The sequence below is a fragment of the Lutjanus erythropterus genome, chromosome 9, assembly GCF_056507025.1.
Source record: "Lutjanus erythropterus isolate fLutEry1 chromosome 9, fLutEry1.hap2, whole genome shotgun sequence".
Taxonomy (NCBI): Eukaryota; Metazoa; Chordata; class Actinopteri; order Lutjaniformes; family Lutjanidae; genus Lutjanus; species Lutjanus erythropterus.
The window spans coordinates 17,803,533-17,933,403 of NC_139325.1; the positions used below are offsets into that span (position 1 = coordinate 17,803,533).

Consider the following 129,871-nt stretch of genomic DNA (forward strand, 5'->3'; position numbering starts at 1 on the left):
GACAATGTTGGATGAAGGGAGGAGCAGACGACTAAGAACATGGCAAAAAATCAAGTACCATCTTGATGTGCTTCATGCAACTAATGGTGCCCATATAGAGGTATATTAAGTGAGGCAAAAAAAAACTTAAATATCTACTTTTCATTTTGTAATAATTTCCACAGATTTGTTTATTCATTTGCTTTTGTAACCAATTTGTTAAATTGTAAAGAGACTTTATGGACACCCTGTGCTTTTTCCCTCACCAAAACCATCTTGAATTGTTGTTTGGTGTTATGTAACTCTTACAGATAAATTACTTTGAAACAGCATGGTAAAAGAAAGACATTGCAGAATCTGTGGTGGTTGACAAATTATTTATTGTCATGTCTCCCAGACTATTTACTTCTTTAGAGAAACTGCTGTCCAGTTTGTTTAATTCTGGTACAACAGAGAAGTCAACATAATATTCCACATCAGTGGCGGCCATCGTGATTGTGACCAGCTGGCAATATGGTCTCATTCCACTGTACAGCCATCGGATGAAACAGTTGTGATTGGCTCAACCAGATCCAGGTGAGCTGGACAGGAAGGGGACCAGATACGTCAAGTCAGGGCCAATAAAACATGACCTCACTGATTATTTTGGTTCCCACGCTACAACTTTGCTTTTCATTGGTACAACTTTTCCAATATGTCAATATGTCTTCCATTCACACAAAATACATGAATACATGAATTTTACCAGGGTTATGAGCAGAGGCACTGTGATTGGTCCACGAATGAGGCTGAGTATTTATGTTTAGATTAAACCCTTTAACTGGTTAAGTTTAGCTATGAAGTTGAACGGGTTATGGTTAGATTCAAATTTAAGATGGATGAGTTAAGCAAAGGTTTAAGAATGTTCCATCGACATCATGTCCAGTGCAATTTTCTCTATGGGTGAGGAAAGAAAGGGCTCAAAAGCCAATTTTATTTCATGGATTTGAGTGCTGGCAGACCTCATCGGCGAGAATCCTAAATCCTCCTAAGAGGAAACTAAGAGGAAATCTTGGATCATCAAAAATGTCTCCTGGCTCTGACATATCATCTTCAACATCTCATATTTCCTAATGAGAAAGTGTCAATCTGGAGTATTTCAGTGGAAATTTGACCCAGCTTTGACTCACCACACCTCATGTACATATGTGAATTCAGCAAAAGCAGGCTGTTGAAAAATAACAGACTGGGAAATTCTACAAAAGAACCCGGAACACAAGACAACTTGCTCCAACTTTCTCTGACCAACCAGTGGTCTGCAGTGTTTTAACTCCACCTTTTAGTATTGGTTCAAGTTGCTTGGAACCTCAACGGAGAGGTAACAGATAAATAGGAGAAAAATATGAAAGTAAGTACTCTAGTTCATAGTGAACTGAACTAGATTGCTTGATTGACATGTGACTTAGATAACAACAGTCAATGTTGGACAAAATTACCCATAACTAGGGTTTGGTAGCAACATTTGGTGTCAAAATGTATTTCTAGCACCAAATATCCAAAACTGTTGGCATTAATTGATGTCAAATACCCTGTTTACTTACAGTATTTGTTGATTAGATATTTCCTTAATTAAAGTAAATTAAATCACACTAATTTTTTCATGCAAAGGTTCTTGAACAGTTTTCTACAGTCAGCATCAGTAAAGATGCAGTTGAAAGCTCTGAGAAGCTTGTTAGTAGACCTTTCAACACCAAATATGGACAGACATTTCACAGTAAATCATGTATCCAGTTTTTACATACAGGTCATGAGCATATAAAAGGGAGATTCTCATACTCATATTGAGCCACCTATCTGACGTGTATTACACTACTATCATTCATTATAGACACGCCCCATTGTTGTATGTTCGCATATTCAGTGGAAACGGAAGCATAGATGAGTGACACATAGATAGACGTTTGAGTCATTGCGGTAAAACAATTCATCATCATTTGCTTACCCAGCAATGTCATATTATACTATTCAGTGATTCACGCAATCTTTCAAGGGAAAAAGCTGACTTATTAGCATGTTGACACAGATTTTAGGCAGTTTCTATAAGCAGCTAACGGAAAATCATCAAAAAATTTTCTTATGGTTTCAATCCTCATTTGTGATGATGACATATTGCATGTTCATTCAACTGACAGTAAAGAGCTAACCAATCCATTAAAGTTTAGAATAATGTCTTTTTCTACTAATCTCCCAAAACTGTTTCACAACCTCTGAGTCATGAGCTCTGATATGTTAAGGTAGGACTGTCTATGTCTTTAGACAAATACACATTCATTGTATAGCTAAATTAAACAATCCAAATTTTTAAAGTTGATCAAGCTTTTCATTACTGTAGACAGAGTGAAGTAACTGTAAATTATTTAGTGACATTACAGAATGACATTTCTATTCACATTTACTTTATGTCATGATACAGCATGTGTGGATTTTTTTTTTATTATCCTAAAATTCAACCATTCTTCTTAAATTGTTTGAGATTTCATGATTGGTCTTGCCAAAATAACACCAAAAGGCAAATGTAAACACAATTGTGAGAGACCTTATACCATGATGATGAATACGTGTTTTGTTATTTGTGGTGAAGGGGGCAATTTTCTCTTTTTAATACAGCATGAAATAAATTATCAGGAGAGACTCAAGCAGGGAGATGATGTGTGTTGCAGTTACATAGTTTGCATATTTGATGTCTAGGCTTCCATGACATTACAGCAGATTTGTTGAATTCTGGATAAATTCCAGGAACACAGAAGCTAATTTTGTGGAATTTAAACATGAGTCTCTTCTTGTTGAAAAGAGAGAACTAGTGTGATTCAATGACAATGCATTTTGTCTAAGTCAATAATGGATTATCACTTTCATTGAGGTCATGACCATAACTGCAGTTTAATAGAGAAGTTATTTGACCTTTTAAAAAAAGAGGTTTTATAACTCATTAGCCGCAAACCGCAGACGCCCACGCAGTATCTCCTAGTTCCTAGTGACTGTTATAAAATGAACCTGATCCTTCTGTCGAATCATCTTCAACAGAAGTGACGACATGCACATCATCAGCATGGTGAGTTTTCTTTATATTATCATCAGGTGTAGAGACAGTCAGGTTTCAAGTTGACACTATTTTTTTTAACCATTTTATGTAAATTCTCAAGCAATCAAATGTCAAATTGACATGAAGAAATACCTTATGATGAGAAAAAAAGAATCTATATAAGTGAACTGAGAAATGTCTGGTGCTTTTTATTTTGTTTGAAATTGCTTAATTGATCTAATGGGGAATTGACTTTAACTTCATCACTCTAATGAGGGACTTAAATATTATCTTACAATTGACGCCAGCACTGTTTTTTTCTCTTCTTTTTACTACATACAAAATACAGTGCCTTAAACAGGTCTTTAGTAGTCTTTAATGGACATTGAACAGTCATGGGAGGTAAATGTTACATGTTACATGTTAGAAAGAAACAAACAAATTACATTTTATTTTTATATCATAATACATCTAAAGTGCATTGATGTAAAACAATCTTTCAGATTTGCCATGTCAGCATCAAATTTTAAGACAAATGATGTCAAATGCTGTTGTAAGTAGTACAGTAATCAATTACAGTGATCACGAGTTAGATGAGGGCTGCAACTGATTTTGTTTTGATTTAATTAATCTGATTATCATTTTCTTCATTCATCGACATGTTGTTTGGTCTATAAAATGTCAATGTCTCGTTTTGTCTACAGCCCAAAGATATGTAGTTTACTGTCGTAAAGGAGGAAAAAATGAGACAATACTCACATTTAAGAAGCTGAAATTAGAAAATTTAGGCTCAGACATATCAGACATAGAAAGCTGTGTGACACCGAAAATAATAATATAAAACATTCATAACTGAGGAGTTGAAATCAGAATTCGAGCGTTTTTTCTTTAAAAAATGACTCAAAACAACTAACTGTTCAAAATAGCGATTACTTCAGTAGTTGACAACTAATGGCTAAATTGACTTACATACAGCTCTAATCTAGTCAAGTCCATTCAAATATTAAATCACGGATTGCATTTCTGTGAGGTCATAGTATCAGTTATTATCTTTTGTCTCTAGTATCATAATATCACTGTGATTTTCCTGTTTTTAATCACCATGTTGTGATAGTACTGTATCCTTCCGCGAAAGATGAATGGCGTTTGTACCGGTCAGATGATGGTACTTGTACTGTGGGCTATCATAACCTCTAGTCTATAATAAACTGTAGTAGAGTAACAGCTGTAACGTTTGTTGTAAAAACCCAGAGAACAGTGCCCTAATCACAGTCCTCTCCTCAGCTCCTCTTATCGGCTTTGCTCCTGCTCTCCGTGGTCATGTTCGGTGTTTCGGCGGTGGGCTCCGGTCCCACCTATGAGCGCCAGGACCCGTCCACCGGAGAGACCCTCACCTGTGCCATGTGTCCACCGGGCACGCACATGTCCGCGCACTGCACCGCCAGCACGCCCACAAAGTGTGAGCCGTGCAAAGAGGACCACTTCACCGAGCTGTGGAACTACCTGCCCAGGTGTCTGTACTGCAGCAACTTCTGCTTCGACAACCAGGAGGTGGAGAGGGAGTGCTCGGCGAGCAGCAACAGGGTCTGTCGGTGCAAAGAGGGCTTTTACCGGAACAACGACTTCTGTATCAAACATTCGGAGTGCGGGGCCGGCCGTGGTGTTCAGACCAAAGGTAATGATCCAATGATATTTTATTTACAAGAGTAGCAGCGCTGAAACAGTTGTATTTCAGGTTATAGTAAAAATCCAGAAGTGCGTGGAAACGTATCATCACAGCCGTAATTTAAAACATCGTAAAGATCCCATAAAGACTGTTGTTCTCTATAGGTACGTCACAAATAGACACTGTTTGTGAAACGTGTGCAGAGGGTACCTTCTCCAGCTCATCTTCCGCGCTGGATCCGTGCGTAAATCACCAGGAATGCGCAACCGGATCGATTGCGCTCCTCCCTGGGTCAGTTTACCATGACACAGTGTGTGGCACCTGCCGGGATCTGGCAAATGGAGGTGTGTACTTAATTAATGTACTTATTTTTACTATTAATTTTTTTCCAATTGCCCAACACTCAATTTTGAAAATCCAGTGGAACTTTTGGTAATTCTATGATTGTGTGAAATTACAAGTTTGGATTTCAGACTTGATACAATTTGTTTCCACAGGTGAGAAGGCCAGGGAATTCTTCTCAGGATTCTTCAGTATGCACAAGATGCGCGTGGCAAGAATGAAGAGATTTGTCAGCAGGTGAGTTTACAGGCTGTGATTCCCTCTGTAAATCTCTTTGACTCTCCCCTTCGTTCTTTTTCATGCCTCTTTTCGACGACAAAGATAGTCGATTATTCCTTATTCCCAGGACATCAAATATAGACACTCTAGGTTGGTAAAGCATCACCAGCACAGCACACCAATGAAACATTCAGGAAATGCAGGCAGAGGGCTGTGTCTCTGACACAGACACAGACTTCCAGTGGGTCATAAGCGATGATGAATAGCGATTATTTTTATACGAGTCTATATGTTGTTGTTTTTTTTAGGGAAAATCCTGCAAGGTATGCCTTCAATACATAGACGCTAATAAACCATTATCTCCATCCAACAGGTACATTCATAACTCGGGAGCTGAGAGGCGCACCAGGGGCGCAGCTCTCCCCAGGCAGAGGGGTCCTCTTCTGGATGAAATCAGAGCTTGGCTGGCCCATGTACCAATAGAGCAGCTTAAGAAACTGCCAGAGATGCTGAGAGCTACACAGCTCAACTCTATGGCAGACAAACTAGAGACTAGGCTGAGTGAGATTGAGCAGCAGAGTTCAAACTGCACTGTAGTTTAACACTGATGTTCTGACAGAAAGACTGACAGGCTGGTTCATATGGCAAGCCGTTTTAACGTTGAATAGCTAGGCTGGATATGTATTGCAAATATCCGTAATTCAATTCTTCCTATTCAAAAATAACATTTCAGATATCCACAACGTCATTCGTACTATGACAAATGACGTCACTTCCCCATTCGTGTGTATGGGGTTTGTCATTACAGATGGTCATAATTAAGTTGCAGATATCCAAAACTCACATTCCAGTTAGAGATATCTGCAACATAATTTTGACTAGTCGTAATTCCAGTTCAAGACATCCCCCTTGTTTGTTTTTTTGTTTTATATATATATATATATCTTAAATTGAGTTTTACCTAGTCAGAATAACACTGGAGATATCTCTAACTGGAATTAGGGATAGTTGTAATTTAATTGCAAATATCTATAATCAAATTGTAGATATCTTGAAATGAATTCTGATTAGAGATACCTCAAACTGGAGATATCTTTAACTCTCATTCTGTCTAGTCAAAATGTAGATATCTGTAAAAGTGGGAGCAGCAACCACCATTCCTTCTGCTTTCTCTTCTTCTTGTGGATTTCTTCTGCTAACACTGTTCACTTGTATTGTTTATTGAGCCAATATCCAGTGGAAAGCTTGCCAATAACGAGCAACGAATGTGATGCCTCGCACGAGCAACGTTTTGCACAACAATTCAGAGACGTCAGTATTACGTTTGAGATGTATTTTTAACTTTCATTCTGCCTAATCAAAACTGAATGACAGATATCTGTAATTGTCATTTATAGTGTGACAAGTCGAGTGTCGTTTCAGTGACGTCATTGCTGATCTCTATAATTTAGTTTTGATGAACTGAATTGCAGATATCTCTAAGTGTCCTTTTGACTGGTCAGAATGAAGTTATAGATATCTTGAATGAAAATTCTTACTAGTCACAATGTAATCACAGCTAGTCAAAATGAAGTTGTTGATATCTATAATGTTAATTCCGGATAGTGAAGCTTATCCATTACATGTTAAAACGGCTTGCCATAGGTTCATGCAGTATAGCGTAACATACATACCTCTTTCTCTTATTTGAAAACAAGTATTTAAAACTTATTTTGCTATTGTCATTGTAAGCTACATGGAAACTTGAATTTGATATAAAAGTGAGCTATGACTAAATGAAATGTTCTAGAAATGTATGATGTTCTGTGAAACTGTGTGATATCAAACAGAAAACCCTTACTTACTTTTCGTGCGGCAGCTAAATAAAGTATATGTTGAATCTAAAATGTGTGTAACTGTCTAAATCAAGAAAATCACTGTGGCAGCCTGCGGGGTGTAATTTGACCAAATTACCACAAGGTGTCGCCATCTTTCCTCTTTAACTCTATGGTTCATTGTAGAATAAAACATTTGAATACATATATACTGGCATTTTTTTACAGACCATATCAGAGACAAGGAGGAGAGTTATTGAAATTTCTTTTATTTATTTATTTAAGTATTCATATTTTTCTCTATAATTCACAATGAAAAACGTTTTGCCTTTCTTCCAAATAGTCTATTGTATTGTCCGAACAAATAACTGCACCCTGTCTGTCGCTGACTTGCTATTGTATGAACTATTATAGATCTAGATCACGGTTCAAGGGCAATGTTAAAGTCACCTGAAATAATTTGGCCACTTCATTCAAATACTACTACTACTACTACTACTACTACTACTACTACTAATAATAATAATAATAATAATAATAATAATAATAATAATAATAACAATAATGGCAAACATTTTAAAACAGGACAAGATTTAGAAAGTTTTAAAATGTGAGCATTTTGTTAGCTATAGTTTGACTGCACAGGCCTCATACTGTCATACTATCATGATAACGGCATGATAACAGTTATTCTTAACATTTTGAAATCGTCTTTACTGCAGTAAAGGTCCAATGTGTAAGATTTATGGGGATCTATTGGCAGAATATAGCAGAAATTGAATATAATGAGTGTTTTTTTTTTCATTTATTATATATCAGTACTTTGTAGCACTCATTTCCCAAAGGTAGTTGCCTAAAAATCTTGTGTCAGTGCGAACTTAAGTTTTCTCATTTGCGGTTGCTAGATGGCCCTGATTGATTGACGCCCAATTTGTTTCTCCACCCGCACTCTGATTGCTCGTTGCCTCCTTTGGTAAGGTTGCTCATAGAGACTATTTTGCACGGATATGAATACAGGTGTGATGATATTTTGCTTGCTGCAAGTCTGAAAGGGGAGGGTGAGGCAAAGCGTTTGCAATCTGCAAGCTCACTGCTAAATGCTAGAATGCTACTCATCACTGGACCTTTAACAAAAACTTGAAATTTACCTTCCACGCATTCATTTTGTTATATTCAGTTTGTGAGAGGGTATTTTATAAGCTCCCACTGCAATAATACACGTGTACTCCTATTATTCCTACAGGCACAGCTTTACAGTTTCTGGTGTTTCTAATTATTTTTCTAATTATATGTTAATATAATAAACAGTAGGTCTCTGTATGGACATCGCCTCTATCTGTAACATTCCCATAATGTCCCCACAGGGATTTATAGTGTTATAATCGTAGACGTTCTTAGGTCAGTTATAGTAGGCCTGTATTAATATTTTCTGTGTTATGGCTATATTGGAATGGGAGTACAGCTCCCATCTGTGCTACAATACATGGGCCTGGGACCCCTTGGGAGCCCCTCCAGGACCGCTAGAGGTCCCTGGTTCCCAGCTTGGGAACCACTGGTAGTGCAGCCTGCTCATTAATATCAGTCTGACACCACCAGCACCACCACCGCCCCCTCCTGCCACGCCACACCGCCCCGGCATCGCAGCGGCTCCCTGGCTGTCGCATCACTGCGCGGGGAGGGGCCCCGGTCTCTGCTATTGGCTGATATTACCGACAGCTTTACGGTAGAAGCACGGCCGGAGAGGATGTACGGGAGTGAGCGGTGGTCTTTTCATCTCCCTGAAGCGCTGAATCTGCAGGCTTTCAACATGATTTTAAGGAGCCCTTAGCGGGTTATTTCCCCACTCTTTGTCCGGCACCAAATCCGTGAAGCAGTTTAAACCGAGAAGAGATGCGCGCAGATAAACGCGGGTACATTGTCCGGGAGGAGGAGAGGAGCATGTAACCGGGAGAAACGCACCGGCGGCGGCGGCGGCGGCACCACCTGACACTTCTCTCTGTGTCTCTCGCTCCTTGTTCCCTCTTATTCTGAGGCTTCTTCGTGTGCTGACTGAACTCTTCTGTCTGGTTTGGATTTTATCTTCAGCAAAAATGAGCGAAGAAGTGTCAGAGGTTCCCAAAGAGCTTCTGGGTAAGAACAGACACTGGATCATTTGTAGCCATGTGTTCAGACTGGAACAATCACTGACACTGCTGCCTCTATCATAGCCCTAAAACTCAGTATGCATGTGCTCCAGAGTGAGGTTTGTACTGATCTGACTGAACTGATATTATCCCATACATACTACAAAGCCATACTTATTGTGGCTGAGGCACAATAGTACTGCTGTCATCTCCTGCAGTATTGATTGTTTCCAAACCCTTATCCTTACAGGGCCACTTGTGTTGAGATAATGCTCTTCAGATTTTACAATAAGGTTACTAAAAATCATCTCCCAATGCTGAATAAATAAAAAACAGACTTGACTGTGTACAGTATAAACTTCATGAGACACCTAAATGCTTAGCTGGAGAGGGGGAGAGCAGGGACAAAAGTATAGCATATGGGACAGTTGCAACGAGGACCTTTTTTCTTATAAAATGGAAGTGAGGTGCCATTCAGTCTACATGAAGAACAACCCAACACCACACAAGACAGCGAAATCAGACAAACTCGATCCTTTTTGGCAGAGTTCTAGTAGAAAATCGATTTTTCACGTGGAAAGTAAAAAATAAACAACAGACTTTTTTTTTTCTGTTTTTGAGGTGTTTATTTGTTGAAGATTGTAAATATTTATCACCTGGTAGATTCATCAGTGAAGGCTTAATTTATGATGCTAGCTTATCTTTTATGCTATGCTAGCCAGGGTAAAGTTGACTAAGGCAGGAGAGGATGAAAGTAACATGGTGTTACTTTTGTCCTGCTTTTATTCAAGATGTATTTCTTTGCTCGTTGTATTTGCAAGAAAGGGGTAGGATGAGGAAGACCCACAGAGGTCTTATCGGTCCAGACGTGTGGGCCAGAGTGTCAGTCCATAAGAGGTGATTAAATAGTACAGTGAGTTTACTGGACCAATTAAACATGCAATTGCAACATTTACTATGATAAATGAATTGGAGAGTAACATGGTTATTTGCTTGAAGGGCTATCTGAAGCAATGATGAGCATTATGCCAGAAATATTGAGTACTTACTTGTTTTGTGGCTGATTTATCCAACCATTAAGTTCATCCTGTGCCTGTGTTTCTTTCATCTGCACTGAGAAGGGCAAAAATAACAATTTGAAATGTCAGTGTTTAGTCCAATTGCATCCAATTCATTTATCCAAAATTTTAAAGAAATGATTGGTATTGGTAGAAGATGTGTATGTTGTTTACCATGAAATATGGTTACTCTAAATTAATGCATATTTGTGTAAAGACGGACCTACAAACAAGTACACTTTCATCCCTGCTCTCCCCTAACGCTTTAAGCTGTGTATATCCATATCATTACAGGACCAGTTTCATTGTGATAATTAGTTATCCTTCCTACATTATACAGCACTATTACTAAAATTGATTTCCTAATGGTGAAACAGTTGAAAACAGACACGACTTTATACAATATAAACTGTGTAAGACTGTATATGCTTTAGCTGCAGTAAAGCTTAAAGCTGTGTACACACAGAGCACTGCTGTTGCTGATCAAGGTGCTTGGTCTGTGTAATGTAATGTGGACTACAGTCTATATTTGGAGGAAAAGCCAAATAGTTTAGATGTGAATGGGCAGCGTGTCATTCTCTCTGCTCATAACTTCCAGGGTTATTTTTCCCGCAGTAACCTTGGTCCGCTCTCACATCTCTCGCCTGGAGTTTTAAGAAAGCTGGTAGTGGCCTCACTCCTTTCTGCTTAAGTCTGCTGTGTTTCTTATGATTTATTTATTTATACTGATTGTGGACATACCTTTTAAAGTTCCTGTAGACTGTTTGGCTCAAGCTCAGGGTCTCTTTGTTTGGCAAAGTAGCTCAGTTTTTGACACCTTAGTGCAATGTTAGACAAGCACAAGCTCTTTCTCTCATCTCTTGTGAGGACTCACACACACACACACACACACACACACACACACACACACACACACACACACACACACACACACACACACACACAAAAGCCTACAATACTCTTTTGGCTCCTTGAAGAGAATGAAAGTGCATGCTGTGCTGTAGATGAGGCTTGAAGGAAAATGCTAGGTCACGTAGTCACTTGGTCAGGCATGTATTCATTCACTGAGTCACAGGATTTTTCAGCCAGTCAGTCTGTTTTTTACTCTATCAATCATTTATATCCTGCTGCCATCACACGATTATGTTGGCTTCTGTGCTATCCAGTCTGTTTGAGCTTTTTTCAGTTTCATGTGGGAATTTCACCCCCTTATTGTCAAAGTGTATTTCACATGGCGTCCTATTTAATACGGTAATGCACACTACAAAGCTTAAGTTTCCCCTTAAATAGCTTTAAGCTTGTTAAACTCATCTTATTCCACTCTGTCTGACAGTATCGCATGCTGCATGTTCTGTATCAGCTTGTTCCAGCTCTTCGTTGAAGCTTGATAGTGTTTACACTGTGTGAAATATTCAACCCCATGACACAAGAGACACAAGAATGTGTTTATGGTTGCACCTTTTTTGCCAATTTGAAACATTCTTCAAATGTCTTGTTGATAATTTTATACGTTTCCCCAAAAACCTCACCCTGATGTATTTGGTATCACTGGACAATTTGGGATCTGAACTAGAATTTAAAATGACTAATGTTGCAGCCATGGCTTATTCTCCTCTTCTCCTCTTTTTATAGCTCTGTACAGACCCATAGACATATATACATGAACACTGCATTGACTGCTATGATACATCACAACGTTGCCATCATATTGGTCTGGGCAAGACTGGCTTGAGGACAAATACATATAAACAGGGGAGCTTTTTTCTATGGATAAAAAGCACTATAATGTTTACGTTTCTCAGCTGATTTCAATGTAAATATTGTAGTGCTTTTCATGGATAAACCGCAGCATTAAATTATATGTGTTTACAAGCCTGTCTTGTCCGACGTCGACATACGAACCAAAGGCCAGTGCAGTGTCTACATATAATATGTCTATGGTACATAGCATCCTGGTAATCACGAGGTTCAGGGAACTTTCCAGGGAGGTTCTACAATACAAATTCTAACAAGATTATTAGTCTGCTGATTCTAAAAATCTTTTTAAAAGGGACACAATATGTGTTTTTTTGACTGTATATCAACATCTTTTCCACATCGCTTGTGGTCCAACCACTTAAGCTTAGAGTCAGAAAGTCCTGTCCTCATCCTTCAAGACTTTTTCCTCGTTCAAGCTGACTTGTTTGCCCAACAATGCTCACTTAACACAAGGAATTTGGTTTGTCATGATCTTATTGTCATGTGGTGTTGTCTGGATGAGTATAATATAACCAGCCATTGTTGGAAACAATCACTGGTGTGGGTGATTCAGCAACATACAAGATCAGTCTTGGCATCCAGCACATACAAGCACTATCAGCTTATGCTGCAAATGGAAACGCTGTGGACAAAAAAACATCTTTTCACTGCCAAGTTACAGAAAATATCACACCACGATTTTGCTGTTAAAGGATTATTTTGACATTTACTCCTTACATCTGTCTGGTTTTGGAGGTAATGACTAGCACAAGATTAGCAAAAATGTACACTCACATAACAGCTTTTGATGAGCTTACATGGAGCTGTGCTAAATTAGATATTTTACTGACATGTACACAAAAGCTTTATGAAAGGAGACAAAGTTACAAAAATATTTTAAGTTATGTCTTATGCCTGGGAAACATTTCCCTTTAATTCATATGGGAAAGCAATGACTCTGGTTACCCATCAGACAGTTAATAGGCAGTTTAAGATGTATTTTCAGCAGTTTGTAGTGTCATGCTGTGTCAAATCAGAGAAAATGAGCTAAAGCTGAAAAGAGAGTTGAGGATCAGATTGAGGTGGTACTGGTGAACACTTAAGTCTTCATCTGATTGAACCTTGCTGAGAGCAACAGAACAAGCAGATGGCAGTTACCTGTCAGTATTGTTGCAAGAACTTGGAAAACTTTTTTCTTTCAAAGTATTTGAATTTTTTAAAGTATAGTACTGATCCATAGACTGTGTTTTGCCTATAGTAGATGGTCGTCAACATGTCCCAAGGTTGGTAACTCAGCGAGCAGCAGCACCACAGAAGCAGAGCAATGTACAGCTGTGGACAGGGTCAGCAGCAAAATGTATTTTAGATGCTTAAAGAAATCCATATCAGTTTGAACCCTATAGTTTGTACCCTGTGGAATGTTTTCACTGCTTTACATTGAGGTCAGACTGCCTATGTAGGTGGGAAACCAGTGTTATATAAGTCAAATGTTACTCTTTCTCGCTCAACCAGACTTCATTTGCAAAAACTGCAATTTTACCTCACAAAACATGGGAGTTGTTGGACTACCAGTGTCTCAATCTGTCAGTTTGTTTGTGTTATTGTGAGACTTTGGTGAATCTGACCTGGACCCATCATTCCTGCGTTTCCCATCAGGAAAAAAATGCCTGTCTGCGAGGTAAACCAGTGAAAATATTCTAAATATAGTGGACACTGAAACTGAAATTGTTTTTTTTTTTTAGGTGGGCCTTTTTTATATGGCTAAATTCCATTTTGCTGCTGACCCTGTCCATAATAGTTCATTGCTTAGGTTCCTACACAAACTGTGGGTGTGGTGCCATTTTCTATAGGCAATACACTGTCTATGGATAAATACCTCATACAACCCCACATCTGAAAATCTGAACAATCCCTTTTAAATGAAATTTGAAAGCGTTTTCAAATCTTTCTTGATTTCTTTGAATACACACATAAAAGAACTCACAGTGTATTTGTATTTCATAATGAATAAATGAATATTTCTGGTTTATATTCACCTCTGTTTATTCACTCAAAATCTGATTGGCTGAGGTCAATAAATGGGAGAGTGATTTTATAGGGTTGGTAATTGTTTGTTTGAGCTTTTACAAGGCCATAGGTCTGCCTTTGCCCTGCCCTCCACAGGAGTCCACAGTGATACTCATCCTGCTGTGATCCAGTGCACATGCATTAACTGCCTAATATGAACCACAGGGCAGCTGGCTTGTAAAATTTCCACTCCTGTCACAGTTTTAATGAATGAGCAGAAACACTGAAGAAGTAGAAAAATGATAAATTATTCTGTCAGGATCTTTTCCTCTCCAGGACCAAAAACTGCTCAGGCTCATTAAAACATAGTAGTTTTCATTTTGTATGGGAGTCCACTGGAGACATCTCTGTGACTTATTGAGTCTGAGTCCACGGTTTTAGAAATGCTGCAGCAGGAAATGCACATTTTCCGGCTGGCAGATGAACCACTTTGCCTAATTATTAGTTTCACTTTGATCTGATGATGGTTTGAGGAAGCCTGTAGGTGAGGATACGTGCCAGCACAGATGTACACACACAGAATCCCTCTGTGTCTCAGACACATATGCACAGACCGTATCAGCCGCTGTGTGGTGGGTGACTGAGGAGCATGGAGAGGCGGCTGACCCAGTTCTGTTCTCCTACTGGGTGTGAACAATCAATCTGTACAACACACTTAGCATATTACCAAAAATATTATTTTCATTTTTGTTTAATCTGCTGATTATTTTTATTGTTTCATATATGAATTATGGAAAGAAATTGTAAATTTGGAAAATGGTAAATCACAAACTTCCAGAGCCCAAGATGATGTCTGCAAATTGCTTTTTCTCTCCAACCAACAGTGCAAACCCTGTATTCAATTTATACAGAGAAAAGCAGAAAAATCTCATATTTGAGAAGCTGGAACCAATTAAGCATATTTTACCCATGCTTGAATGGATGGCACTACTGGTCTGCCAGTCTGTCAGTCGGCCCACCACTTTGAATCAAAATAAGATATCTTAACAGTTATAGACCCTTTTAATGATAAAACAGATAAAAACTGGAGGCAGAGATGAATCACAGTTATATTCGTCCAATCACTCAACCTTATGGCAAATGTAGGAAGATGGTCCATCCATTGAGTGAGCATGTACGGGTCAGCTTATTGGTGGCTGTGAACTTTTTCAGTCTTAACACTCGTGGTGCTGAAGAGTGAGTGACCATACACGTTCAGAAGAACTCGCTCTTCTTCAGCCATTGTTAAGAAACAAGCCGACAAAACTTGCAAGCAAGTGTTAGCTATCGTGTTTAGGGAATTATTTGCTTTTACCTATGCTCAGCCTAAAAAAAAGAGTCATAATATTGACCAGCAGAAAGGGGATCTACAAGATGGCTTGCCAACAGGTTGATATTTGTGGTTCAGTTAGAAATCTTTCCAACTAATTCAAATAATTTAGTGTGTCCAAATATCTGTAAAACTAGCAACATTCCCATCAGCCTCGGTTGTACCTTGTATTTAATGCTAATTAGAAAATATTAGCATCCTAACCCATTATTTCAAAGTTCAGTCTGATTTAACTAAAGAAGGCAGCCACTTTACAACCAGAAGTGTAGTCAACTTCCCACACTGAGAGATGAATGGAAAGCCAAATCCCATCTGAACAGTCTAGTTGATGGATAAAAGCTGATTAATTGATTATCAGAATTGTTGTTTAATCAAGTTTCTGTTGATCTAATTCATCTTTGCAAACTATTATAGATGCGTATGTAGGCCTATGTGAGGACATGTACAGTTTCTTCAGTTTAATACTGTGACTGACTGTGTATTTTCAGTTTCACATTTCACCAAAGATGATAGAAGATAAGAAATGAGCCCAAATCTGATAGAAAGAAATCAGTCTTCTGAAGAAGAATTCATAATGTGCAAATTAAATGAAAACTAGAAGAAAGATCACTCCTCTTCTGGTGTGTTAGCAAATTATTCCCCCTGAGGCAGAAATGCACTGAACTGTGCTCTGAGTTAGGACTTTGTGGGGAGCGAAGTAAAGATGCATGATAAACTACTTGGCAGTAATTTTCTCTTCTTGCACAGATATTTTCTGAATTGAGTCTGAGTCTCTCCATATTTTATCTCCCCTCTCCTCTTCTCTGTGCAGAGAGTGTGAGGGATGCAGTGGGGAGGAAGGTGAAGCTGTCGCTGAGGAAGAGAGTCAAACTGGAGATCAAAGGAGACAAGACGGAGAACCGAGTCTTGGTGAGTCAACTCCTGCTGCTTTCAAGCAATGTATTTCTTCATTATGGGGAGTAAAACCTTTGTCTGTCTTTTTGTCACACATTTCTCTGCTCTTGAAATGTACAGTTCTGATTTAAGGCAATCAAAACGTCCATGGCTTTTTTTTTTCTCTTTAGCGCTTGAAAGGCATTCATTATTTCAGCCTTCAGAATGAGTACCACTCCACTGCATTGTTACTCTGGCTTTTCAAGTTCAGTTATGCTTTGATTTCCAGGTAATTTCCTGCAAATCAAATTCAGGGGCATTATGAGAAACTGTACAAACATCACCCTGAACATCTCCTGTCTAATTTAGTCTGAGGACTATCTGAGTGGGGTCAGCTGGGAGGTGGGGTGGGGGGCAGCATTGCAATAATGTTGTAATGGGAAAATGTCAAAACTGTTTCCAAAGAGCATCGCCATCTGTCAGTCCCACAGGTCACATTTAAGTGAAATCATCTTAGATGCAGAGGTTTCTTTGTTCATATATAAGCAGGTTTTATAAATGATGTCAGTATGCTTCAGTATCTGGGTCGTGTGATTTTTTTTTCTTTCTTTTCTGTAGTAACTTTCCATTTCTCTAAGTGTTGAAGCAAAACTTGGCGTTTCATGAATCTGGATGCTGTTGTCTATTCTGTAGATGCTGGATTAAACTCTGTGTTCATCTGCTCTAATATAAGCTACAAATATTACCATGTCCGGCTAATTAACACTAGTTTACTAGCTGCAGTAACTTTACCTCCAGCCAAACTTGTTAGATACCACTACAACTGCATTTGATTTGCAGGGTTTTAGGAGGAAGATGTGGGCTAGTACAGAATCAAAGTGGGTTGATGGTGATGGCCGTAACAGTCCACAAAATGTGGTGTCCTTACCTAGAAATGAGAGGCTACTTTTCTTTACGTCTCTCAAGGATTCAAAGACCTCGTGTTTCCAATACTCCCAACTTTGATGTTAAATCTGCCATCGTTATCACTATAAACTTGCATAAATGCAATGTGAGAATGGAAAGTTTGGCAGGCTTAGCAACGGTAACTAAGGAGAGCTTAGCGAAGGGTTAATTAGTCTTGTCTTAGTTCGGTAAAAAAGGGAAACTTGGCTTTAGAAGGTGTACAGTCATATTAAATAGATGGAAGAGTATTTTCTTTCTTGACGTTATGTGACTTTCTTTTGTTTATTGGACATAGCGAATGTACGTTGCGTGCTTAACGTCTGCCTCACGTCTCCACTTAAACTCTCGTGCGAGGTGCGACTCACACTTTGAAAATCCCTAGTTCAGAATGCCGTTTTTAAAGGCCTTTTACTTAGCCTCAACAAAAAGTTCTATTAAAATAATAAAAGCAGCAGCTAAAGTTAAATACATTGACCTCATGCTAAGGTAACTCATATGTCCAGTCATCTCTGACTGTGTATCCATATCAGCCCACATTATATCTATTGGACAGGTGGAAATAACGGCTCAGACCATTAACTGTTGGCCACAGAGCAGCAAAGCCACTGAATGCTGAATAATTAATACCTGGCAGATCATTAAAAATGCATATTGGCTCTGTCTGAGTTTAAAACGGATACTAAGCTGAAGATAGATAAGATAAAATAGTTCTCTCAGTCACTCAGTGCCTAAAGCAGGGTCCATAAAGTTTGATGGTTGAGCTTTCAGTTACTGTGAATGAATCTGCACAGCTTTTAATATTTGCGGCTCTCAGTGGAAATGGCAGGAACTTTATAGTTATACAGCTCTCAGTGGAGTGAGAAGCTTTTAGTTATACAGGTCTGTGTGGAATCAACAACTGGGTAGAAGAGGAACTTTTAAAAGCGAAGTTGTCTGCTTTAGGTTGTGATCTTGTATGAGAACTATCAGCCAGCCCCTCGGGCATGTTTAACGTGAATACATTTGTAGTTACTGCAGGAATGTGAATATGTCATCTGGGGACATAAGCAGAGGGAGACGTGAGAGACAGAAATGATGAGCTTCACCTTCACATCTCCTGTACTCGCTAAATGATCTGGGAGCATGCCGAGGTGGGAAACAGCAGGAGAGAGCAAATTACTATGCAAGAACATCGGACTTGTCAGTTTATGTAATGTAGTCATTAGTTAGAGACACTTCATTACAGCTGGAATCTGGAGCCCTCAGTGTTATTTCAGCAAGGAGTATGAGCCTAGAATATGTAGGTCTACAGCAACTTTCATTTAAAGCTCTGTGGGATTTTTTTCATAGTGAGATATAGACTTAAAATGTTTGCCAGTCTTCTAGTTCACTCCAATATAATGTGACGCAAGCATTAGTCTTAAATTCCACTAGTATTACTCAGTGTCTTGTTCTTAACGTCACTTAATGTTGACTCTGGCACAACTGCCTATATGAAGGAAAGCATTTTTAGCCTCCTAAAGCTTTCCAAATGAACTTAAAGTTTACATAAATCTTTTCAAACTCTTCTCTGTAAGTCCAGTCTAAAGTAACACAGATTATTGCCCCATGGATTCGTTGTTGTAGCTAACTGCTTATGCATATACTTCTGGACAACTTGCTGATATATATTAGATCTATATAGATCTATGAGCTCATGTTTTATTTGCTTTGGCAGGTATGTCTGGCCACCCACCTGTTCAGAATTCCACCTTTCCTGGATCATTCCAGGCCAGCCCCAACCGTTTATTCAATATGAGGCAGGTTTGATACGACGATATGAAAAGTCACCTGTGACATCATATGTTTCAAGCGGAACACACTCAAATCAAGAAACACGAACTGGCCAGTACCAATCAAATATGAATCAAGTTATGTTGTATGTCATGTTTTGCCTGTGACTCAAATGTTTTTAGAATACACATACTTGAATTGTTTCATGTTACCTAAAGTGCAACAGACAGACCATCTGTCCAGGGTGTTCCTATCACATTGTTACATATTGATGTCCATCAGAAATTATATTAGTGTTCCTAACTTTAAGTTTGATTACTAATTCTGCTTGTTGTAAGATGCGTAGCACAGCAGTGATTTCATTTTTAGAATGGTCACCAAAAATATAGAAAAAATAAAAGAAGAACTCTTTCCACGGACTTTAATTTTGTCCGGTTAAGTGCTCAGTTTGAAGCTAAGTTTCTTGACGTGGTTATGACAACAATGTCACCATGTGGGTGCTAGACACAGGATAGTAGTGCTCGCATAACACACGAAACAATGCAGAGAAGTGGGAGTCAGTACTGGGAAGTGAGGAATTCCAGTGGAGTGGCTCTGGTATTTCATCCAGACACAGAGCATGAGAGTGACTCTGTGAGTTTGTATCAACGCTCTGCTTGACCGGACTGAACAAATAAACCTCTGTTTGTTGTTCCAAGGAAAAAACAGAGTTGGAGAAACCGATTATGCAGGAAGTGGCTTATAGTGAACACAAACATGTTGTGAACTTGTAGCCTGTGAAAGAGCAATATACTGTTGTGAGATCAGATGGTGTAATCACATTAATGTCTGCTGTAAAGTGAGACAGTCTCAAATGTTTCTGAGAAGCATGATGCAGCAAAATGTTAAAGGACCAGTCTGCCCATTTTACACATAAAGATCACTTTACTGTAGAGATGCACAATAATTATGAGGGCCTATATATTATTGGCTGATTATGGTAAATTCATATTATTATTTATAATTCCAACAGTGAACTTATAGCTGTTAAATATTGGCTATAATAATATCTGATTTGACAGATTTGACTAAAAGCATTTAATTTGAATTCTTAAGCAAAATGCTCAAAAGCCAAAGTGTGTTTGTGAAGTTTTTTGCTAAACTTTACCAGAAAAACTAAAGTAAAGTTTGAAAAGTTACAACTATTCTTTGTTTTTGTGGTAATGATGTCATCCATCTTTAATGCCATGCCTCCCTTGGAAAAATGTGCATCAGATGTTTGGTAACGGATAATAATGTCCAGCAATTTAAAGCAGTGTAGGCAGCACTGCTGTCTGTTGGAGAGTAATGGAGTTAATCTGTGACTAATAGGAGATAAAAAGTGACTAATTTAATTGGCTGACTAATTCTGCTGCCTGCTTCCTGTGACTGAGTGTAATACACACCTGTGGGTGGACATTTAATCTCTCAACTTCAGACAGTATTACTGTATGAACACAGTTTGTTCAAACCATAGAGTATTACTGTCTTTCTTTTTTAAGATTTTTTAGATCTTCCAAACATTTAATTTTAAACATATAGGCCTACAAAATGTTGATTTAAAAAATATATTGAGATTGTATTTGTCTTACAGTTGTCCTTGTTAATGTACTGCATGTAAACCACTATACAGTAAGTCTATTGAGCCTGATACATAACCTTCCCAGTGTGGTATTGCCACAGTATAAATCACCTCAAATGTCAAGCAAACAACAATCTATCTCCCATTGTGATTTACAGTCCTGATCTATTGTTTTTTTGGTGACATTAATTTAACTTCCTCCATCAACTAGCTGTGGGCACATAAAGTCAGGAGCTTGATTTACTTCAGGCAATGCTGGGCATCCATCTACAGTGTAAACTACACCCATAATAAAGGGAGGAATATGGTTATTTCCAATATCAATTTGCTTGTCTGTCAAATACACACAAGTCTCTACCCCTTTTTCCCGCCAAGCTTTTCTCAGACTGGGAGTGGAGCACTACAGTGCCCGAGGCATCTCTTAAGCACACTAAAGCTTGATAGATACAGTCATCTCCTTCCTTTGAAGATGAAGGGATGAAGGAGGTAGAGATAATAACATCAGTCCATCAAACACACCCTGGAGAAGAGGAGAGGGGGAGAGAAGGGAGCATGGGAGAAGGAGGGAAAGGGAAATGGGCGATGAGATACACTGTACAGGGCAGATGGGATGGAGGGAGGAAAGAAAAACAGCTGTACTTTAAGGGTCTTGCAGTGTGACAGACGGAAATCAACAGTGACATAAGCTGGAAAGAACAGAGACAACCCAGCAAACAATGAAACAAATCTTGCACCAAAATTGGTCTCCAAGTAATGAATCATGCACTTTGGGGATCGTCTGACTTGTGGTTTTGAGTCAAATGTCTCGACAACTGTTGGACTGATTATGATTGAATTTGTTACAGACATTCATGTTCTCCTCAGAATGACTCATATCACATTTCCATCATCATGTCACATTTTGTATTTGTCCAATACTTTGATTTATAATGAAATACAGACAAAACTAATGATAATGCCATTGTCTGTTTAGTGCTAATTAGCAAATGTTAGCATGCATTTGTCCAGGTTTTACCTTAACCAAGTGGCTTGGTCACTTGGTCTTCATCATATCATATTTGCCAGGATCTTTTCACTAATCTTAACCACTTAAAAGTGCTAATCATCCAATTATAAATCTGTGCAATGAAAGGAAAACAGTTTTAGTCCAATGATTTTGTCAGACACAGAGATCATGCTGGTTTTCTTTGTCTGGTTATTAGTTACGTTGCAGTGTTACTCATTCACAGATCCTTGGCTCTCATTTCTAACTAGTGTCCAACTTCCTCTTGATATGTTTGTGTGAATAAAGGAAAGTGTATGCGTGTGTGTCTGCTCTAGCCAGAGACTGTCACCAATAGTTAACTGCTTTATTGCATCTCATTGTTTGCTTTGGTATGCAGGAGTGGCACTCACACAGCACAGATGACCCAGTGTGAAACAAAACTGCTGCACATCAACACAATTACATCTGGAGTGGCACAGATTTTAATCTCATCCTGGCTGGGCCCTGATACAGCAGTCACACTGATCAATAAAGTTACAGAATCTTCACTGACTCTAGGATGTCAGCATTCACACGTCTCTTAAAAGTATAAGTTTTGAATCAGAATGGGTCCAACCACCCAACACACATCCTTAACCGACTGTGGCTTTCTTGTCAGATTGATTGTAGGAAACTTCACATTACATTTTTACATTCCAGTGGAGAATAATCTGGTATGCAGTCCATAAGATGGTGTGGCCAGTATCACTTGCTACAATAATTCATAGATATTATTGGACTTAAGTCAGGTTTAAGATGCTTGGTCTAATTCAAAGCAATGAGTGCTGCATATGTAAGGGTTCTATGGGTACTTTTTACACCTCACATGGGACTGTCCGCTGGTCTCCCCATTTTGGACCCCAGTGGTTGGAGAAATTGAGGAGAGGGATCACTCAGTTCTTGTAGGCTTCCTTAATAAAACCAGGATTATACTATGGAATTGGGAAAAATAAAAGTACTCTTTGTTATAAGAACAGAATCGAGCTCATGACAATTGTAGCTTCGTACAAGTTAATGCTAGCCAAACTAAAAGACTCTGTAGAAATTTACTGAAATGTTGGGTAGGGTTGGGTATTGTATGGGGATTTCTGATACTAGTGCTAAAATGATACTTTTAAAATAGTGCTGTGCTGGTACATGTACAACTTGTAGGTACCAGTTGTACAGGTACCAGCACCAAGTTTCAGTACTCAACCCTAATGTGCAGTAGCTTCCCCTGGCTGAGGATCATTAGATACGTAATATGCCAGGGGACTTGATTCTGTCACATGATTGTCTCATGTCACACAAAATTATGGGCAAATGGATTTCTTGTGTTAAATATACATGATACAGTTTTAATCCTTTCAGTCACTTGTATGCTGTTTACAAAGAAACAGTGTGTAGCTAACTAACTGAAGAAATAGTGCACCACACCATTATAGTGGCTGTCTATATTTCTGTTTCTTTGTCCTGAAGTGTGCTTTTGCCTTTAAACCACAGGAAGTTTGTCTTGTCTTCAGTCCCTCCACAAGTCACTTCTCCCCCTCATTTTGCCCTGGTTTTGAACTTGATTGTCTTGGTATGTTTGGAAATGTAGGACAGAACAGACCATATTTGCTAAAAAATAAAAAGTTAAAAACCAAAACTGTAGAGATCCTTCTGTATTTTTCCTTGTCAGATTCCTCAAACTTGTCCCAGCATGACTCTGTGGATTATAGCCTTGAAGAAAATGGGGTCTTAGACCATTTTGCTGAAGAATAAATCAGTGGTATAACAAAATGATAGGAACCACACTTTTACAAAAGAACAATAATGGCCAAATTTGTGTATTTCTTTGCAGTATTTGTAGAAATACTCTCTGTAAGGACACTAATAGGTCTTAATAATTCTGGTCACTTCACTGAGACGGATACTGTGATGTATTCCCAAGGTATAAAATGTTTAAAAGCATGTGCTTTTATCCGAGAACAGACCAAAGCCCAGAATCTTTCCCAACTTGTGTTTCCCGCCATCTCTCTCTCCTTTTCTTTAACCCTGGGGTCTGTCATTAGGGGCAGTGAGAAAATGGAAGTGACCCAGTTCTGTACTCCCTGATGATCACCTGTAATGTCCTCTCATGGGAACCGGCACTATTGTCTTTTGTTAGTGGCACTAAAACCTCTTCCTCGAAGGCTGCAGAGCAAGTATCCGTCACATTTTAAATTCTCTTTGATAATAGACTATGGTATACAGTCTTTGCTGTAGGCTGTTAAAGTTTTTTATAGTGTGGCTACTTTCTTCGCAGAAAGGTTTGAAAATAGCTGTGGAATTTCTTGCTGTGCTTAAATTTTCAGTATCGTTAGCTCTGGTTTGTTGGCCTTGTGCATTTAAACAGATTCAAATGCACCATTCTGTGGACAGAAAACATTACTTTGTTTCTCTGTTCTGTGCCTTTACGGCATCTGTCAGCTTCATGGTTTATGATGCAGAGACGTAATCTTTCATTCCTTCCTTCCTCTTTTCTTGTTTTTCATTCAGTCGGTGTAAGTATTTTGAGGTTTGTGGTCAGAGTGGAGTCTGACAAAGACCACAGTGGTCTTACAGGGGTCTTCCCTGCCTAAGTAAATCTTGCTTTCATTTTTGAGGTTGTGAATCATTTTGTATATACAGTGGGCTATGTATAGCATTTGAGCCTTTGCTTGGTTGAGTGGACATGGACAGAAATACTGTTCTTTGTCCTTTAACCTAGCCTGAGCTCAAACAGTTATAATATTATTTGGCATGTAATCATTGTGTCCATTAAACAGTTAACTGTGCCTCAAAGTCCTCTGTGTTTTGTCCTGTAATGCTGTGGTGATTATTAATATAATTGGGGTGACATTCAGAGCTAACCGAGCAGAGCAAACGTGTCAAACAGGTCACTGTTTTCCTGCTGAGTATATACAGTTCATCACTACAGTGACTGTAGTGTTGTCTAAAATTAGTCATGTTCTGTAGAAGGCACAAGATTAGAACCTTGCAATTATACTTATTGCAGTGTTTTACCCTGCAGTGGTGAGGATGGTTAAGTTGAAACAGGAAATGAATAAATGAAATTTTACTCTTTAGCTTAATAGTTCAGTTTTTCTCTTACTTCAAGCTTTCTCGTCTTTTCTCTCCTTGTCTGTTTGTCCAGATATCTTTAGTTAGCATCAGTAACATCCTTTTTATTTCATTTGTATATGTTGATTTAGGTATATTTGTATACATGCATGCATACATTTCAATATTTGAGTTCATACGTGTGTATATGTTTGTATAGAAAAATAGAGATTTTTCTTTCTGTTTTTATCACTTGGTGTATAAAATAAAAAAAAATGCAATTGCATGTAAATATGTGGAACATTTTGGGATTGTTTTGAATCATGAATTTATTTGAATCATGACCTGCGATCCCTGTAGATATAAACAGCTCATTCTGAGGTAATGAAAACATAATCATTCTTATTTTCAGGTGATTATACACTTATTAAACACACTTATGCATGTTATGCTCAGTTTATGCCATATTCTACTGATGAACCCCCATAAATCTTACACACTGGACCTTTAAAATGAGCACTATTACCTCTCAAAACAAAAGATCCGGTACTAAGATTTTCAACTAAGTGATTTGGATGTGATATTTGGATCCCTCATTAGTTAACCCACTTTCCTTCAAAGGCTGATTCCAATCATCCTTACTTGCAGCCTGTGAGGGGAAACACAGAAAGGTCCCAGCTGTGCTTGCTGAGGATTGAATTCACCTTCTTGCTGGGAGGCAACAGTGTCAAATCTAGTTCAGTCCATCTGTGAGACATCAGTGGTGGCTTGATTCCTCCCTCGCACAGATCAAAATATGGATATATTTAAACATTTGGTGTTCTCAGTGTGAAATAATCTCATTCGGTACACTTCTTTGATTCTGCGTAAACAAAGCAGTGTGTTATCTCCTCGTGCATTTTAATAAGATGGAAGAACCTAAAAAACACTTCACAGTGAGTCGTCTCCACTTGAGGCTGATTTGCTGTGTCATACTGTGACTAAATCAACCATAGCTGTCTTTCAGAATTGGCTGAATGCAGATGCTAGTTTAGGTTAGTCAGGGGAGTCCAATTTTAGCAAACTGTGCATCCACACCATGCTATCAAGACAGGCTTTTTCTGAGTGGTTTGGTTTCTGTAAAGTGCTGGAACAGACTCAGCTGAGTGAGCCGGTTAATTAGGAGGAATATTATGTGCAGTTGATTCTGTGTGCATGCGTGAATGTAGTTGAGTGTGTGTGTGTGCATGTGTGTATAATTGTTGGGTCCAACTCTGCCTTGTGTAGTGGACAAGTACCAAACTTCCTGGGACTATTTTTTAGCACTTTACTGCAAAGCACCAGAAATGGGAACAACCCAAGTCAGATTTTGTCAGACAAATGGGATTTGGCTGTTCAATATGAAGATTTGGTTATTAATTGCCTTTTTCCAGTTTAGTGCCATATTAGGCTATTTGAGTCTCATGCTTCAGCCCACCTCAAGTTTTAATGCCATCGTCATCTGTGATGTGAAAACATCAGTTTTTCACAGACTCCGAGAAAATAAAAGTGTGCAATCCGTTTACGGTACAGGTATAAAATCTCAGCACACCAGGGCTGCTGACAGCACTGTCAGCTCAAGAGTCAATCACAGTGGACGACCGCTATAGAGAAGGTTGTACCACTGTCTGGTTCAAAAGTGTTTAATTGACTACACTGACAGTCATCACTGGAGCAGAGAGCAGCAGAGATAACAGGCTGGAGTCATGCTGCTGCAGTCCATTTCTGTCACCCCTCTCTGTTTCCATCACAGTTGGTTTTGTGATTTGTGATCATTTTGCGACTCAGTTTGTAAAGTTTATAGATTGTCGTGTTGTAGAGAAGAGAAACAAAGCATTCACAGGGTCTTTTTTTTTATCAGTGCTCCCTATACCTTCTTGGGTAAAGTCAAGAACAAAGAGACCATAATACACTGTAATATTACAAAAAGATAAATGCAACTAAATAAATATATAACCAAAAGACATTCTTTGGGTAAAATATTACTGAAGAAATAGCCACACGTAAGATGCTCTACATTAGCCAACATGGTATCAGTAGAGCGCTGTAGCATTGCTAGCTCCATGCTAACACATCATCTCTTGTAATCAGCAGATTTATGCATGAAAATAAATAAACCTTTAGCTCCAAGTTGCAAAAATATCAGTGCCTTAATTTTACAACACACAGTGAAACTCAGTAAAGAAAAAGATTATTTCCACCACAATATGTACACTTTGAGAAGTGTAGATGAAGTCCCATACAGATAATATAACAGCAGGAATTTTGAGATGTACCTTGTAAAATAAAATAAAGCTCAGCTAAACTGAAATAGGATTTTACAAGAATTTATTTTGACATATTATTTAGCCCAACAGCATATACATGAGTACATTCATACTTCTGTTTCTTTACATAAGAATGTCACTAATATTTATTTAGTGCAATTTTGTTAACAGAACCTGAGAGTGCATTTTATTTGTTTTGGATTCAATAAAAATTGAAACCACAGTGAATTAAAAATTTATTGGTCTTGAAAAGGGTTTATTTACATTATTATGCTATTATCATTGGTGGCATGAAATGGTGTTAAAATGATATCTTTAACACAATTATTTGTTTTATTGTCCGACAAAAGTAGTTGTAATGACAGATTTTAGAGTAACTCCTTGCCCATCAGTTTCTCGCTGTGTTGTGTTACTCTCCATCAAGCTGAATAGGTGTTTTTTATAGCCAGGGTTAGCGTGTTTCCAGTCCTCAGTGCCCTATAAAATCCTCCCTGGACAGATATTAACCAGCCACATAGCCCGGCTCCATGCAAACCCTGCCCACAGTCATTCATCTTCATTATCTTATAGGTCAGGGTCATTGTCACTCAGACAGTCTTAGTAATATAACTGACCCTGCCTCAGGTCGTTCGCTTGATCGGTTTGGTTTTATAATCTCATGGTACTGACTTCCAATATGTCTGGTTTCAACCACTGGATCTAATGAGGCAAATGAGGTCTTGTTATCTAATGGAAGCTTTTTCTGACCACTTTTCCTGTTTCGATTACAAAAATGAATATGCTGGTGTGAGTTTTCTGCCATTGTTTTGCCACATATGAACATGCTGAATTGGTCTGACTGGTCTTGTGTGGTCCTACTGTGGGAAAAGTGGCTGTTGGGTGTTATAGTATAATGGCTCAGTTGGTACAATGTCAGTCTGCTCTCGTTGATCTAATTGAATGGGGTTTATAGGTCATAGCAACAGTCAGCATTGATTGGATGATAATGACATTTGTGCGCGCTATGTCATAGTAAACAGCCAGACAAACAATCAGGTCTAATCAATGTGATGTTTTTCTGTCAAAACAATGAAGCCTGAGTGATGAAAAACAAGACAACCTGCATAATTTGTCTCTTCCACATAGACTCGCCTGTCACTCCGGTTGCCTGTTTGATGAGAATTTGTCTGTAAACCCATATTTTAATCTTGGGGATTATTCAGACAGTGAGGTATAAACCAGATCAATACAGATCAGAGGAGAGACGAACAATGTATGAATGTAAGACTCAGTCACATGCATTTGCTGGCACACAAGCAGCTATTTCTCTGCAAAACATCTGCACTGACTTCACTACCAGCGCTGTCATATGCTTGTGCTGCATGGTTGGTTTTTATGGTGTCCTTGTAGTTGATGTTGCATCACTGTTTCTATCACTGCCTTCTGCAGACTGTCAACCTTTTTCCTCCGTTGTTCTCTTTTATTTGATTTCATTGTATTTTTTTATATATGTATGTAATATATTTGTCATTATTACATACAGTATACAGAGCTCAGAGTGGGCTCGAATCCCATATAGCAGACGTTGTAAAGGAAATATCTTCCTTGGTCTCTGTGTGCAGCCATGTGTGTCCATGTGTCTGTGTGTGTGTGCGCTCATCATGAGTGTGGGGTTTGACAGGTCAGTAATATGTTGGACTGGCTATTGATGTTTTATGACCCAGACTCTATGGAATATAATGCATTTCCTCAATTGTGTTTTGCTGAAATGGGTGAAACCTGCACAACAGCAGGACCTACTACTACTACTAATATATCAGTTTTACAAGCTGTTTTATAAATGTGACATTTGGTTGACGATTGTTGGAGCAGTGGAAGAACAAGTCAAGACATGTTTTGGTGACTTTTGTTTCTGTCACGTTTGAATTAAAATGACAATGTTAGCTAGCTAACGTCACTAAGGGTTATCACTAAGGTGATTAACAAAATGAACGGTACATACTATTAACAATGCGTATTATGCTAATTGTGAAAAGTGAAGTAAATAACTTAAGGATGAAAAATTACAAAGTTTGTAGGCAAAGGTAATGTTAATGTAGTGTTGACTGGATGCTGTCATAGAAGTAGACATGTAGCCCATAGAACAGATACACTGTCACACTACATTATGCAAGTAGAGCATTATCCATACATATTTGTATTGTTTTATTCCCCAGGTATAATATGAAGTAGCTTCAATGATTGTCACAGTATTTTCTGTTCTTAATTTGAGGGAAATCTTATTTTTTTAGGTAATTTACCAACCCCATCCCCAGGTTTTCTGATATACATAGTCCAAGTAGAGTCCTTACAGGAAACCCAGTATTAGTTTTACATCATCCACATCTTCCTTTGATCATTTTTCTTTGATTATATAAATCTAATCATGAGAGGACCTTTGCTGAACTTTGTGGGAAACATAATTCACTGTTTTTATCACTGAAATCAGTGTTCAGCACTGTGTGTGTGTTTGCGTGTGTGTGTTATTAGTGCTGCCTGATGTTATCTACCCACTCCAGAGGGAAACCATGGGTAATGCCAACACCAGCCCAGAACGAAATACCTCCTCCCTCCTCCCCTCTCCCCGCTCTGCCTTTGTCTCTGTCATTCCTTTCTTCTTCTTCCCTTTCTCGCTCTCTTTCACCTGCATGGCTCTGTCTCTCCTTGACAAAGCACTGTACTTCAGTTTGAAGAGCTTTTTGGTTTCCTTTGCTGCTTTAGTTGTAAAAATAATAATATCTGTCTCTTTCTCTCTTGTCTTCTGTCTCACTCTTTCATCCCTCGTGGTCTGACTGCAGCGATATCCTATTTACCCAGAAATCTTGGCTCACCATCACATAGCTACACACCCACACACACCAATATCACACACACACAACCCTCCTCCCCATTGTGTCTGGCTGGCATGCTGATGAATGAATGAACCCTTGTGATTACTCCTTATCTCTGTAACCTAAACACATACAGGGTTCTTATATAGGACGCCCTGCAGGCTGACACCATTCTAAGAGAAACCCCCTCTATCACTCCTAACAGAGTCCAGTTTCTAAAAACCCTGATATATATCCAGCATTAGAAGGTGTCCTGCCAACCTGGACTATAATCTTAATCTGAAAATCATTTAATCCCTCTGCCCGGCCCTTTGGACGCTCAGTCAGCCTCGGCTGTGTTGTGTAAGACACGTTTGGCAGGTGGACTGGATATTTCATGCTTGTTAGAGAGACAGTGATACACAGTCGGCATGCAGAGATAATATATGGTAACATGCATTAAATTACTGTTATGTTTGTACCCAATTCAATGAAAAAGGATGTTGTTTTCGCTCGGCTGCTGAAAGCAAATTTTATTGCCTGAAAAGTGCTTCCATCTATTTCAATTGAATATGTCTCATTTATTATTGAACACATTCTGCATATTTGCTGACACTTTGTCTTCTCACTGAAAACAAAACAAGAAACAGAAGCAATTGAAAATTGAAATAAACCACAATGTGTACAGTGTAACATAATCAGACCTCACATTTATTCGTGCCTCAGCTCGCTGCAGCTGTGGTCTGATGAGACCAGCCAATCAAATCTGTTCAGGAAGTACCACAGTCAGCCGCCTTTGTTCCTCACCATGCTCATCTCCTCAGCAGTAAAACACATAATGATGAGTACGGCAGTGATAAAAAGGAAATTGATGTCTCTGTCTTAATGCTCTCCTGGGCTGCTGGTGCAGTGTTTGGAGGCTCTGCTCTGACTGCAGCGGATGGGTTCACTCCAAAATGGAATATCCATAATTTGGGGGGAAAAAAGTGGCATATATTCTGACAAAGTGATTAGCAGCTTGGCTATTTGGAGACTCTCCTAGAAAAATGTTGCATTATTAAGCATGTGTGCTGGCCAAGCAATGAGTGTTTTTTAGGTGCTTTAGTTTAGGGTTTTTTGTGTGTGTTTTATAATGATCCTATAACAATTTTATGAATATTTGAAGATAATGTCTTACTTGCTGTTTAAGCAGGGTTGGGTCAGACTACTTTAAAATATGGTCAGTTACTGAACATACATTACATCACAATTTGTTATTAGTAACGTATTACATTGGATTACAAAAAAAAACCTAATCTGAATATTTTTGGATTCAATCTAACATTGAAAATCTTGCATTGCGCACAAAAAATTGAACACAGCCATAAAAAATTGTTTGACACTTTGTTTCTTTTTAAACATCTCAAAACATTTTCAATGCAAATGTGATGCATTTTTGCAAAGGGTTTTTGTGGGTTAATAGAGCATTGTTTATCAAGAAATGTTTAATTTTAAAAATTGTCATCTTTTAAACATGTAATTTAACAGGTAATCAATGATTACTTCCTTGGCAATCTAATGATAATTACATTTTTCAGACGTATTCTGTCCCGATTATCTGTAATTATAGCTGCAACCATATATCAATAACGAGTCAATTATTAAATTAATCATCAAATATTTTAGTAATTGATTAATCAGGTTGTGTAATTTTTCTTTAAAGAAAAAAAAGTCTGAATTGTTTAATTACAGCCTCTTAAATGTGAATATTTTGTGGTTTCTTTACTCCTTAACTGAATATCTGTTGGGCAGAACAAGACATTTGAGGACGTCATCTTGTACTTTGTTAAGCTTTTACACTTTTACAATTATGGACATTGTGTAGTCCAAACAACTAATCAAGAAATTGAGAAAATAATCGACAGATTAATTAACAATTAAAATAATCGATAGTTGCAGCCCTACAGTTTATGTAATCTAAAACTACCCAACAGTGTGTATAAGGATGCTGCAGACAGCCTCCGCGCTGTCTGGTGGCTGTTGTGTTGGAGGTGTTATACTGGTCTGTTTAAGGTTCCTGACAATCAAGTCACAAATTTTTTGTCTTGCCTGAGACTGCAGAAAGAAGACCAGCCTCCACATCATATTCTCTCTTCTATCACTGTGTTGTACTATGAAAGACTACTACATGCTCACATTTTACTGTGGTTTTGGCGCAGTGTGAGTCTGCAGACATCACAGGACTGGACCCCAGCTGCACTGTCAGCAGCTTGTCTTGGCAGCGGTGAATCGACGTATTGTAAAACAAACGATTTCTCTGCCTGACTTCGGAGCGGTTTGGAAGCTTTTTTTCTGGATGCAGATAAAGTTCGAGTTGGCCTTCAGAGCAGGTCCCACCGCGGTGATCTCTCCTCTGTCAGCCTGACTGAGGGTCTTTCTCAGTTTTCCCACTCTATCATCACAGATAAGTGGTTATCTTTGGCTTCAGAGCCAATTTCCACTGCAGGCGTATGGCAGGAAAACAGAAAAGTGTGCTTCCTCTGCAGCTGAAGGGATTAACAGTTTTAAATTATGTACAGGATTGTTCTCGGGATGTTTGGACAGATTTGACGGCTGTGTGTAAGGTGCAGGTCTGAGAATGCCACAAGTTTGTTCAAACTTCTTTAATGTAAATGCATTGATGTTAAACTAACCTGTGTCAGGAATTGTGATAGCCTGAAAAAGGACACAGCGCTACTGTAGTGTATACATAAAGTTTAATAGCTCAATGAGTGGCTTCTGAAGAACTGTCACTACTTTCATGACTTGCAGTAGAGGTCTTTATGGGTCCAAAATGATCAGTAGAAGACCTGAGGACAATTACACTCAATCCAAAATGCGGCAAACCTGAACCAACCTTAATAGAGAAAACTGCAACACCAGCAGCAGCATGATATGTGACTGTGCGCTGCTCTTTAACAGAGGTGAGGTTCTGAACCAAACGCACATTTGCAAAACCTACCAGTTAATCCTCAGCCTTACTGTCTTTTTTTCCCTTTTAAATCCAAAAATGTTGTTTGAAAATTTCACCTTTGTGTTGGTTGTCCAAATTAAGTCTTCTATCGCCATCTTCCTCGACTCACTATGATGCACCAAACCATGATGGACTCTGCTACCTCCTGAGGCCTGACAGTGGAAAACACCCACTGGCACTTGCCAGCTGGTGAGCATAGATTGTATAAATAAATAATGGACGGAGCGTCATGTGACGTCACCATAAGTTTCTGAAGAGCCGTTATGGATCAAAGTGTGGTGGTTCTTAGGGATCTTGGCAATGCCTGATTCAGCTACCTCCTGGCTAATCCACTGGAACTGGAACTGAGTCAGTCGTATAAAGCAGCTACCTAGCAACTAGCCACCTGTGATGGTATCCACCTGTAATTCAAAGCTGGCATACTCTTAATGATACATAACTATAAGCCTTAATATAATGAGTTATATTAAAAAAAAAGCCATCTCTGTGCAGAAGGGGAAAACCTGTTTTTTGTACCATGTTGTAAACATGTTCATTTTGGTCTTTTAATATGCAGGTCTATGGGGATTAATTCTTTATTGGAGCAAGCCTCAAGTGGTGAGGAACTGCAATGTTTGGCACTTCTGCTTTGGCTTCCTTTTCAGCCCCAGAGTTGCCATTTGTTGGTGAGAACTACAGCACTTTTTTTTCCCCCTCAAGTGGCCACGAGGGGAAACAGTGATTCTTTTACTCACTCGAAAACAAACTTTGACAAGTGACAGTGTTACACATATAATACAAGCCTGTGCTTTATGATAAACAAATCTAAATGCATACATTTTTTCATAGGATTCTGATTTCCTGAAATATGTTCTCCTTCAGTGATTATGATATACCACATGATCAGAACTGATATGGACATATTGACATTGTCTCATGACCCGCGGCAGTAAAACAAGGCCCAACCCCAGCTGATTAGAGTATAATTTTTCCCACTCGTTGGGCCTTATGAGACCTTAGTGAACCCAAGAAGACCTCTTCCCTGAAAATGATACTGTACAGTAATCCTGCTCTGCATAATGGCTGGTGTACATTAGCCTGTTGAACAGCAGCCTGGAGAGTCGTGCTCATCTCTTACACCGAGTTACACCATCCCTGACTATTCAAAGATTAAAGCAGGGTGGTGTGTGTTTGTGTGTGTCTATTTCTTCTGCTCCATTGTCTCTAGGTATACACATGCCTCCTCCTATGAATACATTCGCCCACACACCACATGCACAAGGACATGCAACACATGCATATTCATATGTACTGTATGTATGTATACAAACAAAAGCAGGAAGATGGCACAGAAGGAAATGAAAGAAATGAGAGAAACTGTTTTACAGTATGTCACTACGTTGTGCGATGACTGTAGCTCATGTAGGATAAATTTCTTCATGGTGCAGTCCACCTGGCATCCAATTTGAGATAAGGAAGATAGAGAGGACAAGAATGCAGCGGGGAGCATTTTTCTTCCGTCACAGAATGGATTTTTCTGTGCTGTGATGGCTCGATTATCCAATGGTCATGTGTTCCACACCATAATGTTCCACATATGGAGTGGATATGGTCTTACTGGTGTAAAATGGGCAACATGACCTTATTTTTTACTATTTGCAACCTTCTGTAATCACATAGTGTGAGACAGGCAGTGATAGAGGATGGGCCTAAAGAAGGATGAGGACATTAAGAGATTAAGGAAGAAAGGAGTGGGGGGGCAAACAAGTGCAGGAGAAGAGGAGGAGAGAAATCCACTGCATTGGATGGAGAGTGAGCTGATTGATTTCAGTGTATTAGAAGCTCAGATGGGGTCATCCCTGCATGAAACGCCTTTTAAACACTTCCTCACTGATTGGATTTAAATCTTGGCCCCTTATCAGCAAAACAGCACTTAGAATCTATTAAGTCATTTCACTTTCTGTGACCTTCCGTCTCCTCAACCCCGCTCACAGTCTCACTCTCTGTGCCTCTGGTGTCCACTCTGCTCGACTCAATGGCTCAGCTCTCTCTCTCTCTCTCTATCTCTCTCTCTCTCTCTCTCTCTCTCTCTCTCTCGTTCTGTTTCTTCCTCTCCTTTTATGCAGAGCCCTAGAAATACTGTGGTTCTGCTGTGCTGCGTTGACAGTTTCAGTTTGCAGCCAGCACATCATGACTCATTAATGTTACACTCAGACACACGTGCACATCCAGGACATTCTGGCATTAGTTATGCAATAAAGAGTCTGTGTCAGCAGCAGTGTGGGGATGAATGTAATTGTGGCTGTGTTGTTTTCCACTGTACTATTTGTATTCACAATGCCACAGATGATTATATTCCATGTCAATAAATCTTTGTGTTTTGTTTATTATTGATTTAATCGAAAATGACCATAACAATTTTCCATAGCCCATAGTAATTTTGTTGAAATTGCTTGCAGGGATGGCTTGATACCACTTTTTCATGTCTGATATTGATATTGCGACCTTGAGATCTGTCAGTACCAATACCATATCCGATCCAGTCTTTTTCCTACTCTTAAAGCAATTACATTAAGTTTTCAACTGTTTATGAAACAGTCTTGATTTTATATTGATGCCTTATGATGACCTACATCAGCAAGTCAGAACATAAGTGAAAAAGAAGGGGCTGTTACTAAAAAGCTCTTCTTAATGCCTGCTGTTGAGTTGGATTTTCCCGGAAGTCAGATGAAAGGATTTACAGTACTCACCCAGATGAGCTTGTGTTTCCATTTTTCCAAGCAAAGTATGGCAGTTAGTAGTATGTTCACCAGTTAAAAGGAAGCAGGGGTGGATTTTTATTTAGAAAACTGTATTTTTCTGTTATATTTTGAGAGGCTTAACAGGACAGTGACAGAGCACAAGCAAAAACACAAGTTAATCTTTGTCAGGCATTCACAAAATGGAGAACTGTAGTATTTGAAAGGATTCAGAAACAATTCTGAATTGGCCCTCCTCTGGCTGCAGCTTTGTATTGGACTGACAGATATGAGAGTGGTATTAATATGATATAAGAAAGTAAATAAGTGTATCATAATGTTAAACAGTGACAGAGTGAAAGACAGTCAATAACATGAGAAGACACAGGAACTATACCTGACTTATCTGGCAATAGCAAGATGTATTAAACTAGGGCTGAATAATTTTGAAAAAAAAACATCTAATTGCAGTTTTCTTGACTGCAATTTGCAATCTGTTTTGCAATATTACATTATGGAATGATAATGATAATTGTTACATAATTATTCTCATTTTCATTGAAAAGCATTAAAATGATTTTGGGATGATTTTTGTGGGGATCTGCACCAAACAAATGTTTTCTTCAGTCTGTAGAATATGATGCGTAGGCCAGGACATCTCTGCAGTACAACAATATATAATTAAAATATATAATAAATCTTGTGCCTCCTGCGTTTTAAAAATTGCAGTAGGCCATTTTGAGATGTCGATCAAATTTCGAAAAATTGTTAAGCCCTAAATTGAGTATTCATCAGGGTAGTCAAATATTTGAAGCATATGTAGCTAAAATTTTTGGTGATGATTTTTTGGTGCCACCAGGGTTTTTAAAGACACTGCTTTCACCAAAAGAAAACCAAAGTAAAGAAATTGGTGTGAAATAATGTGATAAATGGATATAATAGAGCTTGAATGCACCCCAGGACATGATGGATGAATAAAAGTATTTTTGGTGGGGGGGTAGATTTCCTCAAGCTGCGTTCTGCCACAGCTCAATGGCTGCAGATGAAATACAGCTCTGTATCGCTTCAGTTCCTACAGAGATTCAGCATCACTGTAGGCCAGCGTGAGTGAGTGAGTGAGTGAGTGAGTGAGTGAGTGAGTGAGTGAGTGAGTGAGTGAGTGAGTGAACGAGCGTTGTTTAGGGGGGTGAAAACTCATTGACATTCTCAAGCAAGACTTGGCACTGCAGCGTGCTACTTTCATGTGTGAGGGAGTGTCTATCTGTGTATTCACAAATGTGTGAGTCTGTGTGTGCAGCATGGGCTAGCTGTTGCCATAGTAACACTGTGTGTGTGTGTGTGTGTGTGTGTGTGTGTGTGTGTGTGTGTGTGTGTGTGTGTGTGTGTGTGTGTGAGTGTGCACATGTGGGTTGGGTCATTTGGGGAGGGGGTAGGTGGGGTTGACAGTTTGACAGAAAAAAAGATAATCTGGGGATGGTATTACTGTGTGAAGGGACTACACATACACACACACACACACACACACACACACACACACACACACACACACACACACACACACACAGAAACACACAGAAACATCATGCACCTCATAGATCTTTGCATTCACTGCTGGCCCATTAATGGATTTTGAGACCTTGTCATCTTTCACTTGTACTGTGTCTTGAGAGTGTGTGAAGTAGAAATTATGAATAACCCTCAAAATGAATAGTCCTTAAATGTCTTCTGTTGTCAACAACCCAAAGATTTTCAGTTTATTGTTATTATGCAGTAAAGAAACCATGAAATAGTCACATTTGAGAGGCCGAAATCCAAGATTCTTGTCTTCAAAAAAATACTAAAATCGATTAATTGTTTATCAGAATAGTTGCAGATTAATTTAATGATTGATTCATAATCAGTTGATTGTTGCAGGTCTAAGTAACTATTAAATACTAGAAGTATTTCTTATCCATGTGAAATTGCACAGAAAATTGTATCGAAGGTGTCTGTGTCACATTGTCATAATAAAATGATTTTGGCTTAGGAACTGGCTAACAGAGCCGTGTGTGTGTGTGTGTGTGTGTGTGTGTGTGTGTGTGTGTGTGTGTAGCAGGCCAAGGAGACAAATGGTGCTTTAGAGCCTGTGGCAGTTATCTTGTACATGAGCCACCAGTTTTTCTGTGTGTGTGTGTGTGCACGCATATGTGTGTGTATATAACACAGAGAGAGAGTAATAGCAGATGCTCTCTCTGGTCTTGTAGACATGGTCCAGTGCTGCTGCCATCTGGTTGGCTGAATGGAGCTGAAGGCGGGATGGTGGTGGCTGTGAAATCATTGGCTGATGGGAGGGCTCAAGGATTTAAGTCCACTTAAGGCAGAGAGGGAGGAGGGCAGTTATGGGGGGGTGGGGTCATAAACGGGGGTGTTATGGCTTTGTCCACTCAAAAGGGCAGATGGAGAGAGGGCAGTGAGTGCAGAGGGGCAGTCATGCATTGACAGGAGGAGGGTGGAAAACTAAAGGGAAATCCAAAAGGCTGTGGCAGCATGAATCAGAGTGTGTTTAAAAGAGTCTGAACAAGTTATAAAGTGCTCTGAATTCATTCTGACAGGCAGTCATAAAAGTGTCCCTGTGTCCTTTAACCCATTGGAAGAATGATTTACTTATTGGTGATTATTGTCAGACTGGACAGTTAGCAGCTTTTTGGTTGTTAGTTACTTGGTGTGACTGCAGCTGAAGCTATTAAGCTCCTACACTGATGTGTAGTAGTCCTTTTGGAAAACCTTTTGTTTTTCACTTGTACTTTTAAGAACTTGACTTAACGCTGTTTACTGATTACTGGCCTGTTGTTGCTCTGTATTAAATACCCTAGTCCTGGCCCTGTTTGCTCGGTGCTCCAATAGCAGTTGAGTCGTGGTTCTGCAGGATACCAACCCAGCAGAACCTCAGTCAACATTCTCTTTTCCTGTTTCCTGTACATAGATATGCTAAGAGCTGGGTCTGTCTCTGCTGAAACAGACATTTTGAAGATGGTTAAAAGATGTTGCTATGGAACCAGTAAAAGCGACCTACAGTCACATTTTAACAGGTCAAAAGCCATATGGGGCTTATACAGGCCTCCCAGCATCATCTTTTAACCATCCTCAGAATTTGGTTTTCTTTTAGACAAGCCAACATGTACAAAAACAAGTTTTTCCCAAGTGAGTGAAGTCATGACCTGAGATTAGGGAGGGTTAGGGTAGCCAGTCAGAGGAAGAGTGGGGCAGGTCATGCCTTCACCATCCTGGGTGGTGACTGAAGAAGGGTCAGTTCCAGTTTATGACAGAAGTTCTCACCAAAGCGATTCCTGAGGTCTGGCAACTGAGCAATGTTGCTAAAAAGAACTCTTAAAGGAAGCTTTTAAAAGGCCACTTCATTAAGCTGGAGGAGTCATAGGAGACATGTTAAAAAACTGTGTGCACTAGAGGTCATTATATTCTGTCTTTTAGTCTCCAGTATGGGTTCAAAATAACCCTAATGACATCAGGGTTATTTTCAAACTTTGGAAAGTCCCTCCAGAGCCACAAAAGACATTGTGCAGGGGTTTCCACGGCTAAATAGTAATTTTGTGATGAGCAAACAGAATTTAATGTGTGAAGTCAGAGGAGAGCTCAGTCATAAAACCTCCAGATTAGCCAAGCTTATTTTGGAAGAGAAAACTGAGATAAATGGTAAAATGACTGTTAAATTAATCACGTGTGTCCAATGGCCCCATCTGTCACAGTTTACAGAAGGATTTTCTGTTTTAAATTTGACCAAACATACAAAGTTCCCTTTACAATGGCAAAACATTACAAATGTTTCGAGATGCTCCCTTTCAGTTTTACCTCGAAATAAAGTGGAATGTGGCGAAACTCATCTGATTATCATAATAATCAAGTTTCTTGCCTAATTATCATCAAAACTTCAATTCAGCTCGACTAATTTTAATTTATCTTTTAAAGTGAAACCAGGAGACTCCATCGCCAGCATACCTGCACACACATAACATGTAGACGAGAGCCACTGTACAGAAATGAGACTAAGACAAAGCGAGAGGGAGAGTTGAGCTCAGCAGTGGTGACTGGTGCTCTTTAGGGGAGGTTATCTTTGGCCACACAGGCCTGCCTGTCTGCCTCCATCACATCAAAGCACACAGACCCTGCCTGTGGAGCTGAGCCACGCAGGGCTGCGAGACACTGTCACCCTTTTTTTTTTACCCTTGTCTCTCATCCCTCTGCTGCTTTTTTCACATATTTCACAAAGATGGTGTCAATTTACAGGCTTTTCTTAATCTTGTTTTCTCATGTGTTCTCTCTTCACCTCTTTCTTTCCCTTGTTGTGCTCTCCCTCTCACCATCTCTCCTTTGAACTACTTTTATTTACTCTTCTCCTTTCAAACCGTCTCTCTGGTTTTGTCTCACCTCTGATCAGTTTTTCTGCTCCCTCTCGTCAGTGTGTCGTTTCCTTTTTTTGCCCTCAGAAGCTTCTTTTTGCATGTTTTATTTGCACTAAACCCAGCTTTGTTTTCTTTCATCCCTGGTTCATCCTTTGGCATTTTTCCTTCCTTTGTGGCCGCCCTTCATTTCTATGTTGTAGCATTCAAACAGGTCTAAGTGGCTTATCTCTGGAGGTGTAAGATGGTATTCTGGCAGCTTTTTAATATTTGTGACATAACAGTTCTGTGTCAGCATGCTGTCAGTGCAGAGTGAAAGAACGCACAAAAGAGAGGCTTGCTACAAGGGTCGTGATATTTCAGCTATCATGAAGGAGTCACATAGTATATGCCTTTGCTTTCCAACCAGGGTGTTTTTCATAAAGAAGGTAAATGGAAGGGTCCCTTTAAAGGTCAGCCTCGGTTGTGTTGTGATATTATTTGACAGGAGAAAATCCAATGTCATGGAAGATGAAGGTTTTGTGTAAAACTTGTGTTAAATGGCTTAACTCGACTCGACTCTACTCCACTGTGGAATGTGCTCCCTCAAAGTAGGTGAAGCTGATTGTCATAGCAGTTGTATTCCTGCAGCAACACACGCTCAGGATCTCTGCTTTGGTCTCTAGCAGCTGTGGCTTTTATTCAGACAAACTACACTTTATATTTACTGCCAGACTGACAACATCACTGCTCATTTTATTTGATCCAAATGATAAAGTTGAGCCAGCAAACACTGCAGAGACATTTTCTTTAAAATACTGTTTTTGGAAATGGAGTCTGGCTGAGTGGGAGAAAGCTGATGACAAGATAAAATGGTGAACATATTCTAAATAAAGTGCTTTTTAACATGAAAGGTCTTCTTTCAGGTGGCTAAAATACATTTTGCTGCTGACTCTGTTGACAACAGTACATTGCTTTTAGTTTCCATGCTGATACTCCTCTCTGCTTCTCCAAAGTGGGGGCGTGTCGACCAGCATCTACTGTAGCTAATACACTGACTGACTGTTGATAGGTATCTCATACAACTCCACTTCAAATAGTCCAAACCGCTCCTTTAAAAGTATCACATGCTTTAGCAACCATGTTAATGAAGCAGCCAAATGACCCTTGAAGGCTGTTCATCTGTGCAGGAATGTCAAGTTTATGCATTCCTGTTCTGCCTCCTCAAGTCTTGACTTCGTTCACCGAGCAGCATTAGAAGCGAGCTCAGTCTTCGCCATGTGCTCTAATAAACTGTGTCAGTCGGTTGCTCAGCAGGCAGAAACGACACCAATAAGGAATCAAGAAAAACGCACTGACCTACGATGGCCTTCACAGACAGGGGGGTGGCCCAATAAAAACGAAAGTATCTTGTAATGAGCATCTCAGTCTGTTGTGCTGGTTAAGACCAGACACTTAAATGTCACTGTGTGTTTATACGTTTCTTCTCCAGTGGAGAGGGATCTGTCTCCTCATTGTCATTCCTTGCTTTTTTTTTCTCTCTCTCTCTCTTTTCATACTGACTAAGATGTTTCAGAGTCACAAGTCTTTTCATCTTGAAGAGTCAACAAGTGAGCTCTACGTGGTCTTTGTAATTTCCTTGTTCATGTTGCCCAGAGTGTATATTTACAGCTACGTGCTCATTATTCTCTCTGTTCTGTCTCCCTCTCTCAGGCCCTGGCGTCTCACCGAGCCTACCTCCTGACAGCACGCATTCCCACCAAGGTAAGAGCGGCAGCACAGTGGAATTCAACATTTTTTTTTTCCAGGAATTAACAACAGTGAAACCAGTGTATCATACTAAAAAATAATAGACAGGGTTAACAGTACTGTAAAATGTTTCTTTGCTTTTACGTGAACTGCCTGAATGTGAATGATTACAATGTCAGAAAATACTTCAGATTAGTTTTGGCACGTCTTCCTCTCTTCTACTCCAACACAGTCTTTGGTTTGACCACTGTTACAGTATGTTTGCTGTCATCAAAAACACCCTAGGAAGTCAACATAACAACAACATCACATACCTGGTCCAAATACAAATTACACTCAAGTAGCATCAAACCTTTATCTCGAGCAGTTGGACAAGGAATTAACCCCATATGGATGGATGGATGGATCTTCCCTATTGTGGCATCATCCTGTCAGTGTCAGATGAAAACTTTTCTGTAATCAGTTTTGTCGTGTTACAGGCTTATTTGTGTGTGTCCGAAGTCTGGGTTCATACTTTAACCTTGATTCTTTAAAACTCCATTAGATTTACTTAGATGTGTGGCTGTCACACTAAAAACAGGGCACTATGTGTTAGATCTTCATATTGTTTACAAGGTTTTTAGGAACTGCGCTGTTCCTCTTAATTTGTGTGAATGACTGTTGCTGTGTTTTTGAGTCGGGGCGATATAAAGAGAAGCTTAAGGTTAAAGTAAACTAGTAGCTCTGTGTTCCTGTTTAAATTGCAATCACACAGCTGTTTTTTCCAACATGGAAAAGTGGTTCCTGCAGTGCAGATGGCAACTGTTAGCACCATCACCAGCAGTGAAACATCTGTCATCATCTGTACCAGCATCATTGTCACCACTACCACATAAAGACTAGCAGTGCAGTAATACAATGCAGATGTTCACGAAAACTTCCAGATGCAACCGTTCAACCACTAATACTGTCTCTGCTGCCAATGTTAAACTTAACATCAAACCCAAGCTTCTGTATTGTGACCCATTGGTCTGGCCTGCTAGCTTTTAAAAACAGGCCTGCAACAAATGGAAATCAGTTTAGAAACTTTTGAACTTGGAAAACTGGAGATAAAATGGGGATTAATTATTAAAGCATGTGTGTGTTGTGTTAATAATAATCATCCGGACAAAACACAGTGCGCTTTTTGCTGTATTGATTGTAAAATATACAGAAAACATGCAGTACAACTAGGTAACTTTATCTGACTGAAATCGGTGGCAACTGTTCACATTTGAGTGGATTATCATGATACAGTTGCACCTCATAACCCTACTTTGATTTGAATTACATTTGAGCTTTTAATCAAGGTTTTTTCTAGAAAATAAACTGCCTGTTACAATAATCTGTCATTCAAATGTAATGATTAATCAGTGTGTTCAGCAGAAGTAGTAATAAAAAAAAAAGTCATAAAACATCCAAACAGTGCTGTGACTGTTTATGGAAACAGGCTGTAAAGTGTTTTACCTACAGTATCTTGGCTAACAACACCTCCCAGGAGGAAGGAGCAGCACCTCACAGTTTTCTCCCCAAGTCATGAGACAACATAGCGTCATACCTTGTAACAAGTCCAGGAAAAACACATAACGGCTGCCCTCTATGTTTCCCAGTCAATAAGATGCCTCGAGGGACAGTTTAGGTGATTGATTAGTGGTTTGAAAACTGATTTATTGGTTTACTGGGGTTAGAAGCAGCCGTAAAAAACACTCAAGCTGACTTGTTTCACATGACGTCATGTTTCCAGTGTGCTACAGGTTCATAATCTGTTTATTTAGCTGGATCTGTGTCTGTGTGCTCTCTTCTGACCTGCGGGGATTAGGCACCTGCTTTGAGGAATAACCCCACTCATATACACTCCTCTATGTGTTTTATTCTGTCTTTTTTCTTGGAGTTCTTTTCCATACTTCTTTACGCCTCTCTGCTGTACTTTTCCCTTCTTGTCTTTCTGCAACTTTTGCAGCTTTTCTGAATAACTATACAACTTTTGAAGGTTTATGTTGTGATTTTAGGAGCAAGAGGCTTTGGTAAAATTGGAAATTTTAGGACATGACATGATAAATCATGACGTAGGTTTGTCTGTTTGTCCATCTCATCTTGTTTTTCCACAGAAGCAAAGTCTCTCTGTTGGCTTTAAGATATTTCTGTTGCAGAACACCTCCATCCCTTTTCCCACCTGCTCTGCTTAGCTCAGATAACCCCCACAAATCACCTTTGCTCTCCTCTCCTTCTGTCCTCTAAGCCATTTGTTCAGCTCTCTCAGTCTCATCCTCCTCTTCTTCTCCCCTTCAACAGTCCAGATTACTCCTTTCTCACTTCATCCCTATATCTTTTCCTGATTTCCTCCCCCACTCATCACTGTGCTAAAGGTCAGCAGGGATAACCTACAATGTCCTAAATCCAATTGAACCTAATGCCTTTTATCTGAAAAGTAATCAATGTTTGGTTTTCTCTCGAGGAGCTCTCTGCAACTAAGGATTATTGTTATTAGAAATTAATCTGATAGTAGCGCTTTCTGTACATTTAGATCAATGCAGTGTATCTATAGATCAAAATGTGCAGAAATCAATTTGGTCACATTATGGCTACTAGCCTTTTAGAAAGATTTAGCTGGGAGGAGTGGTAGTTATCCAAAATTATCAGTAAATCTGCAAATATCAAACAGACTTAAATATCAGAAAATGATAAAAATGTCCACCTCAAATTCCCAGAGCCAAAAATCGAAAAACTGAGAGATTCAATTTACAAAGATACATAAATAACATATGAGAAGCCAGAAGCAGTGAACCGTTTTTTCTTGATTAATGTTTTCAGGGATGAGTCTGTTATTACAATTGTTGCTCATTTATTTTCCATTTAAGTGACTTATTATTTTGACACTGAATCTCTGGCTATTATTTTTTAAGTCATATCCAAACCAGGTTTAATATTGTTATTCCCATATTTTCAAAAATTATATCCATACAGCTCACTTTATTCAAACTCTATATTTCTTAAGGATCTTTTATGTTTATGTCTTCACATTGCTACTAGTAGTGCAAGTGCTACATTGCCAGTTCTTGCTTCATGCTGTCCTTTTTAAAAGATGAAGCCTGCCAACATCCAGAAGAAGAGCTGACGGTTACAGTATTTCTCCTCTTATTGATTTTTTTGATGTGAAATCTATATTACAGAGATGAGTCAACTGCAAATGAAGATTAGCCTCCGTTCACTGTTCCAGCATATGAGATACTGACTGTATACGTCCTCTGCAGATTCAGTTTTCTGCTAAAACCTGTTTGTGTTGAATCAAAGCTAAGACAGTGTCGGTGTTGATTTATGCTTCTGGCCATTTGAATGTTTGATCTATCTATCATTCCATATCTCTGTCTGGAATCCCACTGATGCATCTAAAACACACAAGAGAACAATCAGTGGGTGGTGATTTCATCAGTAATGCTCCCCTGGGCGGAGCCCAAGGCTGTGATATTGAAGTAACTGTATCACAGTAGCAGTAAACCCTCAGTTAAACACTTTACTATGTACCTCTCTTCTCTCTGTTGTAGTTGAAATACCCCTCTAGCTCTCACATACACTTCTCAGTGGGCTTTTCTGTGTGTGTGTGTGTGTGTGTGTGTGTGTGTGTGTGTGTGTGTCTCCCAGATTGATGGCTTGGCTCATTTTAAGAAGCTGCAGGGCCTTACAGTCTGTCACTGTCTCCTCCCTAACTTGCACACACGCTCTCACACACACAAACACGCCTCTTGTTACTGTATATTTCAAATACCTGAACACTTTTTCTTTACGGCTTAGCTGTCTGCTTTATGTCAGAAGAAGAGGAAAAAAAATGCACTGAGAAAAGCTTTCATAACTTAAATGTCCAGAAAATGACAAAATGCAGAATATATCTCATAGAAATCTGAAGTAAATGTACACATGTAGCTGCCTTAACATTATTAACCATCTCACTAACAGAAGAATGTTTATAAATCCCAATAATCTCAAAAACTGTGGCTCACTGCAGCATCCCAGGGTTCACAATTAAAACAAATCCCTGTACATCAAATCATCCTCTGCATGAACACAAATACAAGTAGAATTTTCCCTGAGAACATCACAAAAAGAAAAGTGGTTTTAGTGACAGACGGATAGTGAACGATTGAATGAACGATGCAATTACTCAACCATTTGGTTCCTCCCTACACCTCCCAGCATGATGTCCTGCCATTGGCTGGAGCTCATATTTATCAGCATGCTCACTTATTGTTGGTTGGCGCTCAATTCTGTATGCTATCATGCCATTTATTGGATTGAAATGAACTGATTGACCCAGTTCAAGTTAGGTTTTGACACTGTTTACATACAGTAATTAGTTTGTAGAACACAAATAAACACCATATACACTGAGGAGTTATACTGTACTGTACTTGAACTGTAGTACTACTCCAGCCTGTGTGCCAGACTTCATTGAAAATGTTACTCAAGTAAAAGTATGTGAGTACGATCAGAAAAATGTACTTGCACTGTAAAAATAAGCTGTTTGTTTTACCAGGCTGCCTCAGAACTTTAAGTTGACTGAATTCAAAAGACAAGTTTAGGTAATTTTGTAATGATTCAAGACAAATAAATGTTTCTAGTCAAATAAAGTAGAAACGGCTAACATGCTGATGATGTTTAATTAAAAACTTAGTTTAAGGAGTTGATTGAACTCTGATTAATTTTAAGTTTAGCTTTCTTAAATAAATAATAGTTGATGATTATTTTCTCAATGATTGATTGTTTGTAAAAAATTTGAAAATAATGAGAAATGTTTGCACAGTTATCCAGAACCCATTGTAACCCCTTCATATTTATTTTTGTCCAACTAATAGTCCAAACCTCAAAATGATTAAGATAATTAAAAAGGAAAATCAGGATATCCAAACATTTGAGAAGCTGGAACCATTAAAATTTTTGCAAGAAAAATTCCAAATGTCAGTTTGACAAATAAAGTAGTTTTCTGTTGATCTGCAAACTGATTAAATTATTAATTTTAGATGCACTTGTGTAAAATGTTCTGCAATTTCATTTATAACAAAACTTAACATGTTATAAGCTCTTTGTATGTTTGATACACAAATATCTCAATTTGTGAAGTAACTAGTGACTGAAGTTGTCAAAAAGTACATTACAAGTATGGTTCATGTTCACTGGTGTTTGCACATTGAACTGATTTTGTTTGCTACTTTGACTCTTACATCATAACTGAGTGAGTGTGTAATACAACTCAACACAAACTGTATTATATTGTAATTAGTAGATGACACACTCAAAATGACAAGTGATGTGAACATTTTGCCTGAATAGTGTGTCTAATTCTCCTAAATCTCCTTGTCTGAAAGGAGTGCAAACCATTTCACCGGCTCTGTCTGCAGCTCTGTTTTAATGAGACTGTGTAGTTAGTTTGTGACCAACAATGCCTTTACCATTGCTCCTGAGGTCCTAACCTATGTGACAAAATATGAGATAATGGTGAATGCTAAAACATTATGTAACAGTATCACAAGTGGAAAAGAGCCATAAAGTCAGCAAAGTGAATTGTTATTGTCAGTTATACAGAAGCATTTACCTAATTTTGCTAATATTAGCCACCATACTGTAGCTGCTGGTCATGCCAAATGAATTAAAGTGGTAATAGCCAAAACCCCTGGGTGTGTTGAGTGTTTTCCAAGAGGCAGAAGTGAGTCTGTTAATTATTCTTTCAACACAGAAAGACTTTACTCTGTCTTGCTTAAAAACAAAAATACAAAACCTTAGCTAGCTCTGCCTTGTCCTTGCTATCAGTTGACTGTGTCTATTTCTTTGTTTAACCTGAGGAATATGTGATTAATGAGCTTTGATTGTCTTTTAGGCTCATAATTTCCACACAAGATTATTGAATAGAAATTATAATTGTGTGTCTGTGTCTCAACCATAAATAGACCAGTTATTACTGTGGATTTATAGTAGAATTATTTCTAGCTTGTAGACTGAATGAGTGAGTAACCACAGGCAATACTGAAAAAAAAAAACTCATGCACACACACACACACACACGCACACACACTGACTGTACACTACAGTCAGACAGTAGACAGACAGTGTGTTTATCCTCTCCCTCCTCTCATCTTTGAGCCAAGCCTCAGGAACACAGCGCCCACCTGGAATAGTCTGGCCTCGCTCGCTGGCCTGCCCTCAGGCTTTCTGCTGTCTGTGTTTGTGTGTGAAACAGAAGAGGAAAGAAAGATGGAGAGGGAGTGAAGGAAAACCATGTGCTACGTATGCAGTAGTACCCATTTGTATTCACAAGCTCCCTCCTCTCAGACAAAAGGATATCTTTTTTTTCTGTCTTTTTAGACTGCTGCAGTTCTTTGTCCTGAAATGATCTCTAGAAACAGAAAAAGATAATGTGGATTTAGACTGTTCTTATTGTCTTTACTCTAACCTGTTCTAAAAAGCCTGTATTTTGGATGCCAATAGAGAAATGAGAAGGGGGGATTTTTTTCATAAACACTGAAAAGAAAAAAAAAATGCCAAAGAGTTCTTCAGTGTCTTAAGTGTAGCTACAATGAATTCGGATTAATGCAACATGAGCAAGAAAAAGAGCAGTGCATCTTAGAGTGGCTGCATTTTAGATGAATTCAGCTGCTAGAGATAAATTAAGTAGGATAAAAGAGCTGATTTTGCTTTACAATTCAGTGACTGTATCTCATGATCTTCCTACTGTAACTTAGTTTTCATTTGAACCTATGAATGTGTGTAACGCTGCCCAGAATAAACACAAATGAATGAGTGAGTGAGCGATGACGTAGTCCTGCACAGGAGTTGAGAAAGAAGAAAGAAATGGCTGCATCTCTTCCTAGTAATTATGGAACAACCATATTTTTACACAGCATTCCTCAGACAGACTGTCACTGTACCTGACTGTTGTTATTAGGCAGGATTACAGTACTCGTACTGTGTGCTCTCACACAAGCACATGAACACCACACCATACTTCACCACATTCATTCATTCAAATACTTACACCCACGTGCACAGTCCAAATATAGTCACAGCTTTCCTTTCTCTGGTAGTTTCTTTAAAAAAAAATGTTGTGTCATAATCATGCACACGACCCACTGATTTAATAGTGCACAGTTTACTTTTTATTTTTTTCTGGCTATTGTTTAAAACAGGTCAAAATGAGTGTATTAATGTACTCCAAGTCCTGTTATAAACAGTTGTTCAGATAACCATTACTGCTGTCATTGTGCTTCTTCTGTCCATTAAGATGTTATGAGTCCATGCCTATGTATAACATAAGTGTTTTAATTGTGATTTCTGTGCTTTTTTTTTTTTAGGTGGAACACTCCTTTAATTATCTGGAGATCCAGGGGGTTGCTTGTAATAAGCCTACACAGGTACAGAAGCCACAGCACTAACATTAACAGTGTCTAGCACACGCCGAGAGCACATTTTGGAAAATACACTTAGTTGCTTTATTGCAGAGTTGACGTTAATGTATGGTTACTGCAGTGGATGTGATGAACTGTGTGCAGCATTCAGTACAATAACTGTATATCTAATAATAGCCAGTCTTCCAGCGGATGGTCTTGTTTGCTTATGTAGGTCATATTGAGGCATCAGTATTAAATTGAGAGTTGTTATGTAACCAGTTAAAAAGTCCTTGTAGTATGTATAAGTATTAAGTATGGAGCTAGAGCTAGGAGGTGACTAACTTATTGCAGCATAAAGACTGGTAGCAGCTAGAATTGCAAAGTTCCTCCTCCTCTTTACATTTCTCTTAGTGCTTGGCTTAAAGTTGCTGGTAGGTATATTTACTGGGTCTTTATGCTAAACTGACAACCAGCTAACTCCAGTTCCATAGTTAGCAGACAGACCTGAGACTCTTATCAATCTTTGTACCTAATACTGAGCAAGAAAGCATGTTAAGTGTATTTTAAATGTGCTGTAAAAAAGATGCAAAAAGATACCAAAAAGCAGAAGCTGAAATAGTATATGGCTGAAAATGTAACTGCTGAGAAGCTTCATTTATTCATTCCTCGTCTCTGTTGAGGTCAAAGGTCAGCTTCATGTACAGGGAGGTGAATCTGGAGAGGCTTTGAGTGTCTTGTTCAGGGACACTTGAGCATGATGGATGTTTGCTGCTGGGGGTGCTTGAACTCAACTTCTCCAGTTTAAGGACAGCGCCTATAATCACAGATTGTTGGTAGAAGATGGGATAAACTGTGGAGATGGGAAGCAAAGTACCCTCAATACAGGTATAATCCTTAAAAAAAAAAATATGTGACGCCAAAAACAGGCCTGCGTACAGCAACAACAGTTCTGATGGAGATGTTTCCTAGCTGGGAAGAGCTTCCATTTGACTTTTTGACCAGTGCCGGCTCGCTGCCAGTCAGCAGGATCTACCTTCAGAATATGATAATCCATCTTTAACTACACTGCTCCTGCAGCTGAGCCTCTCTCCCACTCATCTCCAGAGTTGTCACTCCTCTTAATACCCTCACTGATGGTCTCCCATGTTTAATAACCATCAGCTAAGATTATGTTAATTTTGGCCTATGGAGGAGGCACATATCGCCCGACATCAGCATTTGCATAATTGTGGTGAGCGTTGAAATGGTTAGTCAGTCTTGGTAAATGTCATTAAATCTTTAGTTTTACTGAACGCAAAGATGTGAGATGCAGATGTGGTTGAGTGGAGAGATGAATGTGTCAGGTATATTATTGCTGGGTAGATTCAGAGGATAGATTGGGCAGAAAAGTCAAATATTAGGATTAAATTTGCATAATATACTCATGTTGAATCCTTTCACAAAAAATTGGCAGTGGATATTTCAAAACCAGACTGACTCCAGACATGGAACTGAGTAAAGACAGACAGATGACTGTCTTTTTTTTATTTAGATAAATGTTGAAGCAGGTTTATGTGAAGCTGTGCCAGTGTGGATCACTAATCACTGATGTTTTCATTTAGCTGTTCATCGAGTACGAGCGCGGCTCCTTCTCTCTGAAGCTGCTTTCTACAGAGGAGGTCAACGAGGTGGTCGCTCACATAGGAAACTATCTGCTGAGGATATGTCCTGGTCTACCACCGAGGTGAGTTCCTCCACTGTGTCTGTGATTGTGTGTAACACAGCAAAATGGACAAAACATTCATACGTTCATACAGAGTGTGTTTGTTTTTTTCATGGATTTATTCCTATCTAAATACTCGCCAAGTTCACAAATCAGTCACGAATTACAAGTTCATGAATCAATCCTAATAAAGTTGCAGTTAAATTCATCTTATAGTGCTATTATCAATCTCTGTGTGTATGCTTTTTCATTTTGCATGTTGTTAGAGCTGCAACAATTCACTGATCCAAAGACGATTAATTGCCAGCTATTTTAATACTCAATTATTTGTTTCAGTCAATTTTTAATCAGTTTGCTGGTTCCAGCTCCTTAAATGTTTGGATTTGCTGCTTTTCTTTGGCATTTATGAAAGTAGATGAAGAGGCTTTATTTTTCGACAAGAGAAGCAATTTGAAAACATCAGTTTTCTCACCATTTTTTTTTTACATTTTGATAGACTAAATGATTGATTAATCACTAAAATAATATGCAGAAAAAAACAAAAAACATATTTGCTGTAATGCGGATGTAAATCTCATACAGTTTGTTTTGTTGAGAACAGGAAGCATGAATTGAAATGGAGAAATGATCACACATGTAAAACCATAAACTGTTATAGTCTCATCTTGTGAATATAGGGCAAAGTCTTAGCTTTGACAGAGAGGCTGGTGTTTGTGTTTTGAGCTGCAGTCAGTGTTATGCTGTGTTATGTGGTGCAGCTAAATTTAGCTAGTTTTATTTCAAATTATCGGAGCACTCCTTCCTGCTTACTGCTGAGGAAACATCCATGGACAAGTAAGGCCGTGACAAAACAGCCTGGAGCTGCAAAACCTTTAAAAGGATATGCATTTGAAAATCTCTCAGGAACGGGGTGATAATGTTCAGTTTCAATCTGTCCTTCCTCTCAGTAAAGTGATGAAGAAGCTCTGCATGGAGCCTCCAGACAGGCTGACCTCTCTGCAGACTATGTGGGAGAACAACAAGCCTGCTGAACCGGGACCCTGTGGTAGGAATCTGTGACTCTGCAATAGTTACTGTGTGCTTGTGTGTGTTAGACAGTGAGTTTCAACACTGGTATAGCAGTTTTACATGGTTAACGTTAGTCAGATTGCATATATTTTAAGATAAGATGGATAGTCTTGTTTTATGTTGTGTTCTCTCTCTCTCTGCCTGTGTTTAGGTGGGTTTTCTCAGATGTACAGGTGTGTGTGTGACTGGTTGGGGTTGCCTTACAAAGAAGAGGTGCAGTGGGTCAGTATTATTTACTTTATCTTGTACAGTTGCACAGAATTGACACATCCTGGTTCAGCTGTACATCGGTGCTGTTTGCTGGATGACATTAGATTACATAAAGCTTTTTGATAAAGTTACAAGAGAATATAGTACCCATGTTCCTCTTATATATTTGATATTTCTCAAGATCTTTTTTGCGTTCTTGTCCAAAAATGGAATGACTGTTCACCTACCATTCATATTTCATCTGCTCTGTTTGTTTCCTTTCCAGGATGTGGACACCATCTATTTAACACAAGACACCAGAGAACTCAACCTGCAGGACTTCACCCATCTGGAGAACAGGTGAGTCTTGGAAGTAACAGAGATAAAATATAGCCAGAGTGCACCAACATAATGTGAACAAAAGTTGCACACAGGTGAGGCCATGTGGCTGAAAGCATGTATTAGAATACATGCAGCAGAAAACTTAAAGATAAGAATAGTTTATAGATGCAACACGATTTATTTGTTATGTAGAATTTGCTGAAGTCACCACTAACCAAAGGTGGTGCTGATGAAGACAAATATATGACCTTCTCTTTCCTCCCTGTCTGCTGCTCCTCAGGGATCTGGTGGCTATAATTGCAGTTCTGGAGTTTAACCAGTGGTTCACCAAGCTCTCCTCCAAGGACTACAAACTGGTTAGTAAAAAAAAAATCCTCCTTGTGTGCTTACTAAGCATATCTGTTCAGTTTGGAGAACTCAGAAGTACAGTTATTGTAGTAAAGGTAAAGGTCAACTTTATTGTCACATATACAATTACACGTGGTACAACACATGGTCACAGCTTCTTCCATTTAAAGTAATAATTGTATGTTTGGTTTATAGTGCAACCAAGCTAATGTTAATGGAGTCAAATGCACCAGTCCTGCAATAAATCCTCCCTTCATGATGGTTAATGTTTAGCGATTATTGAAACTGTTTCACAGAGGGGTTGATTCGATCTTAAGTGTTTTTAGGAAGCTGTTGGTTGTGGAGAATCGCTGTGTGAACAAGACAGAATCTGCGTTCCAAATCACATACTTTTTTTTTTTACCTTTAGTATGAAAAGTACTGCAGCTGCCCTTACAAATTACGTGTTGTCACCTGCAGTATTCATACAATTGGGACACAATACTTCACAATAACATTGCACAGTGCAGTCCATGGTGTGAAATTGTGTAAAAAGATGTAAAAAGAAAAAGTATGCAGTTTGGAATGCTGCTAATGAGATGTCACCTGTGAGTACGCTCTAACAGCGGCTCAGTCCTCCTTATAAAATAAAATCAAAATAATAAAATAATAGACCATGTAATATCATGGTAGACTTTTTTTGTTGTTTTTTGTTGATATTCAGTATTTTGTTACATCCCTATAGCTTACTATGCTCCCAAACCTGATGAAAAGCAGAAGTTTGAGTTGCATTACTGTATTTGCTGTGAAGAACTGGCATGCAAGTAAAGATCAGCGGTCCACAGTTGTTGCAACACTGTTCAAGTTTTGATGAAACTTGATTAGATGATGGATTTTGTTACAAACTGCTTACATTTTTTGAGGGAGCTCTCAGCTTCCACCTGTTTGTGCCCATCATCCTCATAACCCTGTTATTTCTGTATCTTTCTATGTTATATACATGTGTTAACAATATATATCCTCCCCATGCATTTACTGCTGTACGTCTCACACTTTACCTTACTATTGTTTGCCTAACTGTTATTGTAGCTGTGTAATATCTGCCTGTACAGAATGTTTTTTCCTTTGTTTCCTCCATCTTCCCCTCCTGTCTGTTGACGGAGGATCAGTCCAATGTTCTTGTGTGATAAGACTCTTAATCCTAACGAGACAAAGGGGCTCAATGTCTCAGGCTGTTGCCCCCCTGCAGCACTCCATTACTAACTCTCTTCATCTCAAGGCTTCGCTCAGTCTCGCCAATTACCACACGCAGCTTCCTCAGTCCAAACAATTATCTCACGCCTTCGTCACAGGCAGTTCCTCTGGTATTGAATTTTAAAATCCTGTCCCTCACCATGCTGTGTGCATATTAAGGATTGAATGCTCATATGGGCACATGTGCAGTTTGTGCCTAACGTGTGCCCTTTGTATCCCATATAAGTGTGTATTATGATGGACCCTAAGGCTTTTGTATAAGTAAGGTTTCTTATTCAAATAATTTATATAGTGTATTACTTTAGTGCTGTTAGCCACTTCTTGTGTTTTGGACATCAGTTTTGTTGTGATTGTCATGCAAAGAGTCAGATTTTGTGTTTTGTTCCTGTTTATTGCAACAGAAACTGCTTCAGGTGCTTGTTTTTTAGTATTTATTTAGTTTAGAACAATACAATATATCAATTTTCTTCTTTCTTTTTCCATCTTCCACATTTGTACATATTATATTGAAATATTAAATTAAAAGAAACATCAGATATCCTCACCTGGATTTAACTAAGCAAATAGGTAAGAGCCTTTCATTGGATAATTACTGCAGTGATTAATATGTTTTGTCTGGCAACAAGTTATTTAATCCTAACTGATGCAGTGAGTAACTTCTCGTTTCTTAAACACAAGACATATCCTGTGGTCGTGGAAAAGATGTTACTCTGTTTCAGAAGGGTCAAATTATTGGCCTGCATCAAGAAAACAACTAAGGAGTTGGCTGAAGCTACTAAAAATGGGTTAAGAACTGTCCGACGTATTATTACAACCTGGAAGGATAGTGGTGAACCTTCATCTTCAAGGAAGAAATGTGGTTGGAAAAAAATCTTGAATGATCTCGATCAGAGAGCATTTAAACGTTTAGTGAAATCGAATCAGAATCAAATCAATAGTAGAACTCACGGCTATGTTTAATAGTGAAAGTAAGAGCATTTCTACACGCACAATGTGAGGAGAAATCAAGAGATGGGGACTAAACAGCTGTGTAGGGCTTCAGTTGACAAGGGAGCATAAAGATTGGACTCTGGAGCAATGGAAAAAGGTCATGTGGTCTGAGTCCAGATTTACCCTGTTCCAGAGTGATGGGTGCATCAGGGTAAAAAGAGAGGCAGATGAAGTGATACTCCCATCATGCCTAGTGCCTACCGTACAAGCCTGTGGGGGCAGGGTTATGATCTGGTCTTCAGTTGGTCAGGTCGAGGTTCAGCAACATTATGTAGCCAAAAAATGAGGTCAGCTTCCATCAATGGATTTTTTCTTCCCTGATGGCATGGGCATATTCCAAGATGACAATGCCAGGATTAATTGGGCTCAAATTGTAAAAGAGTGGTTCAGGGAGCATGAGACAGCATTTTCACACATGGATTGTCCACCACAGAGTCCAGACCTTAACCCCACTGAGAATCTTGGTGGAAAAATTAATGCAACTCTGGACAGAAATAAATGTAAAAAATTGTAAAAATTTATGAGAGATGGGGACAGTTGCAACACTTTTTGCATTTCTCTCAGTTACTCAAAGACTATTTGGACAAGAAGAACCAAGTCCTTACATGTTAATTAAACTTACACAGGTCTGAAAATTACCCATTGAAGACTCAAAAAAACAGCACACACATCCAAAAATGATAAGTACTGGGTACAAATACAAAAATACAAAAATACAAAAATAGGTCTGCACGCCCAAAAACTGCTCCTTTAGGGCATTAATGTCTGATGAAGGGCTGATGCCCAAAACATCACATGTGGTGATGCTATTAAATGTCCTAAAGGAGCGGTTTCTGGTGTGCGGACCTATTTTTGTATTTCTGAAAATTACTCATACCATTTAAAGATCATTACATATGACATATCGTTCACAGTATTTATTTGAAAGGAAGAAGTCAAAAGTTGTAACTGACCCCAACCCTGGGGACAGTTGCAACAAACAAATACATAAAATTCACTAATTAACTTTGCTTTTTGTATCAATATGGACAGTATTCTGTAGTATTATTTATTTTCTGTATTTCACTGTCAGAGAGGAAAAATGGAACAATTTGCAATGCAAACAAACTTTAATTAAACCTGTATTTATTGTATAAAACTGCAGCTGTTTTAAAAATGGATTTTTGTCACACTTGGTTTATGTGCCCCACAATGACTGGTTGCGTTGTGTGATCTGTTTTGATATGGCTGCTTAGCTTGATGACAGTTGCAACAACTTGCTGCAACCATCTCTCCACCCTATCAGCCATGACAGAACATCATGTGCTATCTAGACACAATGACCGAGACACATGCTACTGTTTGCAACTTGTTTGCTATATTTGGAACTATTGGTAAGGTTCTCCCTAGGACATGTTCCACTTTGGATGTTTTAAGGGAATTTCAGTCTTATGTCTCCCTTTCCCCCACTGTGTGCATGTTTATACGGTAATAACAGAGAGATGAGGTGTGCGAAACGTGTTCTGGAGCGTGATTTTGGAATTGTTTTTGATCCCGTGCCAGTGGAAAAAATAACAAGTTAGGCAGAAGAATAAGAGTGGAACATAGAGAGTGATGATAGCAAACGAAGCAGTCAGACTGAAAGATAAAGGCCGGTAGAGAGGTCAGAGAGATGCCGGATGAGAAATGAAATGAGTCAGAAGTTATCAGGAAAGCAGCTCAACATTTCCAGCATAGAAACTTGTCTTTACTTTCTAACAGCAAGTCAGTTAATGTTCCAGTGAAATCTTTTGACATACAAAATACAAAAGTTCAGCTGAAGGGCAACAGCGTCCATCAGCCTGAACCACTTTGCAACTGTGAAACTGTGTAAAGTTGCGTTATAAATATCTTAAAGAAACGTCTGTGGATCATCAAGCAGAAAGAAAAATAAAATAAAAAGTGACTGAGAAGGAGAAGTGAAGCCTCAGGCTACAGTCTAACCATTTCAATCAAACAGATAAGGAGTCTCTCAAGGCAGTTGACTGGATAATATAACACACACTCTCTCTCTCTCACACACACACACACACACAGCCGGCGTCTCACAGCAAGGGATTATGATGCTCATCCTCAGTTCAGTCAGGCTGTTTGTTTTGTGGTCTAATCAAGACGCTGAGCCGAAAATGAGAAAGGAGGAGAAGGAGAGGAGAGGACAGCTGTGATAAAAGGACTCACCCTCTGATTACCCCATAATCGCAGTATGTGTGTGTGTACATGTGTGAATGTGAGATATTTCAGCAGGATGTGAGGTCAGAACAGCCCAGCATGACAAGGCTCTTATTTAATGAATGGTAAATGGTGCAGTGCACATGCTGATAGTGTCTCTGTGCTGTCCCCAACAGTTTGATTGTGACTCCACATAGTACAGCAGGCATCTTTGTGTGCTCCCTGTCTCTCTGCTGTGCCATGACCAACTCCTCTCTCCACTCTTTTTCTCCCCTTCTGCCATTTCATCCCTCACTGCTCTCATATCTGCCTTTTCTTTATTATGTGTCATCCCTCCCTGTCCTCCATCTTTCTTATTCCTCTTCAGTAATACTCAGTTTCACAGAGTAAACATGTGAACAACAGTCCCCTTTCTTCTATCTTGTCTCTTTCTCTTGCTGTTATTCCTCCTTTCCTTTTCTCCCCCTCACTGTAGATAACAGTGTGGGACAATGTCGCCAGTGTTCTGTTCACACTGGGGCTGCAGGACGAGAGAAAGAGGAATGTCAGTTACCAAGAATAACAGCAAAACAATGGTTCTGTAAAGTTCTGTTGGTGGAACACAATTGTGTTATGAATCAGCCAGATAAATAGTGCAGAGAAATTACTGCAGAACTGTAGTAAGGAAGACAATCATGTACGTTTGTCCATGCGTTTGAATATGACGCAGCACACAGTGAACTGGGTCAGTGAACATCTAGGTAGGGCACAGACGTCCAACTGTTGAATTTTTAATTTGTCTAAATATGAGTGCTTTTCTCCCCTGACTCTGTCTCCTGCGGTGTTGAGACCACAGAAGCGAGACAACTTTTCTCCCTCTAAAGTATCTGAAGTCTGCTGTCTCTAGTCTCTCCTTGTCACGCATTAATGGTCTTTAAGCCAAAGACACAGAATTCGCAGTGCAGCTTTAATTAGCATAGATGAACAGCTTTCCCAAAGTGGTTTCACTGCATTTTGCTGAAGAACACTTGCAGGAATCCCAAAAGTAAATTTCTGTGTTACTTCTGTGACCTTGAATGTTTCAATTCAAGCTTTGCTGTTCTAGATAAAAATGCACTTTAAGCCCCTGAGCTGTTTCAGTTAATTACTTATTATTTTTCATGCTTTTAATGAGCGGATCAGTGAGTTAAGATCTACTTTTACTGCTGTGAGTGTGAAACAATATGTAACATTATACCTCTTTTTCACCTTTGATATCACACTTAATATCCAAACAAAACCAACAGTGAATTTAGATTGTTTTCTGACTTGTTTAAATGAGGTTACCTGCAGAATTATGCATGACAGAAGTGTTTGTGTTGTGTGTGTCTTCAGTCTGCAGATGTGTGCGAGCAGATTCTCCGGGTAGTGTCACGCTCCAGTCGACTGGAAGAGCTGGTTCTGGACAACGCAGGACTCAAAACGTGAGAATCTGAAAGATGTTAGCATTTCCAAAATAGAAAGGATCTAGTTCAAGACATTACCTTGCATTAAAGGAAGTGCAGGGTCCAAGCTTTGTAGAACTTTACTCATACTAGCAACTAAAAGTCAGGGTATCTCACTCTGTTGCACCAATCCTGACCATTAAAAAATGTCTTTCATAAGTCTCCAAAATCTATGAACATGGAATTCTGAATCACAAGATTTTAAAATAAAATGACTGGGGCAGAACATGCTTTTGATAAAACTATTAATGTAATGATCAAAGCAAGATAAAGCTGTTTGTGCCTACACATTTACAGTCAGATACACCACTGTGCAAACACCAGGATACCAGATTTTTGACTTAGAAATCAAGTTGAAAAGCTAAAATGCTCTATGAATACTAAATTAACAACCGCAGCACCTTCGCAGAGTTCTATTGATGTTAGAGGTCTGCTTTTGTCAGCTATATGTAGGAAATGATTCTTTATTACACTTCTGGGTCCAGGTTTTTTCACAGCTGACATTCTGACTTGTCATATTAGGAAAAGAACGGGTGTTACTAACAACATTAACGATGGCTTCTGTCTATTCAAGCGTCCCAACAAGCCGTGACAGTGTGAAAGTGAGCCACATGCACGACACTAGGACCCTGAAATTCTCATCACCGATGTTGTTATTTACACCTGTGCTTTCTGTGCTGTGAGATCTCGACATGTCTTCTGTGAAAAGGGCCCATTCACCTCTGTAGAGCTTTTTCACAGCAGCCATGACATGAAGTAATACACACACATATACAAACACAGGTTTTACCAATGATGCTAATTAATGTTCCGTTCCATTCAGGTCAAATAAAGTCAGCCGCACTAAACTGAATGGGAACCGTAATTAGTGTCATTGGTAACACCTGTGTTTACCCTACTGTTTCCATATGACTGTCATGCAAAAGTCTACTCTGCTCTGCTTTTCTGTGAGAAAATGATATTTATGTTGCCAAAGTTTTTGATAGGTTGCTCATGTACAGTGCATTTGTCATACACTAATGAAGGATACACTTTTTCACACTCCGCAGTGATTTTGCCCAGAAACTAGCTGCCGCCCTGGCCCATAACCCCTGCTCAGGACTCACCACCATTAATCTTGCCAACAACCCACTGGAGGACAGAGGTACTGTACGATATCTGCTCTAATCTAGTTTAATGTGCTCATCTCTGCTCTGTTATACTCTGCACTGTGCTAAACAGGCCTGTTATACATCAGGTAGGAAAGGTAACTCTCAGTCAGATTTCTCTCATTGCATACAGTGTGTACCACAGCTTGGTAAATGGTCAATTTGACAGTTTAGGTTGTCTTGGTACAGGACAGTGAGTGCAACGAGTTTAATATTTCATCACCTCTATCCTGAGGCCCCTCTCAGTCTAACCAGGACACATAAATTAAAGATACATTCCACCAAATATTCAGGCAGTCACATGTAAACATATGACAGATTTCTGGGGCTCACCAATCTCTGGCTTATTTGTTCTCATGTAAAATTTACCACAGGGATCTGTTGAATGTCTTCTCACATTTTTTTTTACATTTAGGCTCTATGTCATTTGGCTCTTTCAGCAAAACTGACATGAGGAAATACTTTCAGCAGCATTGTTGTCTCCCTTTGAGAACAGCTTGTTTTATTGTCTGTTCTAATTTTAAGCAGGGTTTGTTTTTAGTTCAACAGGCAACGAGTTAGATTTTAATATAGCAGGAGCCTAGAGGTTTGATGATAATGTTCACTGTGGGACAGCTGAGCAGAGAAGATGCAACAGGGTTTGAAATATTAAAATGATTGACTCTTTGCTGTTACAGGTATCTCCTCCCTGGGTTCCCAGTTTGCCAAACTTCGTATGGGGCTCAAGCATTTAAATTTCTCCAAAACCTCACTATCACCCAAAGGTATGTGCTGTCTTCCTTTGTCTGTTGCATTCAGGTGTAAAACAGATGGAGGATAAATCAGAACATTGCAATTTTGAAAATGAATGTTTGACTGATTGAAATTTTAAAAATAAAAAAAAATGTTAGGGACACACAATGTGGATTTTTTTTCCCAGACAAAGCCGATAACTGAAATTTCCTGCCTCTCATGGCTAATACAATATAAAAAAAGGATGATTTCACGTTTTTGTATTTTAAAAAGAAGCTCTTCTGACCTGTAGTTTATGAACTACTGACTACGTTTTTGACTCTGCAAATGTTTTTTTTTTTCTAGTGAAATATATTTTAAAAAGTTCTCAAACTTTGGCTTTAATAGAGCATTTTGCCAAAGAATTCACATTGTTTTGGGAAGTTAGCCTTCAAGGTTTTTCCCAGAAAATCCTTTCTCAGTTAGGTTTAGGGCCTGAACTATACTGGGGGCAACACCTACAAGAGAAAGTATTCTAATATTGATACATCAGTCGTTCTTCTTTATATATAATATAATATCCAGAACATAGAATATATACATAAACACAGTTTTTGCTATGATCCCTAAATAAAGAAAAAAACACAAATAGAGAAAACAAGACAAAATATATTTTGATACAGAATTAGACCAATATCAGTATTGGTAGGGTTTTAGTTAGGTTTGTGGGAAAATCCTGGTTTGGATTAAAGTAGATTTGCCAGAAAGCCCTTCTGGTAGAAAGCCCTGAAGGCTAGCTCTATTTAACAGCTACACCTTCATTATCATAATAATACATATTAACATGCATTAATAACTTTTGAAATGTATTTGCCTCATCTATATCATGCATCCCCAATATATATTGTGTTGTGATGAGCTGGCTTTCCTGTTCGAGTTTTAATTTACATGCTCCCCTGTGATCAGATGTTCTTCCACTAATCTGATCAAACCTTCTGCTGAGATGCTAATGACACTTAATTGTTGAACTATTAACACTGTGATTGAGAGATAGAAGGCAAAAGATGAGAAAGAAAAGGATTTGTGAGTGTGCAAAGACAAACTGTAAACTGTGTGTATATTTTCATTTGCATAAATACTGCTTAACAGACTGCTTTTATTCAAATTGGTAGAGCTGTAACCTCTTGACTTGATTGAAAAATCCTTCAGCATAAATGGTCTTTAATGAAATGCTTCAAGTGGGCTGATTGTGCCGAAGCTTCTCTGCAAAGAAACTGGTTGGGATTTGCAGTTGTTCTTGCCACAACTTCTAGATAAATGTGGGGACTGTCAGAAATCACTTGCAGGTAAAATTTCCTCTTGGTTCTCACCCACAGTAAACGCTCAAGCACCCGGCAGAGTCTTTAGGGACCCACTGTAAACATGCTCTGCTCTCAGGCAATCAATAAAGTGCTATCATATTTCACAGTGTGGTGTTAGTGAGAGGCTGCACTGCTTAAACTGAGCCCTGCTCATCTAGCTGAAGGCCCGATCCATAATCCAAACCCAAACACCCCCAACACTCAGAGCAAAAGTAGAGGATTGAGGACATGTTTTTCTTTTTTTAGCACTGATTTTATTCGATGAAGCTTGTAATTCAGAAGATCAATCATTTTAATTTTTTTTATTTTGATTCCAATTGAAGATATCTTGAATCTGCAGAAGCAGAGAGGAGCACTAGCACAGAAGCTAAACAATGTACAGCTGTGGACAGGGTCAGCTGCAAAAGGTTATTTCAGCCACGTAAAAAAGATCCAGATAAAAGTGAATTAATATCAATTTGAGTGTGTGCTATATTTCTAACATTTGCACAGCTTACTTTGCCTTTAGTCAGCCTTTTCTGACAGGAGAACCACTGTTATATAAGCCTAATGCTGCTCTTTCCAAACTAACCAAACTCCGTAGGCGAAATCAATAATTTTACTTTACAGAACACATGAATTGCTGGTTCAATACGGCCTTGATCCGTTAGTTTGTTTGTTATTGTGACTTCAGTGTTTCAAAAATATAGTTCAGATCCACCAAAGTCGCACAATAATACAAACAAACTAACCGATCGAAGCAGTTGTAGACGAGCAACTCCTATGTTCTGCAAGGTAACATTAATGATAACGTCTATGGTGCTTGGTTGGTTTGGAGATACTGGTATTTGGCTTATATAACAGCATCAGAAAAGGCTGTCTGATGACAAGATAAAGCAGTGAAAATATTATAAATATAGTGAACCTAAACTGGTATTGATTCTTTTTTGATGTGTACCTTTTTACGTAGCTAAAATACCATGGCTTAGCTTCCTCACACAAAATATTCCAACAGCAGTACTCCTGCTGCCTGTCCTAACTAGGGGCATGCTGACTGACATCTACTGACTATAATTCACTGATTATCAATAAGTACCTCTTACAGGTCCACTTCAAATCAGCCACACTATCCCTTTAATGATAGAATTCTCTCTATTAATATAATAATATATCTGCATTTTTTTTATGTTTATTTCTCTCAGTTTTTCTTTTAGCACACATCTCTTCTCATCTGTCAGATCTGTCAAATCGGTCACGCCTTGATTTGCCGGCAGGCAGAGTCAGGACTTTATAAAAGTGCTAGTTCAGTGTGTCAGCCATGTGATAGACGTGACATGGGTCAGTGCTTGTACGCACCATGTGTCAATATGATGCACACACTGTAATAGAAATCCATGCATGCAGAAACATTCATACACACACATTGTCTTTCTCTCAAATATGTCCTGAATGACTTCAAGCACCGACGCTGTGTAGAGCTTGATATTTGATAATGCTTTTAATCAGTTTATTTTCATATATTTTCTCATGACATATAAAGAAAGGAGAATGTCTTATCCTCAACATTGCCTTAGACTGACAGCAATACACCACAACACTACAATGAGACTTTTATTTTCCATGCATTCACTCTACATTCTGGCCCTGTTCTTTCCTGTCTTTGCCCACTGCTCATTTCCTCTGCTATTTCCTTCAATATGCTGTCAAAACATCAAGTGGAGATTTGAGGGTTGCGATACTGCTGACAGTGTGCGCGTGTATGTGTGTGTTTCAGGGGTGAACAGCCTTTGCCAGTCACTGAGTGCCAACCCGTCCATCCCCAGCAGCCTGGTCCATCTGGACCTCTCAGGGAATGTCCTCCGAGGAGACGACATGCAGGTACAAACACACAAACCGTTTCCAATCCATCTTAGAGCTGGTATCAATAACACCTAATCGATTGAAACAGGTCAGTGTTGCAGTTTTGTGGGGGTCTTCTCAGGCTGTAATAAATCAGTTAGCATGTCCTCTGTGTAGGAGAGCATTGACTCAGGATAGTCGACATCTGTTCAGAGCAGCCGTACATCAGAATCACAGACACAATCACACTCATCACAGCTAACTGTATTTGTAGCTGGGCATCAAATCATGTGGCATACAGACACAGAGGTTAGTATCATCTGTTGGTCCAAGTGCCACAGTGATAAAAAATAGGATAGCTCTAGAGGAATAACTTGACTTTTTGAGCAATATGCTTTCTCCCTTTCTTGCAAAGAGTTGGATGAGAAGATTGCTACGACCCTCATATCTGTACAGTAACTGGCAGCTGCTTAGTTAGCACAAGGACTGGAAACAGCTAGCCTTTAAAATTCATTAATTAACAGGAATCTCCGCTGGTTGCCAGGAAGTTACCGTGCCTGACCAAGAAACAGACCGGAGTTTAATGAGAATCACAGGCTGCGAGTGAAATTCCATACTATGCTATTTAGTAAGACAAAATAGATTGTAAATTTTGTTTAGCACCGTTGAAACCTTAGTATGAAACCAATAATACACAAGGTCGATTCTATATCCAGTAAACTGTTGCTGGCATAATGTTTCCCACAATGCAATGCAGTAGTGACAAGAGGCAGACAGTGACCAAGGTAGTTCTGGCGCAATGTTAGTAACACACCAATTCAGATGGAAGTAAGGTTTCACTTTGCTAGCTGTGATAATTTTTTTAAAATTAGTTCATTATTGGTGCAGCGACAGCGATATTTTAAGATCAGCATCAAACAACTGATTGGATAGATGCAATGATGTAAGAAATGTGAATGATAGGAGGTGTGATGTGAGAAATCAGACATGATGTTATGAACGAGAGCAGGAAAGGGGTAGTAGACGCTCAACAGCAGGAGAGACAAAGATTATAAGAGCTACACACAGTATGCAGGAGTCATACTCACATTGTTCTAGAGAAACACATTAGAAAGCATGACATGGCATCGTTGTCTGCTTCGTAAGAATGTACTCTGTGTTTTGCTTTACATTTAGCATTTCTACCACTTCCTGGGTCAACCCAACAGCCTGGCAACCCTTGACCTCTCCAACACTGACTGCTCATTGGACCAGGTGAGTCACAAAGCACACTGATATGATGACAAAAAATTAACTAAATCATAAAATATAAGATAATGGAAGCCAGAGATATATGATAATCGATAAGACATTTTAACAACAGGTCATGCAGAATCAGAGAATTACAAACAGACATGCAGTTAGAAATGTACCTCATTGTTCTGCATTGTAAGATGAAGTGTCAGCCATTAATATCTGTGTTGCAGGGAATGTAATTCAGTTTTATACACCCACTCAATCTGTGTTGCTGCTTGCTGCTTGCCAAATGCTCTGAATACTGTATGTGATGTATTGATGTGGGTCTGAGAGCCAAATACAGCTTATTGATTAGTCTGAGATGTAGCCAGCTGTCAGTCTGTCACTGAACATATTGATTAGCTCCTAAATCATATTGTGTCTCTCTCACGTACAGCCAGATATAAATACACTTACACAGTTGTGAACACACAAAGCTTACTTCTTTTTCTCTGCTTGTCACTGTCAAAGGTGAACAGTTAGAGCCGGAAGCTGCAAAGAATAACAGGATTTTGTGTTCAAAACTCATTGATTATTCTAGTTTATAAAGTTCAGATGTTATTGTGTTATGGTCTGTGTATTTTTCAGGTTTGCTCGGCTCTGCTGCGAGGCTCGGTCCAACACCTCTCTGTTCTTAACGTGTCAAAGAGTGTTTTCCCTCACAGGTAAGATTCTGTCAGGGTTGTACTAACAGTCACCTGACAGCTGTGTTTACATAGACCCTAATATTCCAGAAAGAATCAGGTTGATAGCCCAGTCGACTAAAGGTGCATCATGTAAACACCTCAGTCGGAAGAAACTGACCTGATCCAGCCAGATCAGAAGAGCTTTTCAATGGGATTGAGAGGGTTGCTGTAAATATTTGATTATCCGTTCAAAAGGCAAATAATAACCATGTTAGCACTTATTCTTTGTGCCCACGTCTGCAAAGAAACATGATGGTGTCAAAACAGAACAGGTCAGTAGCAGATACAACTTTCTGTTAGAAACTTAGTGTTTTTAAATCTCTTAGGAGATAATATTGTTCCCAGGATAAGATGTGGGTCCATCATGAAAATAGATGACTAACAATAAAAAAGTCAGATATATTAGAAAAAAGTGTAACATGAGAACAAGGTACCAAATTATGGCTGTAGTTATAATTGTGTTATTTAAAGGAGAGACTTTAGAGATGACAGTGCCATTCACACCAGTCGAGATAAAGCAAAACAAATAACTGAACAAACCACTAATTCCTAAAATCACAATATTTTATTTTCATTTTCATCAAGAAAAAGTAAATCTTGTATATCTGTTTGCTCCCAAACACAGTAGTGTTCATCACACAGAGTGATTTCTCTGCCTTTAAACCGCAATAACTGAAATAAAACTAATGCATTAATACATCTTTTTAGAGCTAAAACTAGCATGCATCTCAAATTTATATTTTGTATTTGTAGATCAGTCTGCCCCAAGGTTGAAAAGTTTGAAAATCACAGTTGAGACGAAGTCCCTTGCCTAAATGCAATATGGATACTGAGTTGCATCCCAAGCCTGTTTTAATATTAAACAGGTCTGGGATCTCCTGGACATTGTCATCCATCATGTTCTTTTTGGAAAATGAGATTCAGCCCACTGAGGCTTACATGTCATTCTCCTCCCCATCTTAATGTAGTTCTTTCTGCATTTAAATTTCTTTTTGACCTGAAATGACAGACTTGTTACAGTAGTTCTGCTGAGCCAAAAGTCTGTCTGTGTTGGTGTGTGACACCTGCTGGTGACAAAGTGCAATTGCAGACAAGCTGAAATACAGAATGGCAGCAAGAGTCTGTCCAGCTGGGTGTGTAAAGATGCACGATTACAGTGTGTTTGGATTTGAGTGCCTCTGCGTGTGTGTGCAGATTCTGTGTGTAACAGATGGGTGGTGGGTGGAGTTTTTGGCCCATTATTATCTCTCTTTCCAGTGTGTCTCTGGGGAGTTGAGGTCTTCATCAAGGGAGAAGGGGGTGGGGGGGTGGGCTGAGTAGTGGTAAAGGGTTGTACCTGTGACTTTGACTGATTCCCCTTTGTTCAAATCCTTTCTGAATCCTTTGTTTTGTGGAGCTGAAAGAGTTTTTTAAACAGCGGATGAAATCTAAAATGGGTCACTGGCAAGAGTAATAAAAGCTTAATGTTGACCTGGATCTGAGGTTGAGGAACTACATCAGTGAGACTTATGTAGTGTTGGGTCAAAAGAGCTTGTGTTGGAGACATGTTGTTTTTCTTTCGTTTCGTTTCGTTTCCTTTTTATTTTGAAAAGGCAGTATCCAGAATGTACAGAATCTTTGCTTTAAATGCATTTATCCTTGAAGTTAGACTCAGAAAGGGGATATCTGGATTATATCTGTGAAGACAATTGCCCATAACTTTGCTTGTAATAGTTTTGAGAGTTTTTTTGTCTAAGTTATTTCTTAATATTTTTATGCCTCAGCTTCCTACTGGTGGATGTAATTGTCCAGGGTCTTTGGGGCAGTGAAGTTCAGAGTCATGTTATATTTCGAGTCATTATTTTCTTTCCTGCTCTCTTCTAGGAAAGGCAAAGAGGTGCCTCCGTCATTCAAGCACTTCTTCAGCAGTGCCATGTCTCTCAGCTCCATCAACGTGTCAGGAACCAAGCTGCCACCAGAGGCCCTCAAGTGAGAGAGCAATTCATTCACATTTAATGCGTCTGAGGAGCAGGAGCTGCTCCTTCTGTCCCACATTCTCTGTGACTGTACATGTTGGCCCTTGTCTTCTTTTGTCACATGTATTCCCATTTAAAGCAGTAAGAATAAACTTGTCCTGTCAGTCAAATGGAACAAAATATTACCCATCTATGAAAACCTGGTCTCACAAACAATATCTACTAACCTTTAGTTACATAATGAAATGTTCTCACACCTTTAAAATTATTTAATTCTTTTGCTTTAGGGCTCTCCTGCTTGGCCTGGCCAGTAACCTCAATCTGAAGGATGTTTCTCTAGACCTCAGCTGCTGTGAGGTAAGACTGACAATCATGTTCCCTCAGAAATCATTTTATTTAAACCTACTGCAAGGAACTTTCATACTGTGTTGATTTTTGAGGCCCCTGTGCACTAAAGCGATAGTGTTCCTACCACCTTAACTACAGAATATAATGTCAAAAATAAAATGATTGAAAGAAACATCTCTCCTCCCCTTTTTTAACTTGCTGATGTAACACTTACTATAACTTCTGCCTGTGAAAAGTTATACTTAGACTTGGTCTACTGGTCTGCAAGTTGTTTCATCTATTTTCAAGGAGGGGCAGAGGCCTCACATGGCTTCTCTTGTGCTGGTTGGTCAGGCTTAGCAGGTATAGCACATTTTTGGTGGTTGGGAGGATTCTCACTTCATGCATGCTCAGTTGAATTGATTTCTGTCTAGAAGTGTGCAAGGCAAGCAGGAATCTTAGAAACTTTCCAGAATTGGTACAAAATTGTGAATATTAAGAAACATACTTTTAAAATGTAACAACAGTAGAGTTGAAGGTCCTAACATTCATTAGATATCTAAATCGCACAACTGTAGCTAAACTACTACAACGAGTTTTTAACTTGTTATGCCTTTATATGAGAGGACTGGTTATTTCTGTGTGGTTATTCTCAATGCCTGCCTGCTGGATTGGATTCTCCATGAAATCAGATGAAACAAACCTGTGTATATATTTTCAGAGGCAAAGTTACAGCAAGTCGTAAATAAGCCTAAATCAATAAAGGAGGACGTTTTGAATGTTCTTGGCAGTAACTTTAAATCAAAGGAGTGTCTATTTGTACCTGCTTATTAATTGCTGTTCACGGCCAAACCTCATAGACAGACTGGTTACTCCACCCCGAGTGCAAATAAGGATGTTGGCCATTCTAGACCAGGTGCAAATAGCATCTAGCTTAAATTAAATATGCAGTGCAGGGGTAATGATAATAATGCAGGTAAATCTGTTTAATAAGAAGCACAGTATGTGCACAGTGCTACAAAATACAGTGAAAGATATGTTGAGTAATCAAAAGACTATTGGACAAGCAGGGGATTTTAGGGGACATTGGTTTTGTTTTCTTGATTTTATCCATTTATTCTCTCTGTTTCTAGTATTGGTAACATTTTGTATAAGGGCCCTTGTCAGCTAAAGTTTGGTGAGTGTAGTTTTTAATAATTTGGAGGGAAGGCAGGTCCAATGCAATCAGCTTTTTAGGATTCACTCCAAAACCATTTGACAGGCCAGTGACACTGTTAAGAGGCTGTATAATGGAATACTTGGCACACAGCAGGTGGGGGTGGAGGGGTAGAGATGAACAGAGTGGTGGGGGTGGCGGTTGGGGTTAGTTTCTGTCTCTAATTGTTTTATCGCTAACACAGACACACAGCAGCCTCGTCGTCTTCGTCTCCTCCCCTGCTCGAGCAGAAGAAGGCAGCTTGCTGCAGATTCAGTGGGATCGCTAAAGATAACACATGAATACAAATTACACAGGAAATCCAATTCCTGATTCCCATAGAAATCTTCCCGAACTGAAGCTGCGGGGGGAAATTAGGCGTCCGTTTTTGAAGCTTTAATGAACCGTTTGGTGGCGGTAGCCCAAAATTCTGAGTGGGCTGACAGCATGCAAAATAGGGCCTGTGTATATGACTCCTGTTGAGTGTGTGTGTGTGTGTGTGCAAATGTGTGTTTAAGTAGATGTATGATCATTAAGCATCTGTGTGTTTTGTTGCTGGTAATTGTTGGCGTGGCTCTGACATGCTTTTCTCTCCCCCTAATGCTTCTGTAAGCTTGGCCATTGTGTAAGTACCAGTGTGCTCACTCTTAATAATTAACATCTCATTCCTTCTCGTTTTTATTTGCACGTCTGTTTTGGCAGATATTGTAATTTTCTGCAGATCCTTTTCTTCTCCTGGTCCATTTTTCTGCCAACATTTCCCATGAGATGAAAAGATCAACATCCCACTGCCATTGTTCTGGATGATCTGTGTTGTTATTTTAAGTTATTTGTCGTTTTTCATCACATTTTTCCATTTAAATACAGTTCCTCTTGATAAGTCTTTTCCTGCATGTTTCCATTATTAGTTGTCTGCGCTTAAACACTGAATGCATGTTTCACCTCAGAATATTATGCACATGTTTTCGTATTAACCCACTTGCTTTGTTTTTTTTCGCAGGTGCACTCTGGTTAATACCATAAATACAGTACTTGAATCTTATATTGTTGAATTTGTACAAATATTCACAAGCCCTTGTAGAAGACGACACTGATATTCATTTGAATCTTCTTTGCAGTCATGGTGCAGGATTCTCTGAACACCATCTCATTCTATTGTAGTATGATGCATATCCATTTTACATACTCAACGTCTCCTTACTTCCTGCCAGTACAATACCTACAATACGACATTACCTTTGCCAACTCACTTAGTGATTTTTCAACCTAAAGTTAGGTATGTCATTTTTCACAGTTACCTTTGTACATATTGTTAATAGTATTTACTATTGGTTTTGTTGTTGAGCATTTTTGAGCGTTATTGTTTTTGAGCATTTTGATAATCACCACAGTGTCATAGATAACTGTGAGCAATGTTAGTTAGCTAGCTAACATTGTCATCTTGATGCAAACTCAACAGAAGGAAAATAAAACACATCCAACATGTCTTACCTCGTCTTTCCACTGCTCCAATAATCATCAGCTCTGGTTTGGTCAAGTTAAACCCTTAAATCGCTGCAGTAGATGTGGAAAATATTCTGGCTGGACATGCTGTTTCTCCCTGCTGCTTCTCTGATGACTCACCTCCCTTTCTCTCCTCTCCTCTTGATATTTTCACCTTGGCTGAATGAACATGACAATGCTAGATAGATAGCTAATTATCAAAATGCTCAGACTCACTATATCCAAAACTAACAGTAAATACTATCAACAATATGTAACAAGCCAACTGTGAAAAGTGAAGTGACTAACTTAAGGATGAAAAATTACAAAGTTTGTAGGGGAAGGTAATGGTACTACAGCTTTGATGGGAAGTGAACAGACTTCGCTGTGCGAGTTGGAAATTCCACATATTGAAAGTGTTACAAGCTGTTGTTACTCATTATTATTATTAGATGAACAGGCTGTACTCTACATTGTGTCACATGTAGTGTGTGTGTGTAGCTGTGAGTTTAAAATTTGCCCTCCTGTCTTTCCAGTTGCGGTCAGGAGGTTCTCAGATCCTTGAAGGTTGTATTGCCGAGATCCCAAACATCTCCAGCCTAGATATCTCTGACAACGGTGAGATAGCAGCTTCCGTTTATGGTGTAACATCGATTTACTGAACTTTTCCACGCTAACCTCATGTTCAATAAGCCTTCAGCATTGTAACTACAGAAAATGACAAAGATAAAATAAATGTGTAATATAAGAGACAAAATAAATCTAGATCTAAGAATGGGAACATAACTGAGATAATGCTGTCTAGGAACACTCCCTACCTTTTCTTTCCCCCTTTAGTCCCCTCATTTTCCTACACCTTGGCTTCGTTCCCTCATTTATTCATTAAATAAATTGAAATGATCTTAATGATATCTCATTATCATTTCTAACCTGTTTTTCTACCTCCAGGCCTGGACTCAGACCTGTCCACTCTGCTGGTGTGGTTGGCCAAGAACCGGTCCATCAGACACCTCTCTCTGGGGAAGAACTTCAACAACATCAAGTCCAAGTAAGAACACAGTGCAGGAGTGGAGCGGTTACACTGCCAGCGTGTACAGTTTTGGGCTGTGAGAGAAACCTCAGTGGTTAGGCGTGGGTTGGGTTTGGTTGTGGCTTAGTGTGACTTGGCTTGGTCTGTTGTGGATGACTGAAGACAGCTCTGTCAGATTCAGTTACCAGGCCAAAACCAAATACACCAAATAGACAGCAGGGTTTGATGTTACACATGCCACGTTGCACTGGCATCTGTCCGTTGTTGTCCACCACAGTAGTACATAGTGAGGAGGTTGAAAAGACCACAGATATAAAGTGCTACATTAAACACTAGGCTCTGTCTTTCTTGCCACGTAAATTATTCTTTCACTTTGCAGTCTGTTCTGAGCACACAATTAAAAATGGGGACATTACCAGGGACAGCGTCAGCCAGAGATAGGCCATCAAAGATGGGGACTTTTGGTCATCCTACTCCAATAACAGTTGAGCAAACCTGCTGATTCTTTCTCCTTTTCCTTTACAGTATATGTTATAAGTTGGCTAATATTAGTAAAATATTGGATAATTAGCTAGCTTATTATTGATGTAGATTAGCTAGCTAATTAGCTTGCATTTTGCTAACATTAGCTAACTTAAGATGTGAATATGTGGCTTTTACAGGTCCCCCAGCAAAGTCTTTCAACCATCTTCAAAATCTGGTTTTCTTTTCAGCATACATGAGCCTAGCATATAACATATGTCAATACAGGAATGGGGAAGGAGAAAGTTGTTTGAAGTAGCAAGGTTGCTCACCAGTCAACGGAGCACATAGTGAAAAGGGGTGGGACGAATGAAGGGTCAAATTGGTAGATTTTTCTGTACTTAAATACTTTTTTAAATACTTTCTAAAGATTGTTCTTTAATTCTTTCTTTCATGATGTGTATTTTCTTCCTTTTTCCTTCCTGTCTTTCATCTACCTGACACAGAAACCTTGCTCCGGTGTTGGACAGCCTGGTCCACATGATTCAGGAAGAGGAGTCGGTGAGTTTTTAATTTCCTTCTCTGTATGGCTTTTGTGAGGGACACCAAATCACAGAATTGCCACCTGCTGCTCTGCATCTGACCTCTCACCCCTCCTTTTAGAGGGTGGTGTGAATATAATGTCAATACAAAAATCAATGAAGCATCAGATTCAGCTAAAACCATGAGGTTTATGAGTGCTGTATTGAAACCATTTCTCTCAGGTGCATTAAGTTTGATCAATCTAACATTATTTAATTAGTTTTGTAATGGCATTAGAAGTGTTAATGAGTTAATTATTGTAACAAATGTACAATACCCACAACTGATAGCATAGCCTCTACACTCCTTCCATCCACTGGATTTTCCCTCCCTGTGTCTATCAATGTCTATAGAGGGAATTATTTAGATATTACAAGGTGCTATCATTTTCTTCAACTGCTCTGAAAAGCTGCAGTGAAATAAAGGGATTTTCACTAGCCTCTCACTATCTCCCCTCCATCCTGTCCCTCAATCCATCTCACTCCTTTTATGTCTCTCCATCATGGGAACAAATATTGCCCCAGTACCCACCCTTTTCCATCTCCCTCGGTGGTGAATGTGCCAGATTGATGGTCCTATTGAGCTGCTCTGTGCAGGATTGGTCTCTTGATGCTTGTAGTGTGTGTGACTCTGTGTGTGTCATGTGCATGAGACGATAGTGTGTGTGTGTGTGTGTGGGCTGGTTATCTGGCTTTGCAGGTGGGATACACAGAGAGAAGGTCAGGAGGGAGAAACTAAATGGATGGGTATCGAAAAAGTGATAGGAAGAGGTTAAAGGTGGGAGGTGAAAGGGTTCGTAGTTAAGAAGGGTAGGTGGCAGAGAAACAAGGTTTTGTAGCAAAGAACAGCAGACGGGCTTGTTGATTAAAGAATCTGTGGTGCCTGTGCTGCATGTGTGTTAAAGAGTGTCCAGCTGGTCTCATGGTACCTTACAACCAGAGCTGATGTGCAAACACAGATATTTGTTTTCCATTTTACTCCACAATTTTGTCATTGTGGAGAAAAATGAAAAAAATACTACTACTACTACTACTACTACTACTACTACTACTACTACTACTGGTAATAATAAGAATTATAATAATGATAATAATATTACAGCCCAAACTTGACATAAGCCCAAGAAATATGTGAGAAATACCGCCGGACTCGACCCAAACCCATCAGGTCCCCTGGAGTCCATCAGCTTCAGGCACAGATCTCAAGCTCTAAACACAGATGAGTGAAGGCCTGTGGAGAAAGCAAGTTTCAAATGTAGTTGTTTGCCTCTTGCAGAATGCCTGACACTGTTCCAAGCAGCATATTTACGCTGTGGTGTTTCTGTGTCCTGGCTTGAGTCCAGCCAGTCCAGACCTGGGATACCTTATTGCTGCCAAAATGAAAAAAGATAAACTGTTTTCTGTGTTTCATTGATGAGACATTAAAGGAATAGTTGAAGCATTTTGGAAACTCTTGTAGAATGGTAGTTGAGAATGTCAACACCACTGTCTCACAGTGAAAAAGAAGCTCCAGCCAGCAGCTGGCTGGTTTAGCTTGACATAATGACTAGAAACTGGGGAAACAACTAGCGTGCCTCTGTCCAATCATGATTAAAGCTGCTGCCCAGCACCTCTAATGCTCACTAATTAACCTACTTATATCTTGTTTTTTAATCCATACAAACATTGAATTGTAAAACAGATATTAGGGACTGTTTTTAATCTACAAATCTGCCATCTCTACACCTTAACTCACAGCCCACAACTCCTTGACACTAATAATCAGGCCATGCTTCTGAATGTTATCTTCTTTATTTTATTTATTCATCTTCTCATTTAACAGAGTCAATGCACATTAATAAATATATAATGTGCCAGAGATAGCCAAGAGGCTATTTTGCATCTGTAGTCCCTGGAAAGTTGTTAGAAAGTCACCCTAAAAACAGAATACAAGATTAAAATTACAAAGTTATTCATCATTTATCATTTATAAGCATGGCAAACAATGATACAAAGAGAATATTAATGCTGACAGAAACTTTATTTAGGGTACCCTTGTGCTACATGTGCAAGTACTATTTAAAACTTGCAACACAGACTCAGAAGACAACACATGCAAAACAGATAAATGAGGGAAATTAATGTTAATAGAAACAGGGGAATTGGGGAATACTGAGACATGCAAAGCAGAAGCACAGACATAAAAGCAAAAAGCAAAACTAAAATTAAAAAAAAAAATACATGCAGGTACATGATGGCAGACTGGTGGTGGTTTGGAGATGTCAGTAAGAAATCAGTAATTACCTAAATCTCACCCGTACAAAGTTAGAGGAGATGGAGGTGGGGTGGAGAGTACTGTATAAAAACAGTGAAGAACTGTAGTCCTCCTGCTAAACAATAATAATAGTTCTTGAGTGTTTGAGAAAGAAAGGTCAGTAAGGGCACCATCTTCTTCTCTACCAAACCATTGCAGGCTGTAGTGCAAAGACAGGACAGAACACATGCTGCAGGATAAATGATTTTCATCCAAATATTAGACACAATTCTTCATTTTATGGACACACATTGAATGAGTTAATTTGTCTCTGGTATAAGGTCGCTTTAATATGTGTGTCCTGGGTTACAATTTCTCATTTTTTTGTGTTTATTAAACATGACGTGGATGTAGACCCAGAGCAACGATTTCATCATTTTAGTGATTAATAACAGCAGAGAATCTGATCTGCTGTAGCTGCTCAAAGTGGTGTGCTTCAGCCACAGTGATGGATCGGATTTATAATCAATGTCATCAGCAGAGCATACAGATGTTACCATTGCAGAATTTCCTTCTGTGTTTTCTGCTACATCCAGATGGTTTTTGGGGTACTGGTTTTATGTGCTGGACGGACACTTTTTAATGTTTGATCTGTAAGAAACAGTGCAGGAACCCAGTGATGGGGATCTTGTTTCTACTTTACACTGCTTGGGAACGAATTAGCTACCAAGGCTACTGGTCCATAAACTTGTACCTATTTAAATGTGCATGTTTAATGTCTGCTGTGGGCTCCACAGGAACACATGCAGGCAGTAAATAATTCTCTCTGCATCCTGAGACAAGACATAAAAATCTAATTTTCTGCCTTCATAACCATGTTGATGCTACTCCTCCACGCACTCATCAGCCCTCAATTTATCACTCTCCTTCAAGACAAAAGCTTCAGTAGAGACGGAAATACATGTTAATATCATAACTCACGCATCATTCATCACTCTGTTTCCTACAGTTTTTTTTTTTTTATCTCAAATGACACAAAGTCATGAACTCTGGCTTGAAGGTCTTTTTTTTTTTTTTGATGTTGAGCTACAAAAACCACTGGGCTGAGACAGTTTAGTGCATCTTCGTATATGTTAGAGCATGACATCCACTGTAATCCATGTGGAGGTGAGCGCCTACTCGCAGTCATATTTAGATTTTGTCCTGTTGCAGATGTTAAGCAGGATGCCATTCATTTTCTTGTGAATTCCAGTTGACATGTGCTGAACGTGTATAGTGTCCTCTATAGCAGGCCTGCAGTTCATGGATTTATTGCAGCAGTGATGGAAGTGAAGTAAAATAAGTACGTTCACCCAAGTACTGTGCAGTTCTAAGCAGAGCCAGGCAGACATAGCAGTCAGCCAATATTATCTCCATGATATTAGCCTAGCGCAACTATATCAGTCCATATCGGAATCATATATAGTTTTACGTTATGGAGTGTTTTTATTTATTTATTTATTTATTTTTATTTTAGAAGCAGCATTTTTGAATTGAATTGAAATCTTTATTTGTCATTACACAAGTGCAACGAAAAGACCTTTGGTTACAACCCGTCCCAGAGGACACAGAAGCACAAAGACAGTACGAATAATTGACATGGGAGGACAGGGACAGGAGGACCACGATGCAGCCGATCCCGGCGCTCTGCTTACTTAGATAAAACACAAATGAAAACGGAAGGGGAGGAAGAGGGGAAAAAAAAAGGCAAATCCCAAACTATGCACCTGTTGAGGGGGGACACAGTGTGAGATTTGAAATAGAAAAACACCTCAGCAATTTGCCTTATTTTTTCTTAATTCAAGTTGTTTAATTTGTGTTTTTATTCATAGTTATTTATAATTAGTATTTCAGTTTTCATTTCATAAAGAGAAGACACAGGGAAACCAAGCATCCACAGACAGTGAATAAAGTCAAGCACACTCGGACAGGAGAACAAGCTGGCATGGCCTAAAAGAATATTAATGCTCTCAGTAAAATAAATTATAACAGCTTTTGTTGAAGTTGACAGTGATATACAACAAGGTCCAAGGAAGCTCCTTTTAAATGTTTGCTGGTGATGCCAGAGCTGAATAAACACAGAGTGGAAGGCAGCTCATCATTTCTTTTTCTGTTGAACAGCCTGCAGGTGGCAGATAAACCCTGCTGTCCTATAAAACTGCCCAATACACAGCAGATAGAGCAGTCAGTCATAATAAGTATATATTTTACTTTCTCATCTCGGAATATAAACTGTCTCTCAACACCTTTTCTCCTCCTCCCGCCCCACATCTGCTCTTCCTCCCTCCCCAGCCCCTCACTTCTCTGTCTCTAGCGGACTCCAGACTAAAGAGCGATCTGACCATCGTGCTCAACGCCCTCGGCAGCAACTCCTCACTCACCAGGTTAGACATCAGTGGGAACGCCATGGGGGACATGGGAGCCAAGATGCTGGCCAAAGCGCTACAGATCAACTCCAAACTCAGGTGAGTATATGTTCAGGGGTCAAAGGCTGTGTCACATGATTCTCAATCAGAAATAACAACAAATAGCAAACGGTCACGTTTCATCACTCGTCGACCTTCTACTGGCTTGTCTGCAGCCCAGGGCAACTTTATTTGTACAGCGACTTTGGGACACAGAGACAATTCGAAGTATTTTACTTAAGGTGAAGAAATACATTACAACAACATACTGCATAAATACTGCATACTTACATGAAAACTAAAACCAATAAATATAGAATTAAATGAGGGAAAAGTAAATAGGGAACACATTACCTCCCATTCAGTATTTAGAGGCACATAAATTGTTTATAATATACTAAAATATGATTCTAAGTAGTTATATGCACATTTTTAAGTGTTTATAAGTTTTTCAATGAAGACATTTATATAATTAACACATGCTATTATCTATTTAAAACATCCAGAGTAATTGTATAATGTGTACAATTGCAAAATAAGGGAAGTTAGGTGTTGCTGATATGTTTACACAACAAACACATAGACAATAATAATAAGTTTAATAGGCTATGCAGTGTAGCTGAACAATCGTATTTTTTGATAACAATAATTCTGGATCGTGTTGGTTGGAACAGACAACATGTTTTGCACTCGAAAGGGTGGAAGCTAAGCAATGTACTGTTGTTGACAGGATCAGCAACAAAGGGTATTTCAGCCACTTGATGGGAAGCCACTGTTATATAAGCCAAATATCGCTTCTCTCTCCAAACCATCCAACTCTATAAACAAAATCAGTCATTTTACCTTGTGGAACTGCCTCAATCTGTTTGTTTGTGTTATTATGTGATTTTGGTGAATTATGAGTTTTTGCAAGTTTAGTTTGGATTAACAGTTAAGTCCCACAATAACAAAAAGTAATTTAAAGCTTGTGGTAGACCCACAACTCCTATGTAGTGTGGTTGGTGAAATTATTCTAAATATAGTGCACACTTAAACTGCTAGTTATTTTTTTATTGGCGAAGTGTGACCCTGTCCACAGCGGTTCACTGCTTAGCTTTCATACTGGTACTCCTCTCCAAACTGGGGGTGTGCCGACTATTATCTACTGTAGCTAATAAACTGGCAGTTGATACGTTTCTCATACAACTCACATCAAATAATCTGAACTATCCCTTTAAAGGGGGACGTCAGAAGAAATGAAATTATCTTCTGTGACTGCATCATCTTGTGTGTTTCTCTGTGCAGGACTGTGATCTGGGATAAGAACAACACCAGCCCTCAGGGTCTTCAGGATGTAGCAGCTGCTCTGGAGAAGTAAGTGACTTTGTCTTTAAATGTGTATGATCATATGCTGATGATACCTTTATTCTAACAGTGTACGTGCACTGATGTACTCAAACTGTTGTATGGCTGGATGTGTGGTTACAGTAACTGTTGCAGCCCAGATGCCATGTGGCTTTGTGCTGAGCTGGAGGAAACATTGAGGTGTGTTCAGGCAGGAAGAGAAGGAGAGGAAGGAATCCAGAAAGAGGGGAGAGAGTGACAAACAGGAATATTACCTAGCTACTCCTGGGAAATCTGTTAGCAAGAGTCATCATTTTTGCCAACAAAATCCATGGCTGTCAGCTACAAATGAGAAGCCTGCTTTTGTTTTCTTCTCTGATGAATCGAAGACCTCGTGTTTTAACAATTACTGCCAATTCTGATTTTAGTCCTGCACAGTTATTACTGTAGAGTGCATATGTACAGTGTGAGAATAAAGAGCTTGACAGACAGCAACAGTAAATAAGGAGGACGGAGCTTAGCAAATGATCAATTGGACAAATGTTGCATTCACTTCTAGCTTGTAATTATGACACGGAAGTCGTGAACTCAGGGGTAACAGAAAACTTCAGGTTCACAGTGTTGTGAACATGACTTGAGGGGGGCATTCAAATGAGCTCATCTTGGAAACACAGTAAAAACCCCATTTGAATGCACCATATGGTGATTTGAAGAAGGGGAAACAGTCAGTCTGGCTTTCAAAGGTAACAGAAAACCCACCAGCACATTTAAAGTGACAAATTAACACATTATATCTTGTAAATTTGATCTATACAAAAAACTAAGTGCAAAAACAAGCTGTGGGCCACTATCAAAAGGATGTTCTTATCTCAAATACCACTCATAAAGGTCGTGGATGACATGGAATTCCTTGTCTCTTGAGATGTGATCGCAGGCGAGGCAGACAGGATGAATGAATTCATTTTGTGTTGACAGGAGATGAGGAGTGACTGTGAAGAACTTCCTCCAGTGAAAGTAACGCATATATGCCTCATCGCTTTTGTCCAAGTAGAGCAGAAAGTCTGCTAGTGACTTTGCATCAGGGAAGTCGTCTATGTGAATGAAGGCATCAGAGGGAAGGAACTCCTCATAGTTTTCTCTTGGTGTACCCAAAACTACAGGGACTGTTCCTGTTACAAGGGGCCCGTTAAGCTTCTCTGTGATGTAGTCTTTGTGGATCGAGTTCTCAAATGAGAGGTAAAACTTACAGCTAGCAAGGGTTGAGTAATAGTCCTCATAAGGCAACTGGTTCCCAAAAGCTTTACCAAAGACATCGATCTTAATGTGTTTGGACAGTTCACGATAATATGTTTCTCTCACAGCTGTTCCAGTGGTGGGATCATTGTTACTGACAATCCAACACACCAGTTTGTCTTTCTTTGGCGGGACAAAGTCATCATCCATTTCTTCTTCCCTGATAGTGACCTCAAACCTCACTGTGATGTCGGCATCTCTTCTGTAGCTCAGTGTTAAGTTGAACAAGTTGTCCAGACCTGGTGTCCTCTTTGTATTTTTCGGGGATTCCACATTGAACCAAATCCACTTCTGAAAAGGTGGAGGTGGCTCCTGTGGCATGTTTTGCAAATCCCCATGAATCTCTTTATGGTAAAAAATGACTCCCTGTGCTCGGCTGTAGAGGGATCTATCAGCGGTCAGAATACAGCTGTCAATTTTGAAGTGGGTAGAACAAATATTTAAATCAAACACCACACCGAGAGGCCAAAACCACAGCAGGACTATCGGCTTTTCATGTGGAACCACGCCTTCATGATTGTCCTTTTCACTTAACGTAGATGTAACTGGGCAAAAAAGCGATGGAAGCTCAACATACCGAAGGAAAACAAAAACAGAGCCAAGAAGGACGAGACCAACTATGTTAATGAAGCAAAGTGTAGCTCTGGTGTCTCGTAGAATCATCTGTGGAAGCAGAAAAAGAAACTGATGTGATCACTTTACATCCCAGTACCAGCAGCTACATTTTAGTGTGCAAATTCATTCAGTTCATTGTTAATGTCTGGATCAATTTTGGATGAATTTAACAACTATGACACTGCCTTTTGTTCACAAAACTCTTCAAAGACGAGAGGAATTAGGAGATCTAATACTGTTGCCAGACTTGTCATCTTTGGAAGACAAATTTTATTCATGCCTTGGTACTTAGTAGTTAACATCAGTTTAATGGCATCCTGTCAAAGAGGACATAAGGATTAAACAAACTTCATAAGCGCCTAAGACCATACTATCCCAGGTAAAACATTTAGTGTATATGTACTGCATTTATATAGTGCCCTTACAGCCGCTAACAGTTGTAAATTATAATTCAATTCAACACAATTCTCACCTTTCTCTAAGGGCTGGTTGTCTCTGTGGTGCTCAGTTCAACGTTGGCAGGTATAATGTGGACACATATTTAAAAAAGAGTGACCTCACAATACCAGCTTTGAAAAACCAGTTGTACTTGCTTTCACTGCTGTGACCACGTTTCAAGTCCGTGTATTCACAGAGGGAAGTGAACGTGGCACAAACTATCAGATAATAGCTGTGGCTACCTCACCCAACTGGTCCTGCTGATCCTTCTTACCGCAGACAATGACCAAAACAAACAGGTGCACATGGGTGTGCTGCCTTTTTGTTTCCATTGACACTTCTGAAGGCACGTGATTCAGAGTGTGTACCAGTAGGTGTGGTACTGTAAGGCTGTAGATTAAAACTTAAATTTGACAAAATATTAAAAAAAAAATTTTAAATCTTTGAAATGACCTCTGTTTCTATTTGAAAATGAAATGTAATATTACCAATATGGGTCGGGCCCTCCGCAATTAAATGACTGTGTGGGTCTGCTGTATAAAATATATTTCTAAAAAGTCAAATCATCCAAGAAGCTTCCGGCTAAACATGCAAACTCAGGCAGGACAAGCCAGCTATTTACAGAATAGACAGAGGTATTATGAATAGTGTTTTGTGATGAAATGAATTTAATATGACTGAAATAATAATACTGAAAAAAGTACATACACTCACTTGTAAGCATGTATCATCAAGTTTAATAACATTTCAAATCATTGATAGTGACATATTGTTTCATAATCCTGTAAGTATTTATCATCATTCCATCAATCCCTTACAAATAAATGAGAATTACCCCTTCCTAAATCCTATCTTAAGTTGGTCTCTATAAATAAATCCTACAGGCCCAAAAAATATAAAAATATAGAAAAACAGCATATAGAGAAAAAAAAGTCAATATCCCTCATAAATTTAAAATATAAAAACCTCTACAGTATTTAATAAAGCCTCAAAACCTTAAACATATATAAATAGACATAATTAACAGGTCACATTGCTAAATGAAATAAATAATAGATGTACATATTCATATGTATGCAAAACGGCCTTGTGCCAGATCAGGAAGCCCTCAGATTACTCTTTAGTCAAAAGACACAATTCAATATATGGGATCACAGAAAGATGTTCAGGAATAATTCATCACTCAGTCCTTTAGGAACCAGTGTTTGAAGAGGATGAATCCTGTTATTCACCTGCTGGCAACAGCTGAGTCTGTAAACTGAGAATAATGATGCACTCACGATTAGGGCTGGGTATGCAAGAGTTTTCAATAACTTGAGATCAATACTGGCTCCTGAACTATATTTTTAGACCAATTTTATGAAATTCATTTTAACAAAATTTCATTACATTACATTGTACATTATGGCACAAACCTGTACTTTTCATTCATTTTTCCATTACCTTTTAAACACTCAAAGAAATTGCTTTACAAAAAAAATAAACCTATTTACCTTGGCATTTTTCTACTCCAAGTTGATTTACAACATACAAAATAAAGCTTAGAGATGTACCCTTGAGGAACTGAATAATGATATTGAGAGAAAAATTGGGTCAGTTACGTAAACATATTGAAGTTCGGTCCCGGCTCCACTCGCTATATGATAAGACAAATTTATTAGGAGACAGGACGACGTGCATGCATTCAGCTTGCATGTTGATAGGTGCAGACACATAGCCAGATCGAATAATGGTAAATGTTTGTTATACATGGTTTAATTTGAAACTAGTATGAGTGAAGTTTGTGTTTGGATAAGCAAAATTCAAATAAACCTTTCTTAATGATTCTTTTGCAATAGATTGTTACTTGAATTCACTTCTCTGTCTCCAACACTACTTTTTTCTACTTTCTAATCACCACAGAAGAAGTGTAGATCAATAAAAGTATCACAGGAAGAACCACTTGTACACATCAGGTATGAATCTGTACACCTTGTATATGCCCAAATGATGACATGCCTGACAGATGGCATGCGCAAACTCATGCTTTCCCTCAATAAGAGGACGTCTGGCAATATAGAATTGCCGCCAATCAAAGTATTTCATATAAGCCTCTTTATCCTTATCCAGCTTCAGGAGGAACTCAGCCAGTGCTGCAGGCTCAGGAAAGTCATTTACATGAATGAAAGCACTACTGGGGGTAAAATCCTCATAGTTTGTTCTCGATGGGCCCAAAGCTATCGGCACAGTTCCAACTGCAAGAGGTGTACTGAACCTTTCTGTAATGTAATCTTTGTGAATTGACTCCTCAAAGGAAAGGTAGAATTTGCAACTGCTGATAGTCTGGAAATAGTTTTCATCCTTCCTGAACTCTTCAGAGGATCTGTCAAAGAGATCCACACTGATGTGTTTTATCAGCTCTTTGTAGTAGTTGTATCCCTCCCCAGATTTGTTTTGCAGGATTCTGCCATCCACAATCCAACAAACCAATCGTTCCTTCTTGGGTAGCACAAAATCTTGATCTGTTTTATTCCTGGGAGTCACTTTCCAGCGAACGTGGATATCCGCATCGTGTCTGTAGCTCAGTGTCAAATTAAAAAGGTCTTTGACGCCGTCTATCACGCGGGTGTTGTTGGGTGAGTCCATGTTAAACCAGATCCACCTCTGGAATCTGCCTCGAGGCAAGGTAGGAAGGTTGGAGAGGTCTTCCTGGATGGCTCTGTGAAACACCAAAACTCCTCGAGCTCTGGAATACAGAGATCTGTCATCTGTGAGACGGCAGTTGTCAATGTTGAAAAGTGTCTTGCAGTCTTGAAAGTCAAACTTTTTGTTTTCGGGCCAGAACCAGAGCAGCAATAGAGGCTTCGACCCCCCTGAATGAGCCACGAGAGGATGGCACTTTTGAGCTGGAGTTGACTGGTAGTACATTGAAAACAGAGCTAGGAGTCCGGCCACGATGAGAATCCCTGTCAGGATGGCTTGTAAAATATGAGTATTGAAAGTGGAAGCCATAATAAACCTGTAAGGGAATAAGAATGGGGCTTCAGAATCACTGGAAACACATTTACCTCAGTAAATTATGGGCAGCGTGTCAAGTTTGAAGTCTCACAGAAGTTTCTCACAGAGTTAAAAAACTAGCTGTTCAATTATAAGCAGCAGGGGTACATTATGTAAGACTAAAGAAGTTTGCCTGAAAACTTTGAAACAGTATAACTCCATGTAGCATGAAAAACCTTGAATTTTGTTTCAGTCCAAATAAGCATGCACTCTAAAGAATAATTGACTGGCTTTGTAAATATCACAATAATAGTTAAAAAAAAAAAAAAAAACCTATACTACCCTAATAAAATCTCTTACTCTCATTTAAGTGATTGAGATAGGCATACTAATCAAATGCCTGAAAATCCAGCAGTTAGCAGTAGTTCATTTTATTTTGTGATTTTTACTTAGGGTTACTAAATCATTTACGGAGGATTTTCATTATATTATATTATCTACTCAGTTTTATATGTTATTATAATAAATGTAGTTATTCAGATCTACTTAAATATTTCACTTATATTTATTTAATCCGTAAGGTATATTTAAATGATATCACTGCTTTAAAATGTATCACCAAAAAATTAAGTAAATCATAGTTTAAGTATAATTTCTTAACTGCAAAATGTCCCTCCACTAAAAAGTGATGGAAATAATCAAGTAGCAAAGTATTATGGAAATGAATAGTTTGGTTTAAATACCTGCTTACTTGGCTCTGAGGTGAAAATGATGTTGCTGCTTGGAAGGTAGGTAAGGATCCTGACTGAGACTGCACAGGTCTGACAAGTTGAATTCAGTGAAACGAGTTTTTCTCCTTTCTCATGCATGATGCCGCACCTACTTACTGGCCCAACCAATACTGTGTCTGCATTTGAACCTTTGATATCTGACTTTTAAACTAATTACTTCAGAAAGATTGCATATTGGTTGTGAGAAAATTTTGCAAGTCCATGTTGAAACATTCAAAATCACTGTCACAATCTGTGGCATAGCAGAGCATTAAAAGTCACCTTGCCCTTACAAGATTCATAAAGGTAAATATATAATGAGTCACTCTCAGACATGTGCACTCCTTCTTAATGTGGACGTTATATGAGTAAGAAAACTGTCACAGAGACTCCCAACATATATTAACCTGGCTAAACAAATAATATTTTAAATATTGTACAACAAGGATGGGCAATTATTTTTCCTAAGGGGCCACATGAGAAGCCCTGATTGTTGCCGGGGGCCGCACAAATTTTTGTCACACTGTACCTCAATTTTATCGTTAAGATTAAATATAGAAAACATACTGTACACTTACTCTTAACCTTCAGTATTTATTATATTGAAAATCATTCCAAACAGCATCTTATTAAGAACATTAAATTATGCAGCAGTCAGAAAATACTGTTCAGGTGATCTAAAGCAGCACACCAGGGATGCTGTGGACACAACCCATCCTGTAAACCTGTTTTATCTTTGACAAGAACTGTTAGCTGCATAACAGCCAGGTATAAAATATACCAAAAAAATGCACAAATTACAGTTTTCAGATGAGAAAATTAGTTTATTTTTTAATAATCCACTGTGGATTCTCAGTGCCAAAAACAAATAGCATGACAAAATAATACTGTTTTGTACACAAACACGTGATGCTCGGACACAACTCATCATGAACTCCTGTTTGCTTCTTTGACAAGAACTGTAGAGCAACAAATCAAACCTGATGGGAAAAAATCCAAAACAGTACAATATCTCCTGTCCTGACCTATAAACACATGTGTAGGTTACTTTTTTCAATTTATGAGAACAGGAGTACTTTTGTTTTGTTTTTTGAATGATTCAGTGTGGATGTTAATGCCAATAAAACAAAAATCTTGACAAAAAATAATACTGTTTTCTACACAGCAACATGTTTGTTGCAAACTAAGCACACAGCCTTATTGCTGACCTCCGTGAAAAAAATACTTAACAGTCCATGACTTATTAAACACTCAACATTCAGCATCAACCTCACGCTTTTTAGTGCTCATTTGGTAACTCCAGCGTTTTCCTCCATCAACTGCATTCCGCGAACAAAATGAAAATCCCCATTCACTCAACCTGCCGTGGATGTGTCTCAGTCACCTCAGCAGAAGATGCAGCGACTGCAAACATCACTCGCGTCAGTCAATTGTGACAGGAGGAAACGCACTCGCGCCACACAAGCATTTCAAAATAAAAGCCGATTTAGATAATTTCATTTGTCTCTTTAGCCTCTTAAGTAAAATGGCGTGGTTTGTCTTCGTTATCACGGGCCAGACAGAACCATCATGTGGGCCAGATCCGGCCCGCTGGCCGTACAATGTCCAGGTCTATTGTACAATAACATTACCATCCATCTTCTTCAGCTCCAGAGCTAATCTTTTACCTACACTGAGGTGTGTGGATTAAAAGAAGACTATGAAGAAGCATGAGTAAAACATTTGATAAGACATGTGACACATGCAAATATGTGGCACAAACTATGAGATAATAGCTGTGGCCACCTCACCCAAACAAACAGGTGCACATGGGTGTGCTGCCTTTTTGTTTCCATTAGCACTTCTGAACACTTCTGAATACCTGAACATGAACTCTATACAGTGGTGTAGCAATAGATAGGCAATTAAAATGTTGTCTTTGTGCTCTTGTTGTAAGAACATTGGGCAGCTGTGAGGTGTGTGCATGGGTGCATGCCAACATTGAAGCTATGGCTTGTTTCAGTGGTTATAACTGCTGCTCCCACAGTGGCTAATTTACATAGGTTATACTGTTTAACTATAACTGACCACACATGTTAGACTGACTGAATTAAGAATTTTATAAGAATTTATATTTAACTGGAAGTCTTGGCCATGTTCACAGCAGATCTGTGAGTTGAAGAGATGAGGGGAGAGAGCAGCTGGGTTCGTACAGAAGTTAAATCTTCATTAATAATGGCACCAGGTCGCCTGCTGTGCTGCTTAGGCCGTGTGTATGTTGATCACAAAGCCAAGAAAAAGAGGGAAGATGAATAAGTATACCTTTGAGGTTGACAAACATCAGCATCTTTCCTTTCCTTTGCCTCCAAAAACTCTCTTTTTCCTCTCTCTGTGCCTTCTACTTTTGATTCTACTGTATCTTCACTTATTTCTTTTTTTCTTTTCTCCTGTCATTCCTCCTTTTCCTCCAGCTGTGTATGAAGACTAATACTCAGTGATGATCTCTGTTTCAATATCAGTAGCCTCTCTAATGATGCCTTTTCATTGCTCTGTAATAGACCAGTGTGAGAGAGGCTGAGGGGCCAGACTACATGTAATGCTGACACACACACACACAGAAACACACACAGCAATCAACGGTTAATTTATTTGAATTTTCCTAAATATTCCCATTTTTTCCAATGGCGTTAGAAGGTTACTGATTAATTCACAGCCAAATATAAACATATATAAATTATTATGCTCATGACAGTATGATACTGTATTACCCATAAAATAAATGATATGCAGATTGAATTATTAAATTATAAATGAATGGATCAAGACATTCCACAGGGGGTGTGGAGTGTGAGTGTGTGTGATCAACTGCATCACTTTCTGCCACGTTTACTGAAATGTCTTTACAGCTCTGCACACGTCTCTGCCTCTTACCTTTCCTCAATGATGTGAACTAATCCTGGGATAATGTCCTCTGGCTGTGTGTCTGTCAGGAACTTCACCATCCGTTTCATGCCCATCCCGATCATCGATGCCTCCCAGGCTCTGAAGGCCAGCCCCGAGAAAACAGAGGACGCTTTGCTAAAGGTTTAAAGAGTTCTCACTGGTTCCTCTAGCTTTCAGCTTTCTTGTAATAATAATGACAGACTCTTTTACATCTTTATCACTTTGGTTTTTTAACATGACAGTGGTTTTGTGGTGTTGTTTTTTTCCCAGATTGAGAATTATCTGTACAGGAATCATGAAACCAGAAAGTACTTACAGGAACAGGCCTATCGGCTGCAGCAGGGCATCGTAACCACAACCACACAACAGGTGTGTAAACAAACTGATACAAACACACCATTATTATTGGATACATATGCATGATAATCTACAAGGTTCTGGCCAAACTTAATGTGTAATTGTTTATAAAGTAGATAGGAGACCAATTACAGTAAATAGGACATTTGATACAAAAGCACACTAATTTTACTTTATATGTACAGTATGGGTCAAGAGTGTGTTTGGTTTACACTTTGATGACTTGTTATTGTCTTCCAGATGATCGACAGGATCTGTGTGAAGGTGCAGGACCACCTGAACTCTCTGAGGAACTCGGAGACAGATGCAGTCTTGGAGGACGTCAGGTCAGCAGAGAACCTCATCAAAGATGCCAGGAACTCTAAAACGGTGAGGAGGCACAAATTATACACAGGCGTGTTATTTACAAGCTCATTTGGAGATCATCATTCCTATACCCACCTTGTGTCCACCTCTCGGTGTATCCTCTAGCTGCTCCCGAACCTCTACCACCTGGGATCAGTTTCCAGAGAGGAGGTGAACAGCTCATCAGTTGGACCCATCCAGGAGAAACTTGAGTCGATGGCTGGGGAGGTGACGACTGTCATGGACCAGCAACTGCAGGTAGGGTGATAATTTTTACTCCCCAGGTAATAGAAATATGGCTAATTCAGTACTATGAATTGTAGCCACAAAAAAAATTATGCTTTAAAATGAATTGTCATCATTTCATATACAGTATTTGACTTTCATAGTGGGAAAATGTAATTATGAAAATTATTTGATTCATAGTTAGGGATCTGAATTCAGATTACGGATTAAATTCAGAATACGAGAAAATCGGTAAATGCCTCAAGTGCCTCAATTGCACATGTTACCACATTCACTGTGTGGCAAGTGTCAGAAGAGTTTCATATGTGCTTAATGTAAGTATTCTGTTTACTGATGAATTATAAAATCAAGGCTTGCACTCATCCATCCCTCATCTTCACTCTTCCCAGACTCTGTTGGAGTCGATGGTGGATGCAGCAGAGTCTCTGTGCCCTCATGTGATGAAGAAAAGTAATCTTCGCCCAGAGCTGATGAAAGCCAGCTCAACCAAAATGGTCGTACCGAAAAGCTTTGTCACCAAAACCCTCCTGGAGCAGTCTGGAGTGGATATTATCAACAAGATGAGGTGTGTGTGCATGTGTGTGGGTTAAAAAGTATTATGTATGTCTAACTATGAACTTGAAGTCATTGAGATGTGACTGTGGTTATGTTCAGGTCTTTTGAGACCTCCTGTCATAGTCTTGCTCTGCTGCTTGTCCATTACTGTCTTTCTCTGTGTGTCAGTGAGGTGAAGCTGAGCCTAGCATCCTTCCTCTCCGATCGCATTGTAGATGAGATTTTGGAGGCTCTTTCCACTTCCCAGCTGACTCTGGTAAGATTAAAAGAGCTCTCAACTGGCTCACTAATTCTTCACACAGTGGCTGTTATTTTGAGCACTCTAAATAGCTGTAACATTTCTGTTTTGCCACTTGTGGTAGCATCAGCATGTTTATTTAGTGTAAATCTATCCTTCTCTTTTTCTGTCTACCTTCTTCTACCCGAATTTTCTCTTTCCTGTCCTCCTTTGTTCTCCTCCTTGCACCCATATCTCCTTCACACAACGTCTCTGCTCCCTTATTCCGTTCTTTTCTCATCCTCCCAGGCAGACCATCTGGTGCGGCGAGGTCGCCCCTTGATGCAGCAGGGGTCAGTGGATCTGGACGTCCCTGAGGAGAAGATTCCTAAACGGGCGTCAACTGAGATACTGGAGGCTGAGAGGCTGGAGGATCTAGAGTCATGCATGGTAAGTTCCAACATAGTTATAGTCCAGTAGGTTAGTTTAAACTATCCAGGTTATTAATTGATGAAGAATGAACACAGGTTGTCTTAACAAAGCGGTAACAGAGTGTGGGTTTGAAGAGTGGATCTGTTTTATCATTCATAATCTAGAGCCCTATTCACACAGGAATGGTATTACCTGGTGACCTCTGGTAATTTGTAATAATTGCAGATGTCATCTATGATCTTAATCCCATGCAAATGTGCCAGGTCTGTAATTTCTAAAGTAAAAATTCCACTGCAAATTACCTGCCATATTTTGCCAAGAGGTCCTGTGACAATATTAGTTAGGTGTGAATCAGCATCTCTGTGATTTGGGGTTGTATTTTTTTCACACCTGTTTTCTGTTGTCAGACTATTGAACAGGAATGAAATGTGTTGAACAGCAGTCAATACCTGTGCTGTGAGACTGACTGTATTTACATTTAAATTATGGGCAAAGCAACTTGAAACTATGTTGTTAATGTGGCTGAAAAACAAACCGAGCCATGGCATCATATCTGTGGATAATGTCAGTAAATTCAAGTTTAAAAATATAGACTTTGCTTATCCCGTGCAAATGCATCAAATAAAATGTGCAAATAGGGCTTAGGACTCTTATGTTTTGGCTGGATTTGCATAAAATTAATTAATTAAAATCCAACCTGTTCTGACTGGCCACCCAAGTTACATTTAGTTGTATTACAATAATTACTCGTAGCTTAATATTTACCCTCTGTTTGGAAAAGTAGACCTTCAGGATTGTTTTTAGTATTCATTTAAACAACCATCTTCATGTGCAGTAAAAATGTTTGCCAAATGCTAAAAGCAGACCATGTTGCTTAAATATTCAATTGTTAGGGTTAGTTCTGATATACTGCATGTGTGTGGACCAGTTTAATGTTTGCAAAGATAACTGTCAGATTTGATGGATTCTGTGATAGAATGACAGTAAAAACTCATTCATTCACAATCAACCATTGTTGAGTTTTTCAATCTTTTTCATGGGCGATAAGATGACGAATGATTGCTTTTCACCACATTGTTCTGTAGATTTGTTGTAGAAAAGGAGTGTTGATAAATTAACCATGTATGTGACATGTTATGTACAATAAATGCAGGCTGCCGCATGTTCTACTGTCTCCGGTCCTGTCTGTCTCTCTATCTGTCTTATGCCTTTTTCCATTTTATTTTACACTCTGACCCCTTCTTTGTCGTGTTCTGCATAAACTGTCCCAGCTATCTCTTTCATTTTTGCCTTTACTGGGCTTTACTGTGTGTTGTTCTTCTTCCTCTTCACTCTTCTTTTCCTCTGTTCTTCCTTTCCTTTCCACCTTTGCTCCATGGAGACTCTGTGCTGCAGTGTAAGTATTTCTGAACTGTCCCTCTATACTCTCCTTTCAGTCCACTTTCTTTTCATCTTACTGTTCTTTCCCTTTTCTGTGGCTCCTCACTGTGCCTGCCTGCTATACAGTTGTCTGTGGTGTAGCCTCGTCTTTAGTTCAGAGAGTTTCCTGTATTCAAATATTTGATCCCTATGAGTTATTTTAAAGGGAATGTAAAAAACTACAATATGAGTATAGTAGGATGCATTTACTTTACACTGTTGAATGCTGACTGACAAAAAGTCTATTTCTCTTAATGCATCCAACCACATAACACTGCTCCTCTCCTCTCAGTGCACTGTTTGTTATCACCAGTTTGTAAATGTGGATCACATTACAATATAATATGCGACAGGCATTAGGATGCTACTGTCTTTACTGTCAATGTATGAAGACGATGGCACTAGTTGTTCATTATCCCAACAGCTGCCACAACTCTTTCACATTTATTTTGTTTAAACATAACATGTTTCTGTCTATATGAAGATCTAGATCTAGCAGAAATGCTAGAAATGCAGAATTGCTTCTAACATTGTTCATGTGTTCTCCCAGGGTATTTTCTTTATTCGAGGACAAATCTGGTTTATCAAATTTAAAGCTCAACCAGTAACTTGTCTTGAATAATAGAAACAATAGTTTTGATATTTTATTAAGTCTATTTTGTTTTGTTCCAATTGCCACAAATTGTATCTGATTAACTGCTCTCTTTTCAGATGACTCCAAAATCCAAGAGGAAGAGCATCCACAGCAGAATGCTTAGGCCAGTGTCTCGTGCCTTTGGTGAGTAGTTTATACCTTTTTTTTTATCTTGTATTTAATGACATTGAGCTTATTAGAATAAAATTGTGCATTGTCCTTCTGTTTTATTCTAAAAAAAATACTCAATGGTAGGTTTGGGTGATATCTACCTAACTGGCAATGTCCACACTGAAACACTGCAGTGGAGGATGATATCATTGTTCCAGTTTTGACTGCATCAGGAAGGCTGTCCCATAGCAGAAAAGCTCCTCACCAGCTCACCTATGTAGTCACCACCGCTTCCCACTGTTGCTCTGACGGCAAACTCCAAATCTCAGTCTGCCGAGAACATTCCCAACACCAGAGAAAAGGAAAAAGCTCATTAACTCTCACATCCCGGCTAGGACAATGTCCGCCATGCATCCCTGTGTTGGGTTTTAAAGTGTCTTTATCTCCACATCACATCTGTAATCTAGTTGTGTTCAGACTCTGAAACTTGAGACAAAGTTACCAAGCTGCCACTGCCACCAATATATCCGAGCATCCTGGGTTTGTCCACCTGGACACGTGTAATAAGAAAATGATAAACATGACTAGTTTTAATCTTTCTGTATTTGGTCTTTCAAGTAATTATTCAATACTGATGTTGCTTAGACTTGGTGACAGGTGAGAATACGCTTGAATATTCAATGTGTACAGTATGTAATTACAGACCTGCTAATGACTGTCCTACCTGCAGAGATGGAGTTTGACCTGGACAAGGCCCTGGAGGACGTCCCTATCCATGTGGAGGACACTTCATCTCGAACTCCACCTACTCCATCTCAGATGCAGCCAAAATCGGAGCATCGAACGCCAGGAGCGATGATGGAGCTGCCATCTGAGGAGGAAAAAAAGCTGCAGCACTTCACCAAACTACGACCCCGCCGGAACAAGAAAATGCATTCCAGTAAAGTACCTGTGAGTAAAGCTTTGCAGGCAGAGTAAAGAAGACATTGGTGGCTTACTTTCAGTTACTGGCAAGATAAAAATTAAACAGATAAAAATGACACAAAACTTACACAAATACTCACACGTGTGCAAACAGCACATCTTTTGTTTATCAGATGGCCCAGACATGGTATCAGATTCTTCAACTTCCTCTTTCAGCAAATCAACAGTGCTCCATCTCAGGATGGGGAGCAGAATGGCCTCATGGGAAGGGTAGATGAGGGTGTGGACGAGTTCTTCTCTACAAAAGTCACCAAAATGGATTCCAAGTAAGGATTATGCCTTATTTCTATATTTTTTCACGAGAGAAGTTTTAAAGAGTACTTGTTCCTAACCATTCTTCAGCTCAGTCTTTCATCATTCTGTCATTTTTTTTCTCCTCTGTCTCCTCTCAGACGTTCCCTGAAGAGTTCAGAATCTCAGGATGGAGAGAAGAAGAAGAGTAAGGGAGGATTCCTCAACCTTATCAAACGCTCTTCCAAATCAGATAAATCTGATAAATCAGACAAATCAGATAAGCCAGAGAAAAACCAGGCAGCACCTTCAGCTCTGGGTACATCTGCAATCTCAACACCAGCTTCCACCATCCCAGAGGAGCCCTCCTCACCAAAGGTGGCACTAAAGAGCCCAGCACCTGAAACAAAGTCCAGGTATAAATGAACAAAAACAGAATAATTACTCACTAAATCAGCCCCAATGGATTGATCGTGCCTTGATTCAGTAATACTTCCTGTCTTTGCTGCAGAGATGCCTCCAGCCGCTCGCAGCCCGCAGACTACAGCAGCAGTTCAGACCGCTCAGAGGAGCTGAGGACGCCAGACTCCATAGACGAGCCCTGGGAGGGTTCAGACGGCAGGGGCAGTCCTCAGGGAGGCAGGCGGTACCCGGGGTTGCAGATGATGGGCAGTGGCCTCCTGGCAGAGATGAAGGCCAAGCAGGAGAGGAGAGCGTACAAGGTGAGGTGGTGTGATTTAAAAAATTAAACACTGGAGTTTCAAGAAACAAGGAGCAACAACATGTGGCAAAGATCTTGGCCTAACACTACATTCAAAACATTGCAGACAGCAGTTGACCAAAAAAAAGGTAACTCGTTGACTTACTCTCAGATACTGTGTTTACTCTGAAGTGCAACATTGTGTCACATGCAGTCTAAAAACCAACTTAAAAGAAAAAGGAAGAGTGACTGATAAAAAGTAGTTGCTTTGGTTTCCACTGAGTGAAATCCCGTAGGCTGTGACTTGGGGCATTTTCAGTGGTGTAACTTGGAAACTGGTTATCCTTGTTATCAAAGAAAAAATCATAAGATTGTGATGTTTATTGTAACTTCCACAATATCAGCTGCCAATCTCTCTCTCACTTGTCTATTTACTATTTCTATTTTATAGATTAAAAATATTTCTTGCGACTACTTGATTAACTGATGGATTAGTCGGTAGAATACTCTATTAAAGAAATAATTGATAGCTGCAGCAATAATAAGAACACATTTGTTTTTGTTTGGGGGACGAAGTGCTGTAGGTATCCAGTTTCCACTTGTCGAGGCAGTTTTGTTCAACACTCACTAAATGTGAAATCCAGCAGCAAACAAAATGCTACGAATCTGCGCACACACACACACACACACACTGACACACAGACACTCGTATATATATCTTCAGGCTAGTCATTGCTCCTGTCAGCATGTAGACATAAAAACACAAAAGGTGGGGAGGGAGGTGCAGAGTGGAAGAGATGGAAGCATGAACAAGAAAGACAGCTGATATGCAAATTCTCTGTCATGGCTCACAACAGAACATAAATATTGTGGGAATATTTAACCTATTTAAATTCACAAATTCACTTATTGTCTTAAAACTAAAAGTGCTTTCTTTGCTACATTGGCTTGTTCATTTCCTAAAAAGCACAAATAAATCCTAATGTGATTCAGGAGGAACAGAATTAGTCAGATAATACATGAGGGCAACAACTGTATGATTTGTGTGACTCTATGAAATTGAATTGGTGTGTAAGTGTGTGTTCACTAGATGTATTATTGGTACCTGTCTAGTTGCTGGAATACAAAGTAAGTGTGTGTGTGTGTGTGTGTGTGTGTGTGTGTGTGTGTGTGTGTGTGTGTGTGTGTGTGTGTGTATGTGTGTGTGTGTGTGTGTGTGTGTGTGTGTGTGTGTGCGTGCGTGCGTGTGTGTGCGTGTGTGTGTGTGTGTGTGTGCGTGTGTGTGTGCGCGTGTGCACACAATAAGAGGTTTATGGTGTTAACAGCATTAGGGTTTTTTCTGACCTTGTATCAGTGGCAGTAAATCCTCTCCTGCCATCTGCTTGTTCTGGCTGGCTTCCAGGTGTGTGTGTGTGTGTACATGCACGTGTGTGTGTGTGTCCGCGTCTTTGTGTATGCAGGTAAAAATGAGGATAGAGCTATTCAAGAGGCAGTTCACCCGTACAAAGCGTGGGTGTGTGAGCTGCATTTTTTTTAACACAAATGCGCCCCCCTCTGTTAAAATGTTGCATGACAGTGATATTCATGATATCCGGTATCACAGCACTGTACTTCTCAATCAGATAAAGTAAAAGCTTGAAAATATAAAATTGACTGTAATGTGTAAAAAATATACCAGATTCAAAAAGGCAGTCTTAATATTTTGTTCAAGAGTAAATGGATGTAAATGTGTTTCATGCTATTAATCTGAGTAATGACTCAAAAAAACAGCATGCAGTACTGGGTACTGGACAAAAAAGCAGATACAAAAGTACAAAAGTAAGTCCGGACACTAGAAACTGCTCCTTATAGCATTTCTAATAGTGTCACCATGTGTGACATTTCGGGCCCCAGCCCTTCATCAGACATGAACAAAATGAGGAGATACACTTCTATATGTACATCCACTGGTGGTCGCCTCACAAGTCATGTGATCATACATCATACATCATGGATATTCATAGTAAAGACATAATACAGTACAGATATAATAAAAAACATTCACAATCATACCAAGCTCAACAGTAAAATGAAAAATGGCCTGCAGTACCTGGAGCATCACCCTGAATGTCACATGACTAGAACATCATAATGACATGCATTTTATCAAGACGCCTTTATTACTTTAAAAAAGTAGTTATTTTTAATGAAAAATACCACAACAATGTAAAATAATTTTGGTACAGTGTGGACTTAATATTATACCTTTATTAGTCTGAGTAATCCCTTAAAAGATAAGAAAGAAAAAGCTATTTTTACCGTTCTGCACTGATATAGTGATCTAATATTTTGTCCTTGTGTCTCCTCTAGTCTTCCAGTCCCGACAGGCCTGACAGCAATGCAACAGGTAAGCTGTTTTATCTATAACTCTTAATGATTCCTGCCAGCAGCTGCAGCTGATCTTATAGATGGCATCATTTTCATGGTTCTGTCTGAGGCAGTGACAGTTCCAGAAAAGTGGGCCTAGTGAAACTGTGACTTATGTTATTTATTTTTATTAAAAGCAGTTTGGTAGGTTTCCCAGTAAACCAAAATAATTCCTGGCTACTAATATTAATTAATTATACTTACATATATACCTTCATATATTATTCTTACACATACATACTTAATTTAATACTTTTTTTACCTAATTTATTTACTTATCAGCCTCCTCTTTGCCAACCACAGCAGAGGTGTACCACTGCCACAAGATGTCATGTGAGAACATAACATCTAACAATCTTCTGAGGCAACTGGATTCATTAGATGACATGACAATCCAATTTGCACCAGAGCCATATACTTCACCTCTAATTGTGTGCATAATGCTTTTATTTCTCTTTTTTTTGTATGTGTCTGCAGCCAAGCCCCAGCCCACCATTCCAGAGAGCAGGTCTCCCAGCGGCTCGATCAATAAATCAGACCCTGGTTCTCCAGAGAAGACCCCTCCTCGTGGTGAGACCAAGCCAGAGCCAGCTCCTCGTCTCAGGGCTACGTCCTCCTCTAGTTCCCCTGGGGGACCTGTAAGTCCAAAACCACCAGTGCCACAGGGAGCAAAACCCGCCCTTGCTGCCCGACCCACCATCCCACAGAAGCCAAGAACCACCAGCAGCAGCAGGAGCATGGGTACACTCACCGCATCTGATCTCATTAAGTCTTTATCTTCCTGAACCACATCATTGGATATTTTAGGCCTTTCTTTTGGGTGCAATATGATTTTAGATTGTGCAGTTAAAAAATCTGTGTTTGCATGTTGCTTGTCAAGTATCTTTTTGAGAAATGAGACAATATTTTTTTGCTGATTCTCCTGATAGATGAGAGCTCAGATTCACCCAGCAGTGGCAGTGTGTCTCCTAAGGTTACGACCCTTCCCACACTGAAGAGGATGCTGTCAGAGAAAGACAAAGAAGGCCAGTCCGGCCTGCAGTCTGTAGGCTCTGCCAACAAAACCACTCAGGATGGTGGGTCACAAAATCAAATTTCCTCAACACAGACTGGTAGATGTTTGATGTCACTGTCAGGATCTGACTCTCATATATTTTCATTGTTCCTGTGGCGTCTGACTGTTCTCTGTCTACAGCATGACTGATAGAATCAGGTCACAACTCTCAGTCAGTGCCACTGCCTTTCATCTATTATCTATTATGTAACAGACAACTTTTTTTTGCCTGTCTGCTCTCAGATGACTGCTTTTTTTCTCGTCTCTCTTTTGGTCTCCTTTTCTCTTTTTTTGTAACTGTGTGTCATCAGTGACACCCTCTGGTGCCTGTCACTGGTACACACATCTGATTCATGTTTGCTCTCAGGCAATGAGAATGAGACGACTTTGGCTGTTTGGTTGTTTTATTATTTGTGTTGTTGCTCCTCAACAGAAGTTAAATAAAATTTGTGTTGTCTTTTAGTTCACATATCAAATGATTCCAGCCAGACTTAAAAGCTGGAGGGAGCAGTTTCTGTCTACATGGCGCAGCCTGTGCAATCTCACAACCTCTGCGCCATTAGAGGGAAACTGTTTTACCTAGAGGACAACCTTTATTTCTCATTTGAGTTTTAATGATTCTGTGACACTAAACTTAGTATATTAATGCCTTCAGGAGATGGGCTTTCTTAGGAAGTCCCATGATATTCAAGAGACCAGAAAAGAGACCAGTGTTGCTACAGTTGTCTAGCTAACTTGGCATTTCTGATGGTAACATATATCTGTGGTAAATCGCATTTCACACAAATCAGGAGGACACTCAAGTAATCAGTCAAAAATTGTTACAAAGTGAAGTCAGTATTGGAATCAGAATTGTTAAAATTCCTCTCTTTCCCTTGCTTTAGGCATTGTTAATACTCACACACATCTTCTCTGTCTCCCTTGTTTTCAGTGAGGGCGGGGTCTGTGACAGACTCTGTTCAGCGAGCCAGCCCTCTCCGTACCAACTCCGAGGACCATGGCTCCTTCAAGACCAAGGACCAATCTCCAAACCGTGACAAGGACAAGGTAGCAGGCAAGAAGTCGTCAGACTCTGGGGAGGAGGCAGACAAAGACTTTATTTTAATATGAGTGACACAAATGTCAATAAGCCTCACGTTTTCCTTTGGAAAAGCAACTAAAGGGGAATCTAATCTATATATTTTCATTTATATTTGAGGTTGTACCTGCAGGTTGTTTCTGACCACACAGTACAAATCATGTTTGGTTTGCAGGAAGGCCTGCTGTAGTATCAGGTAATACACTGTCTCAAATTTAATTTAATTTGGTTGTCTAAATTGTTGATATTAACACTTGGGGGAATTATCCTCATGACATTTTCAGTCCCATCATGTCACCTAGTAAACCAAACTGTGCTAAATCTCCTAAGAGCTTCCTTCAAACAAACAATTTTTTGTTCGTACTCTGCTGTCAGGTAAAAAAAGAATCAAACTTTTCAGGATTTAAAGTATATTGAAACCTGAATTTAAATATACGTTTGTAAACCACAAAAAAAAGAGACAATGCTTTCAGGAAACAGCAAACTTTTGTGCAAAAGACAGGTGGAGAGACTGTGAAACTGAGTGTACATTTAAAATCTCTTTCTTCTACTAAAAATCCAACATCTCATTTGTTGCAGTAGCTCATTTCCCAGGGACCAAACACATGTAACAATAATACCAGGATCACTGTACTGTACTTGAACTCAAACATACGACCAGACCAGGACCCAATGGCATTTTTTTCCTTCAATATATTTGTATAGATTTTTCTATATGCTATTTTCAGTACATACAAGTTACTTTTGTCCAGACTTCAGAGGCAACTGAATCCATTATGCAATTCTTCTGTTTTTTTCCAGGAAAATACAGGTTCAGCTGAGGATCTCAGCCCACAATAAATCAGAAATACACATGTGATGTAGCTTAGTTCACAGTAAAACTACCGGTCACTCAGTGGAGGAACCTATAGACGATACTAAACACCCCAACTGGACTCAAGTTTGTCTCCTGTGTGAGAGTTGGAGTAACCATATGAAGTGTTGCTTTGAGAGGACTGTGGTACATTTTAACTTCACTGATAATCAATCAATAAGGCTTCAGCACTGTTAACTAACACTGGTCTCTATGTTTAGACACTATGGAAAAAAAAGATGATATACCTTTAAACTGCAGATATCGTTTTTACTCTGTTAAGGAGTATTTGTCTGTCATTGAAGTGCAATACAGAGTTCTATCAGAAACATAGTCTCTTATTTCTGATATTTTTCTGTTAGTTGGCCAAAATATGAACTGGTACTCCTGGGAACAAATGAAGCTACTAAGCATTAAATTAAACTGAGTGGTATGCCAGTGTTTCCCAGGGTCAAACAGACTCTGAATTGCTCTTAAAGACAGATAGATCCTCGCTGATGACATACTTACGTTTACTAATATTGCCCTGGTGTGCTTATGGTCTAATGAAAGCAAAGATCTTACTCAAACAGAGGCATGTCATAGATGATCGGCTTAAAAGTTAATATTGGGAGAAAATGCTGTTTGCTTCATATTGCAGTATTTTGACAAAAATCTCTTGAGTCTGATCTTTGTGTAAAAGCGGGACACTGAGGGAACTCCAGCCTTCAAACACTCGACATCTCCTCCAGACTTAATGTTCAGGGCTTTCAGCTTCAGTTCACTTTCACTTCGATCTGTGTAAGACAAGACATTTCTTTTAAACCTCTAAGGAATTTGTCATCATATTGCCTTTGTTAAGAAATACTTGAGGATGCAGTGCCTGAAGTAAAAGTGAACTGAGGGTAGCTGTATGGGCTATTCTGTAGCATTATCAGGACCTGGATGCTACAGAACAACAACAGCAACAACAGGTCTGAGGCTGATTCCTCTTATCTTTGTCTTTTAAGAGCAAGAAATGCCCCTTTCACACTGTTACACAGGCAGCAAACACATTCTGAAAATGATCGTGTGTTCAAAATCATTGATCTTATCAGTCATTAACAGAAGTAAAAAACTCATACCTGTATTTACAGTTTATACCCAAAGCATCAATTTTACTAATGCTGCAAATATAGATCTTTGCATTAGTTTATGCTGCAGTCCTGTCATATTGAAGTTACAGTACCATGCCTATTAGTTTTCAAGTACCATTAACATCCAAGTTGTAGTTATGACTGAGAAGCTTTGATTTTTCTGGAACTTTCATGAAAAAGCAAACACATGTCCATCATTCACAGAAAATAAACTCAAGTTTAATTGATATCAGGTGCAATGGTGTATGCAATTATAGGTTAAAAAATATTGCGGAGCCGGGGCATTCAGGGCAAGGGGTAATATTCAGGAAAAAAACAGAATTTCTGAGATTTAAGTTGTAAATTCATGAGGAAAAACTCACAAATTTATGAGAAAAAAACTTGAATATTCTCATAGTCTTTCCAAGTTTTTTCTTGCAAATTTGTGACCTGTTTTTTGGTCAAGGTCTGGATAACATATCTATTAGGGGTTTTTTTTAGAATGTTTTACATAACATTTTAATAAACATGGGACTCTTTCCCATCTCTGCCGTGACATGTGACATGAACACAGCATTATATCCCATAAACACTTGTATGTGAGATCTAGTGTTGTCACAATACTGGAATTTCTCATTTTGATAACTTGAAAAATATTGATATTCTATACCACCGGGAAAAGCTGACGAAGGCTATATCATGACCATGGATTCAAGCAGAACAAAACTGAGTGACAAAAAGAGAACAGCACTGTGAGTAAGTCAGAGGAGGCAAGACTATGTACAGGCACTACAGAGGTGTTTTTGTTAACTCGCTGTCACAGAGAAGAAACAATAAGAAAGTGCAGCTGAAACCAGATTATCAATGTGAAAAATATTTCAAATATTGAGTATTGATATTTATCACTGGTGAGATCTGACCAATATTTCATTACATCACCATTAAACTGTGTAATTACTGTGACTGTGGAGTTGACTAAACTGTCCTTCAACAACAATTTTAAATGTGCACTAGACCTCCTTCATGCGCAGTGTGAAAGGGGCAGAGCTCATATTTTATTGTACTATACAAGAATCTAATTCAAGTCAGGGCCAAAGGTCTAACTGGTGCACCTTTTCCTATGGTGTCTATCGATGTCTTTTTGTAGGATCATGATAAAATTTTGCTTCAATGTCACTAATCATGTCTTGCAAATAACACTGTTCCTGCTGTATATAGTTGATCTTTTCTCGGATGTCAAGAACTGCTTTGATGCACATTCTTTGTCCCAAAACTCAAACACCACTTTTTGTTTGAAAGACAAAAATACCACTACGTTTCAACACGTCAAGAGCAAACACATGTGGCTGTGTGCTGTATTCTGTTGACATAGTTTTCTGATGCAAGGAAGTTGTGTGGACACCCTCTTCTTCTTCTACTGTTCTGTGTGGGATTTCAGAAGCAGCTGGCTGTGTTTCTGTCATGATTTCCTATTCAATACTGAAAAATGAGCATCCACTTCATTTCTGTTGGTGCATGGAGTGGAGGAAGTGAAAATAACCAGTAGCACTGAGTCTCCATGTGTGTGTGACTGCATGATGTGGCTGTGAGTTGTACTGTATGTATATATGTGCTTTCATACATGTAGGAGTGTGCGTGTGTGTATATATGTACGTGTAATATACGCACATGTAATATACACACTGTGATATTCACACGCCTATGTGAACACAGCAAATCCTATATTGTTTTGGTACTAAGTACACTACTATACTAAGGGTTTGTTTGTAACTTATTTGGAATAAAAACTGTGGCCGGTGATGTCTTGATCCTTTTCTTGTTTTTCTTCTCACTTGTACATTGTGTTCATAAATGTAGAAATTAATTCTTCGTCTGTATTAATTTGTTATTACATGTAATCAATTTAATGTTATTTTCACCATGATTCAAAAAAAGAGAGGATGCAAAACAATGACTGTTTTCCTTAAGCTGGAAAAAATGCATAAATACAAATGACACGTTTGCTCATTATCAGTCTCCTTGTTCCATTTTGTCATGGATCAATAGTGTCACTAAGTCATTCTGCTGGTGTTGTACATTTCTTCATGCAAATATTAATATTGATTAAAATAATTTTCCAGGCTTCAAAATCTCTGCATTATTTTTGTAACTTTTGTTGAAAATTGGGGGCCTCATCACAGAAAAATGTCATAATTGTTCTTCATATCACGTTTCAAAGATATAGAAAATCCTGTATTCCCATAATGGAAACAATTCCTAAAGTCATGGCTGTATCCGATCCTATCTCAGACCTTGTATTTTATCTTAACATAAAGCAACTACAAGGAGATTTTAACTGGTTACAAAACCATCTCAATTTCATACTGATGCCACCAGGTCAGATTCTCCTTGAAATTTGATCAAACAAGCCTGTGTTTACGTTTTCGCAGGTAAAGTCACATTAGTCAGTTAAAGCAGGAGGAGTATTTCTTTAGATAGTTTTATTTTTTATGCTATATTTTGTGATTATATTGTGGTAACACTACTGCTTTTGTCTAAAAGGGCCTCCACATTCAACACAATATGAAAGTTGTAGCATTAAGAAATCCTAGCCAGGGGCACCCCTATAGCTCAGTCGGTAGGGTGTGCGCACCATGTATTGAGGCTGTTAGTCCTCTGCAGCGGCTGCCGGTTCGAATCCCGCCTGTGGCTCATTTGCTGTGTGTCATCCCCTGTCTCTTCACCCCCCTTTCCTGTCATACCTTCAGCTGTCACTGTCAATAAAGGCAAAAATGCCCAAAAAATAACCTTTAAAAAAAAAAAAAAAAAAAAAAAAGAAATCCTAGCCAGAACTGTGAACTCTATTCTTTAATCAGTGCTCATCCTGATGTGCCTGTAATTGTGTTTAGAATCTACACGAGTGTTCTTGACAATGCTGTCATCACTTGTCACTAGTTTGTGATAATGGAAAAAGAAAGATGGGCATTTGGTTTTAGCTTCAATGACTCTTAAGACATTAATCGTGTTTGTGGAGGAAAGGAAACCCCACCCATATTGATATATATATATATATATGTATACCATATTACTGATTTGGTGTTAAAGGAGCATCCTTGAAAGGTTCAGTCATTCACAGCTTGGATGGGGTGAGGTTCACCACTTTGTGAAAAACTACGTGGGCAAATACTCCGTTACTCAGTTTCAGAACTTTTTTCAACACAAAACTGAAAGGAATTTAGGGATTTCACCATCTGCAATGTGTAACATTAAAAAATTCAAAGAATCCGGAGGAAACTCTCTGTTAGTGAAAAGGCCAAAAATAAACAGTGAGTGCCTGTGACCTTTGATCCTTCGGTTGGCACTGCATTAAAAAACATAACTGTATGAGGGATTCTACATGGGCTGAAGCCATTGTCAGTAAACAGTTTGTTGCTGCATCTACAAATGTTAAGACTCTACCATACAAAATGAAAGCCATATATCAACAACATCCAGAAATGCTGCTGACTTCTCTGGGCCAGAGCTCATCTGAGACAGACTGACGCAAAGTGGAAAAGTGTTCTGAGGTCTGATGAGTCCACATTTCAGATTGTTATCAGAAATCACTGACGTTGTGTCCTCCGGGCAGAAGTAGGAAAGGACCATCCAGATCGTTACCAGCGCAAAGTTTAAAAGCCGGCATCTGTGATGGTATGAAGGCTACCTGTCACACTACTGAAAGGTATATACAGGTTTTGAAGCAATATATGCTGCCATCCAAACATCTTTTTTTGACACGTCCCTGCTTATTTCAGCACAAGACACTTTGCACATGTTACAATAACGTGGCTTTGTAGTAAAAACATTTGGGCCTTCTTGCAATCCAGACAAACTAGCCCCACAGTATGTTGTGAAAACAGCACAGGACATTGTTGGCACGGAGCTGCCCTCACTGGAACACCTTTACAACTCACAGTGTTTGAAGAGGGCTAAGTACTTTTTAAGACACTCCACACCCTGGACACCACCTGTTTAAGCTCCTCCCATCAGGGAGGCGCTGCAGATCCATCCGCACACATACAAACAGCCTGAAAAATAGCTTCTTCCCAAAAGCTGTGGAACTGTTAAACTGCTGAATGCTTTCCACCTCTGCTTGATTATTGCACTACGGATATCACTGTGTTTGTATTGTATTTTTCACCTATTTATTCATGTTCATCTGTGTGCGACTATAGCACGGTTATGAGGTTGACGCAACTACAATTTTGTTGCGCCTGCATAATGACAATGAAGTTCTTGAATCTTGAATCTTGGAATTGGGGTTATTGGTTATTGTTTTTTTTCATAGTTAGGAAACATGTTTCAGTAATACCAAAAATCCTAAATGGCATCCTAAACTGAGATAAGATTGGATTTCAGAAATCTGAAGTTTCTGTAATGAGGCCCTTGCTTTGCAGTATGACAATGCAGCCACCAGGTGGCAAATACATGGTTACAGTATGCTCTCTCTCTCTCTCTCTCTCTCTCTCTCTCACTCTCTCTCTCTCTCCCTCTCTCTCTCTCTCTCTCTCCCTCACTCACACATAGAGGAGGAGGTGTGGTTTTTACTAAGTCAGAAAGAACATATGTCAACCAAGCAGGCAACTGAAGAGTGCAACAGTTTGTATCCTCAGTCCTAATTATTTTATGTGTTAAAGTTGACAGTTTGCTTTGCTTTTCTTTATTAAAATGGACAGTGCTTTTGATAACCTGGATGCAGCTGGTTTCCTGGAAATCTGGCAACACTTCGATGCAGATGGTGAGGACAGTTAATGACATATTGATTTTTTTTTTTTTTCCTCCATAAATACACCTAAAACAGATAGTATAGTATTTAATAATTTTTCTCCTGCTGTGGCTAGACATCAAAAATATTTGTGATAATAATTTTGTGAGTCCTGGCTGGGGGGATTAATTCAAGTTCTTATGTTATAATTATTGTCAATGCAAAATAACTATATTGACTATTTCTGTGTCTAAAGATGGTTAGGTTCTATGTAAACCTGAGATATTAACAAAAATTACAATTTTACATTTATGCCATCTCTGAAAGGGTCTTTAAACAGAAGAGAGTCAGGAGCAGCAAGACAGGTCAAATGAAAATAATTTTGTAGATAGTCACTTTTGTGAACTGATTGTAAATTATCATTCATTATCATTAGGATTTTGAGGAAAGATAACAATTTGCTCCACTTGATTTACAAACCAAATACTTTTTTTATTTGACAGATAATGGCTACATTGAGGGCAAAGAGCTTGATGAATTTTTCCGTCACATGATGAAGAGACTGGGTCCACAGGTAAGTCAACTTTGTTTGGGTGAATTCATCCATAACATGTAATGACAGCAGGTCAATACAGTGCATGTGAAGGGCAGCTTAACATGCACAAAGCAATTGATTGCAACATCATTTCCATCTGCTACTAACCCAAATAATGCTACTACACTGTGTCAATCTATATGCCACATTAATCAAAATATTAGATTTTTGGTTTATTTTGTGTTATTTATTCTATTATTTTGAAATGGGCCACTAAATTCAATGCTGGGCATATAATGGTAATTAATTTTCTCATGTTTAGGTTAACTGTTTTAGGCAAGACTAAATTAAATTTCAAATCAACCACTAGGAAGTGCATTTGGTTTTGGACACAGAATTTACAGCCCTTGTGATCTCAGCTGTGTGGGCAGCTGAACCTCTATGCAGTTATCTGGATGGGTGGGGTGGCTGTAAGGATGTTACACACAACACAATTAAAGAGCTCTGGCCACTGTCAAAGGAAGATCCCTTTACTCGTCAGGGAGCCATCTCCCTTACCAGTTATAATGGAAAACCAAATCAACATGTAACTACTAGTTCATCTTCTAGTCTGTGCTTGTGTGTGTGATTGGACTCCCTTGGATACTAATGGGCTACTAAAACAAACAGACCACCAACCACATGTCACTTTGTGCCTCTGCTGTTTGCTCTTCATTATGCATGCCCCCAGGATAAGTCCAGCTTTGTGTATTTATATTGCGCAACAAAACATGGTGCAGTCGTTCTATACATCTGCATTAGGTGATATTAACCACATGGTGCCATGCTACTTTATTTTCTCTCATGCAAAATATACATTAGTTGTGCAGATTTTTCCTTAATTAACTAACTAATTAATTGCTCATCAACTTAATTAATTTGCATTTGATAAACTGTAAGTTGTAAGTAATATATCAGTAAAACCTAGAGAATACATGAGTTTGTTATGCAGTTTACATAGTGTCAATAGTGTACAACCTTCTGCTTAGCAACAGCAAATTGCTGGCGCCAAACATGAGTGTATGATAGAGAGATGATGCTGAACATTTATGCTTGTCTGTCTGTAATGAGCAAAGCTCTGGCACCTAGTAGTCTGCAGACAGTGTGCAGTGTCCATGAAACAATGACTCAGACGCCGACATCATATATCAATATGTTTCTACGGAGACAGGACAGCTGTCGATGGTTTGCAAAGACACACCAGAAGATTAGCTGCTAAATATGTTTTAAAATAAATTTCAACTGCTGAAAATATTCTTGCCTTCTGTTGCTTCATGCTTGCAGCAGAGCTCTGGTTGAGGAAGAACCTGATCTTTCCAGGAAGACAAAATGTGATTCTTAAATCAGATAAATGTGTCACACTCTTTGTTTTGTTTGTTTGAAAGTCTGGGTCGGCCAGCAACATGTAGAGTTAACTACATAAATGCCTTACAAACATTTAGCCTGGTGTTGAGAAAGCAGAGCTTGAGAGAAAAAAAAGAGATCAAAGGAGTATCCATGGCGACATTTCTTAAAATAACTGTGACTCAGCTAGTACAGTATTTGTCCTTCAATATCAAGATCTTCCAAGAATTCAAATATATTAGTATCTTGATTTTAAAGGATCAGTGTGATGTACAAGTTGTTTTTACTACAATTTACCATTTCATTGTGCCCTATCATGTGTGCTCTCATCATGATATCTCTGTCCAGTTTAATGCATGCTTTGAATTTCTAATGGTGGGTAGAAATTCAATTTAATTTTAATCTCCACAGGAGAAAGTGACTGAAGAGAGAGTCCAGAGACTGAAGCAAAGGTTTATGTCTGCCTATGATGTCACTGCTGATGGGAAACTACAGATTCAGGAGGTACTACACCATTTCTGTGTCTAAAATGGCTCCCTCGTTCACTTGACCATTATTTCCTTCATACTAAAAAGGCAGGATACTCAGGGGATACTCCTGGACATGGACACAAAGCATGGGACAGCTTCTGCTGTATCATTCCTCCTATATCAGGGGCTTTCAAAGTTTTGATGATAGAGGGCCACAGATGAAAACTCATGAACCTGTCACAGGATTTGTGATTGGTCAAATTGTCATTTAACATTAAATTCCTTGAGTACCAAATTCACTTTATCTGTCCTCCAAGGTCTGGCGAGGAATGAAATCTCCTTTTCTCCTTGACTGTACAGCATTTTCAGCATTGATGACAGAATGTAATTCCTGTGACCAGCGACGTGCCATTAGTTGCCATCCAACCAATAGCTTTCTAAAAGTTATTTCTAACTGGAGAGGCAGTTTGACATAGTAGCTGGGTAGTGTATTGTTGTGTGTATAGCCGATTGAAACTTAAAGTACTGAAATGGAATGAATAACTGTCTAACTAACATGACCTAGCTTGACTAACATGTCTTAGAGGATCTGAAATCACTTCAATGCACTCATCCCTTCATCTGACATTAATTAAAAAATGTGGAGCTTCTGATCTTCTTTCTCTCCACTGTCCTCTCTCGGTCTCAGACTCATCTATTCCACCTACCCCACCCTCTCCTTCATCCTTTATTTAGCTTATGTAGCCATGACAATCACCACACAGCCTGTACTGTATTCAAGCAGAATGCAAACTAATTTCATGTTAACAGTCATGTTAAGCCATCCTGCAGTGAGGAGTCAGCCCTCAGAGAACAGCACTAAAGCCATTTATCTAAATTAAATACCTACCTTTAGTGAATAAATACATAGTATGCACTATACCTGCAACAACACTAAATACGGTAAATAAAAATCTAATCCGAAATTCCTTTTGGACTGCCAAGAACAACTCTCAAAAATTCTGAACAAATTGCTCATAATCAATGTTGTTTCTCAAATGTCTTTTTGATTGAGTCAGTTCACTGATTTAAATCAAACTTGACTGAGAAATTAACAGACTGCTGCTGTTTCCCAGAAATTTAAAGCCATATTTTGATCACATTGCTTTCTCAGTTTCTACTCCATTAATTGATGCAGTTCTTGGCACAGCAGCGGCGCTTCATGAGAACAATTAAAGCAAGAAACGTGCATTATCCACTCAATAGGCCAATCCCTTAATGTATTGCCACACAGACCCTAAATCCTTCAGCTTTTGCTCATAAAGCTGCAAAGAAATCAATACCATTCTGCCATAAATGGCTGGTGAGTGATTTAGTCTGGCTGGTGCAGGAACAGTGTGGTCAGACCTCTTTGCACAGCGGCTTCTTCAGAAGCTGCAGAACCTGTGAGATCAATTCACATATGTTTTCATGTGACTCAGGCTTGAATGTAGCTGGTGGCTATAACACTGTATCACTGCCCTTTCATATGACATTAACAAATTGTATATACAATAAGCACATTAAATAGTACTGTATTAAGAGTGGCTTGACCATTCTGGTCAGAACTTGATTCACTTATGGAAGTCAGTATCAGACCAGGTACCGATCCAGCAGTACATCCCTGCAGCAAAGACTTTTGCTTCATGAAGTGAACATGCTAAATCTACTGACTAATTTTTGACTTTGAAACTATTTGTAAAGCTATTTTCCTACACTGTATACTGCACTGGGAAGGAAGTTAGCAGGCCTATCAAAAAGCCACAGTATCCTGTGAGTCAGCTGCATGCTGATACTGCTCTAGTTCAGTTATCATATGACTGGTCTGTTAGACACAGTGTTCACTTACTACCAGCCAACAGTAACTACTCATTATGGCACGATTACTACAGGTTAAGCAACTGCCATACCTGCCAGAGCCTACATTTATTGTAGCATTTTTAATAATAATGATCCTGAATTGGAAACTTTCTCTACTTAAGCTTTTTATAGCACAACAGTACTAGACCTGACAGGGACTCTGGCTACCACTTAAGTGGGTGGATGCTTGATCAAATGAGGGTTTTGACATGTCCATATTTTAACTGCCATCCGTAGACATCTATAAAGTCTGAACAGTTACACACTGCTGGTACAGGTACTCTGGAGGCTACTGTGATGCTGTTTGCAAAGCAGACTGTATGTTGTTAAATACCAAAATGTATTATCAAAAGTTACTACTGCTCTACATGTATGAGAAACTTAAAATAAAAAAAATATGAAAGGGACTCTAATTTTGGCCAACAACCTTTCGTATTGGAAAGCTGATACTTAACAGAGGTCTGAAGAGTGAAATCACTATCTTTCCAGTATGATTCTTCGAAACTTAAGTCCTGGTTTCTATTCCGTGATCTTAACCAGAAAAGCAAATGACCCTTCGCTAAACCTCACCCTCCTTATCTACTGTTGCTCTGCCTGTCAAGCTTTCCATTCCCACACTGTACATATGCAGTTTACAGAAATAACAGTGGCAAATTTATTCATTTTTGAAACACTCGACCTTGGATTCCACAGAGAAGTTAACAAAAGCAGGTTCTCATTTCTTGCTGACAGTGGATTTTGTCAGCTAAAACGATGACTTTCCCCAGCTTTTTTCTTATGTGCAGCTAGGTAATGTAAGCTTACGCTAATATTAAACTCGAGCTGACTTTTTAATGTTTCCATCTGACTAATTAAAATGATAACCCTGTAAAAGGGCCTGAAATATGTAAAGTTACGTCACGGCTGCGTACATGATATAACAGTAATGCTAAAAGACTGATGCTAAAGGTACATCATTGAAACATTGGTCGGACGGTGAAGTATGACACATACGTATTTGATAGATGACTGTGATACACTTGATAACGTTGGAAAAGCAAGTGCCAGGATTAGATTACGAGACGGTACCTAGCCAGACCAGCCGGACCACGATCACCCAGGCAGAGAGCTCGGATAAGAGCTGAGCTAACATGGCTTAGACCTAACAGAGTAAGCCAGAGAAAGATGCATTGTCATCTGCGTACTTTGATTCTGTACCAGCCTACATCCTCCTCCTCAAACACCTCTCATAACAAATCTCAATGTAAGCCGTGGGAATGGGCCATGAGTTTGGCAAATGCAGTGGTATCTAACACAAGTTTAGCTGGAGGTAACATTACTGCAAGTGGTAAGCTAGTTTGCCAGACATGTTAAAATTTGCAGCTTACTTTACAGCAGATAAAGACAAAGTTCAATCCATTCCTCATATGTGCTCTTCTGTGTTCTGTGTGTTCTGTGTTTTTAAAGACTACAAAATGACGCCACCCTCCAAACTCATGAGATACCAAGTATTGCTCTTCTTAGAGCCTCAAACACAGGTCTGCAGGCCTGTGGTGCCTAAGTACAGTCGATATGACAAGATATGATTGGACGCTTCAGAGAAGGAGATTAGCAAAGGTTCGTTTGGCCTATCCTTTTAGTTGTAGTAAAGGCAATGCCATCATCAGTCAGTCTAGTGACTCTTCAAGCAACCAATCATTTACTGGCTTCAGCTTCTGAAATGTGCTTTTTACATTGTAAATTAAATATATTCTGGTGTGACAAAAGAAGCAATTCGCGAACATCAAACTGAGATGAAATTGTGAAGGAAATATTTTACTAATTTTCAACATTTTGTACACACTTATTAATACAATTATTCAAACAAGCAATCGACAGATACTTAGATAATTAATTAGCCCCACATTTAATTACTGCTTTAACTGAGACATGTTACCTCAAACCCCCCAACATTAGGTGTATTGATCGGTGTTTCTTTCCTGAACATCTGGCTCTTCTGGATCTGACATCATCATTGGTGCATTGCGCTAGTTCTGACTCTGAGCTGTTCTTCAGCTTTGTTGCATAAATGGCTGCGGTATCATCTTCTATTTTAATCAAATCATTTAAAGGGGGCCAGTTTAATCTGCTAATGGAGGGCTGATACTATTAAAAGGAGAACAGACAAGAGAAGAGTACCATGAACTGGACTAGAGCCAGGAGGAGCTCGTAAAGAACATGAACTGGAGAGGAGCCAAGAGAAGATGGTATAGAACATATAACATAAAGTCTCACATTCATCTCATTGTACTGATCCATGCAGATAGTTTCAATTTGTAGAGATATCTGCAGCTGAGACTTCTGCTGCCATCTTAATACATTCAATATATATGAAAATAAAAATGTTATTTTAAAACTCAGCAGATATACATTGTCCCAGCTTATCATGATTAACACAGACCTCACAGTCGAGAATTTCATTGGATCTATCCCTTCTGTAGAAAATCAAATAAAAACAGACCCTTGTTCTCATCGAGATTGCAAGACCGGAACGTAAACTTGGTGATAACTGTTATTTTTGTAAAGAATAAAACGGAGAAAGACTTAACAAGATGGAAAACCTCATAGAATGTCATTATCTAATCACTGCTCTCTGCTCTGATATGTTTTTCCAGTTGGCGAACATGATCCTCCCTGAAGATGAGAACTTCCTGTTAGTTTTCCGCAGAGAAGCTCCTCTGGACAACAGTGTGGACTTCATGAAGGTTAGGTCACATGCTATATCAAACACTATTATGAGGTGAGACAAGATGACACAGGATGAGCCTCATCCGCCAAACTGTAAGGAATATGTCAACCATTGTCTCAATGAAAGGTTACAAGATGTAAACAGACTAAACCCAAACATGCACACATGTATGAGTATGACACTGAGGATTATGTTGTGTATAATTAATCTAAAAACAGATTTGTTCAAGGTGCTGTTTGACTGATATACTGATATATTTCTTTAAGACTGCCCTGTTTGTTCAGTAATATAAAAACATGTCTTGGTTTTGTAAATATGGATGATGCAGAAAGACTGAGTTGACTATTCACATATGAAACATTTACATTAGCTAGTCACTCAGAGAAAGCCTGGAGATGAGAAAACAGCTCTTTATCAAGACAAACTGCGGGCTTGTAGCTGTTCTTCTCAGTGTACAGTTGATTGAGAGTGTTAAAACCAAAAAAGCTATCAGAGATACTGGGGACCATTGCTGCATGTCACTGCTTATCTCTGGTGTGTGTTGTATGTTGGGGCCATAACTTATCACACATGAGATCACACAACAGCACCAGATTATTATTAGACTTTCAAGCTAAACAAAAGTTAAATAATTTCAGCTGCATTTTAGTTCTTTGATTTTGAGCATATTTATCTTGACACAAACTAGCAACTGGATCAATTGATAAATAAGAAAATGACGATGACAGGTTAGATGCCATACAATAACATTTTCCTGCCCAACTGGTAAAAACACACTGACCAGGAACAAGCAAAACTGAGTAGAGGAGAATGCATCAGCGAGTTGGTGTTGCAACACATGCAAAATATGAGGAAGTCTTTCAACAACCTCAGAGCTATGAATTCTCAGGACTGAAACTAGTGCAGTTTTATCACTGTGGTGGTGATAACGCTCATTGCATTTCTTTAACTAATATCTTAATTACAAGCTTTTAACAATCAGAATTATTGTTATGTATTTTGCATCAGATCTAGAGTGATTTTCCAACACTGAATTCCAGTTCTCATTTTGAATGACATTATCAAACCACAACAGAGTAGCACCACTAGCAACATAGACGTGTTTTATGGTGTAGTAGGTTAGCTATACTCCAGCTGATTAAAGTTCATTCATTCATCTACTGTACACTGAATGTAAACACTGATCGATTTGCCCCTCCCTGCCCACTGTAGATATGGAGGAAGTACGATGTTGACTGCAGTGGCTACATATCAGCCCAGGAGCTCAAGGTAAAGTTGGCAACACATCCTTCCACACTACAGAACCAATTAAAAATCTCTTTTCTGTTTACTGAGTAACCTTCAGTGGTGGTATTGCCAGAAAATGACTGTAACCCTCAGCCACTATTTCCTGTTGTCATACACTGAGACCCTTTTTCAGCTTCTCACAAAAAGTTTTTCAAGAGGAGAGATTCTTGGTAGATAAGATATTTACCTATTGGATGAATAACTTGAGGTCTCTTCTTTTTGTGTTTTGGAATCAGCTCTTCCTCAGTACATAATTTAGTGTGCACTAATCTTTTACTATCCTTTTTTTCCATAGAGTTTGTTACAGAATTGTGTGCAGTTGTGTGTCACCCATTGAATTTGTTTGTTTCATTGTCCAATAATGTGATAAACTTTTGTTTCTTAGGCTTTCCTGAAAGACCTGTTCCAAGAGCATCACAAGGAAGTGTCATCGGACAAGCTGGAAGATTACACAGATACAATGGTAGTGATGCACTTCATTCACATACGCACAATCACAAATCAAAAGACCTGTAATTGGTCCATATTCATCTTTTCCCTTCTCTACTTACGGCTAGTGATTACGATGCAGTGTTTACCAAACATAGACTTTAGTTTGGCGGGCTGGCCAGATAAAGTAACGCCCACCCAAGAAGATTTGGTATTTTCATGGGTTTTTTTTATGTATTGAGAGAACAATGTGATGCCAACTGTGACTGAGTAACTTGATCTTGTTAACTTGTAACGATCTCTGCACACTCACACACTGTCACACTCTCCCCCTCCCTCACGTGTTCGCACTGCTGCTGTAGTTTGATAGTGTGTGACAGTCACATTCTGCTCTGCACAGAAACACACACACACACACACACACACACACACACACACACACACACACACACACACACACACACACACACACACACACACACAAACTGTCATTCTGTGGGATACACTGTTATATCAGTACCAATGCCAGTAGCCTTAAACTGATACTGAAACCAAAAGTGCTTCATTTGATACCTTTCTTTTTTCACTTCATTCTTTCAATATGTGCAAAACACAGTGCTCTGTACTGTTATCCACTGTTTCAGCCCTGTCTGGGTTATTTCAGGTAATACCTTTGAGGTATTGAGTATCGACACCCAGTCCTAACTACTATGTCTAGCTTTAAAACAGGCAGAGGTTTAACTCAGGTGTGTTTAGTCATGTACCATGACAATCAGACAGAAATTTATGTCAAACCTTTCCCCCTCTTCACTTGATCTGCAGTTAGGTTTACTGGTTACTTTGTTGTGGCTGACTGTGGGCAGCTTGAGGCTGCTGTATGTACAAGTTGTGTGGTTTAAACAAACAAATCCTGTTTTTTTTTCCAGGCAGCTTGCAAGCGCTGGTTAGGTCACTTCACATCAATTTTTGACATGTTTTCACAAAAAAAGCTTTAAAATACTGAAAAATATCTCTGCACACCTGAATGTATGACAGGTGCATCAGAGGAAGATTCAACTGAGGCAATTAAAGAAACCCCTGCACACTGTCTCACTTTCTGCTGATATATTTATTAAATATTGACATTTCTGACTATATATATACCTGGTGAAGGTCGGCTGTTAAAAAAAGACTGAAAAGATTCAAGTAAGTGCAATAAAATATTCTGCCAAACATCTGCCAAATGAAGCAACTGTTCTTAAGGAAGAAAAGCGATTGTTCAGAGGGACTTTTACGTTCTGATATTATTCTCTTGAAATGTGTGCTGCTGCTGCTGTCAAAGGACAGAGTGACACAGATTGTATATTTATTGACCGTCTCCCTGAGTTACTTTTGTGGACACCCATCTCAGATAACCTGTTCCTTCCATTTCATAGTTTTCAATTTGAAAGAGATTGGTTTATGCTCAAAGTGAGATCAAATGATGAGTTGGCTCTAGAGTCACAGGTGGTGTAAGGAAATAACAGACAGAGATTCACAGTGGCTGAACGTATTTTCATGCTTCTCAGTAAATCCCCTTTTTCTTGCAGATGAAAATCTTTGACAAAAACAAGGATGGCTGTTTGGATTTGAACGACTTGGCCAGGTACTTTTCAAAAAGCAGGACAGTACACGTGTTACCAAGGATTTATATTCATCTGTCTGTTGTCAGATGATTGGATAGCCATTATATAAAGATTAGATCAAATTTTGAACGTCTCAAAAAAATAAACTGAAAATTTACCAACCTGTGGTGATTTTTTTAAGAAAATGAATGTGAAAACATGGCTGTTTATTCACCACTGCATTCATCATTGTTGTACTGCATCTCCACTGTCCCACAAGAGAAAGGAGACAACTCCATCACGAGGAAAATTTATAAATTTATGTCTCTTTCTTTCTCCATTAGGATCTTGGCTTTAGAAGAGAATTTCCTGCTCCAGTTCCAGATGGATGTAAGTGTATTCTTTATCTTGTTCTTCAATATTTACTAGAGCAGCAATGGTAAGTCCATTAATCGATTAGAAGATGGAAAGGAAATTAGTTGCCAAATTAGCTTTTTCAAGAAAAAAAATGTCAAACACTGAAGACATCACTTTGGGCTCTGAAATTGTGATGAGTCTTTTTTGTTTCCACAATATTATGACATTTTATAGACAAAACAGTTAATCAATTAATCGTAAAAAATAATAGGTAAATTAACCTATAATGAAAATAATCATTAGTTGCAGCCCTGCATTTTTACATTTCAGAAGAAAATGATAGTAAATCACGTTGCACCAGTTTAATTAGTCATCTTCTGTTATTTTAATCTTCATTTTAACAACTCTTCTCTTTTTTTCCCAAGGCCTGCAGCAAAGAGGAGAGAAAGAGAGATTTTGACAAGATCTTTGCCCATTATGATGTTGTGAGTACAATAGTACATCGGGTGGGACACAAATTATTACTGCTATTTTTTTTTTTTACTTAACTATCATGTCCGGTGATAAACTATGTGAGAATGTATGTATTTTGGTTTAAGGAACAGCCTCTGAAGCATGATCATCCAAATTCTAGTTATTCACTTTTGAATTATTTTACTTCACTTTGTTGTGCATCATCAGTAATATAATATGGGGGATGAAAAGCAGTGTTACAATGAAGGGTACCTCTGACCAAAAGGTTGCAGGTTTGAATCATGAGCTAGCCTGTAGGAAACTCAATGTCGAGGGGGAGGACAGCAAACAATTGCTCTCAGCATCTTCCTTTAGAGGCACTCAGCTCCCTGGTGCCAACAAAGCTGTCCAAAGACAAAGTGTATTCCTGGTATTACTGCATTTGGCCACACTGGACAGTGTCCATGTGTAGTGTCTTTATCAGATAGTGACATTGCTTCAAAAGGCCCTTTTCAATTTTGTTTTTTTAAAAGTACCTCATCATATGCCAGCACTCCTTCATGGCACAGTGGGTAAGATTCTGTATATTATACCAGTCAAGGCAAATATCATGGCCACTAAGCATTTTCCATTCTCAATTAATGAAGATTTCAAATTCACATAATGTGTGGCAGCGTGCAGAAGAGGACTTGAAACAATCAGCTGTGTTACCTCAGTAATGAAACATAATAAAGTAAAGTACCCATTATGTCATGTCAGAGTCGCTCACAGCGCAGCTCCAGATACGTATCAGAGGTCACTGCTTCCTCTATTCTGTAAGATCATATGTCTTCATACTGACAAGTGGTGTTTTAACTAAATGGCTCATTTGAAACTTTTTTATTCTGCCTGTGGTCTCAGTCAGATATCAATCAACTGTGATTTCTCAAGATATTAATTGGAGTAATTCTATGAGACAAGTAGCATTTTAGTTAGTAGTGGTAGTTGGGATTGTTTTTAAGTTGTATGCGTAGTACTGCACTTTTACTGAGACTGTAGAATCAACACTACTGAAACAGTGTGATCAACACCGACAATATTGTCAGTCAGAGACAATTCACACCATAGCTGTTTTTAAGCACTTAAATTAACAGCACAGGAGAGGCGCCTTTTCAAGTTTTGCCTTCACTTTCAATAACAGTTAACAAGCAGGCTTTCCAACAACAGTTTTCATAGAAAAGCTGAAAACATGCACCTTTAAACACCCTTGGACTCATGGCAAGAGACTTATATCCCATTTAGCCTTATTTGAAATGGCTTTCAAGCAATAGTTTTGAGTTACTTCAGTGAGGAGGAGGGACAGAAGCGTCATATTTTTTCTTTCAGTGTGACACTGTCAAGTAGCACTGGTGTACCTCTGCTTCAAATCATGCCACCTGGAGGTCAATAAATTTAATGTGAGCAGCAATTTGATTAACAGGCCAGGCAGTCCAGGCTGCTTACTATGGGTCAAGTCAGCATTTCTGCATGCTGGGATGTGTTCCAGTCCCACCAACAGATCACAGGAATAACCCAGAAAATGAAGTTTAATGAATGACTGAATAATTTGAGTAGGATGTACAATTAGATAAAGTAATCCATACTCCTTTTTTCTTTCTTCTCTCTTTTACCGTTTGTGTTTTCTCTTTCTTTTGGCCACCCTTTTTCTTCTTGTCTTTCTCCATTTTTCTGTTTCTTTCTTGTCTGTTCAGAGTAAGACAGGAGCCCTGGAGGGTCCTGAGGTGGACGGTTTTGTCAAAGACATGATGGGGCTGGTCAGGGTAAGACACAATGCTGCTGCTGTTGTATGGACTTTCTGACATATTGTATATCAAAAAAATGCACTATTGTTTCCATGTATATGGAAATCTATGCATGTACAAATACTTCTGATGGTATGGGACCTCACTTCTCTGAGTACCTGCCAAAATCATTGACAAGAAATGGTATCTATGGCTAATTAACAGATGTTAATTGAATTTGAATGTGGATCTGTATAAACACTGCATGTTGATATCTAATACTGTTGATTTACATTCACTGAAAACACAAACTACAGCTGACAAAACGGCAAAAAAAGCACCTGTGCTGCTTACAAACAACGAGACAACAAACGAGAAACTGGTCCAAGTCAGAGTATAATCCGAGGAAAATGTGTCAGTGTCTATACTCATGATGAAGTTTATTCATTCAAGTCTATACAGTATTTGTTCTCTTACTCTTGTCTCAATCTAAAACTCAATTTTGGGCTGTTCTTTTTGTTTAAACAGTACAGCTACAGAAATTTTTGTTGGCTGAACAGATACAGATACAGATAGCGGTGTACTTGCTCATCCTAATTTACATTTTAATGGATTTGAACTCTCCCTCTGTCTTCTGTCCTCTCTAGCCCCACATGACAGGTTCTGAGCTGGACAGGCTTCGGGCCCTTCTGCTGCGTCACTGTGACGTCAACAAGGACGGAAAGATCCAGAGGAATGAGTTAGCTCTGTATCTCGGAGTCAAACACAAGCCTTAATGAGAGGGACATATCATGAAACACTGACTCTGTAGTTATTGTATAGTCAGTAATGGTAGAATGTTGTTTTGATCTGGATCAGTCTGTTTACTGGATTATTTAAAGGTCAAGGTCCATAAAATGCTGTTTGATCCTGAATATGATAGAGGCATAATTTGATGAAAATTAAATGACTGTACAGTGTTTCCTTGCACGTTGTAGGCCAAAAGACGAGTATGAGATGTGAATGTTTTTGGCTATAATGGTTGTTTGTGCTGATTTGTGGTATATTAATCAATTTGTTAGTCAGTGAACACATTAGTTTCAGTTTTGAAAACACATAATGTTTTTCATTGTAACAGAAAAGTTTGTTTGGTGCTGGAGTCCATTACTGATGTTTGGCCATTTGCATGTTTCTCTGCCAAAGGATGCTACAGTAAAGTTTGCTGTTGTGATTTTAATATAATGCACTATTGATGAAATAAAACTACGATGAAATGACGAGAGTGTTGATTTTTCTTTTCTTTTTATTTGCACTGTAATTTAATGAAACAGCTCTGCTAAATAAAATAAAAATCAAACTATTAAACTTTGTCACAATTTTTCCTTGCATTAATTAGCTTAGCCAAAGTTAATTTTGTGTTTCCACTTACTGAGTGAAGTAACATTTTGATCTGATGATGTAAAAGTATACAAAAAACATAATTTAGGATTAGTCTTATAACAAATCATAATTGTATAATTTAAAACAATTTCATCGTATTAATAAACCGTGATTATGAACTAGGCCACTATTTACATAGTGCAGGCAAGTGCACGAGTGCTGACAAGCTGTTGCGTTACTGCTGCATCATCTATTACAATTACACAATTAATTTGAATATAATAGAAAGGACAATATGACCAAGGGCAATATCCAAATTGCAGAAGCAGCAATTGTTTTGATTAGTTCTGTTGTGCTGCAGAGATGCTTTGACCTACACATCTATCACAATATCAGTCAAAATATTCACAATATGATTTTATCATACCCTGCAGTCCTAATTACTGTACAGTAGCTGCAGAAATTTGTAATAATTATGTAAATGAAAGATTCAAAACTAACAAGCTGCTTATCCTTCATTGATGAGTCACTGACAGCTGTTAAATGCTTTTTCAAAAAAATTGTCATTCACTCATTTTTAATCGTACTGTATGTGATGTTTAGTCAAATGCAATGAATGAATACAGTAGGATTGTTCTCTGGATTTCACATTCTTCATACAAATAAATATTCTCTTCCAACACAGTATGCATATCAGTTTAAGACCAGCAGCAACTGAGAATATTCTTTAAATGGGAGACATAAAGTATGGCCTAATGTAATGTGATTTTGCTTACTGATAAACATTTCCCATTGTCAATATACATAGGGAAGCGTGGTTGTACAGTTTCATGAGGATGTGGGAGACATACAGTATAATAAGATTTTGCTGACTGAAAATTACCATGCATAAACATCTCAGAGACAAACAATGCTCCCAGTCACATAAGATATTCTGTAAAGTGTAAACTAATATAGATTTTAAGATGTGGAGGTAAGATTAGGTCTAAATTTCATCAGATTAACTGTAATCCAGGTCACTGTGTCTCTTTTCCTGTGATATGCAACAAGCTGACAGGGCAGGTCTTTGTTTGTTAAGTGGAAGCCAGAGAATGAAAACAAACAGAATTAAGTACGCGGAAACCCCTCTGGCCACTAAAAGCAAGTTAATGGTGCAGACCTAAAAGCTTTATTTGGCTTCAGACCACCTGATTGCCCTTCCCCACAAAGCTGTAGAGTGTGGTTTGATATTGTCTATTATCCCTGTCTATGTGTGATCATTAAACAAAGATGCACAACTGCAAACATTAAACATACACTTAAAATGGTGTTTATATACAAGTAAAAAGGGAAACCTGTGTGAGTGTTTGCATGCATATCCTGTGCTGTACAGTGAAAGGTTTATCATTGTGTATGTGTGTGTACAGAGCAGCTGCTACACGGCTGCTAAAAAAAAAAAAAAAAAAAAAAAAAAAATCCCATTAAGGCTGAAAGCTTCACTCCCCACTCCAACACAAGCCTCATTTACACTGGGTGTTTAACAGTTCCAGAGAAATTCAATAAAATGAACTCTGTCATTCTCTGGAAGTATTATTGAATACAGAGTGAATATTTTCCCTCAATTGCAAAATTAAACTTATTTCTAGTGAAAAAACGACAGCAAGATGAGGAATTGATTTTCTGGTTATATTCTCTTTGGACAAAAATTTCCTGTTAAATTAAACTCCATTTTAGATGAATAATAGATTGAATCTGTACTACGTTGCATTCATTTTTTCATATCCATTATTTCTTGATTGTCAGTCTACCAAAAGATATATTAAACCATAGACAGGAAGCCCTTGAGTCTGTTGTTGAACAAAATAAACTCTGTTCTAAAACATCAGCCAACTACAATTATAATGTCCAGGAAGCAGCCTCTGACAATAAACAATACATTTATAAAAATGACAGTTGCATGTACAAAAAATATTTTACCCATCTGTGTTTTTTCCATTAAAGTCACTTCCAGTCTAAAAAATTGTATCTGTCTTTTCAGTAGTGATGTGGTCCTTACTTAGCTGTGGTCTGCAGTCAGACAGCCATGGACCAACATTGTTCTGAACTCCAAAAGAGGTAATAAGCAGTTCGGACTAAATTCTTAAGTAATGACTTATTTAGTGGTGTTCCATTGCTGTCACGTTAGCAAGTGCTTCACTTGGGGCTTTACAGGTCCAGCACATGATCTGCTGGAGGTGAAGCCACGAAAATGATGCAACTTTTCCAAAACATGATAAAGGAGAAACTATGGCCAAACAAAAGGGCATGCTGTGGACATTTTGTTTTGGGTCTTTTGTTTAACTTGTCATTTAGGGATGTTCCTGGACTAATTTCCCTGTCGATCAAACACAAAATCTAATTTAGACTAGTTGACTGGTCTAACATTAAGAAAACACTCAGAAAGCAGTCGAAATTGAGCACAATTTATTAATTGTTAATGTCAAACAGTGTCAGAAAAAAAATAGTGTGTATTAAGTCATTTGAAGCCATTCATCACAGACAGTCATGAAATCATATTTTAAATGGAGTTGAAATGTGTACCACTTTGCACTGTGCAACATGAACATTACACATTAACCTACCAAACATGACAACTCACCAAATGCTTTAGCTTTTCAGACCAAAAAGGATCACAGTGTCTATGGATAAACAACCTGCTAACATTAGCTTCCAGCCTGCCACACAGTCTAACGTTAGCTGTGCTAGTAGCAGCAGCCTGCTCTGCTTGAAGGTTCTCAGAACGTTCTCAACTGTGCTGAATGCGGTAACGTGTATACATACATATATATATATATATATTCTAGATTAAAACTGTGCAGGTTTTGCAAGCTGCCTTCTGTCTGACTTTGCTGATAAAAACATCCAGGGTTGCATGGGCCATCAGGGCATAAGCGCTTACAGTGTACTGCAATAGGGGCTAGTGGCAGACGGCTGCTTAACATCTTAGAGGCAACAGTTAACTGGCATGGTGCATGAATAATATATTGATTAATAGTTTAACCGACTAGAATTTCTGGTGCTAAATAGCGAGCATAGCAATGTTTAATTGTGTAGTCCTTACTGTAAATCTAAGCTTGTAAAATAAAAGCAGCCCAGTCATAGTAAGTTTTTAGCACTGGGTTTGCAATCATTCTGCAACTATTCTTGGAACCAGAAACAAACCCCTGTCGACTGCCTCTGGGTTATTGTTAATAAACGAACAATAAATAATTAAAGAAAAAAGATCAAAGCAAATAAATAGAAATTTGTGCTGCCTATGTTGCTGGTGAATGTGAGTTTGAGCTGCCTTTTACTCAAGACCTTGAAATTTCAGTGCAGTAAAGAGAAAGGCACGTCTTGCATGAACTGCTTGTGTGTGTTTTTACCCCTGAACATGGTGACAGTATTACACTGAACTCTATATCACAGACAAATTGTGAACTGTAGGAGGAACACTGAATATATCAATAATCAACACCTGACCTGAACAGACAAAACACTGCTGGAATAACATTAAGGCAGCACCTGTTGATCTAATATTTGTGTGTTTGCTGGAGGCCCTTTTAATATTAAGGGTGCAGCTGTTAAACTAATTGTGTGTGTGTGTATGTGTGTGTGTTTGTGTGTGTGTAAGAGAGAGAGAGAGACAGAGAGAGCCCCTGCCCTCCATACTGATCATGACTTCAGGTTCATATTGTTTAATGCTGCTCTCTAGTGGTCAGTCTGAAGTGTTGTAGTCCTTGAATTAAATTTTTGAATAAAATGAATAATATAGTTATATACAGTAAGTACAAAGCACTTATGTTAGCTGGACCCTCATTCTCTAATGATGTTTTCTTTCTTAAAGAATCATCAAGCTAAATAAAGAAAAGAGTCAGCTGAGGTACTCAAAAAACAAAAATTAAATAGAGCATTAACTTGTGCTCGTGCTGCATAAGAGTGGGCAGGTACACTTTCATCACTAGAGTATACTACTTCACCTTATTTTTACACATTGATCATTTCATGTATTGACTACACTTATTTTAAATATATATTGGCAGAGTGGCAGAAAGAAAGCATTAATCAGTTTGTCTGTTTAATTTTAGATGGGAGGAACTGTTCCCATTACACAGAATACAATTCAAATTCCAAAAACAGTGGAACATTGTATAAAACAAATAAATACAGAATGCAACGGTTCACAAAAACGTTTTGTCTGAGTATCATCAACTGAATACAATACAAAGACAATATATTTAATGATTAACCGAATAGTTTTTGAAAATGCACTCATTCTGAACTTGATCCCTACAACACAAACACAAAAGTTGGGACAGGGACATGTTTACCACTTTGACAAATCACCTTTTCTTTTAACAAAACTCACAGCAAGTGTCAGGGAGCTGAGGGCACTATTTGAAAGAAGCTTTGAAAGTGAAATTCTTTGCCATTCTTGCTTGATGTACGACTTCAGATGCTCAAAGTTTCGGGGTCTCTGTTGTTGTATTTTGTGCTTCATAATACTTTCAGTGTGAAGAGCGCCTGATAGGCAGCCACAAAATGTTCCACATTTCTCAAACTTTTTTTGTATCAACTCATCCTGAAACAGAATACATGTGTGGTACTACATGTCATTTATTACTTAGGTAAACATCTTAGAGCCATTATTAAAGAATAGCCTGACTTGATGCATGAAGCTGGCATGTGTGTGTCTGTGCTTAGTTAAAGTCAAGTGTAGTTAAATTTATAAGGCCATGGCACCAGACTCCTCACAAAGACAGATTGACTGACCCCAAGTAACTTTTTCATGTGTTTTCATTCTTACTCCTCTTTTCTTCTCTGGCTCCAGAGCATTCTCACTAAGTAAACAACAAATAAGAAAGGTGCTGTAAATTGTAACCCTTAAAGTCTCCCACTGCTCTTCTTTAAGTTTGCGTTTCTGTCCCTCTCCAAGGGAAACCTAACATTCCCATTCCCAAAATGCCAGGGCTAAATGCAGTTCACGGCAGCTATAACCTGAATTGTAAACATAATTCACAATGTATGCATCTGCCAGGTCACTGGGTGCCATGGTTTCAGCCGAGCACGTCAACAACCTTTACGACAGAAGGTCAGCCGTGGGGAAAATGTATGCTTTGACAGCAGAACTCAATGAAATTTATGCCTGCAACTTCAATTATCTTTAATCCTAAATCAAGTAAAAATAGAATACAGTTTATAGACAGATAGAGAAAGTGACAGAAAAATGGGAAGTTGATCTATAACCAGCCTTTTTCCATCAACTGCTTCTCTACGCTACTAAAATTTCAAAAGGACTTTATATCATTTTTAAAACTGGCCTGAATTCACTTCTCTTTCACTGCTTTATAATAGATCAGGTTTGAGGCAGCTGCTGGATGTGGATAACAGTCTGATAAATTAGGAGACTTACATTTTTTGTTTCAAACATTTTGTAGCAGTAAATAAAAAAGTAAAAATATTACTTTTGAACTTCAACGTAATTTTTTGATAAATGAGGGGCCAAACTGTGCTTAAAGACAGATTTCACTTTGCTCCAAGAAAGGACCAGTAACTAAAGAAACAATGAGGACCGAGGCTGCTAACAAATCAGTTTTAACACTAACAATCATAAAGAGCATGTACGTCACACAGCACTTCCACACTTAGGCTACAACGTGTAAACCGTGTAAAAGGGACCTGTATTTAAAAAGGTGTTGGATAAATATCGCAAAATTTGTGGTCATGGTGTTTTATTAAGTGTGACTCGCTTAACTTGCGTCACTTTCTGTACAAATTGGACAGCTCAGGTGGTTTGAAAATGCTGATTTACATCCACTGCTTCAAACTAAGGTGGGGTTCAATTTTAAATTAAAATTTGTTAGCCTATACCAGTTAAATCAGATAAATAAATAAATAAATATTAAGTTTAATTTTAAAAATCAATGAGCAACGAACCTTTAAACTGCCTAATATGACCTTTGGAAAGTCATTCCATAAATGCCTTGTATGAATCAATTAACAGGCCAAGCTAAATTCACTGATAATCGTTAATCTTCGAGCTCAAGCTTTGATCTGATCCTCCTTCCAGGATGAAATATTTGTGTTTCATATTTGCTGTCAGACCTCCCTGGGTTTGTTCTGTTTTTGGTGCTCTCTGTGCACAGCTAAAAATAATACTTGTAAAACTCTGGCCATAAATTTGAATATTTTTGTTTGTTTTCAAATGAGATCTCCCCCAAGTGGCAGCCATGTGTTCAGTTCTTTAACCAAGGAGAAGTTAAAACAAATATGTGGACCACATGCAGCCCGTCCACAGCTGCAAACTGTGACAAACTGTGGACGCTCAACAGGGTGTCCTGTCAGAGAAGCTATGAGGAACTTGAGCGGCAAATAAATTGGAGATCGTAGTGTTTGTTAGCCAATGGTCACAATAGGTATGTGAAGAATACTTCATTAAATACTATATTTAACTTTGTGCTATGTTGTCTGTGGAAACATCTGACAATCTCTTTAACTGTATAATTGAAAGTAGAGCTTTGTGTATAATTTTGTCATTTCATACACACTGAGACCAAACTGGTGGTTTTGAAGCAGATTACTATTATTTTAGTCTTAGTATTAATACTAATAATGCACACAGATAGGATAGACTTTTACTAAGGCTACACAATCCTGTAATTGTGTTACTTTAAACAGTAGAGGATGTTTAAGCCTTTAAACCTGTACATTTGTCTGCATGTGGATATGAATCATCAAACTGCACATACTATCAGTCATACTAAAGTATTGACTAATGACTAATGTCTAATGAATACAGTATATGACATATGACACCATTCTGAACTTGTATGTTTGCAGATGCAAATCTGCACAAACAAACTTGTTTCTAAGATTATTGTTTTTCTGCTAACTAACAAACAACAAACTCAGACATACAACGAGGAGCAAAATCAAATACCATCTCAGTGGAGGTAATGCAATCCAGCCGTGAATGATCCTTAACCCTAAACCCATTTACATTGTAAAATTATGTACATCAGCACCACAAACCACAGTGTTAAATGAAAACCTTATCCTTATTATTCTCTAATATTTCTCACTCACTGTCTCCTCTACACAGGATGCCATCAGGTCTCTCGGTCTCCTATGACACAACATAAAAGCATCTTTTTGAAATGCGTCTTGGGGTTTTTCCATAGTACATGTTTTATTAGTGGAAGCTCCATATTGCATGCATCCACCGCCACCCACCAGAAGACACATCTGCGTCTGTTCCTGTGTCTCAGCTCATGTATAGTGGCGTACAGCAAATAAACCCTGAGTGAGAGATTTGCAGTGGCCTCCCAAGCTGTTAAACCCACTGCCAGACTGCCACTTGGCTAAGCAAATTGAAATTATGAAGAGCATTCAATGTGTGATGTGTCGTGTGTGAATCTGTGGAGGAAGTAATTGATGAGAGGGTTAGAGGGCATAATAGACTGGTTAGAAAGTGAATAGCAGAGAGATTTTGACAATGGCGTAGACCACACAAGCCTCTTTCCTGTTCCTACAGTATTACGGTCCTGAACCAAAAATCCTATAGTGACACTTGTCACTTTTTTCAGGACCTTTCAGCTCTGTCTGAACCCAGCCAGAGCCTGAGATGAACTCCCTGTCAAATACAAACTGTTCATGTAGTAACATCTGTAATGCTTTAACTCCCTGGTTGTATAGCCCATGAAGCTGACATTTCCATTTTGTGTCCAACAACAGGAACAGATCTACAGTGATTAAAATTCCTTTCAGTAAATGTCATATGTACTATAAGCCAGTTATGGTGCGCTGTGGAGTAACATGCTTTAAGACTGGAAGCCAATGTTTAATGATCTGAAAAAAATATATATATATATTTGGACTAAAAGAAATGCTGTTTTAGCCACATGGAATTATTCAAGATATTTGTCTGGGTTTCCTTTGGAAGAGTACTAATCAAACATGCTATCTAATCCCTGGTGTTTGAATTCTATGATTTACTTAACACACGATTCTGCAGCACGGAAGATGATGGAGGACTTAAAAACACATCAAGGAAACAATAAATTAAATAGCCTGTGGTATGCATAAAAACACATACCACAGAGACAGTTTACCCAAACTGAACTCTATATGTTTAGCTTAATCATTTTTATGAAACAGAAGAAAATTAGGCAGGACATACGCAGCTTTTCTGATATGTGTATGTAGTGCTCAGACATAATGGCTACAAAGAGCAGTCATTTTGCTAAATTTTCGCTATAGTTCATAACTGTTTGTTCTAAATATGACTTATCTCAGATGCTTTTCAGGTGTTGAATAGCGTTGGTTTGTACAGACGGTTATGTCACAGTTATTTAACCAAAGAGTCAGAATAACACATTAAAATGGCCTCTATTGAGGAAGACAATTAAGAAAAATAGCAAAATACATTTTAATAAAACAATAATGAACTAAATAACTCACAGAAACCTTCTGGAATACTGATACTAATAATGTGGCCTGTATCATGATGTGATATAAATTTTCCCATTAGACCCACACAAACACATGTAGGTCTACATCACTTCCTTGACTTTAGAAGTGTAGCTATTTGCATTATAGATTTATCTGTTGATTATTTTCACAATTAACCATTTTGTCTATAAAATGTCAAAAACGCTCATCACAATTTCCAAGAGCCCAAAGTGACATCTCAAAATTTCTTCTCGGTCAAATTTACTGTCATCAAAGACAAAGAAAAGCAGCAAATTCTTACATTTAAGAAGCTGGAAAAAGCAAATGTTTGAAATTTGTTTGCACCTTGACATGTTTCTGTTTACTTTCTAATAAAATGGGATGGTCATCCAAAGTTTAATTGGTGATCAACTGCAACCCTAAGATCTCAGATAGTGCTTCATTTAATGATAAATGGATATCTTCGCTATCAGTCATATGATTTCTTTTTTATTTAAATAGTTTTCTTTGTTTTCTTTGGTTTGTCTCTTCCTGATCTACCAAATTAAATGAATATTAATGCTGCTTTGCACTCATCAGTAAAGGGTCCAAAACTAATTTTAAATAGTAATAATTAAAGTCCCAAACTACAAATCCTGAAAGCAGAATACTGGCCATAAACTAAAAATGCAAAGACACCTTTCTAATATCTCATAATGCATGTTAACACAATAATAATGTGACATTTTTAGGTTTTCACTTTGCAGGACAAGAAGTAATAAAGGGACAAAGAAGATTATGAAGTCCACCTACTGAACCACACACACTGTTGACCACATAGGTTTGCTGTATGATTTTCAAAAACATTCATGTTGCTGGACTGTCCATGTAAACTCTGAGCAAATAATGGTGAGCTCTCAGTGGCGACAGACTGTGTGGCCTGACCTCTTGGCCAAAAGCTTGATGCCCTACAGCAGAGTCAAGCAGCAACAGCCAGGAGGCCGACGCAAAGACCGGTAGTTAGAGGCTTTTACTGTGTGATCACACCTCAATATAAAGTGTTACTGAAACATTTCCTACCACTGGAAGATGAGGTGCATTTATGGGGTAAACAAACGAGTGTGATGATAACATGGTGTAAAATCTCACAAGCCACTGACCCTACCTCAGACCCCCTCCTGACAAAGGAAACAGACAGAAAAACATTCAGATAGTCAAAAAAAAAAAAAAAAAAAACACAGCACAGGCTAGCAAAGAAACATTCACTAAATGACCTTGTCTAGTCTACTGCCTACTCCATCTTTCTCTGCTTGAAGCCTGATTTCCTCTCTTCTGTCTCCCTGTATGTCTCCTGCCATATGTTCCATTCTCCTCAAGTGTGGAGTGGAAAATATTTCACAGATACCATGAATGTGCGTATGCAGACTTCCCACCTAATTCCTGGGACATATCGCACTTTGCCAAGCCATCACATAGTAAATATGCCTGAAAGTTTTCCAGGATGTATAGGCCCATTATTTCATCATGTCTGGCTTGGGCTCTCTGTGAGAAATATACTGGAAAAGAAATGGGAAGAAATTAAAAGAGCAACATTAGATCATACATGTTGATGCCAGTGAGTGACGGGGCCTTACAAAGAGAAGGAGCCTCAGATACTGAAGCGTTACTGTAAGAGATACTAACAGCACTGTAAAGTAGAAGACAAGAGCAGAAGTGGAAGTAGAGGAGACAAGAGGAAAAGCAATGTTTTAAGGGATTACAATAAAATGAATTAAATATATGTGTGAAAAAAAACTTTTAAGGGTTCCTTTAGCCAATACAACAGGCATGTTTTTATATAATGATAGGCAGTTGACTTGAGCAAGGAGTCGGCTCACCTGACAGAGATGCAGTGAAGCGTGGGAAATTGACTTAATTGATCTAATTATGAGAAAGGTCAAAGCCACGAGGGGATCTATACAATGTAGACAAGAAGGAGGAGGAAAGGGGAGTTAAGGTACAATCACTGCAAGCCTTTCTACAAATGCAAGACTGCTTGGTTCCAGTTTTGATACCAACATTTCAGTAGGAATGGTCAGAGCTGATTCACAGGATCGGTATTTGGGCCAGTCTCAACTTTTTCCATATCACTTTCATCCATATCAGCTACAAAACCCCAGTCCACACGTGATGCATAGTCAGAAGAAGAGAGACAGAATTTCCTTGCGAAAATCTAATGTAGAAGCAGCAACTGAGCAGAGATCCACAGAGTCTGCAAACACACCCATCCTCTTACGTTTGACATTCTTCAA

General features: G+C 38.8%; 5 protein-coding genes across 6 annotated transcripts; 3 read left to right on the forward strand and 2 right to left on the reverse strand.

The window, feature by feature from the left end:
• Positions 1-4,340: 4,340 nt before the first annotated feature.
• On the forward strand, positions 4,341-6,197 carry LOC146321235 (uncharacterized). The gene is made up of 4 exons (XM_084725645.1): positions 4,341-4,715; positions 4,871-5,050; positions 5,204-5,285; positions 5,641-6,197. The coding sequence occupies exons 1-4, from the start codon at positions 4,361-4,363 to the stop codon at positions 5,867-5,869; spliced, it is 846 nt and encodes a 281-aa protein (XP_084581771.1). The 5' UTR covers positions 4,341-4,360; the 3' UTR covers positions 5,870-6,197.
• A 2,533-nt stretch (positions 6,198-8,730) lies between these two features.
• LOC146321236 (F-actin-uncapping protein LRRC16A-like) lies at positions 8,731-98,520 on the forward strand. Its single transcript, XM_084726300.1, has 38 exons — positions 8,731-9,211; positions 16,187-16,284; positions 41,520-41,570; positions 48,911-48,970; positions 50,548-50,669; positions 51,596-51,693; positions 51,868-51,938; positions 52,192-52,265; positions 52,528-52,603; positions 58,359-58,447; positions 59,518-59,612; positions 60,294-60,380; positions 63,442-63,545; positions 64,683-64,760; positions 65,370-65,446; positions 67,331-67,435; positions 67,710-67,779; positions 70,963-71,044; positions 71,375-71,474; positions 72,425-72,479; positions 77,064-77,236; positions 78,461-78,529; positions 87,561-87,654; positions 87,784-87,882; positions 88,111-88,239; positions 88,342-88,473; positions 88,851-89,026; positions 89,185-89,272; positions 89,543-89,683; positions 91,796-91,862; positions 92,560-92,780; positions 92,970-93,079; positions 93,206-93,460; positions 93,556-93,766; positions 96,094-96,130; positions 96,628-96,891; positions 97,080-97,226; positions 98,136-98,520. The coding sequence occupies exons 1-38, from the start codon at positions 9,172-9,174 to the stop codon at positions 98,312-98,314; spliced, it is 4,224 nt and encodes a 1,407-aa protein (XP_084582426.1). The 5' UTR covers positions 8,731-9,171; the 3' UTR covers positions 98,315-98,520.
• On the reverse strand, positions 79,236-80,592 carry LOC146321237 (4-galactosyl-N-acetylglucosaminide 3-alpha-L-fucosyltransferase 9-like). Its single transcript, XM_084726297.1, has one exon. The coding sequence runs from the start codon at positions 80,453-80,455 to the stop codon at positions 79,364-79,366; it is 1,092 nt and encodes a 363-aa protein (XP_084582423.1). The 5' UTR covers positions 80,456-80,592; the 3' UTR covers positions 79,236-79,363.
• LOC146321238 (4-galactosyl-N-acetylglucosaminide 3-alpha-L-fucosyltransferase 9-like) lies at positions 81,560-84,635 on the reverse strand. 2 transcript variants are annotated; one of them, XM_084726298.1, is made up of 2 exons: positions 84,565-84,635; positions 81,560-83,843 (listed from the first exon to the last, which is right to left on the reverse strand). In XM_084726298.1, exon 2 carries the CDS (start codon positions 83,834-83,836, stop codon positions 82,772-82,774), a length of 1,065 nt encoding a protein of 354 aa, XP_084582424.1. In that variant the 5' UTR covers positions 83,837-83,843; positions 84,565-84,635; the 3' UTR covers positions 81,560-82,771. The 2 variants fall into 2 exon arrangements, with proteins under 2 accessions (XP_084582424.1, XP_084582425.1); XM_084726299.1 differs by having other exon boundaries at positions 84,573-84,628.
• Positions 98,521-104,785: 6,265 nt separating the features above from the next.
• On the forward strand, positions 104,786-118,714 carry LOC146321239 (secretagogin-like). The gene is made up of 11 exons (XM_084726301.1): positions 104,786-104,985; positions 105,456-105,526; positions 107,282-107,374; positions 111,852-111,941; positions 113,138-113,194; positions 113,598-113,675; positions 115,210-115,265; positions 115,569-115,614; positions 116,007-116,066; positions 117,765-117,833; positions 118,442-118,714. Exons 1-11 carry the CDS (start codon positions 104,916-104,918, stop codon positions 118,568-118,570), a joined length of 819 nt encoding a protein of 272 aa, XP_084582427.1. The 5' UTR covers positions 104,786-104,915; the 3' UTR covers positions 118,571-118,714.
• The last annotated feature ends 11,157 nt before the right edge of the window (positions 118,715-129,871 follow it).

Bases quoted from the DNA above. Each gene is read 5' to 3' on its own strand.
- LOC146321235 (XM_084725645.1), top strand. From the start codon at position 4,361: ATGTTCGGTGTTTCGGCGGTGGGCTCCGGTCCCACCTATGAGCGCCAG. The intron at 5,051-5,203 runs GTGTGTACTTAA...TTGTTTCCACAG, and splicing joins CCGGGATCTGGCAAATGGAG to GTGAGAAGGCCAGGGAATTC. The intron at 5,286-5,640 runs GTGAGTTTACAG...TCCATCCAACAG, and splicing joins ATGAAGAGATTTGTCAGCAG to GTACATTCATAACTCGGGAG.
- LOC146321238 (XM_084726298.1), bottom strand. From the start codon at position 83,836: ATGGCTTCCACTTTCAATACTCATATTTTACAAGCCATCCTGACAGGG.
- LOC146321236 (XM_084726300.1), top strand. From the start codon at position 9,172: ATGAGCGAAGAAGTGTCAGAGGTTCCCAAAGAGCTTCTGG. The intron at 67,780-70,962 runs GTAAGACTGACA...CTGTCTTTCCAG, and splicing joins TAGACCTCAGCTGCTGTGAG to TTGCGGTCAGGAGGTTCTCA. The intron at 77,237-78,460 runs GTGAGTATATGT...TTCTCTGTGCAG, and splicing joins CAGATCAACTCCAAACTCAG to GACTGTGATCTGGGATAAGA.
- LOC146321237 (XM_084726297.1), bottom strand. From the start codon at position 80,455: ATGATTCTACGAGACACCAGAGCTACACTTTGCTTCATTAACATAGTT.
- LOC146321239 (XM_084726301.1), top strand. From the start codon at position 104,916: ATGGACAGTGCTTTTGATAACCTGGATGCAGCTGGTTTCCTGGAAATC. The intron at 105,527-107,281 runs GTAAGTCAACTT...TAATCTCCACAG, and splicing joins TGAAGAGACTGGGTCCACAG to GAGAAAGTGACTGAAGAGAG. The intron at 113,676-115,209 runs GTAGTGATGCAC...TTTTTCTTGCAG, and splicing joins AAGATTACACAGATACAATG to ATGAAAATCTTTGACAAAAA.